Consider the following 133,907-nt stretch of genomic DNA (forward strand, 5'->3'; position numbering starts at 1 on the left):
CTCTTTACTATGCTAAAACAATCCAACAAAACTACTAAGCAGAATTAAAGAATAACAAAGACCAATGGGCTATGAACAATATAAACAAGTTGATTAAAGATGATTGAAAACCATGACCAAAAGAGTGATGCAACATTACCATGCAATGTTTATGTTTGAGAACCAAGGATTGTCTTGAAGAATCTGGAAATGAAGTTAAGTTAGTCTTGGAACTAACTTAAGCAATAATTGGTATACCTTTAGACAACCATTCACAATGCAAGATCAGATAAAATATTATTTTAATAAAATAAGAATGATCTGCTGAATAAAACCAACTTTCTGGATGACTAATTCTCAACAGTGTCTCATTAAGCTGCCTTTATTTATTGAAATAATATTGAAAGAAATATTATTAAGGAAATAGTAAAATATTTAAGGATGTATTTTGGAAAATAACCAAATCTTTCTGGAGAAATGGGGCTTAATGGTGGTTACTTAGTTATCAAATTTAGTAAAATAATGTAAGGGAAATATTATTTACTGGATTGCAAAACTAACAACCTTGCTGGGTAAATATTATTTAGCAACAAGCACGTGTTCATACCTGTTAGCAGTTAAAGCTAACAAACGAAGCTGATAGCTTAGCACCAGAATCAAACACACACCAATAAAAATACCGTCAATAAAAGGGTTAAAATGCATAAGCTCGGACAGCGCATTATGATCAATCTTCTGTGTTTAAAATCACCCTCTAATAAAGTTTGTTTTAACTTTAAAAACACAAACACAAAACTGAAAGTGTGCTAAGCAGATAGCCTGCTAGCATTAAGATAACTGAGTTTCACACAAACAAAACCAAACTTCAGAAAATGAAAAACGTTCAGATCATAAATCTTTCTCTATTACTCTGCCCAAACCCTAACCTCGTATGAACCATGTTGAGGAGTTGTCCGGGCGACGACGAAGTTTGAAGAAACATCCACTCGACAGGGTAGTTATGGTGAAGCAATGGGCCAGAGCTTGCTTCATTGACGTCCCCGATGATGTGTGAACCACTTCACTGCTTCATTTAAACCGAGGCGCGATTCGGTGTAATTAAGATGGCTCAAGCCCCGGTTCACATCCCGGTTCTACAGTATTATACATTACGAACAGCTCTTGTTTTTGGATATTCGGAGTTTTGGTGGACTTTGGTGGTGTCATGGAGCAACCATCTAGGAAGCGTTCCCAAGTGTGGTATATTTCAATTTGGTGCCACCTAATAAGGTAATGTGCATTCAAAGTGTTTATTAGAAAGCCAATAGCCTATACTATGCAGTAGTATTAGAGTCAGGGGATCATGTTATGCAAGAGGTGCGGTAACGGGTTGTTATCTTGGTTTTACAGGTGCAGTGTTTGCTTTGCCCGCAGCTGCTGATGTATAATAATAATACGTCATCAATGCTGAGGCATTATAGAGTCAAACACGAGAACACTCAGCCTCATGTCACCAATCAAGGTCAGCATAACATACAGTGGTTGGACAATGAAACTGAAACACCTGGTTTTAGACCACAATAATTTATTAGTATGGTGTAGGGCCTCCTTTTGTGGCCAAAACAGCATCAATTCGTCTTGGGAATGACATACAAGTCCTGCACAGTGGTCAGAGGGATTTTAAGCCATTTTTCTTGCAGGATAGTGGCCAGGTCACTACGTGATACTGGTGGAGGAAAACGTTTCCTGACTCGCTTCTCCAAAACACCCCAAAGTGGCTCAATAATATTTAGATCTGGTAACTGTGCAGGCCATGGGAGATGTTCAACTTCACTTTCATGATCATCAAACCAATCTTTCACCAGTCTTGCTGTGTGTATTGGTGCATTGTCATCCTGATACACGGCACCGCCTTCAGGATACAATGTTTGAACCATTGGATGCACATGGTCCTCAAGAATGGTTCGGTAGTCCTTGGCAGTGACGCGCCCATCTAGCACAAGTATTGGGCCAAGGGAATGCCATGATATGGCAGCCCAAACCATCACTGATCCACCCCCATGCTTCACTCTGGGCATGCAACAGTCTGGGTGGTACGCTTCTTTGGGGCTTCTCCACACCGTAACTCTCCCGGATGTGGGGAAAACAGTAAAGGTGGACACATCAGAGAACAGTACATGTTTCACATTGTCCACAGCCCAAGATTTGTGCTCCTTGCACCATTGAAATTGACGTTTGGTATTGGCATGAGTGACCAAAGGTTTGGCTATAGCAGCCCGGCCGTGTATATTGACCCTGTGGAGCTCCTGCTGGACAGTTCTGGTGGAAACAGGAGAGTTGAGGTGCACATTTAATTCTGCTGTGATTTGGGCAGCCGTGGTTTTATGTTTTTTGGATACAATCCGGGTTAGCACCCGAACATCCCTTTCAGACAGCTTCCTCTTGCGTCCACAGTTAATCCTGTTGGATGTGGTTCGTCCTTCTTGGTGGTATGCTGACATTACCCTGGATACCGTGGCTCTTGATACATCACAAAGACTTGCTGTCTTGGTCACAGATGCGCCAGCAAGACGTGTACCAACAATTTGTCCTCTTTTGAACTCTGGTATGTCACCATAATGTTGTGTGCATTTCAATATTTTGAGCAAAACTGTGCTCTTACCCTGCTAATTGAACCTTCACACTCTGCTCTTACTGGTGCAATGTGCAATCAATGAAGACTGGCTACCAGGCTGGTCCAATTTAGCCATGAAACCTCCCACACTAAAATGACAGGTGTTTCAGTTTCATTGTCCAATCCCCTGTATATATACATGCAGAATTAGAAAGAATGACAGTTAAATATTTGTAAGTTAAATTGATGTTACTTTTCTTTATTTTTTTAGGATCCAGGAAGCAAGAGCTTAATGAAGCTCTTGTGGACTTCATAGTGAAGGACTCCCAGCCTTTCACTGTATCCAAACCTATACCACCCAGCCAAACAGTTCCTTGTCACACCAGCCTCTTCTGCTCCCTGAGAAAGAGTATTTTCCAAAGCTGGAGAAATTGTCTCAAAAGAAAGAAACCGTTGGAGCCCTTCTACTGTGCAGAAATTACTTTTCTTGAATAAAAACACCTGAAGTAACACAAGGATCCTCTTTATTACACCAAGCACAATGTCCAAAAACACTCAGTACACCAAACACACTCCCAAAGTAAATATGAATGAAAAATCAAAAATTTTCACTTCATTTTCTTTTTTTTAGTTATTTAAAATGGGACAGTGGATTTTCATAAAACAAATGACAATTCAAGTTAAAGAAGCCAGAATTATCCTAATGGCTATTTTTCATCTGTAATCCCCACAGTTCATATTGTTTTGTCAATATTTTTTTTTTCATAAGTTAATTACTCAGAATCTTTAAAGAGTTACTAAAACACATATGTACAAAACGCATATATACATACATAAGTACTATTATTTACACAACAGGTGCATCACATTCGCAGGGCTTCATTTGGTGCAACAATCACTACTGCCAGTAGATGTCACCCAAGGGAATTGAATGAACCTTCAAGTAGTGAACCACTTTATGACACAATGGTTCAAAATGATTCTATGCTTCAAACACCCTCATTTTGACACCGGATCCACAAACAGTGATTCATTCGTACTTAATTTGTGTATATGATCGCGGGATCGTATGACACTCTCGGATCCAGTTGAAGAGTTTATGTCTGTTTGCCAGCAAAGAGACATCTTTACGGGGAGTCCGGGTGGAAGAGGCAGGATGTAGCAAGAACGGTGCAATTATTTGCACAGTGACGTCACAGGATGTCCGCAGTTACCCAGTTTCCTGGCTGTGCCTGAAGTAGGTTATTGCAATTTATTTTGAAAGTTCCAGGAAAGTTTGTACTGGCCTTTCACGTTGTAACCATGGCTGTGGGTCTCAACAAGTCTATGCCCAAGAAAAAAGATAGATATGTTGAATTTTAAAAGAACACAGGAGCAGAAAAATTTTATTTTATGAAATATCCAGTAAATGTGATGACTTAAATATTGCTCACAATTGAAAGTATTTATTAATACTGCCACCCTTTTCCGGTCGAGTACCATGGCCTCGGACTTGGAGGAGCTGATCCTCATCCCAGCCGCTTCACACTCGGCTGCGAACCGCCACAGCGCATGCTGTAGGTCTTGGCTAGAGGGGGCCAGCAGGACCGCGTCATCCGCAAAAAGAAGAGACGAAATCCACTGGTCCCCAAACCAGACCCCCTCCGGCCCTTGGCTGCGTCTAGAAATCCTGTCCATAAAAGTTATAAAAAGGACCGGCGACAAAGGGCAGCCCTGCCGGAGTCCAACATGCACTGGGAACAGGTCCGACTTAGTGCCGGCAATGCGGAACAAACTCCTGCTCCGCTCGTACAGGGACCGGATGGCCCCTAATAAAGGGCCCCCGATTCCATACTCCTGGAGCACCCCCCACAGGGCATCACGAGGGACACAGTCGAATGCTTTCTCCAGGTCCACAAAACACATGTGAACCGGTTGGGCAAACTCCCATGAACCCTCGAGCACCCTGTAGAGGGTATAGAGCTGGTCCAGTGTTCCACGGCTGGGACGAAAACCACACTGTTCCTCCTGAAGCCGAGGTTCGACTATCGGTCGGACTCTCCTCTCCAATACCCTGGCGTAGGCCTTACCAGGGAGGCTGAGGAGTGTGATCCCCCTGTAGTTGGAACACACCCTCCGGTCCCCCTTCTTATAAAGGGGGACCACCACCCCAGTCTGCCAGTCCAGAGGCACTGTCCCCGACCGCCACGCAATGTTGAAGAGGCGTGTCAACCATGACAGCCCTACAACATCCAGACACTTGAGGTACTCAGGGCGGATCTCATCCACCCCCGAAGCCTTGCCACCACGGAGCTTTTTAACCACCCCTGTGACTTCAGCCTGGGTGATGAAAGAGTCCAACCCCGAGTCCTCAGCCTCTGTTTCCACCACGGAATGCGTGATGGCAGGATTGAGGAGATCCTCGAAGTACTCCTTCCACCGCCCAATAATGTCCTCAGTCGAGGTCAGCAATCTCCCGCCCCCACTATAAACAGTGTTGGCAAAGCACTGCTTCCCCCTCCTGAGGCGCCGGACGGTTTGCCAGAATCGCTTCGAGGCCAACCGGTAGTCCTTCTCCATGGCCTCACTGAACTCTTCCCAGGCCCGAGTTTTTGCCTCTGCCACAGCCCGGGCCGCAGCACGCTTGGCCTCACGGTACCCGTCAGCCGCCTCAGGAGTCCCACAAGCCAACCACAGCCGATAGGACTCCTTCTTCAGCTTAACAGCATCCCTTACTGCCGGTGTCCACCACCGGGTTCTGGGATTGCCGCCACGACAGGCACCGCAGACCTTACGGCCGCAGCTATGGGCAGCAGCATCGACAATAGATGCAGAGAACATGGTCCACTCGGACTCTATGTCTCCAACAAGCTCTCCCGGAGGTGGGAGTTGAATACATCCCTGGCCAAGGGCTCCGCCAGGCGTTCCCAGCAGACCCTCACTATGCGCTTGGGCCTGCCGAGTCTGTCCGGCTTTCTCCTCCTCCAGCGGATCCAACTCACCACCAGGTGATGATCAGTGGACAGCTCAGCCCCTCTCTTCACCCGAGTGTCCAAAACATGCGGCCGAAGTTCTGATGATACGACAACAAAGTCGATCATCGACCTCCTGCCTAGGGTGTCCTGGTGCCAAGTGCACTGATGGACACCCTTATGTTTGAACATGGTGTTCGTTATGGACAATCCGTGACTAGCACGGAGTTGGAAGTTGTGAGATGTTAAATTCCATGTAGAGAATGGTTTAGTCCTTTTATCAGCTGTGCCTATTTAAGGCTGCAATTGTGTCTTGTTAAGAGGATTGATGCTGTTAGGCTTGTTGGTGTGCGCCTGAATAAATCCACTGCTACTTCCACCTTCCTCTGCCGTCACTCTTATTTCTCACTAGTAATCCAGCCGCAAAGGCATCTGGTTGACGAGCATGTTTCATGTTTGTAAAAAAAAAATATATATATGTATATATATATTATTTTAATTGATTTCATTATTTTTTAATGTAGATATTTTACATACCATTTAGAAAATTTTTTTTATTTATATATATATAAAAAAAAAATGAAATATAACCGCAATTTCAAACCCCTTAAGGCCAATCAGGAATCGACTTTCACAGGACGTCACGATCTACGTCATCTCTGCGGGCCAAAGCTTGTCGCGGCAGAAGAGATCCTCTATTTCTGCTTTCCCTCCGTCCACCATGGTGTAGCCTTGTCATCTGTTTGGGGGCAACAGTAAATACCGTCTAATGAAAGCTCGTGTATGTTCTGGTGGGGGGGATTTGCCATCCGAAACCGATCGGCTCCGTTTGCACGCAATAGGTAATGAACGACGAGACAGAATCGGAGAGCTGGAAGAGAAACTCCGGGAGCTCCAGGTGAGGCTGATCAGAGCAGCAGGGAGAGCTGAGCATTCTGGCTCACAGATAAACTACATCAAGGTGTTTCAGGATCGTCAGGGTGTTTCGATTTCCTGTCTTGTTTCCATCTTCAAACCAGAGCTGCTATAACCTGCTTATTTTATCGCAAGTTGACTAAATTCGGTGTTGGTGACTTGGATAAACAATCATTCGGTTTATTTTAGGCATCTTTATAAATTCTGACTTTGTTCTGTTCAGATCAAAGGAACATCATGTCAATCTGACTGTAAACCTTTGGAAAATATTAGTATGTATCTTGAATGAACAGCTCTGTTAATGCAGAAAATGTTTAAAACAATGATTTTTTGTGGTTTGCCAACACAAAGTAGCACATAATTGTGAAGTGGAAGGAAGACGATTATAAATAAAGTCACAAAGATGTGACATGCATTTGTATTTAGCCTCCTTTAATTTAATAGTCGTAAAGGGCAGTGCTTTGAAATGTCCTGAGAAGTCATCTAATGAGTAAATGGATTAAATATTTATTTTAGTTCATATCCATTCATGCTTCCTCATGTAGTAAAGAAAACATCAGAATCAGCTTTTTTGGCAAGTTCGTACATACAAACAAGAAATTTGACTCCGGTACACTTTGCTCTTTGGTTTTGTATTACAGAATATACATATTTACAATGTATAATATACACATATATAATAAAAAGGTGCATTTGCAACATCTGTATGCTGTTGTTCTGTACTCTATTGAATGTTCAACAGAGAAACAGCCTGGGGGAAGAAACTGTCTCTGTGGCGGCTGGTTTTAGTGAACAGTGCTCTGTAGCGACGGCCTGAAGGTAAAGCTCTGAACAGTTTATGTGCAGGGTGTGTGGGGTCTGCAGAGATTTTAGCAGCTCTTTTCTTGACCCTAGACCTGTATAAGTTCTGGATGGAGGGAAGGTCAGCCCTGATTATTCTCTCTGCAGTCCTGGTTATTCGTTGCAGTCTGGACCTGTCCTGTTTTGTGGATGAGCCAAACCACACTGAGATGGATGAAGACAGGACAGACTGAATGATGGCAGTGTAGAAGATGACCAGCAGCTCCTGTGGAAGGTTGAACTTCTTGAGTTGCCTCAGGAAGTACAGTCTCTGCTGGGCCTTCTTCTGAACAGTGTCTATGTGTGAAGACCATCTCAGGTCCTCAGAGATGGTGGTTCCTAAGAACTTGAAGTGGTCCACGGCCGATACAGTGTTGTTGAGGATGGTGAGGGGGGTGTATGGGGGTGGTGTTATCTGAAAATCCACCACCATTTCCACAGTCTTGAGTGGGTTCAGTTCAAGGTAGTTCTGACCGCACCAGTGGACCAGCCGATCCACCTGCTGTCTGTATGCAGACTCACCACCGTCCTGGATCAGACCGATGACAGTGGTGTCGTCTGCAAACTTCAGGAGTTTCACAGACGAGTCTGATGAGGTGCAGTCGTTTGTGTACAGAGAGAAGAGGAGTGGGGATAGAACACACCCCTGGGGGGCACCAGTACTTATTGATCTGGATCGGGAGAAGATGCTCTCCAGTCTCACCTGCTGCTGTCGGTCCGTTAGGAAGCTGTTGATCCACTGACAGGTGGAGGCTGGGACGTTGAGCTGGGTGAGCTTCTGGTGGAGAATGTCTGGTATGATGGTGTTGAAGGCCGAGCTGAACTCTACAAACAGGATCCTGGCGTACGTCCCTGGGTGGTCGAGGTGTTGCAGGATGAAGTGTAGACCTAAGTTAACAGCATCATCTGCCGACCTGTTTGCTCTGTAAGGAAACTGCAGGGGGTCCAGCAGGGGGCCTGTGATGTCTTTCAGGTGCTTCAACACCAGCCGCTCAAAGGATTTCATGACCACAGACGTCAGGGCTACAGGCCTGTAGTCATTTAATCCTAGGATGGTGGGTTTCTTGGGAACCAGGATGATGGTGGATTGTTTGAGGCATGATGGGGAGACGTTATCAGGTCCTCCAGCTTTCTTTGATTTCATGCGCTGAAAGAGCCTATTTACATCTTCCTCGGAGATCTTTAGTGCAGGCAGAGGATCTGAAGGTAGGGGGTTGGTTGTTTTACGGGTCGAATTTGTTCCTGAATGGGATGTGGAGGGGATGGTTTGAGGTGTGAATGGCTTCTTGTCATGTCTGCAGTAGAAGCCATTCAGACGGTTGGCCAGGAGACAACTCTGGCCAACCGTCTGAATGGCACATTTTGCTGTGTTATTATTTCTAATATGTGCAAAACATGTTGACATTTTCTTCCTCCTTTCAGGAACATTTAAAACAAGTCTCTTTCAGGGAGGATAAACAAAAATTTCAGGTCATGGTAGTCATCGCAATAAAGTTTAGACTTCATGTACATACAGTTAAAACAAAAAGTACCTCTTTTACAGCACATATCATGCAGGGTTTTAACTTTTTGTTTTCTGTTGTTTTATAGTATTGAGCAAATGCTGGCTGTGAATCCCGGAAAGACGCCTATCAGTCTGCTGCAGGAGTATGGAACGCGGATAGGCAAAACCCCAGTGTACGACCTGCTGAAGGCTGAGGGACAGGCCCATCAGCCCAACTTCACATTCCGCGTCTCTGTTGGAGAGATCAGCTGCACCGGCCAAGGGCCCAGCAAGAAAGCAGCCAAGCACAAAGCAGCTGAGGCTGCTCTGAAGATGCTCAAGGGAGGCCTCGGAGGCCCAGCTGCAGTTGCTTTTGGAGAAGACGGTTTTACTGAAGTTGATGTGTCTGTAGATGGAGACAGGTCAGACTTCTGATTCATTTTTAATTACAATTGTTAATCTAGCATAAATATCTTTACTTTGTTTTGGTATATTCAATAGCTTCAAAGCCAAGTTGACTGACGTGTCGTCATTTAGCAGATGAAAGATAATGGTTTGTGTGGTTTCAGTGTTTCCTTCTCTGTTATGTTATGTTTTGTCTCGACTTGTGTGTAGCTGTCAGTCAGAGATGAAGACGTCAAACAGTTCCCAGCAGTCTGAATGTAATCCTGTAGGGGCACTTCAGGTAAATAATCTCTGTCTGTCTACTGCATTTTACCAGATTATTTTACATAGATTTAATATATTGGTCCATCCCAACAGCTTACAATATGATTCAAAGTTTATCTGTTATATAGATTTATTACACTTAGTGATGATTTTGATTGTTATTGTTTACAGCTAATGAAAACCCAAAATTCATGTCTTAGAATAATAAAATCAGACATCAGACCAATAAAAAAAGTAGTTTTTAATACAGAGCTGTCATGGTATGAACTACGAGTCACGGGTTGTCTGTCAGAGACCTACAAAAGGCCAAAGAAGAAAAGCCTTTCAGAGTGCTGTATCCAAACATAATAATGGAAAGTGAAGGAAGAAAAACAAAAAATTTAACAGCACAATGTATAGCAAATGTATTGTTGCGATATTACTGTACGCAAAATGCATATGGCGAAGAACTGCTTGGACTGGAATAAATAATAGCTAACTACTTAAGTACCCTGGATCTAGCCTTCCATGCTTAGAACATATTTGGTGATTGCTTTATAATGTAGCATAAAGTCATGTGGTAGTCATTAAGAAACTACATGTTGGTTATGTTTGCAGTAAACCTAGAGTTGAAAGATACTAACACTGTTAAATATTTGATGTTTAATCCCAAGTCATACAATCATCATGACATTCACCAACTTTATTGTCTGTTTTTCTAAAATCATGCAGCCCTAATTGGTTGTTCTTTTTATTTTTCTATCACATTTTTTCCTTTCGCTCAACTTTCCACTCATATGTTTGGATACAGCACTCTGTGAACAGCCAACTTCTTCAGCAATGACCTACTGTGGCTTGTCCTCCTTGTGAACGGAGACTATTATTGTCTGCTGGACAGCTGTTTTTCTTTTCCTTTTTCTCACACTCATGTATATGTGTGCAAACATGAATACGCACGTAGGGTATGTTTGCAAGGGGGAGCATATAATTAGTTTTTGTTTTTTGTGCAAGAAAGGGAGCACTCAGTAAAAGAGGGTGGGAACCAAGTCACCAGTGTTCTCTACGATTGTGTAGGCTAAAACATGATCATAACATTTCTGTATTAAATATCCTTGGCCTTCTGGTCTCATGTAATATTCTAATTATCTAAATGAAACTGTACATTCAATCTCTAAGATATGAGTTTCACTTTTTTAATTAAATTACTGAACTAAATAAACTTTTCACTGGTGCTTGACTTTTTTAAGATGCACTTTTGGTTTATAGTTTGTCATTTTGTTCTGTCTTCTGTGCCAGGAGTTGGTGGTGCAGAAAGGATGGCGTCTGCCAGAGTACACAGTCACTCAGGAGTCTGGTCCAGCTCATCGCAAAGAGTTCACAATGACCTGCAGAGTCGAGAGATTTGTAGAAATTGGTACATTTTAAAATGTTGTACTTATACCATACATGCTTTGTGTATTTGCTTTTGGTTAGGATCAAGCCATAAATTTAATTTGTCATGGTATTTAAACCCTGTCCTCATACAGCCCATACAAGATACAAACAAAGACAAAACAGTAAAAAAAATATACTAAATTAACAATGTTGGTAGGAAACACATCCATTTGTTTATAGGGTAAAGGCAATGTCTGGCTTTCAGTTATCTTTTGTATTTAACAAATAGGGAAGATAGTTGGTAAACTCAGCTTCTGTTGTTCGAATGCATGTTATCATTTCGATTCTATGTCCCACTGGATTATAATTCTGTATTTTCCTGTTCAGGAAGCGGCACATCTAAGAAGCTTGCCAAGAGAAATGCAGCCGCCAAGATGCTTTCACGGATACACGATGTGCCGGTGGATCTGAGGAGCAGCAATGATGCCGAGGCAGAAGAGGACACGTTTAATATTGTAAGAATCAAACGGGAGTTATAAAAGTAATAAAAATCACTCATAGTGGTTAAACATCAGTGTAGGAAAGAGTCTGCACCCACAGGCGTTTGAGGAAATGTTAAAATGACAAAACTTTGTACTTTCAATTGTGCTTAGCATAAATAATATTGCAGTCAGGAAAATTAACTGATGTAAAATCCATGTCTCCTATAATCAAAGCACATGGGAAGCAGAGTGGAGCCGGGTAAAAGTAAAGGCTACAGCTGCACGTGGGATTCTCTGCGTAACTCCGCTGGAGAGAAGATTCTCCAGCTCCGCAGCCACCCTCTGGGCATGCCCTCTGACTCAAACTTCTGCTCCCTGCTGAGTGACCTTTCTGCAGAGCAACGCTTCGACATTAGCTACCTTGATCTAGGTGAGCTTAAGAAAACTGGCAGTCAGAGCTACATTCACCTTATCAGTGCACTGCAGTTTTGTCACACTGAAGGTCTGAAGGAGTTTAACAAAGTGAAAGGCACATAGTTATAGATGATTTTTTAAGGTAAATTTAGGTTCCATGTGTATATGATTCAGCTTAGCTTCTTATGAACCTGATTGACTCATTTGTTGCAAAAATATTATACCTCTTGTATTTCTATTTGCATTGTGTCAGGTTACAACCACAAACCTCAACATATATCTGAATATTTTGTGGTAGACCCACAAAATGTAGTGCATAACTATGATGTGGAGGTAAAATGATAAATGTAATTTAATCTAAGGATAAATATAAGTGTGCTGTGCCTCAGAAGCTTATTAGAGAACCTTAGTGAACAAACAGCAACATGAAGACCAAGGAACACCAAAACAGGTCAGGGATTAGGTTTTAGAGAAGTTTAAAGCAGGCTTAGGATATAAATCTGCATCCTAAGATTTAAACATCTCACAGAGCATTGTTCAATCAATCATCTGGAAATGGAAAGAGTTTTTCACAACTTATAAAGACATGGCTGTCAACCTATGATGACAGGTAAGGCACAATGTGTGTTAACAAACTAATATTGCACAACACCCTGAAATATGATTTCCATGGTGAAACATGGTGGCAACATCATGATGTGGAGGAAGATGGTCAGAGTTGTTAGTAGGTTTAATAGAGCTAAGATAATCCTTGAAGAAAGTCTTAAGACTAGTGTGGAGGTTCGTCCTCTAGCCATATACAATTAAATGGGCCCAGTCAAAGTCCAGATCAAAATCAAATTGAGAATCTGTGGCAAAACCTTCACCTTCAAAATTGTTGTTCTTTGTTTTGCAACAAAGAATGGGCAAAAGTATCAGTCTCCAGATGTGCAAAGTAAATTGAGAGATAACTTGGGGCCAAAAGTGGAAGAAAAAAAAAACAAAAGCTGCGAAAGACTTGAAAATGGGGTCATGGTTCACCTTCCAGCACGACACTGACCCTAAACATACAGCTATTCCATTCACGTTTTAGCTATGTTATATTATGACTCCACGGGCTGTTACAGTTTTTTCTGCAGAGCCCATAAATAGACATCAGGTTTACCTTTAAATGTTTGCGTCCTCCTATCTGCAGGTATCTTGATTGCATTGACTGAAAATTTAACCAATGCATCATAAAGCTATGAAAATAAATGCAAGCTGCTTTCTATTGTATGTAATATAATGCAAACACCCATATCTGGTTTAATGGTGGGATGACGAAACATAGTTCTACTTTCAAATGTACCCATTCCAATTGTCCAATCTGTTTCTAAAATAGTTTTCATGTTTTATTTCATGGAAAACAATAATAGAACAGCTAAGCATAAGCATAAGACAAGGAGCAGTAATAATGTGTTGCTGTCCTGTTTTCTTTGTGTCCATTTTCAGAGGAGCGCAGTCTCAGCGGCCTGTGTCAGTGTCTGGTAGAGCTGTCCACGCAGCCAATCACAGTGTGCCATGGCTTCGCTCGGAACGTAGACGCAGCGCGAGCTAACGCGGCCCACAATGCACTGCAGTACCTGAAAATCATGGCAGGAGGGAAATGACAGACCTGCTCTGTTTCTTTTCCACAGACTTGAACTTGCTGCAATACAATATGCCATCAAACAACTCCTCTTTGGATGAAGGGTCATTTTCTGACATATTTAAAAAAAAAACAAAGGAAACCTCAGATTCAACAATAAGATACTTTTTCTGCCCTGAAATTCACACAGAGTCATTTATTTTAGTTTCTAATGATTGAAAGGTGCCACTGTTCATTTTCTTGCCTAAAATCCATGAACTCATTCTTGTAAAATTTTGCTTATTTGTTTGAAATTATTTTTTAAAATACTATTTTTTTTTTACCTTTGACTTTATGTAGTCCAATATATTTTCTTAAATATGAACAATAAATAGGGCTGCACGGTGGCGCAGTTGGTAGCACTGTTGCCTTGCATAAAGGTCCTGGGTTCAATTCCCAGCCAGGGGTCTTTCTGCATGGAGTTTGCATGTTCTCCCCGTGCATATGTGGGTTCTCACTGGGTACTCTGGCTTCCTCCCACAGTCCAAAGACATGCCTGTTAGGTTAATTGGTAACTCTAAATTGCCCTTAGGTGTATGAATGAGTGTGTGTATGGTTGTATGTGTGTTGCCCTGCGATGGACTGGCGACCTGTCCAGGGTGTACCCCGCCCATAGACTGCTGGAGATAGGCACCAGCTTCCCCGCGACCCACTATGGAAGAAGAGGTATAGAAAATGACTGACTGGACGATAAATACGTATATATCAGAAACATTAAATGTTGCTGATAGTAGTTGCTCATGTCAAAGTAGGTAATGCTTTGCAGCAAAATAAAAACCAAAACCTCAGTTGGCTATTTGACTTGCTAGATGTAGAGTTAACGGTTTATTTATTAGTCCTACAGAATGAAATTCATGTGCATGGATGTGAAAGACACTCCCACTCTGACTGTCAAAAATCTTTACTATTTTAGCTGCTATCCCATTAACAAATGAGCTTTGTCATTGTCATTTTCTGTGTGTTTTAGATTATGAAGTAACATTAGCTGTATGTTAAATCATACAGCGCCCTACACATTTATTGGCACCACTGGTAAAGATGTGTTAAAGGCCTTAAAATGTATTTTTCATCTATTGCACATCAACATCTGGGAACACTATAAAAACAGCAACATTTATTTGAGTCATTTTATTCAGTAAGGGGAAAAAATAAATCTCTTGTTATCAAATACTTTTGCACAACATCACTGGTGCTTCTGATAATTCCTTTAAAATAATGAATTCATCTTTATATTGTTTATACTGATCAGAGCTTATATGAAGGTTTAAATAGTAACCCATGACATTCCTTTACCCTTGAATATAAAGCATTATGGGACATAGAGGCCCATTTCTGTAACCCACTCTTCAATATGGGAAAGACAACAGAACATGCCATTTGAGTTGGGCAGATGTGTTGATAAATCAGAGAATGACAAGGAAATGTCTGCACAGCTTAAACCTGCCTACATCTGCAGTCAGAGTAATAATTAACTGGTTTTGGATGGACAAGGAGCCATGTTTGAGGAGGATTGTAAGGGAGGCAAAAACAAAACTCTAAACCTGACAGTGAGATAACTGTAACCGAGCCTGTGCTACTGCAGTTAAAGATGAATTCATTTTAAGGCTTTTTACACCTTCTTAATAGGACTGCAAATACATGTGGAGGGTGCCAGGTCTGAGGTGTCCTTAACAAGTTTCACAAATACTACCTTCACAGATCTCTATTAATAGTCTGTGAATCAGAAGCTTTATGAGTCCACAGCTGTTTTGAAGTACATTTGCTTCTTAATAGAAGCCTTCAGTGGCTGGTTGAAGCACCTTTTGATTCAGTTTTCTGTCAGTTGTTCTGAATCAGATGATCCTGAAATAAAGTTCTGCATTCTTGTAGGATAATCTTGACAAGTACTTATTTGAAACCTTCAGCTAAAACTGTAGTGTGTAAACAGGTTACAAAGGATCAAACAGGTCTTGCTCGAAGGTATCTGTCAGGAGCAGGTATAAAAATATTCAACATTATTGTACAGGATAAATGTCGCAGTTGTGGAAAAAGTTTAAGATAATTTATTTGCGTCTCATTTTTTTACATGACAAAAATCATGTCATTTTAACAGTTCAGGTGAAAGATACTGTACTTATAACAAAATATTGATTTATTTTGACAAAGTAGCCACATAAAGCTACCACAGATTATAATGTGGTGTTTAAATCATTGACTTTCATGTGTTTTCTTTTTTTTTTTGGTTTGCAAAACTTTGAATTGAATTGTAATGATCAGAAACTGACACTCTCATTGTCTACCGGTTGTGTCTCTGTGTAAAATCTTTCTCCACAACTGTAAGAAATCTCTCTCTCTTCTGCATTATGTGTTGACAAACAGAGTTTTGAAAATCTATGTTTTCATGTGTTTGTCTCCAAAGTGCATTGAGGCATTTCTGAGGATTATAAGCATTTTTAGAAAAGGCAGATCTGCAAACAGTTGTTCTGATCATTAAAAAGAGGAAGTTAGGAACTAGCTTTTAATTTTACTTTGGTCGCTCACACCATCTCTGTGCTGGCAATTTTCTATATTTAAAAATAAGAAATGCAAATGAAATATGAACTCTATCAGACATTGTTGATGCTTTTGATAAAACATTTTTGTAAGATTTAAAGTTGTTTTTACTCTGAATAAATTACCATTCCATCACACTTCACTGTTAGTCTTTGCTTTTTTCCTGTTTTATATAAGCATGTTTTGCACATTTTTTCCAATTTTATTTTTTCCTCAGTATCTGAAGCATTCACATTTTAAGAGAGTTTAAGTTGATGCTTGGATCCACTTTCCAAACGAAAAAAGTTTCCACATCCTGTTGTACGTTTCAGTCCTACTGTTTCTTTCTCCATCACCTGCTGTGTCTGTCTGGTGAGGGGCTGACTTCTTCATCTGCGTAGCCGCTGCTGTCGGACTGCATGCTGTCGCCCCGGACCACTTCACCTACACAATCGGGAAAAAAAACACATTCAGCTCTTCTCAAAATTCTGCAAACAAAACCGTTCAGCAGCTGCAGTCTAACCTGAATTTGGCAAAGAAAAGACATTGTTTCTCCTTGAAGAAGACACCTGCTCAGTGACCTGTATATGTATGTGCCTCCCATCATGCTTACAGTGCCTTGAAAAGGTATTCACAACTCATGAATTTTTCACATTTTGGTCATGTTACACCCGAAAACTTCCATGTATTGGGATTTTATGTGATCAAACACAAAGTAGCGCACAGTTGTGAATAGGAAGGAGTCCATACTTAATACAACCACCTTTTGCAGCAAATACAGCTTTGGTATATGTCTCCCCAAACTATGCACATCTAGAGACGGGTTAACTCCTTTTTTCCTGCAAAATAGCTTAAACTTGGTCAGACTAGATAGAAAACATTTGTGAGCATCAGCTTTTAAATCTAAATCACTGATTTGATGTTTAGACTTTGACTGTGCCATTCTAACTCGTGCATTATTTGATCAATTACAATGTAGCTCTGGATGTATGTTGAGTGTTACTGCCCTGGAGGGTGAATCTGGAAGTCTGAAGTCTTTGCATCATCTAACAAGTTATCATTCAGTATTGCCCTATATTTAGGTCCATCAATCTTCCCATCAACTCCGACCTGCTTCTCTTTTCCTTCTAAAGAAAACATCCCCACAACATGATGTTGCCAACACTATTCCACTGTTATAGTAGTGTGTTCAGGGGGATGTGCAGTGTTAAGATTTCTACCCTACATAGTGTTTTGGATGTAGGTTGGTATCATCTGAACGGAGAACTGACTTCCACGTGTTTGTTGTGACCGCTAGCTTGTGGTAAATTGCCAGAGTTTACCACTTCTTGTGGACTTTCTTTCTTGACACTTTTTGGCTGGATATGTGCATTTCTGTTGATGGATTCTCCCACCTGAGCTGTGTATCACACAAATGCATGCATGACCTGTTTTAGTGTTTGTTCACTTATGTTCTCTGACAAACCTCTAAAACCTTCACAGAACAACTGTATTTATCCTGAATTTAAATTACATACATGTTGACTATTTATTATGGCTGCAGGGTGTTACAGTTGGTAGCACTGTTGCCTTGCAGCAAAAAGGCCCTAGGTTAGAATTCTGGCCTGGGGTCTTTTTGAATTGAGTTTGCATGTTCTCCCTGTGCATGTGTGGGTTCTCTCCAGGTACTCCCACAGTCCAAAAACATGACTGTTAGGTTAACTGGTTTCTCTAAATTATCCTCAGGTGTCAGTATGTGCATGGTTGTTTGTCTTGCATGTCTCTGTGTTGCCCTGTGATGGACTGGCCACCTGTCCAGAGTGTACCCCGCCTCTCGCCCAGTTACCGCTGGAGATAGGCACCAATGACCCTGATAGGATAAATGGGTCTAGATGGTGGATGGATGACTATTTAATAATAAGGTGACATCTGAGCCAGTTATGCAGGATTTTATTTAGAGGTATCGACATAAAGGAGGCACGTAAATGCAGATCCCACTTTTCAGATTTTAATCTGTAAAGTATTTTAAAAACCACGTATTATTTTCTTTCTACTTTACAATCATGTAATACTTTGCATTTGTCTAAAGTTTGTGGAAATAATATGACACTGTGAAAAGACTTTGCAGTTTCTCTTGTTTTCTTTTATGATGCCCTAAAGTTGAGCCGTAAGCAGATTGTCACTTGCTACAACTGAGAAAGAAGAAGCATAGAAATAAAACATGCAAACATGTTAAACAAATTGGCGGCTGTTAGTGTGAGCTGATTTATATGTGCTGCACTTGCGCTCCTTCTCAGTCTAAAGAAACTTTGGTTCATGTCAAGTCACACAAATAAGCATGAGCATTTGTTACCTTTGTATGAATGTTTTTTGCAGAGTGACGAAGTGACTGTTCTCATAGCTTCTGGTTGTCCAAAATCATCCTCTCCTGCGCTATGCACCTAAGGAGGCAGAGGGAATTAAATATATTTAACATAGATACTCTTTATTTTACAATGTAAATAAAGTGAGCCACTAAAAACAATGAGTTTAACTAAATAAGTAAAACTGGAGATTATTTACTGTTTCAAAACTGAATTTGTGACTTTCTTGTTTGTCCTCTTTAGGTTTTGCTAGAATCACAGTATACTGACCCAGAGTTGCAGAACAAAATCTAGTTTGCAGAAAATACATTTTACAAATGTAAAAGCCTTGCAGAAACACTAAACATAGCTTCAAAAAGGAAAATACTTATAAATGCACAATATACAGTATATTACTATTACTATTCAAACCCACAACTTTCAGATTGCAAGACTAAGCCACATGTACACCATTGTGGGGTTCTTTGTCCTCGCTTTGACAACAAAAGGTTTTCTATAATCTACTGTTATGTGACTTCTATAAACATTATCTACCAGCAAGAGGCTGCTCACTTACTTTGATTTGATCAGGGGTCATAATCTGTCATTTTCAGAAAAGATGACCAATATGTGTCATTGTTCAACTTTATGTGCTTAGAAATATTTATAGAATAGAATCAGTGGAGAATTTCTCAGTGTTTATGGGTACAATTAAAGTAGGGGAAAACTGGTCCAGAGACTTTTTCATAACTGTCTTAAACAAGTCCACATAAATTATTAAAATTAATTAGCAAGTTTTGCTTTTCAGATTTCCACTGCCATCGAATTTGATACTTATAACACACATTATATTTTCAACATTTTGTTTTATTGTTGTTTTTGGCTCCTCAGGGCCTCCATATTTCAAGCCTGTATGAAAAATAAGAAACCAAAATGTCTTTAAAAGAAAATTATACAAAACAATGTTGTACAACAACAACACCCAGTAGTTTAACATAACTTCTCGGAAAAGAGCAATGAAAGATTAATCAGTCGCTAAACTAAAATTAAGCATCAAGTTCAGGAGGAAACGTTAAATTGAAATTCCTTTCTGTTATGTCCAAGGGTGTAGAAATGAGTTAAACATTAGGGAGGAGCACATATTGGAAACCTTACAGATCTGTAAATGGTTTAACATGTTTTACTGGTCAAAAATGCCTCAAACCCTTGATGTCCCTGCATGGCATTACAACATTACATATTGTAATGTACAGTTTCAGGGTGTGACTTACAAAAGATAAAAAAGCAGCATCTGTTGAGGCTTTTCTTATACATAAAGATTTTTAACAACTGATTTGCAGATGTGTTTAGGCTCACACACTGTTAAATCTGTTACTATCAAAGCCTAACCCTGACATCAACACTGTTCACCGATTTATTTTAAGACCTCCAGCCCTGTGCTATCTTCTACTTTTTCTGTTTGTGCTGCTGCATTGCTGCTCCTAAATATACAAAATATCTTCAGAGATGCATGTCTAAGGTACCACTTCTGAGCATATTCTATCAATAATGTGATTTTTAAACCTTACCACACCCTGAGGCTCCCCCTAGCTCTAATTATATTTTATACACCAACTCCCCTTAAACTCTCTTAAATATCACTAATATTTTAAGCCCTCACTCGAGCTTCCTCCGTCTCTCCATCTTTTATTGCTTTATCTGCCTCACTACTTCTGAACTATCATTCTCCTGATGAGACACTATTACACATATCTAATATAATGTCAGACATGTTAAATAACCGAGTATTATTAGGCATTGACCTTGTGATGTGTGACCGTTACTCACTGACGTTACTCTTTTTAAGAAAACAAAGTAAGTCCTGCTGTTGCTAAAGCCTTTTCTTTGGTGGTGGCATTTTGCTGAAATAAGATGACAAAACATTTTTTGGATGGTGTTGACGTTACTTGGGAACACGGGTGCCCATCCCAGGATGAAGATGAGGCTATGGTAAAGATATGGAACGGTAAAGTTGTCATCAATGTTGAGACCTACAAATAATAATAATTTACTACATTGATTGACTAATAATTGTGCTAATAATTTGACTCACCATTGAGGTGAGATGATTTAAACTTTTTATGATCCACAATAATCCACTAAGGCACATATAAACACAGTTTAAATTCAGCATTTCATTGTATGTGCTAGAACTTAAAACCCCCAAAGGTTTCTGTACCTCCTCTAGCTCAAATGAGTTGACCTGCTGACGGTTACTGGAGAATTTGCCAGGGCCCGGATGTGTTAGGGGGTTTAGGTACTGTCCCTCTTCCTCATTAAATGGCTCTACAGGTGTCCGTGTGGATGAGGCAGGTGGAGCATGGCAGGAATCTGCAGAGTTCATGGAAGACAAGGACACATCCTCTTCTTCCCAGCCAGTCACAGTGATGCAGCAGTGACCGTAACTCCCGCTAGACTTCAGAACCGGAGGTGATCCGGATCCATCCACCTGTAGGGCCTTTCTAGAAGAGGCAGGGTGTGAGTCTTCATTAGGCTCAGAGGTAAGGGTTTGTAGAGTAGGTTTGTGTGATGGAGAGCATAATCTATCTCTACTTTCTGTCCCAGAGATAAGAAGGAAGTGGTTTTTGTTCTGACAGCAGAACGGAGCTTGATGTACACTCTCCACTATTTGTGGGCAGATTAAATCAAATGTAACTTTGGCGCCAGGACTTAGCTCACTTGTCCTTGTGTTATTTGGTGTCAAACATGAGTCCAGTTCTGGCTGATCTGAAGCTACCAGAGTTTCTGTTTCTATCACAGTTTCTCCTGATATCGATGACGTTAGAGATGTTCTTACACCATCTGCTTGTCTGACATAATCAGTATTATCTGCTTGTTCATTGTCCACTGTCTCCTCATGGCCGATTTTATTTCCCTCCTGATAAATGTCTGTGTCCTCTGCAGCCTGCTGTGTTTGCTCCATATCTCCACCATCTGTTAGCAGTGTAAAATCCCCACATGATCCACACCTGTCATGTTCCCCTAATTCCAGCTTCTTGGCACTCCCAGCCTTGGATTTCAGCATTATATCCACCACTTCAGGAAGACTGGACCTCTTTCTGGGTGAGGGCTGTGGAGAGGTGGAGTCTGACCCACGAGGGGAGCCGGTGTAGAGGCACATCTTGTTCACGGTGTCCTTCAGCCTCTCTACCGGAGAGCGAGGCTCGCTTCGAATACTGGTCCTAAACCGTTCAATCCTCTCCACCGGAGATGAGAAACTAAACTCCGGCGTGGCCAGTTTCTGGAGAGGAGTCCGGGACACATGGGAGTAGAGGGAATAGAAAGCATTGGCCATGGCTGTGAGCACTTGGACTTGTCTGAAACGACCTGTGAGAAGAATAGAATGTTAACAGACAGATGCAAACAAGTTCACTTCTTCACACATCTAACAATGCAAAATGACTCCACTGATATATAGATAGAGAGATTTAACGAATCCATACTAGCAAGTGAAAGGCTGGGGTCTTCCTCTCTTATTCGCCGGATCTGGGCATCCAGGAAGAGGCGGAAGTTTATGCCCTGAGCCTGAGAGGGAAAGGTGAAGAATCGAGGAGGGATGCGTACAGTGACCTGAGGTTCTTCACAGCCAAAACCCAGCTCGTATAGAGTCTCCTCCGCATCCTCTGAACACATCTGCAGAACCTCTGACACACTGAAAGAAGACATACATTCAGGTGCATGTCAAAAAATAAGAAAATCATCCAAAATGTATTTATTTCAGAAGTGTATTTTAAAAGTTAAACATATATATTCATGAGACACATGTTTGTGGATTTTTCAAGCATTTATTTATGCATTTATTCATTTTGGCTCACAACTACTGAAATAATAATTATTTCTCAAAACATTTGTGTATTACCTTGGACCAATAAGGTCACGGAATACAGAAATGTGATATTCTGACCCACACAATCATAGGGTCTGCTGACGTTAGATTTCCAGCTCACTACTAAAAATGCTGGCTCTGTCTAAGCAAATCAATGCAAAGCTGTAAAAAAACATTTCCTTCTCAGGCTTTTAGTCTTAGTTGAGCATTATCATACTTATTTAATTTATTTAATTGCTTGTATTCTCTGGATATGTTTTATTGTTTTAATATACTGTAAAATTACATGTTTAAGTTATTTGCAACTTTATGCCTTGTGCAGCGCTTTAGTCAACTATTGTTTTAATTGTGCTACAGAAATAAAATGTAACTTTTACTGTAAAAGTTGAGTGGAAGGAAAAATGGTGGCAAAAGAAGGTCTACAAATAACAGGCATAACCAGAGCTTTGACTAAACTGTGAAGCAAAACCCATTCAAGTATTTGGAGGAGATTTACAGGGTTAGTTATACACCGACATATCTAGGACATAAGCTACAACTGCAGCATTCATTGTGTTAAGCCACTTCTTAACCAGAGACCACCTTAGACGTGTCTCATCCAGGCTAAGGAGAAAAAGAACTGGACTATTGCTCATCGGTCCAAAGTCCTCTCTTCAGATGAAGGTGAATTTCAGGTCTTTTTTCTAAACCAATGCCACAGTCTTTCTTCCACTCAACTTTCCATTAATACTCTATAACTTGATACAGCACAACACACTTTTTGTGGTGTACTCTTCTTGTGGAGGGTATCAATAACTGTAGTAACATGGCAATTACATTGCATCCGTGGGTGAAATTTATTTTGGATTTTTCCCATGTAATACTCAAATTTACTGAGAAACTGAATTTTGGGTTTTCATTGGCAGTAAGCCAGTATCATCAAAATTAACAGAAATAACCAGCTGAAAATACTGTACATCACTCTGTGTGTAATGAATCTATTTATTATATGAGATTCACTTTTTGAATTTAATTGCTGAATTTATTTAGATACACCTGTAAGAAGAAGTATTGATTCAAAAAAGCATAACTACCTGACAGAGACAGTTTCTGGAAGCTGTAACTTTTCAAGCAGCAAATTGCGAAATAATTGCATGGTCTGACACTTCAGATTTTCTCATTTATATTTCTTAGCCATTTTGGAGTTTTCACGCCTCACCTTGACACTGTTTTCCAAGTGGAGGAGGAAAGGCAGCTGGAGGCCATGCTGTGGCCCAGGTTCAGTGACGGCGGGCATAGTTTCTGTCGAGGAGTACTAAAAACAACGCGTCAAATGTTATGATACCTAAAACTTTCAAAGCAGGCAGAGATTAGATGACACACTCGCTATTTCCGAGGGAACCAATGCCAAAAAGATTTTATATTATGAATTAAAAGAGGAAGTAAACTACAGACCTGCTGCTGATTCTGCTTTGCTGTTTTATCAGGGAAGGGTGTCTGACCAGGCATCATGGTGAACAAAGAACAAGAAATAAAACTAAACAAACCCACAGATAGTCAGAACTTTCTCTGGAAATTTAGAAGTTCAAATGGTTTTGGTAAAACATTTGCAGAAAGTGATCGGTTTAGCTTCCAGTTAAACTGTAAATTAACTTTATCTACAGCTTAAAACAGAATAGAAATAGTTTTGGACGTGGCTGTGTAATCAAACATATATTTTTGCCAGGAATTTAATAATTTTGCGAATGTAAAAAACTAAACTATAATAGTAATGATCTTGTGAAATGTGTAGAAAACAGTTAACCAGTAAAATGTTGCTACTTACCCACGGTTATTTGTAGTTTCTCCAAAGTTTACAACTAAAGCTGAGAAAAAAATAATAGGCATTATGTGTTGCTTTATGAGACATTTTAGCCTACTTCATGTTTTCAGAGAGGTTCTATTTAAGCGATGTCTTGATTCTACAGGTCTGGCACTGTATTCATTTTTAATTAATTGAATTATCTTTTAAAAGAAGCAGTTTGTATTTACGCTTCATGGTTTATCTTTTGTGGTTTAGTTCTGGCTCAGTGTGAATGTTTATATAACCTCTCTAAAATGACCATTGCATAATAACTAGTATGGCAGGACACCCAATAATCCGATAAGATAAATGGACGAAAATGCTAAATACAAGCTCTTCTTTTTTACATGTGAAAAGTTCTGCACACTAATCCATTAGCAGAGTTTAAAAATAACCATAACCAAACAATATCTTATTTACCTATTTAAAACATTTGCTGGGTCATTACTTTCCCTTACATGTCTGTGTGCAAATTTAGGCTGAGAGCGAAGTCCTGCTTCAGATAATCAAATTAAATGGGTATGGTGATGAATATTCCCCTTTGAGGAGATAGAAACCCTTTTTTGGTGTTTGTGTTCGTACATGAGCTTACCATCAGCTCCAAGACTCAGGTCATCAGAAAGGGTGTTAGCTTGCAGTGCAGACTCTAAAAAAGGCAGTCAGATATTAAAATGTGATTCATTTATGTTGTAAATTGTAATTGTGCAAATTTCCAACATGTAAATTAAGGACATTAACTTAAATATATGCAGCATTTGCATTTATTTCAGATATTTATTTTAGATTTTATCTAATCTCAATAAACATCTGCAAAACTCTAAGCTCGTTTCTTTTGGATATGGTCAGGTAATCGTGCTTTGACTAAATTACATAGCATTTTTCTATATGAGCTGTTGTACTTAAATCTACACACTTTAATTGATTTTACTTTTTTTTACACTTTCTTAAGCAATATATTACACAGTTGTTAATAGCAAGGTGCATGTCTCACCAAAACTTAGCTGGCCGCAATTCTCCAAGCAGACATCCGATCTGCAAGACACATCTCAGTTTGAAACACATAAGCACAAACACACACAAATCGAGCCAGTTTCATTTGCATGCTTCAATGAAACATGTGGTCGTGTTTGCATCTCCGGCTTCGTATTAAAAATGATACCAGGCAAGGTTACAGTGCAAGTTTGTTTGACACATAATCAGCAACTTTAAACAGGCTTCTGCAGTCTTGCAACTTCCTCTTCTAGAAATATTAGCTTTCAGGTTAACAAGAAGCCAATCAGCTCATTTTCATTTTCACTTCTGAGAAAACATTCAGGCACCAGCCATTCCCTTAAATGCTCTTAGCAGGGGTGTCATGGCCAATTTAGATGCTGATTCATTGTCATCTAGTGTGTTTCTGCATTCCATAAGTGCTTGTCTCTCAATGATTGACATCTAAAGCAAAAAATATTGTTCCACCTTCCTGCAGTTAGTTTCAAACTTTGATTTCCTTTGTCACAAGCCACCAGGTAATTTCAGACATGTCAAAGAGGTCTTTACTGATGACCTTTGTTTTTTACTGTGAACTTTTTGTCATGACACCACTGTCAAACCACCTGAAAAGAAAAAACTAACTCAAGAAAATATCGCCTCAGCGTGTTCAGTCTGTGGCTGATTGAAAGCTTATTTTTCTTCTCTCTGTTTCCAATGGAACTATAAGTATGCATCACCTCAGGCTACTACAGCAGAAAAACGTTTCTGTGGCAACCTGACAGCACCACCTTCCTGCACCACCTGACTTCAAAGAGTTTCCACACTATGAAGTCAGTTATTTGCTATAGTTTCCAGTGATATGCATCTTATCAGCTGGAAAATGTGAAAACTAAGCAGTTATGAACTTATAGAAAAACAAAAACAAGTCAACTCACCCACAACGTAGGAGCCAGTTCTCAATCTTTCCAGTAAAGCCAGCTGTGAAAATGACACCTTTGAGTATCCTTATTAAATAAACATGTTTGTCATGGACAAATTCTAAAAACAGTTAACGAATTAGTTTTTTCTGTCAAGAAAAGTGTAAAAAACTACCGTTCAATGTGTAGAATATTCAACAAAGCGATGTGTTTGCTCTCACCATCCGAAAAGACATCATCATCATCTGCTATGGAGGCAGAGGCTGCGATGTTAGACAGCGGACCCTTGGGGTCCTCCACAGTCGGCCACTGTCGGCTGCTGTTGATCCAGGCTCGTCGCCTAACAGTGGACGATGACCTATCCATCTCCTCAATTCACAAACAGCTGCAAAGCATGATGGGTTCAAAACGCTAGACCAAAGACAGAAATAGTAAGTTGCTTAAGGTTGCTGTTTGATTGATGAGACTGAAGCTGCTGATATTTCTAAGATATGTTAGGATTTGGATGTATCCAAATAAAATTTTATTAAATTAAATTAAATTAAATCCATATATATTTATACATTCCCATTAGGAATTCTAATATTTTGTAAAACCAAAAATTGGTTTTCTTTTTACTCTTAATACACAAACACATTCCAGAAAACCTGGGAAGTTTGTGAAAATAATGTTTAAAAAATGTATGTGTGATTTGTTCCCCACATGACAGATGTGGATCATGTGGGGATCAAAGGTTCAAAGTCAAAGGTACAAAGAAAAAGGTTTTTACACCATTGTGGACCAAATGTTCAGATGAAACAGTTCATGACAGATATAGTGGATCCTAACTGGTGAATGTAACAAAACTGGGCATAAAACAAGAATCCACCATTTAGTTGTTCCAAGCATGGATTAACTGTGACTCACCACATTGCTCCAAATCCATCAGAAACATGCATACATCGGATTCAAATTTGTCAAGAACTTACAGCTTACGACATCTACAGAGAGTAATACAAACCTTTTTTGGAAAGTCTGATGATATCTCCTTGAAACAAAGGCCAAGGCTGGAAAACACAAAGCCTTTAAGCCATTAAGACAAAACTGCATGAGACTTTGTCCACTTACAGAAATTCAGTAGGAACTAAGACAACCATCGTGACAATAAATGTCCACCCAAATTGACATGGGGACATGGGAGCTAATGCAGATGTTAGTAGTGGTGAAAGGGGTGAATCAGTTGCCATGAGATCAGGGTCTTTGATAAGTGTGTAGGTACATCTTTTCCAGAGCTGACAAGGCTTGGACCAGTTACTGGTATCAACTTACACCAAAGTTTCAAAGTCATGGTTGCAAATGCTAAAATTCTGCCTCATGACTGTCCCAGTTTGAATACATTTTATAAGATAGCAGAGGAAGTCCTAATGTTTTCTTGTTTTTCTGTGGGGAGAAACAGACAATAAAACTAAAGGATCCCCATCTGTCACTCTTATTAAGGTAACACTGCTTTAAAATTATTTTGGCTGCAGTCCGACTGCCTGAGCTAACCAGTATATTCTCAGTCTATAAAGAGCAGAATGACAAACTGTGTTATTCTGCGCAGTAAGTACACAATATTATATGTAGTTTATTCTATATGTATTAAAATCAAACTAACAGATAACTTTTTGAAAGTGTAATAGTTATGTTTCCAACAGTAAGCAAAGGTGTTGCTTTTCAATTTTAAATAAAAACTATTAGATCATGTAACTGTGGTACTTTTAGAGCTATTACAAATTTGGGGGGAACATCAAACTATGATCCCCATCATGGTGGCATTTGACACCAGATTTGATGTCATTCAGCTAACAGACAGCTAAAAAATATCAGGTCATATTGAGAAGAACTTAAATCACTGGGGCTTCATTGACACACGAGTACATTTGATTCACTGCCAATTTGTTGATGTTCAGGTTAGTCTCGTACTGAAAACTGTTTTGAATTGGAGAATCTAACCAGACAAACCGGAAAATGCTTAGCTGTAAAACCCTGGAATCTAGCAAGAAAGGACAGCGATTACTCTGGCAAATTAACAATTAATACCTTGAGTTCCCAAACAACTATAAATAATTTAATTAAGATAGGGTAATGGTGCATAGTGGTAATGATGTTTATCCCCTAACTTTTAGACAGAAGTGAAGCTTGCAGGGAAAACACTGAAAACAATTTCCTTTATGCTAAAGTCAACTTTTTTGTTGCATTTTAAAAGCTTTCCAGCAATTTCAGTGGAAATGTGGCACCACTGAAATTCTCTTCCATAGTGCTTTAACTAAATGTTCTGTTGTAAGATTTCCGGAAAACCACCACTGTGTTTAAAGATCAGGCAGATGCATGTTTGGATGAACAGTCCACTAACATATTTATGTAAATAACAATGAACACATCTCTGCACCAAGCCAAAACTAGGGTGAAGTAAAAATTTTAAATCAAAGCCGATTTTAAAAAACAACAAATATTGCAAATTAACACAAAGGCCATATGGAAATAAGCCTTGACCCACAAAGTCAGCATAAAATATTTGCTTTACCTTTTCCCATAAGGTGATTGTGATTATTTAAAATATAAGTAGTAGATAAAATGTATTTATTCTCAAAACTGCACTGCTGAGTCTGTTCAAAACAAGGAATGTGTCTGAAAACAAAATTACAGCAGCTTTATGAGCAATAATATGATTAAACATCACTGTGGACTAGGTGCAGCACAAGAGGCCTATACTTCATGTAATCAATGCTAAATTCAGCACAACCGTAGATAATTACACCAAGATTTATAGAAAACATTAATAAAAGAACGAGAACGATTTATGCTGATATGAAAATAGATATATTCAACTTTCAGAGGGTATTTTCTAGATAATTAAAGCGTAAATACTCTGAATGTAGCCCAAAAAGTAAAAAAAAAAAAAAAAAACATTTTCAACACGCAAGAAATTTGGCTGAACTGAAATATATTTACTTTCCTGCACCAAGTAGAGAATAATCTTCCCGATGAGACGAGAGCTTTTACCTTCATGCACGCTGCAGGTTTCAGTTCTGTCAGAGGCGAACTTTCTCAGGTTTCCTGTTGAACCGGACTCAATGAGGCAGATAACTGACTGTAGGAGCGGCCCTTTAGCGGCCTTTTGAAATAGCGTCCACTCAGTGCGCCGGCCGGGCTCTATCAGAGATGGAGCCAGAGATAACTAAGCGGGGTTCGAGCTGATTTCCACCGAAGCTTGTCTGTGCTCAGCGCGGGCAGGTTTAAGCGGATCATCGCCTGGCGGTGGCGCGTCTGAGGAAGTGACTTTACATCTCATTTGACAGCCTGAAGTTATCAGCGTGGCGTGGGACGCAGCTGCGGCACATCCTGCACGAAAACAAGCGCTCACTCTGACGGGTTGCTGGAAATGTCAGCGGTAACACTGCTATTACAACACAAATTATTTTTTATTGCTTAGTTTACGGAACGGGAAAAATATATGCATCGTTTCCGCAAAGTTACCGCTTAGCATTAACTGTTCATTTTAATTTGGGGTTTTCCACGTTACAGTGATGCATTAAGCATCCTTTCTGCTAAAACTAAGACTTTATGTCCTCCAATGCCAAAAATATTCATCAGTAATAACCAACCACATTCATGTCGCAGATTCAAACAATTAGTAGGGGTTTAAGTTGCAAATTTTTCTGTTTTTATTAGTAAGACTCCACAATTAATAACTCTTTAGTGTGACCTTCCCGAAAGTGCAACTGGAGTTTCTGAAACTAATATATATATACATGCTTGAGTACCGTCTTGTCTATACAGTGTATTGCCACAAGAAGTAACTACTTAGCTCTGGTCTAACATAAATAGATTACCTACTGTATACTGGATTCAAAAATGTTATGTTGTGAAAAGATGTCTTTCCTATTTATCATTATACTATAGAAATTTTTCAAAAAACTAGATTTTTAAAAAAAAAGTAGCTTATTACATAATTTTCATTAATTAAATTACTACTTTCTACTTCTACTTCAGGAAACGTATATTGAAGTAATGCTACTCTTATTGATTATATATTTTGGCTACTAATAAAAAGAAAAAAACACTGAAACTTGAAAGGGGCCTTACACGATGACTTGATCACATGTCATACATTTATTATTTGGATGTTTATTATTCTTGCTCAGTAACCCTGAGTTCATGACTCATGTCATGAGTCCACTTGATGAATGCTTGTGGTGATGGTCCTCGGTTCTTAACAGGGTCATCAGGTTCTCTAGAGGGCTTGCTGGCACACCTTGGCATCCTAAGGTCTCCCCTCGAGGTTCCCAGGATCCACAATCAACTGTGGTCTTTGATGTCTCCTCTCTGCTAAGTGGGTTACTCTGTTGCTCCTTGCACTTCAGCTGTAGTGTCCTGGAGGCTTCCTCTGCTTTCTGAGGGATTTTAGCCCCCATCCTTGTTTTGCTTGAACTTCTGACTCGAAGTTTAGACCGAATACTCCAAAGAGGCCGTCCTCTGCTGCCTACTTTGACTGAAAATTCCCCTGCATCCCATATGTTCATTGATGAGAGTCTTGCACTTCATGAGTTTCTTCTTGATCTCTTCCATCCTCTCCTTTGATTACACATGTACAATGAGGGCTTCATCTTGTTGCTCTGGACCGCCAAACAAGGAGTGGTCTAATAACTGAGGTGATAATGTCTTCTGGAAACTTGAGCCTTAGCTAAATATCCTGTGCCATTGGAAATTTGCTGAAATGTAACAGATCTGACCAGGCTTGGCCTATCCATTTTGATTTCCATTCAGGTCTTCCTCTTCTAGTCTTCTAGCTCAATTAGTAATCTTACAAAAGACTTCTTTGACTCCGAACAGTTCACTTCTCTATTTTGTTTTTGGTTTTTTGGCATTTTTCAATGTTTGAGTCTAAATGTTTGATGTAAACTGACATTATATATTTCTACATAGTTACGTTTTTGTTAAATGAGGTCGTAATACCATAGAAAAAACTAAACCTGTCACAAAACATTTTGGCTTTTCAGTCAACTCCATAACAAAACTCAAGGTCTGATGAAGCAAAATTTGACCCATTGATGACATGCTCCACAGTTCTTCTTTATATCAAACATAAAATGTTAAATATATATGGCACATTTAGTTTCAGGAATGCAGGTTTCTATCTTTTAAAAAGTCAAACACCAATATAATTTGCAAACACACATTTTTCCCAGACTTATAAAGGTCTGGAAATTGCATTTTCTTTTCAACATTTTCAAGGTAACACTAAATAAGTACTTTTAAAAGCTATTAGCTGCACTTCGGCTATGCACTTTTAAGTCTTTCTTAAACTAAAATTTGTTACCAACATGTAATTTCTAAGATATGTACAACTTTTCCAAGAATATAAGTATACTTCAAGAAAATATATAATTCTTCTTTATTGTTTTAAAGATATTTCTTTAGACATCTAAAACGACATCTTGAACATAGGATGTGCCCCAAGGTGAATTTCTAATACTTTTTACGCTGCAGCACTGATTGAGATTTACCATTAAAATCCAGACAAAAGGGTTTGGGTCACCATGTACGGAGGCTACAGTCCTCACTGCAGCCATCATGTGTTCGACTCCTGACCTGTTGACCTTTGCTGGATGTCTACCTCTCCCTATCTCTCTACCCCAGTTCCTGTCGGTCATCTTACAAAATAAAGGCCACTAGTGCCACAAAATTCATTAAAAAAAGGAAAAATTTTTAATGCAGACTTAGAAACTATGATTGACTGAAGTATGCAATAAAGCTAAAACATATGGTCTAATTTGTGAGCTAAAATGGTAGTGTGATAGTAAGAATCTAAACAGTTAATCAGATGATTTGTATTAGGCAGTATTAGAAAATGTCTTGCTGGTCACACACAACCATATATTCCTGTGTTACCACATGGCCACAGTCCATTGCAATCAGCGAATAAGTGTGTCCAGTGAGTAGATGGGCCAGAATTCCTTCCATCTTAATGCAGAAGAAAATCTGAAAAATGCAAGGTCAAAGGTCAGTACTTTATCAGACTCAAAGTTGCTAAAGACTTCAGATCATTCCCTGTGAGAGTTTTTACAACTTAATTTTGCTTTCATCTTCTCCACTACTTTATTTCTGACCTCCCAGGTGTGCTTATTGTTCTCCGCGATGCTCTTTTTTCACTATAACAAACCTTTAAACCTTCAAAGAATAGCTGTATTTACATTGAGATTAAATTACACACAGGTTGACTCTGTTTTTACTAATTAGGTGACTTCTGAAGCCTGTTGGTTGCATTTTATTTTGTGGCATCAGAGAATGGGTAGCTGAAGGAAGAAGGGACCACACTTTTGAAATTTCTATTTGTAAACAAAAGTTAAAAACCATTTATTAGTTTCTTCCACTTCACAATTGTGCTCTTCTCCGTGTTGGTTTGAAATACATTAAAGTTTGTAGTTGTAGCATGGTGAAATGTCAAGACGTTTGTGTGGAATGAATAGTTTTGCAATGTGATGTATTTGTTGCCATTTTATGTAAAGTATGTAAAAATTATTCTATTTGAACAAACTTGCCTTGGATTGATTAATGTGTATATAAATAGTGCTTTATGGTTCACGTTTAATTGACTATTTTTTTTTATTGTCTGTACAATGTTAGAAATACTTCTGCTACATCGAAGGAATGAAATGTATGGGGCTATTCGTAGAAAAGTGTAATTTATAAAGATGCTGTAATATGTAACAGCCTGTAAAACCGATGGGTGACTTCAGACAGACCGGGGTGGGTCCAACTTGGACTGAGGATTCACTCCACCCTCTGACTTGTTTACATGGCCACATGTGCTGCTCCATTGACAAACCCCACACTGATAAAAACCCTCCCACCACAGGACCACGTTCCACTCCCAGCGCGGCTGCAGCCAGTGTGTGTGTGAGCATGGTATGGGGGTTCATCTCCTTCACACGGTTGACTCCTCCCGCTACCTCACTGTTTACCGAACCACCGGCCTCCGCTAGGGAGTGGCCAGCAGCCACGGAGGCAAGACTCAAACACCCAGTCCGCCCTCCTTCCTCCCCATCTCCGTGCTCATGGCCGCGGATGAGCCTCGGCAACAAATACTCTGTCATATGATAAGATTGACTTTCATCAAGAAAGGAAGTTATCAGTATTTACTTAGATTATTTGCTTGTGACGCTGTTTATGCGAAAATCAGATAACCAAACGTCAATCATGTTCAGGAGTGCAACCTACCGTGTTTGGTACCGCCCAATTAACCGCTTTTCGCCAAATCCCATTGGCTGATCGGCTTTCATAGGCGGTGCCACGTACTTTTATTGGATAAGAAAGTTGTCATTTAAAAGGAACTCATGGCGAGGTGCGCTTCTTTTAAAATTTGTGATGGAGCGAAGGTACAGTTCAACAACAAAATACAAAATACAAAAAAAAAAGATTTAGGCTCTGAGTATTTAGACACATTGTAATGCTCTGATATACTCGATACATAAAAAACGACTCCCCACCTCACCGATTTTTTGGTTTTTTTTTGTCTCATATTTACATGTTTCTGATTTTATTTTCAGACAACAATTGGCTAACTGTTAATGAATTCATTTATTACAAGAAAAGAAATATCCAAACCAACTTGGTTTTATGTGTAAAGCTGATTGTCCTATAAACCTCTGAAATGGTCGTGCTAGCCGTGACAGGAAAGGCTGCCATCAAGAGTTTGCACTAATCAATAATGAGTCTTTTACGTAGCTGTGGAGAAAATTTGCCCCACTCATCTTGCAGAATGATTTTAATAAAGCAACACTGGAGGGTTTTCCAGCAAGAGCGACCTGTCCAGGGTTAGACTTGCTGGGGTGCTTTTGAATCCTTGTCCTGCTGCAGAACTCAAGAGTTTTTGAGCTCAAGGTCAAAAGGTGATGGCTACACTCCTTCAGGATCTTTTAGTAGACAGCAGAACTTGTCACCCATGTCAAGCTGTCTGAAGCAGCTAATCACCGGCATACCGTCACACTTCCAGTTCCAAGTTTAACTGGAGGTACATACTGGAGGTATGTTGATGGGTTTCTTTTTTTAAATAGTGGGTTATTTTTTGTGCCAGATATGTTAAGACACACAGATTCTAAAGAATTTCTTCTTTTGTGATGCCCGTGCTTTAAATGTTGTTCTGGATTATTTTGTGATCACCCTGGATGAGTTGTTTTTGAGTACCTTTGAAAGGCCAGCTACTCCTGAGAGGGCTCACCACTGTTTCATGTTTTCTTCAGTTGTGGATATTGGCTCTCACTCTAGTAAGCTCGAGTCTGAAAGCCTGCAACCCTTTCTAAACTGATAGACGTATTGGCTTTGTTTCTTATCTATAACTGGATTTCCAAGATCAATGCATGATTTGTTGATTTTTCAGGTCTTTTAGCTACTTTATGTCGTCATGCTGATTCTTTTAAAGTTATTTCTTGAATCTGTCACTAAAATTGACTGTTGAAATTGAACTCAGCTTTCCAAAAAACGTGGTTTATCGCAGCTAATACATGATTTATGCATGTGTATGTTTTCATATGTTTTATGTTTTTTACTCGTTGAAACAAGCCACATGTTCATTCTTGCCTTTATGGTTAAATAACAAAAATGGAAACCAGACTTGTTTGCATCAACCGACCAAACACTGCAAAACGGTGCAGCTAGTTTCAGTAACCTTAGCGGACTACAGAGGTGCATAAATTGAACGCACCTTCGTTCCTCCTTCAAAGAGAAGGAGGGAGGCATTAAGTTTGTGTGAACTTGTGAAAAGTTGTCAAGCCGAAAAAGGAGCAAAGAAACTCCTCCCGTCTTCAGAATATGAGCAGTAAGTGAACTTTTAAAAACTCGGTGACCTAATTATGAAAGTACCTTTAACCCAACAGTATGAAGACGTCAGCGTGCAACATTTTTATTCAGATTTAATACGACACCGTTTTGATATCGATCGGACGTTGGAAGCAGTTTAAAAGTGAGAAAGTATCGCGTCTTTAACCCTACTTGTTGGATACTTCACTAACATTTATTTAAAGAAGCTTCCTTGCTTTAAAATAGTATGTTTATGGAGTTAGTTTACACTTTTAATTTAATATTGACAACTTGTATTTTTACGAGCACTTGAAGCTGTGTCGGTCACTTTAGCTAATGCTTAGCGAGTTTTCTACACATTACTTAGCTAATCGGCTAGCTGGCAGTAAGCAATCGGACGTCGATTTCCTTGTTTTAATATCCGCAGAACAACTAACAACCTCACTAAAGTAATTTTATGTGGGTTTATTCGGTGAGGTTTATACTTTGTGATTAAATGCTACTTCGTTTGTGGCTTTGTTGCTTAAGAAGTCGGTGATCGTCCAACTCTTCTTCCGCAGATCAGCAGCAGCAGGGCGAAATGGCCGATGTGGAGAGTGGTGGAGGATTCAGTCAAAAGCGAAACACAAATTCACAAGTAGGTTAACTTGTCTCGCAAACCTGCACTATTGCAAAATCGCTGTCTTTCGCTTTGATTGTGTTTTGTTGCATTGATTTTGTGGTCCGTCTTTGTTTGGAACTGTGCGGGATGTTGATTTTTCTCCCCGGAGCACATGTCACCGGGGTGGGGAATGGGCAGGTAAATTTCGCCCACACGGGGGTGTTCCCGTCGTACTCGGGCACTTCTTGTGCGTTTCGTTCGGCCCATTTGGCTGGCCTCGGAGGGGGTGGCTAGAGGACTGTGCTAGTTTATAGGGCAGAATAAAGTGTGGGAGGGCGATGGGTGGGTTTGGGGGGAGGGTGAAGCCGAGCCCGCCGCCGCTCCTGAAAAAATGTGGTCCCTCCCAAACTCAGCCCCCCATGTTTTTTTTTTCCCCCTAAGGCCAACTACACCAGGAGTACCGCAGTGTAACAAGTGGCATAAAAGTGGCCTTAATGCAGTGTTACAGCATTGCATTAGTATTGACAAAGCAAGCCACGCTTGACATTATTGCTATAGATTTAAAACTCAAATCGCTTCATCCAAAAATGTTTTGGTGTGGGGTCTTAGCTTTCAAAACTGATCATCATCCTTGTTTTATCAAGTTGTATTTTAACCATTCACTGCCACATTTAAAACTGATGCTTTAAATGAAATACTTCTGCTTGAGAAATCCGCTTTTGTTTATTTTCAAGATTGTCCCAGGCTGTTAGGATGTTTTATGATGCACACTACTGCTTCCTAGTTACAATTTCCTGCCATCCACAAACACATTTATTCAATTAAACAGTTAAAAAATGTAGCAGATAATTTTTGTTTAAGAAAGGTCTACATCTGCATAGGTTTTTCGATCATTTGCGTGGTGTTATGCTAATAAGGGAGCATGGTATTGCATTGTTTTTAGTTTGTTACGTTAGATGTCAATAGTTGTTTCTTCGTTTACAGGCTCAAAATATCTGGAATATGTTCCAACAAGGCAGGAAGGAAGGCTATTTGATTTTGAGAAATTGTTTGGACACATAACATTTCTTACCATGCTGTCTACTGCTCCCCTTCAGAGTGCAGCATAAACTTGACCTCTTTCACACTTGGACCTGTACAAGAAGACGATTATCCAGGATGGTGTAGTGTAAGACAGGCCTCGCAAGTCCTTAACTGGGTGATGCATTACATGGTGCCCGTCAAACGCCCGTTTCAGCATCAACAGTGAGAAGGTGACCTCTGGATGCTGGATTTCATGGCAGAAATACCTAGAAAACACCCAATCTCACACTGGCCGATTAAATCAAAAGGATAAAAGACCAGGCAATGAACACTACAGATGACTTTAAGTATGAGGGCTTTAAACAGTAGGAAATTTATGAGCTGCAGAACAAATGAGAACATCTAGTCAAGCATGGGGGAGGAAGCTTGATGGTCTGGCGGTGCTCTAGAGGTGGTGAGATTTGTTTAGAGTGGAAGTGACTTTAAGATGTTGAGCTTTTGTGGGAGCAGCTTGACTGCATAGAAGAAGACCACGCCATGCAGTCAAGTGTTGTGAGAGATCCATCTGGAAGCGTGGTGTGAAACCTCATCTAATTAACTTGAAAAACTAACCACCAACATTGCTAAGGTTTGCTGAGCTCTAATTATTGATGTGTTGTTTTTGTATTTTGTTTTTGCTGAAAGCGAAGTTTGTCTTAATTTCCAGCTTTGATATTGCCCACATGTCCTATTCCTTTGCTATATTTTTGGTTTGAACTAATTATTTTATTGAAAAAAAGAACATTTTCAAGTGATCCTAAACTTTTGAGTTGTGGTGTACATCATAGTATGACACGATACACTGCGAATTCCTAAGGCATTTACATTTTTATCACCTACTCCATTCGCAGGACTCACAGCAGCCATCTCCTCTGGCCTTGTTGGCTGCCACATGCAGCCGAATTGACACCCCTGGAGAGAGCGATTCTTCAGCTGAGCAACAGCAAAATCAGCAGGAGCTGGAAATAAACCAGGGTGTCTTCACCTCCACCGCTAACAGTTGGCAGGTTGTCCCTCTTAATGTTCAGGCATCCTCAGGCTCCCACACCATCACCACTGACTCGTCAGGGGTGATGGCAGGAGGAGACAACTGCAAGAGCAGACAGGTGCTGTCAACATCTGCAGCAGCTGTGAGCACTCAGGGTCACCAGCAGTATGTAGTAGCTCAGGCTCCATCAGTGCCAGGTCAACAGTTGCTTACCACCATATCAGGTGTGATGCCCAACATTCAGTATCAAGTTATACCCCAGTTTCAGACAGTAGATGGCCAGCCACTACATTTTGCACATGCTCAACAGGACCCCGCGGTATCTGCAGCAGCACAAGGACAGCAGTTTCAGATTGTGTCCTCTCCTAACGGCCAGCAGATTATAGCTGCTACCAACAGAGCTGGTGCAGCTGGAAATATAATAACTATGCCCAGTGTCCTTCAGGGAGCATTCCCCATACAAAATATAAGCTTAGGCAACAGTATGTTACAAAACCAAGCCCAGTTCCTGGCAAATATGCCATTGTCACTGAATGGCAACATCACATTGTTGCCTATCAGTACAGGTGCAGCAGGGGGAGATGCTAACAGTAGCGGGGATGCTGGAGGTAATCAGCTGATACAGCAATCGCAACAGCCAGCATCCTCCAACAGTGGTGCAGGGTACATGACCACTGTGTCCACTGCCACAACACAGACCTCATCCTCTTATGGAGTCACCCAAACACAGAAGAGTAACGGATCAGTGACGGGCACATTTCAGCAGAACATCCAGATTCAGCCGGACATCAGAGACGGGCAGCAGCCTCAACAAATTCTTATCCAGCCTCAGCAGATCATCCAAGGTGGGACACCTCTTCAGACCATCCAGGCCAGTACACTGGCAACAGCAGGTGGTCAGGTGTTTGCAACTCCAACACTCAGTCAAGAAGGGCTTCAGAATCTTCAAATTATGCCAAACACAGGCCCAATCCTCCTGCGTACTGTGGGCCCTAATGGCCAGGTTAGCTGGCAGAGCATTCAGATCCAGAGTCCAACAGGGGCACAAATAACACTGGCCCCGATGCAGTCTCTACCCCAGCTTGGGCAGAGTCAGGGAGGTGCTGCAGGGGTTCCTGTGAACACGGTGCAGATCCCAAGCCTTCAGACCATCAATCTTAACACTCTCGGAAGCACTGGGATGCTGCAGGGAGTTCCCATCGCCAGCACAACAGGTCAGTCATTTGCTTGCATATTACACCAACTGTTGGAGTTGTATATAAGACTCTGTATTACAAATGATGTAACTCATTTGTATGCTGTTTTTTTTTTTTTTTTTTCATTTATGTTTTACCAACTTTTAAAATAGATTTTAAATATTTTTGTTTGCAACTTAGCATATTTATAAAAATCAAGCAAAGATAATCACGTTTGCAAACCTATTGTGTACACAGCTTCTGCATTTCCTGATTCTGTGCTCAAATCTGGTTGAACCAGTTTAGCCATTAGTTTTTACCTGACACTTTGACCCCACTGCATGTGTTTGCATTCAGCTTTTTTAACTACATCCATTCACATGTTGTGGTTGGGGTACAACTTGAGTGTTATGGCAGGGGTGCAGCTTCAGGCGCGCTCTACTCTTCAGTGTTGGTGAAAAGTGAACTGGGTGTGCAGCTTTACCGGCAGATCTTTTACTTAGAACTTTGCATACAACATGTGCAGTCTTTTTAACACTTAAACAGCTAAACTTTAGGAATTTGCTGAAACATCATTGTTTGTATCTTTTTTTTTTATGTAAAGAAAATATCAAAGAAAGAGATTAAGCTTTTAAATATGTTTGGAAATAACTGACAATAGATGTAAGATACTAAACTTGTACTAAGCTTGTAAAATGTAGATCAACATTGAAATGGTGACAGTTTTGTTTACTAATGAAAATTTTGTAAAATACTTGAGGAACTGCGTTTTCTTATTGTAATTATTGCTAAAAATATATATTTATGTAAAGCCTTTTTAGAAGCTGATCAATGAAATGTGTCTAGGCTGGAAGGTTTTTTAACAATTGTTGACATAACCCTATACTCGAATTATTTCTTCTACATCAATACAGGCGACCAGGTATTGCAGACAGGTGGAGAGGGTTTGGATGAGAGTGCAGTTCTGGATGACGATTTAGGCACACAAACCCAGGGGCGGCGAAATCGAAGAGAAGCCTGTACCTGCCCAATGTGCAAAGATGGAGAACCACGGTACGTCACTGAGCTCTATGGCTGTTGTTTTGGCTAAATGTGTTCATACCACAGTGGTGAAAGCGCTCTACTCCCTTCAGTATGTTTAATTTGATTACAGCTTAGAATTCAGTCCGATTAAATATGTTTCAACTTTAGATTTCCCAAAGGATCAGTCTGTAGGATTTGGCGACATCTAGTGGTTAGGTTACACATCGTATAGATGTGATTGAAGAGGGAAAACTCCTGTAAACAGCCTGAGTCCATGGGGGACCAGGAGGGCAAATCTCCTGAGGGTTTTTGTGAAAGTTCATTCTTGCTGATATATAAATGATGTAGATATTTGACAGGCTTGAAAAGCTTAGCACCAGTTAGATTTGAAATCGTATTTTGCTAGTGACCCAAGCAACTATATTATTAAAAAAAGCCTAATTTCATTTATATTTTGTTTATAAACTGCAGGCTACTTGTCATTGATTTCAGTATCACATTTAGTTGAACATTTTACTTAAACAAGGCCTTGTTTTTTTTTCCTTTCATTATATTATTTATGATGTTGCTGATGAGATTTTATACAAAAAATATTCAATTCAGTAGATCAATGCTGTATACTTAATCAAAACGATAATGTAATAGACATGCGCTGTTTCACTTCAGCACACATTGTTGCTCCCAGCATTAGGCTCACCTTAGAAAACCATGTGAGAGATTTCATTTTACTAGATTATACAAACTTCAGAGTATGAAGTGAAAAAAATGACTCTCAAACTTTTATTGTGACATCGTGCAGTGACCCAAATAAGAAGAAGCAGCACATCTGTCACATTAGTGGCTGTGGGAAGATCTATGGCAAGACGTCCCACCTTAGAGCCCATCTTCGTTGGCACACAGGAGAACGTCCCTTCGTCTGCAGCTGGTCTTTCTGTGGCAAACGATTCACACGTTCAGATGAACTTCAGCGCCATAAGAGAACACATACAGGTGAGGAGTTCAGCTTCCAGGCTATGGACCTGATTGCAAATGGCTTAGTGGACTAATTGTATTTTCCTTAAACAGAGTACAATCTCCCCATATTTTTGCTAATTGCACTGCACATCCATCAGCCTCAATCATGGCCCACAGAATGCCTTGCGCAGCTCTTCATGTTTCCTCTTCTATTTTCAGGGGAGAAGAGGTTTGTGTGCCACGAGTGTCCAAAACGTTTCATGCGCAGTGACCACCTCTCAAAGCATATCAAGACCCACCTGAACAAGAAAGTACCTGTAACCAGCAACAGCATGACTGTGTCAGCCGATGCTGCTTCTCCGTCGGCAGGAACAGAAACCAGCGCAGGAGCCGGCTCAAACAATGACCAGCACACCATTGTTACCATGGAAACCTTATCTGCAGAAAGCCTTGCTCGGTTAGCCAACAGTGGCATCAACATGATGCAGGTGGACATTCACCAGCTCAATGGTAACAGCTACTAAAGGGGGTGGGGAGATGCTGAACGATGAATTTGGACATATGGGGGGGTTAAAAGGGCATGTACCTGCAGGAACGCAACCTCTTGAAGGTGTCTGTCTGAAGAGCGGTTCTCCGATGCTAATAATTTGTAGAACCGAGCAGAAATTTGTTTTGCATTTTTGTATGTAGATGCCTGTGGTATTTAGGGTTCTGAGGTGGACAACTGGGATTAAAATATCGAAAGAGAAATTACTGTGAAATTCTATTTCCTCTGAAGGGAAATGGCATTACACTAACATCTGCCCCCACTGATACAGCCTTACACGTGTCGTCGAGCTGCATCGTAACACGCAGTTCAGGGCACTTCATAATGTAGTTGGTAATACTGACTACACAAGTTTCTTCAATGAAGAGATGACACTAAGTCAGACTCTTTTGCTCCCGTTTTGAGCTTTGCCCCATTTTTCTTCTACACCTCAGAAGCTCCCTTGACCTGTCAGCCTGAGCTGATGTCTCACGTTCCTCAGGCTAACAGGCACAGGTCTGAAAAAGAAAAATCTCAATATAAATGAAAATGTTTTGCAATTTTTAATTTTTTTTTCATAGTTAAAGCCAGGAGCACAAAGTGTTTGAGAATATTCGTGTCAGAACTGAAATCCTGAGAAAAACTCCTTAACCTCTTTTGTGAGAACTTTCACACCATCATGCTTGGGATGGAAGCATATTTTCTGTTTGCATATATATATATATATTTTTTTTTTTTGGTAAACCATACAGAAATTCTTAGCAAAAGCAGAAATCTATAACATGATTGCAGGTAATTGCCTTTTTCCTGTCTGTACATCTTATGCACAATCAATCTTAATCTTATTTTTATATATATATATGTAGATTAAATTTGTAAACCTCAAAGCTTTTCATATAATATAAGATCCAGATCTTCCAGTCTCTTTTCCATCTTAGGCCTTCCTTACTGCCATGTTAATGGTTCTTTTTCCTTTTGGATATTAGTTTTCAGGTTTTATTAAGTTATGGTCAGAATTTTTTGCAATAATGTTTAGAAATACTGAATATACAAGCTCCAGACCAAAGGTTTATACTTATTTTACAAAAACTACTTTGGAATCTTTCTTTGGTCCATAAGCTTTCTAAAACGTCCTCACCTAGTATTGCAAACGCCAAAATTATAACTGGAAAACATCCAGCATGAGGCAAACCTTGTGTACACTTCCTTCAGTTCTCAGAGTTGCAAAATGCATTGTTAGGATGCATTGGCAAAAAATGTTTTTTCTTCATAATTATGCTTTGTGAAACAATTGTAACCTGTGCAATGTATGTTTAAAACTTAAGTTCACTGGACATCAAGTGCTCTTACTTCCTCCCCCCCCCCCCCCCCCCCCGTTTTAAATAAGGGATTTTATAACATGTTTATACAACTACTGCAAATGCCAACAGCTGGATTAAAAGACATCTTTCTCATTTCTTTCCAATCATGTCTCTAGCTTTATTCACAATACACACAAGTCAGCAGAAAAATAAAAAATAAAAGTTGAACACATTTTACAAAAGGAAAAAAACAAGACAAAATCTCACAACAGGAAAGGATGCAACAACAGCTGCTCCAGTTGTTAAAATCACAGCTCTGCTTTCTCTTCATCCTTTAGTTTTTCACGGAGGCTGCGAGGATAAAAAAAAAACCACAACAGATTTAGTCATTTAAACCGGTTCATAGCATAATCAGGTTACACAAGACTGAATGTCACCTGACGAGATAGGAGTGGACGTCAGAGAAACCGTGGTACTGAGCCAGAGGGAACAGGATGCCAGTAGGGCAACGGCCCTCGCGTTGACGGCAGAAACTGCAGTTGCATATGCCTCGGCATGGGGGGCACTTCCAGTCCTTTTCAGAGGGATAGGGATGAGTCAAAAATAAAATAAAGCAATTGCGACTACATGGTGGTATGCTTGTCTTCTGCCTGCATTTTGTAATTTGGTATATTCTTAGTGAAAAATCACAAGCCACCTGAGGTAAATTAAATCTTGGATGTTAAATCAGCTGATGTGAGCAAACATGTCAGTTATTTAGGTTATTTTGAATTCATTTAAAATTTCTGACTACCGTACACATTTAGGGTCCAAAACTGTTTAGGAATCAAAAAGCACACCATCCTCAGCGATAACGTCTGTTTTAGAAGAATGGTTACTCATAAAATATGCTAGGGTCTTTCCATATAGGCATCCGACTATCTAGTAGCACACTTGACTTCACTCAACACATCAGCCAAATCAGGCCCCTAAAACAACAGTAAACTAGGCCTAAACGATATAACATATATTGTCATCACAATCATAACACAAAGGACTGGAATGCCATATTTATCGGCTAATACAGGTCCTTCTCAAAATATTAGCATATTGTGATAAAGTTCATTATTTTCCATAATGTGATGATGAAAATTTAACATTCATATATTTTAGATTCATTGCACACTAACTGAAATATTTCATGTCTTTTATTGTCTTAATACGGATGATTTTGGCATACAGCTCATGAAAACCCAGAATTCCTATCTCACAAAATTAGCATATCATTAAAAGGGTCTCTAAACGAGCTATGAACCTAATCATCTGAATCAACGAGTTAACTCTAAACACCTGCAAAAGATTCCTGAGGCCTTTAAAACTCCCAGCCTGGTTCATCACTCAAAACCCCAATCATGGGTAAGACTGCCGACCTGACTGCTGTCCAGAAGGCCACTATTGACACCCTCAAGCAAGAGGGTAAGACACAGAAAGAAATTTCTGAATGAATAGGCTGTTCCCAGAGTGCTGTATCAAGGCACCTCAGTGGGAAGTCTGTGGGAAGGAAAAGTGTGGCAGAAAACGCTGCACAACGAGAAGAGGTGACCGGACCCTGAGGAAGATTGTGGAGAAGGGCCGATTCCAGACCTTGGGGGACCTGCGGAAGCAGTGGACTGAGTCTGGAGTAGAAACATCCAGAGCCACCGTGCACAGGCGTGTGCAGGAAATGGGCTACAGGTGCCGCATTCCCCAGGTCAAGCCACTTTTGAACCAGAAACAGCGGCAGAAGCGCCTCACCTGGGCTACAGAGAAGCAGCACTGGACTGTTGCTCAGTGGTCCAAAGTACTTTTTTCGGATGAAAGCAAATTCTGCATGTCATTCGGAAATCAAGGTGCCAGAGTCTGGAGGAAGACTGGGGAGAAGGAAATGCCAAAATGCCAGAAGTCCAGTGTCAAGTACCCACAGTCAGTGATGGTCTGGGGTGCCGTGTCAGCTGCTGGTGTTGGTCCACTGTGTTTTATCAAGGGCAGGGTCAATGCAGCTAGCTATCAGGAGATTTTGGAGCACTTCATGCTTCCATCTGCTGAAAAGCTTTATGGAGATGAAGATTTCATTTTTCAGCACGACCTGGCACCTGCTCACAGTGCCAAAACCACTGGTAAATGGTTTACTGACCATGGTATCACTGTGCTCAATTGGCCTGCCAACTCTCCTGACCTGAACCCCATAGAGAATCTGTGGGATATTGTGAAGAGAACGTTGAGAGACTCAAGACCCAACACTCTGGATGAGCTAAAGGCCGCTATCGAAGCATCCTGGGCCTCCATAAGACCTCAGCAGTGCCACAGGCTGATTGCCTCCATGCCACGCCGCATTGAAGCAGTCATTTCTGCAAAAGGTTGACGTTTTTTGTATTAAAAACACTTTTCTTTTATTGGTCGGATGAAATATGCTAATTTTGTGAGATAGGAATTTTGGGTTTTCATGAGCTGTATGCCAAAATCATCCGTATTAAGACAATAAAAGACCTGAAATATTTCAGTTAGTGTGCAATGAATCTAAAATATATGAATGTTAAATTTTCATCATCACATTATAGAAAATAATGAACTTTATCACAATATGCTAATTTTTTTAGAAGGACCTGTACATTGCAAGTGTCATGAATTCCTGCTTTGCATGTCAGTAACAGACTGGAGCCTCACTGTGGTGTAGTTGTGGATGCTAAATCTGACATGGATGTTGAGGCCTGAGGCGCTGAAGGTGTTGAAAGCTGAGATAAAGAGAAAAAAAGGGTATTTATTGCAATTGATATCAGTACAGAACTTTCCCTTTATAATTCCCATGCAACTGTAGTGCAAGCGATTAAAAAAAATAGAGTTTATATTTCTTTGAGGTGAAATGGGACACTCCTCTCCAGAAAACAGTTTTGTAACATCTGCTTCCTGTTCACAACTTTTCAAGATTTTTCAGAAATTTGAGTTAACCAAGTTGGGTTTTATGATCGCAATTTTCTGTAAATTATAAAAAAACGCCATGGTTCGTTTCCAGTCCAGTAGTAAAGGGCACCGGTTTTATTTTTTATTTATTTGTCAAGTTAAATTAGCTCTACTTTAAAATCTGTAACATATTTGTAAACTCTAGCCTTCATTTTATCTACACCGATATCTTTATTCTAAATTAGTTTTAATGCACTGTTTAACCATGCAGAGTCTGATCTAAGGTCACAAAAAAAAGCAATGAAATGGCCCATTTTTAATTGATCTGTTGGTTATCTCAGTCAACTATAAAATTAGGGCCCCATGAAATCCATTTGATTCTTTTTGTACCTGAATTTATTTTTCTGTTTTTTTTGTTAATAAATGTGGTTACATCCTTAAGCATAGAACTGAGATAAAAGCTGAAAAACATTTGTGAAATAAAACTGTCACAAGAAAAATATATTCAGAGGACCCTGCATAACCAAACTAATCAGTATGTCTAAAATAAAAAGACAAGCTAAGATGTGGCAATTTGTAGAGAATAGATATAACTTAATCCTAAATCAATGTAAGAAGCACTTTACTGTTAAGAAATTCAGATTTCTTTTATCTTTTATTAAGCAGAATAAGGATTGAAGTCTGGAAACATTCACCATACTTCTCATTCCTTTTCCCATAAATATCTAGACCTCGGAAAAAAACATAAAAAGCTAATTTTATACTTTTTCAGACTTTTCAAGACTGCATAGAAACCCTGGGAACAGGAAGCACTGAAATGTTATCATTATAACAGTCTCAAAAATTTTACCCAACAAGTAGAAAAATCTTAAATTTCAAATACAAAGGTGCACTAATACAAAAAGTTAAAATCAGAAATGCACAATGCAGTATGTGGAACAAAAAAATGCATATATTCACTGAAACCTCCTAAATTTGCAGCCATGCTCAGTTGTGCTCTAAAGGTAATTTGCGATTTAAGGGCATGGAAGCCAAGCAACGTCTAAGAGAGCGACCCTTCTCTGGGCAACAGTTCATGACCTGAATCAGGGCATAAGGTGAGACCACAATTATGACCCAAACGTAAGCAAGACAGTCAACAAAAAAAAACTATAAAATAATATTTTAAAATGTCCTGAAAAAACATTTGTTGCTGGGTTTCTAGCTTAACGAACACTGTTCCTGCTGAGACTGGACCTGAGAAGAACAGCACATTTTAACCTGTTGCCAGAAACGTGTTTGGTTAACATTATGATCTAAAGTTCAACATATATTTAATCAATTATTATTTACCATAAATACCAAGTGCTTCACAAAGTCTCCATAGTAAATGTAAGTTGCCATTTCTGAACTAAATCCATAAAGGTTTATTGCAGTTTCCAATTTTATTTAAAAGGAATACTAGCCATTGCCAGAATTCACACCCTGTGGCTGCATGTTGTTAAATATTTATGTGAAAAGCAGTAGAGAGCACAGAGTTAGAGCACTGACCGGATCAAGCAGAGCCTCTCTGACATCCTCTCCATATCTGTTCCTGAGGCACGGTCCGCAGAACTGACCCTGAATTCCCCGGCAGTTTTCACTGCGGCAGCACGTCTTTGTGTCGACAGTCTTCTGCCGGCACTGATGGCACGAGGAGCCCTGACAAAATTACGGCACATCAATAACGTTCAGAAGCCCCTATAAGCAAAATGGCTACCATTTTAGAGGTGATCTGGATCACTTTGTAATCAGATCCAAGACAGGTCGAAGCGAAATCGACACCTTACTCCACTCTTCATGTCGGGTTTGGAGTTTCCAGCAAAGGCTTGATTCAAGCGGTCCAAAATGTATTTCTGCTAAAAACATCCATATAATTCTTATGCACATACAAATATTCATATCAAAGTTCACACTTTCTTTACTGAGATCAATTATTTTTCTTTTTTTGTTATTTTTCCACCTTTTTCCTGAACGGTAGAGCTAGTCTCTGCAACTAAAATACCACGACTGTCCTTCTTTCAGTTTCACGAGATCAGATCACTGAGGTCCAGGCGAACAGGTCCAGGAAGAAAACGCAGACATCCATCTAGCCACCTACAGCTTTCAGAACATTTTCTCTTCATTTTGTTAATTAACCCAATTGATTTCTCACGCTAAGAGTCTGAAGATTACGTTTCTATAGCACCAAAAGAATAACACAGAGTAACATAAGAAGTATTGTAAAGGCAAAGTTTTTGGAACTTGTGCATCACCAACAAACTTGGGCTACAGAGGCATATGATGACAGAAAGTCTAGGACTTTCAAGAAAAAAGGTGTCCTTTAAAGATCTGATTAGATAAATAAACTTTGTGTGTATCCTTAATACGATATAAGTCCACCATTGAACTTACTGAGACACTGTTGTACACCTTCGCAGTCATATTGTCAGCCACCAACTCCAGCTCGTCTTTTGTGATGTCATCTACCGGACGGATTATGTGGGGTTTGCTCTGATTGGGTCGTGGAGTGCCATGACGACGTGGAGCTTGGCGCACCTTAAACAGGTAGTGAAGGTTTGCATTACTTGCATTAAACTCCAAAAGAAGCGTATACATTTCTCATCAGTTGTTACCAATCTTAATTATACAATATCAGAATTTATTTATGTTCAGTTTGTTGTTTACCTCCAGCAGTTCTTCCTCCAAGCTGAGCTCCACATCTGCTTCCTGATGAGCTGAAGGGTCCTGGATTCCCCCCATAGAGCGAGTCTGTCTGCGAGAAGCCCGTTCTGGGTTCCTTTTGGACTCCCCTTCAACCGGACCAAAGCGACGCTGTAAATTGGAAATAAATCACAGCGATGAGTTAGTCACAAATTAATATTTAAATTAGGAATCTGTAAATCATTAAATCTGTATTTTAATTTTAAAGTCAGCACCAAATAATAAAACAACAATGTAATGGGCCTAACAAACAAAATCAATTAATTTTTTTAACGCATACTCCTTTGAAAGTCTACTTTTATTTTTATCTTTATATGCAATAAATGCAACGGGTTCCCCAAGCTCAAAGAATAGCGCTATTCAATCATGTGACTTTTTCTCCATAATCAGGCAGCTCTCATTCAGACATTCATACTGCTGCATAGTTGTGAAAAGTAGCAGAAAAATGTCCGTTTCCCATTTTTACATCATACTTACAGAGCTTTTTCCTTTTGTTTTCTGTCTCCCTGCATGTTGTTTCAAAAGCCCCGCTCCTCCGGGCATTTTCTGCAGATCTGCCATCAGCTGAGCCAACTGTTGGCATGTATGAAAATAAAGAATATAAATGAGCATCAGCGCTCTATTTATGAGCCCTAAAGCTGGTACCAGAACTAATATATATTGCCACCTGCTCATAGATGTGAATTTAATTTATAAGACGACACCTTTATCAGAGTCATAGAACTAAGTAAACTGTAAAGAATGAGAACTCATAAACACATCTAAATTATAACGACTGTAAACAGAGTTGGGCCAGTATATCAGAGCATATCCATAAATTAGGCTGGTCTTTGTCAATTTTCCAACCATCATCCAATACCATACCTGAGCATGTTAAGTTGACATAATAGAATGGAAAATAAAACATATCGGTAAAATAAATAATTAGTGTGGAATACTGAAACATCTAGAATCAACAGTGAGTTTTATTGTCATTTTACACTAATCAAAAGGTAAACTAAATGTTCAGGGATTGTTAAGGAAAATATTTCACAAATGTTTAGTGAACGTTTTCCTTAGTTGTTGTGTGGTACCCTGGATATTTTTATCCAACATGTATTTAAACACCTACTTCCAAATACTCTGTAATTGAACATACCAGTTTCCAAACACCACTGTGATGCTTGTGTTTCTGAGTTACCATTGCTTTGTTCGCCTTGATGTTCTGCTCTCTCTTGGCCAGGAAATTATCCGACTCATTTTTTGCAGGACTTGATCCATGCTCCTCAGTCTGGGATGGTTGATTCACAGCCATCTCCTTATCCTCAAATTTAACACATCTGCCCTTCTTTGTCTTTTTAGCCTCTCTTGGCCTCTTCACCCCTCTCTTTACTGTTATATTATCCTTCTCCTCTCCTACATCTTCATTCTGTGGGAAATGTAAAGAAGATGAGCGAAGTGCAATCCTCATCCTGAAGGGTTGACAGGCAGCAGGTGGTTGAGATGTAGCCTCCAGCTCCATGGCAGAAAAGTCAGGATGTACTTCATGATATAAACCTAAATTCTGTTTGTACACAGGATGAGTTTGTCATAAGAGACTCATTTTGCACAGTTGAGTTTATTAGCAAAAAAAGAGGGTGGAAATAGGGATTTAATAGTGGAATAATTAAAAAGCAAGTAAACATACTACGAAATAATGGCTTCTATTTCATATTTATGTCTTATGTATTGACACTAGGTGCAAAAACAAACCGTATCTGTGAGCTCAGAGTCAGAAAAACCATTAAATGACTCAGTACTTTCAGAGTCCTCTGGAAACACATCAGCTAGTTTCTTCATATTAACTTCATACTCCGTCTGTTGATAAATAGTAAAAACAGCTGGAAAACATTATTGTATTAATGTTCGGTTTAAATTCATAAGCTATTCATTGAGTATGAATATATATTTTTACCTTTTCGTTCATGACTCCACAAACGCAAACCTAACAAGTTTAGCTAGGTTCTCCAACAGCTCAAACCTGATTGGAAATTAGTCGTGCTTATTTTGAAGATGTGGACAGCACGAACAGACCGAGACGGGCGGTGCTTTGTTTGCAGAAGACACATTTCTTAACCCCGCCCTCACAGGGAGATGAAGAAACGGAAAAAGAATCCAAAAGATTTTTTTTTATCTTGTTTTAAATGTAACTTTCTCAGCTGCAACTGAGGTAAAATAGTCAAAATGTAGAATAAATATGTTTGCTTCTAAAACAAAGACCCAGGTATGCCTATAGTTACATACACTGCTCAAAAAAATAAAAGGAACACTCAAATAACACATCCTAGATATGAATTAATGAAATATTCTCATTGAATATTTTGTTCTGTAAAAAGTTGAATGTGCTGACAACACTACATCACTACAGGCTGGTCCAAATTTGATGTAATGTCCTTAAAACAAGTCAAAATGAGGCTCAGTATTGTGTGTGGCCTCCAGGTGCCTGTATGACCTCCCTACAACGCCTGGGCATGCTCCTGATGAGACGGTGGATGGTCTCCTGGGGGATCTCCTCCCAGACCTGGACTAAAGCATCCGCCAACTCCTGGACAGTGCAACGTGACGTTGGTGGATGGAGCGAGACATGATGTCCCAGATGTGCTCAATCGGATTCAGGTTTGGGGAATGGGCGGGCCAGTCCATAGCTTCAATGTCTTCATCTTGCAGAAGCTGCTGACATTCCAACCACATGAGGTCTAGCATTGTCCTGCATTAGGAGGAACCCAGGGCCAACGGCACCAGCATATGGTCTCACAAGGTGTCTGAGGATGTCGGTACCTAATGGCAGTCAGGCTACTTCTGACGAGCACATGGAGGGCCATGCGGCCCTCCAAAGAAATGCCACCCCACACCATTACTGACCCACTGCCAAACCGGTCATGCTGAAGGATGTTGCAGGCAGCAGATCGCTCTCCACGGTGTCTCCAGACTCTGTCACGTCTGTCACATGTGCTCAGTGTGAACCTGCTTTCATCTGTGAAGGACACAGGGCGCCAGTGGTCAATATACCAATCCTGGTGTTCTCTGGCAAATGCCAAGCGTCCTGCACGGGGTTGGGCTGTGAGCACAACCCCGTGCAGGACGTTGTGGACGTTGGGCCCTCATACCATCCTCATGGAGTCGGTTTCTAACCGTTTGTGCAGACACATGCACATTTGTGGCCTGCTGGAGGTCATTTTGCAGGGCTCTGGCAGTGCTCCTCCTGTTCCACTTGCACAAAGGCAGAGGTAGCGGTCCTGCTGCTGGGTTGTTGCCCTCCTACGGCTTCCTCCACGTCTCCTGGTAGCGCCTCCAGGCTCTGGACTCTACGCTGACAGACACAGCAGACCTTCTTGCCACAGCTCGCATTGATGTGCCATGAGAAGCGGTCTCTGGTCCCCACCTGCAGAACCACTCCTTTATTGAGTGTGTTTTGCTAATCGCCAAAGATTTCCCCCTGTTGTCTATTCCATTTGCACAACATCATATGAAATTGATTGTCAATCAGTGTTGCTTCCTAAGTGGACAGTTTGATTTCACAGACGTTTGATTTACTTGGAGTTATATTGTGTTGTTTAAGTGTTCCCTTTATTTTTTTGAGTAGTGTAGTTAAAGTTGGTCCGGCTAGCTAGGTTAGTTAAGTTAATGCCCCCTTGATATTCTTAATAAGGCTATAAAAATAAAGGAAAATGCACACATTTTAGATTTTTTATTAGTAAAAAATAAAAAAGGGTGAATTTTTCTTTCTCTCCACCTAAATATTATGCAGTAGGTTAAGTTGGTCTCACAATAAATCCAAGATGTTCATAACAAAATGTGAGAAAATTCCAAGGGTGTTAATACTTTTGCAATGGCGTGTAAGTCACTTTATTTTAAAACCTTATTGTCTTTGCTGACAGACTCAATCTCTAATGTGTTAGATGCGTGTGTTAATTTACTGAGTGTGTAAAGCTACTTGGTAAAGGTTAAGAGTGCATCATGGCTTGTGTCATGAGTCTCATATACCAAAATGCAGTCAGAGTTACAAGTCTGTTTGCCTGCAGCATCACAACAAGTACCAGTTTCTGAGTTTGTTAAAACAGTCTCTAAAACTAACATTTCAGCTACTCATACCTAGCTGTGGCATCTATAGCTTTCTTACCTTGTTTGGCCTAAAAATATTTTAAGCTTGACGAGATGTGTGATGGGCTCCCTGGTGGCGCAGTTGGTAGCACTGTTGCCTTGCAGTGAGTTTGATTCCCGGTCTTTCTGCATGGAATTGGCATGTTCTCCCTGTGTATGCGTGGGTTACTCTGGCTTCCTCCCACAGTCCAAAAACATGACTGTTAATAGGTTAATTGGTCTCTTTGAAATACCCTTAGGTATGAATGGATGTGTGCATGGTTGTTTGTCCTGTGTGTCTCTGTATTGCCCTGCAACAGACTGGCGACCTGTCCAGGGTGTACCCCGCCTCTCGCCCGTTGACTGCTGGAGATAGGCAACAGCTCCACACCACCCTGTATGGAAGCAGCGGGTATGGAAAATGGATGGATGGATGGAAATGTGTGGTACAAGCTTAACATTATTGGCAGTGTTATGTACCCCTATTTTTCCTGTATTATGTAATGGATAAAACTGTTCTTTGGGCACTACTCTCTGAGTCTCTAAGACTTTAGATTTTAGCTATGTTTAATTAATGATGTGGAGAGTGTATAGTTTTCTAGCTTATTAAAATTTCTCTTTTTCTCTACACTACATATTTAATCGTGACAAAGGTACAAGAAGACTTTAATGTTACTGGATAATTGGATTAATTGGGTCACCTGAAGAGGGATGAGAACAAGAGTTGTCTGCACAATCTGATTGATAGAGAGTTTTTGCAAAGTAAAGTGGACAACATACAATATTATCAAGTCAAGATATGGCATGCAGATAAACTCCTGTTGCGGAAGCCTGAATGCTGTAAGTGAATCCAAACCACTGTTTTAAGGTCGTGGTCATTTATGCAACCTGTTTTTTCTCCCTTTTTATTTTTCAGATTTTTCTCTTTAGCATACTGGGTTGTTTCAAATTGAATTGTTTACAATAAGTGTCATAAGTGTTCAAAGTGAAAACGTTTTGAAAGAGTTAATGATGGTCCAGCTTATGGCTTTTTAATAGTGGTCTGTATATGTTGTTAGATTCAGCACATAAGATTTAACACATAATATTGTGTATTTGTATTCTTTTAATTCATTATATTCTATTCTATTTTTTTTCAGAAGGATGTACTAGGAGTTTTTGGTGATGCCGTGCAATCTTGGCCTGTGTCGATTCTCTGTGCCTGGGATGCCTATCTCGATTGTCTGTAGTGGGTAGGATGATGGGTATCACCAGGGACTCCTCCCAGGCCTGGTGGTGGTGGTGCCCAGATGTGGTGCCTCTCCCCTCCTCCTCTGTGACCCCTGCTGCGCTTTAAGTGCAGACAACTACCGCTTTTACATCTGCGCACATATACAAGCAAAGACACGCAGACCAACACACAACGAACTATAGCTAATGGTGCAATCACACAATTAAATGCACACATTTACATGCAGCAGCTCAGAAATTTTCAATCACATTTGCTACTTGAATAACTATGGTGGCAGCAGACACAGTTTATTCTCTTACAAGTAAGCAGATCTCCTGATCCATCCCACTCAAAACATCTTTGATAGCGTTCTGTCAGGAAAATCATTGTCACTCCTTTTGTGAAAATCTAAAATAAATAACCGGTCCATCCATTTTTTATCCCATCATCTTTTTTCCTTTTTGTTTAATAGTGCACAAGTACATTCAATTACATACGGTAAAGGATCTGTTTTAACAGCTAACTACAGACAAATCATGGTGAACAAAATATTAAAGGGGTCTGCTTATTAGAGACAATTACATTTTTAAAGATGTGCCATTGTTTTCCCACATGCTGATTATTTCAGTTAAGTTTTTGAATACAGGCAAGATATGTTTTTAAGTCAGTTTCCTTAAAATTATTACAGGAGGGAATACTTTTACTCCATTTCATCTTGTGGACATAATATTTTGCAAAGATTATAATTAGATTGACTAACATAATTAATTAATTAGATTGACAATATTTGAAATTTTAAAAATACAATATTCTGTTCAGTTTTCTTTGTAAGGAGACTTTGCAAATCCGACCAAAAATATTACAACATGAGAACATTCCACAAATAAATATTCAATACTTTCTCCTTCTTTCTGACAAAAAGAGCAATTGTTACTAACATTTGCAAAGAAACGACAAATATGATCTTTTACTGGATAATATCTATGTAAAATTTCCAATAAAAAGTCTTTGATTCTGTTAGTAAGTACATATCATCCTGTCAGCTGCTGTAATTTTGTCCGTTACGTGAACGACGTCGGCTACGTATCCATCAGGGAGGGCGTGGCTTTCCGTTGCAGATAGGCAGGTTCAATGCGGAAGACAAACAATAACCTCCTGACATTCAAGTTATCAAGAGCAGAGACAAGTTCCTCAGGTAAACCTTCAAAAATATATTTACAGACATTAAAGTTTTGCTATCACATAAAATACATTTGAAATACAACAATTAGAAGACTGAAATAACTACTTTTTTAAACCAGCAACGTGTATTACGGGCTGGTTTGTTTTAAGCGTTTGTGTGTCTCAGTCGTTGTGCCCTTGGGCAAGACACTTCACCCTCTTTGCCTGCTGATGATGGTCAGAGGGCTCGGTGGCGCCTGTGTATGGCAGCCTCACTTCTGTCAGTGTTCCCCAGGGCAGCTGTGGCTACATTGTATCTTACCACTGGCAGTGTGAAAATGGGTGAATGACTAATTGTAAAATAAAAAAATATCTTCAAATATACATATATACACACGTGGTCTTACAAGAGAAGAAAATGCGAGATCGGTCCAAGTATGAATGGTGTTGTCCTAGACCTCTGTCAAGTGTTCATCAGAGAAACAGCCTGGGGGGAAAAACTGTCTTTGTGGCGTCTGGTTTTAGCAAATAGTGCTCTGTAGTGCCACCTGAAGGTTAAAGTCTAAACAGTTTTATGTGCAGGGTGTGTGGGGTCTGACCCCTTACTGGTTTTCCTGACCCTAGACCTGTATAAGTCCTGGATGGATGGAGGGAAAATCAGCCCTGATGATTCTCTCTGCAGACCTGATTGTTCTTGCAGTCTGGACCTGTCATGTTTTGTGGATGAGCCAAACCCCACTGAGATGGACGAAGTCAGGACAGACTGAATTATGGCAGTGTTAGAATATGACCAGCAGCTCCTTCGGAAGGTTGTACTTTGTGAGTTGCCTCAGGAAGTTCAGAAAACAGTTTGAGTTGATTTTGATGTTGTGACTTTGTCCATTACCCTTCAGGAAGTAGCTTTGGAAGATGAGTACACTGTAAGCCCAAGTGGTGTTTTGTGTAAAAATCCCAGTAGAACAGCAGTTTCTGAAATATTCAGATAAGCCTCTCCGGCACTAATGATCATGCCATGTTAAAAGTCACCTAAATCTGCTTTCTTCCCGGTTTTGATGTTTGGTTTAAATTACAGCAAGTTATCTTCATCCAGTCTACATGCCTCAATGCACTGAGTGGCTACAATATGATTGGCTGATTCACTATTTGTTTTGACAAGCAACGGAATAGGGTTAGCTATTAAAAGTGGCTGGTGAATGTATGTTGAGGAGAATCATTCTGAAAAACTTTTAAACCTTGGATAATATTCGCACTTACCATCAGACAGTTTCCTAGCAACTGCTATTTGTTTTGGATTAGGGTAGGTTTTATTAAGTAAAGTTTTGGATAAAATAAGTCATAAAATGCAGTAGGATGTCAATAATGACAATATCTAACCTTTTGTACCATGACATTGTCGTTGACTTAACAGTATAAATCTTTTCCAGGAGGTTTTTTTGATACCTAAAGTCATCATCTAAGCAACTTAAGACACAAACTATGTGGCCGAATCAAGGTGGGATTTCAAACACTCCAAGCCATAATAATATTTTTGACAAGTTTGATGCCTGCTATATCTTATCACTTACCTAAGATGCCTTATTGCGCTGCTTTTTTGTATCAGGTCCCTCTCCTCCTATGGGTCCTCAAAATCCCGCCTTCCCTCCTGGTTACAACCCCGCATTTCCCACTGCTCCTGCATCAGGAATCTTCCCCCAGGGTCCAAACCCTGCATACACACCAGGCCCGTATCCTGCCGGCCAGTACCCAGCAGGCCAATTCCCAGCTCCCATGAACCCAACCATGATTCCCAACGTACCTCCAGGGGCGATGCCTTATGGAGCTCCTGGACCTCATGCTTATCCCATGGCTCCTGGGGGTGTTCATCCAGGTCCATACCCCCATTCTCCCAAAGGAGGTCATCACAAGGGCCACCACCAAGGTCATCATCCAGGTGGATTACATCCCGGGCCTGGAATGGTAGTTGGAGGACATGGACACAAAAAGCATAAGAAGATGAAGAAGATGAAGAAAGGTCACAAGCATGGACACCACAAACATGGCAAGGTGAGGTTTGGTTCGGTGCGAGTGATGGTGTAAAACATTTTTAGAGCAGCTAAAATATGAATGACATTGTTGGATAAACAGCAGGAACACAAACCTGGTCTGTCAGTATTAAAAATACACCTTCACAAAAATAAGTGTGTCATAGTATGATTTAGCAGAGCCTTGGTAATTATAGTAAAGACGTGTTCTTTTACAGAAAGGATCATGTGTTTATATTCTGGGAAATAAGTCATCTTTTACAAGAACAAATTCTACAAAATTAAGAAAACAGCAATTAAAATATGTAAATATAGATGTCAGTTTTCATATAGAAAGAATATAACATATATTTTGTTTGGTATCCTATGAGACCCTTAGCAGAGGTTAAACTTTGGGATTTGCCTTTTTCTACCTCGAATCCAGTAAATTGTTGCAAAAATTGAAGATCCTGTCTTTTTTTTAATTAAAAGCGATGTTGAAATTGTTGTAACTATCCAGGTCAGACCAAATAGCTCTGGCCAAATACCAAGCCATCCATTTGGTCTTTGTTGGGGTTTTTTGTCTGAATCACATGACCCCAGTTATTGTTGGCATGTTTTGTAAATTTATAGTCAGTCATGTAGTAAACGTAACAGTTTAGCACATGCATTTTGATTAAAATGTCTGTGATTTTTGATTCAAACTGACAATTCGTTCTGTCTTAGTTTTTCACAGTGTATGTGTATGGTTTTTTTGTCTTTACAGTCATCAAGCAGCAGCAGCAGCAGCAGCAGCAGCAGCAGTGACTCAGACTAAGGGTTCGAGCTCAACATCCGGCCTTCAGAGAATGCTTTTTCCAAAAGTGCAACTCAGCTTTATAAAAATACTAAAATCAAATCTTATCATTTTTACCTGCACAAGTATAGTATTTTATAATATACTTTAACAGTTTGTTTATGACACTGAAGCAGCATGCACACTAGTCGTTTCTTTCAGTGTCTGAGATTCAGTTCCTTTTCCCTTATATTGTTTGCAATGTTTAGGTCTTTAGTTGTGGTTTCTGTCTCTGTTTTTTTATATAAATCCACAAAAACAAGTGTATAACTTTAAAATGTTTTGTTTTAAGATTTGATTTAGGAAATTAGAACAGTAATTATCAGTAAGAAATTTTACATTCCCAGTAGAATATTATAAGTGCTGAATTGGAACTGCTATGAATTTAGTTAATGTCTGATCTTATGCTCACCACTACATGGCTTCAAAATAAATAAATAAATCAATGAACTACATGGTAGTGTGACTTGTTTTTTTATTGTAATTTTAATAGTAATACTTCTTTAGTATTGTATTGCATGTTGAGATAAAATTGTGAATTAAACATGATTGTTATGTCTAATGTGGCCCAATTCCTGTGCCCAGTTCAACTAAATATTTACAATGTGAGCTATTACAATATTATCTTGAAAACTAAATGTCAAGCTTTTCTTTATCCCATCATTGAGGAAGTTGGAAGCCATTTTGGAACTGTGCATGTTTTTACAATTAAAAAAATTTTTTTGCTCCTTTTTCTTCCACAAACGTTAATGCATATATTTATTCTCTGTGGTTTATAAGAAATCACATCAATAGAAGCAGCTAAGATATAAAAAATATTTTGTATCTAGTCAGGTTATTTTCATGGGATTAGTTCAATGATTTGAAACACTGAAATGCAACAAAAAGCAAAAATAAGTTGGCAAATTTTTTTTCTTGGCACTGTACACTAACATACATGACTTTAAAGGTCATGCAAGGTAACTTAGTTAAAGGGTTTTATTGACCTCCATGCTGTTGATAACCATAACGTAGCATATTTTGCCAAACCAAGACCAACCAAAGACCTTTTAACTTTGACTTCCTCCCAAAGTCCAACGTTAGGTTAATTGGGTTCTCTAAACTGTCCTTAGGTGTGAGAGTCTGCGTGTGTATTGTTGTCTGACCTCTATGTCTCTGCCATTTGATGGACTGTCGACCTGTTCAGGATGTACCCCGCCTCTCACACAATGACTGCTGGAGATATGCACCAACAACCAACACTTTCAACTTGTTAGACCACAAAAAGGCTCTAAGATTTATATAGTAACCATTAAACAACCTTGATGGTTAAATGTGATAATTTTTGGTCTGTGACCTGAATGGAAAGTATTGACTTGGTGTTTTATGCTTGATAAGTATCAGCAAAGAAGGAACTTCAAAAACATTGTTTGCACTGAAACCCTATCTCACAGGAGCACTGTGTTGTGGATAGATTAGTCACTCATTACCTTTATCCCAAAGACATATCCTTCTTTGTCCTGTAGTATGTATTATAAATTGTTCTGCATCAGAAAATGCCTGCAGTGGTGTGTACAGCTTTTATTTCCACTGTAGGTGTATTATTGAATGTTCTTCTGTTCTTTGATCCTGTGTTAAAGATTTAAAACATTGTAAATGTATTCTACAAGTGGAGACAGTAAAGGTTTTTACACGTGTCCATTTATTTTATTTTTTTTATGATTCATAAAAAAGCAATATTTATTTAGAATATTGATTTATATTGCCTATAATATTCAGGTTTTTCAGTTATAATTGTTGTTCATGCTTTGTACAATGACTAATGCAAACTAATCATTGATAAAGTCTATCATTTATTCAATATATTCTCAGTTTTTCTACATTTTTGTGTTTGGACTTGCTGAGTCATTGTCATACTGGTATGACTGAAATCAAAAACACAAGCATATTGATTTTACCTGCATTTAAAAAACATCAAAACTGAGCCATTTAAATAAAAAAACACATTTTATTAGGTCTTTAAACGTATATTATGTTTCTTATTTAAAATAAGAGCAAGATTCTGTGACACAGGACCTTTTAAAAATGTAGGTTTAATTATAAATAATAATAATGTTTGGGTATGTTAGGCTGAATTGATGCATCAACTGAACACCTTCAGGAAGTATTTCTACATTTGGCCATCATATGTAGAAATACCACCCAAATGCAATAAGTCGTTATGTTAAAATTGTCCTAGACTGACTGAATATTTCTGCTCCTTTTAAATGTTTTCCTGATATTTAATTATATTTTTAATTCAGTCTTTTATACCTCCCAAAGTCCCAACACAATTTCCCACTAGAAAGTTACAAAGAATATCTTCATCTGGTTATAAGGCAAAGAGGTTTTTATTGTGTCATTTCGTAAATCACGTGAGTCTGTATGAAGCATTTTAAGACACATTTGGTCCATGATGTAATGAATTTCTGGTATATACGAGTACAATATACAGGTAAACAGCCTACAAAGAGGTCATGTGAGTGTTACTGTGGTAACGTCTCACTCCTCTCTGTGGAAACATAATGTCATTTAGCGAGTGTTGTGTGTAACAAAGCAAACCAGAACAAGTCGTTCAACTTTTTATTCTCTGCCAGCTGCTGCAATTTTTTTCCCATTACGTAAACAACGCACGTATTCTTTGAGGGAGGGCGTGGCTTCATGTTGCATTTTAATGCAGCTTCAACGCGGAAGACAATACGCTCCAAGTTCCTGACTAAAACATATCAAGAACTGACAACGTCTATAGGTAAACCTGCGAACTTGTCTTTACAGACATTAGAGCGTTGCTGTTATATGAAGTAATGTTAAGCTAAAACAATCAGAAGATTAATATATGTACTTTATGGTGTTTGTTTTGCTTGTAAAACTGGGATGAATGGAAAAAGTGCTGGCTGTTTGACTTTAAACAGTATTAACACCGATAATTGTGACTTAATGAAACTATTTTGTTTTCACATGCTTTATATGTGTGGGTAAACACGTTGGAGTTCAACTTGTGCCCCATAATTTTTTTTTCATTTCAAAACAGCAATGTTTCCATTATGTAGCTTATTTTAAATGCATTCAACCCTATTTTAAAGTAACAACCATTTCAACCACCTGGCATCCTGTACCTCTCTACAATATATGTGTGCTGATTTTCTCTCTCGTATTTTGTTAGAAATGTGTTGCCTTTTTTGTTACAAACTGCTTGCTGAACCAATAATTTATACATAGGTTTTTTAGTTTGAATTAGGGTACATTTTTTCATGTAACCTCAACTATATGTTGTGTGTAAAATGAGACAGATCTTAGGGCCTTTTACAACCATTTTCACTGGATTTTAGCACATGATTTAACCCATAATCTGTTTTTCCAGGACATTACTTTGTCATCTGATCAAGCCAATAAACAAGCTATGTGGCCAAATCAAGGTACACATGCCAAACCTTTTATCAAATTTTATAATATTATCACTTTTATGAAGTAGAAGGTGTATGATTGTGCTTCTTTTCTGTGTCAGGTCCTCCTCCCCTTCCAATGGGTCAACAAAATCCTGCTTTCCCTCCTGGTCACTGTGCTCCATATGTAACTGCCCCTGGACCTGGTATCTACCCCCACGCTCCACACCCTGCTTACCCTGGATACCCTGCCGGTCAGTATCCTGCAGGCCCGTATCCTGCAAGCCCGTATCCTGCCGGCCAGTACCCTGCAGGCCACTACTCCACTCCCATGAACCCAGCCATGATTCCCCATGGACTTACAGGAGTGATGCCGCATGGAGCTCTTGGACCTCATCCATATCCCATGCATCCTGCAGGACATCCATTCCATCCCAGAGATGTTCATCTAGGTCCAATCCTGCACTCCTCAAAAGATTTCGGTCACGGCCCCTATAAAGGTTATCATCATCATCACCATGATGGGTTCAACCCTTCGGCTGGAATATTAGCTGGAGGAATGGCAGTGGGAATGGGTTTTCTTGGACACAAGGCTAATAAGAAAATGAGGAAAAAGATGAAGAAGGCTCACAAATATCACATGCATGGTTACTACAAACATGGCAAGGTGAGGCTTGGTTAAAAGCATGGATATTAAATAGGGTAGGAGTTAATTTAAATAATTAGTCTGGCAGCTGAAATAATAAAGCTTTGACATGCTGTTGGTTGGCCCTGAAACAACTATCTTTATCTTAAAAGCAATAGTAACTCATTCATGAATCAATAAGTTTTGGTTGCTGCGGTTCATTTTCAGGTAATGTCAACATTTATGTCAAGTTTTGTTTCAAGCAGATCAGTACTCTAAACATTTACACGACATGCAGATAGAATGAAACTTGAGGCCTATCGTTAGAATGAAGGCCAGCATTAAGTGAAATTATTTACTGTCCAACTAGTGGGTTAATCTATTTTATTTACCCACTAATGCCTAATGTTCCCTGCCTTTGACCTTTGCTATCCAAATAGTAGGTAACAGTTTTTGATTCATTGGAAGTTGTGCTCTATCAAATCAAACATGGGTTGTTTGTATAAAATATTTATTTTTATGTAAATGTATGACCTTTTGCCTTTTACAGTCATCCAGCAGCAGCAGTGACTCAGACTGAGGCCTCCAGCTCCAGCCTTCAGAGAACACTTCTTCCAAAAATGCAACTCACTTAACTAAAATCACAAAAAGTTACTTTTACTTGCACAAGTACATTATGTCATAGTGTCATTTACAGTGCATTTGTGATATTTAAAATACATGCACGGAAGTTATTTAAGTTTTGGGTTGGGGTGTAATGTTAAAGTCAAAGGTTTTGCCATTTGGATTTTTATTCTATTGCTGTTTTGTTGTTAATATAAATGCAAAATCACATGTTAAAAAATAAAAAAGTATTTGTCTTTTACTTAAATTTGTAAATTAATGTATTACAATATCTTTGTTAGTACAGTTACATTAGTAAATAACTGATAGGATACAGATTACAAAATAATTTTATGTTATGCATTAACAAAATAAACTACTGTGTTTTTTATTTTTATTCTAATAGCATTTAACACTGAACATCTCTTTTGTGTTGTTTTTACTTTTTCTATGGTATTTACATTTTCTATGGTATTTACTATTTACTTGAACTGTTTTACATTTGGTCATGTTACAACCACAAAGTTCAGTGTGTTTTGTTGTAATTTTATGCAATAGACCAACACAAAGTGTTGGATATGTTTAAAGTTGAATAAAAATCTGAACTGTGCCATTCTTATACTGTATATTTAGCTTCCCAGAGTCAAGCCTTTGCTGAACCACCTATTGCTGCAAGCCTTTTGTGGTACATCTCTACCAGTTTTGCACTAACATTTTTGCCCATTGTTTGCAAAATAGCTGAGGCTCAGTCAGATTGGATGGAGGGTGTCTTTGAGCATCAATTTTTAAGTCTTTCCACAAACTGTTATTTGGATTTACGTCAGGAATTTGATGTAAGCACATATGCTTAGATCTAAGCCTGTCTATTGGAGCTCTAACAGTATGTTCAGGACTGTTGTCCTGCTGGAACATCAGCCCCGGTCTGAAGTCTTTTTTTGCTGCCTCTAACATTTTTTCTGTCTACGACTGCTCAGTATTTACCTGCATCCATCTTCACATTCACTTCTGGCCAGCTTCTCTTGGTTTTCTGAAGAAAATACTTCCTGCACCATGATGCCACTACCACCATCTTTCATTGTGGGCAAGCTGTGTCCAGGGTCACGTGCAGTGTTAGTTGTTCACCACACAAAGCATTTTCGATGTAGGTCAAAAAGTGGAGTGAGCTATAGATCTCTACAACTCCAAAGTTATTATTGCCTCTGGACTGCTTGTCAGTTCTCTCCTTCCCCTGTCTGTCGATCATGTTTGCAGTTGGGTCATACTCTTTCCATTTCAGATGATAGATTAATCAGCTCTCTGTGGGATGTTCACAGCTTGAGAATTTGTTTTAACCTAACTCTTTCAGTTTACCCTTGACCTCTCCGGTATGTTTCTAAGTCTTTAGGAAGTTGTTTGTTAACTAATGTTATTTGATAAACCTCTGTATTTATGCTGAGGTTAAATTTACACACAGGGAGTCTGATTTTTACTTATTTTGGTTTTTTTTGGGGGGGGAAGCATTTTCCTTTTTTCTTCAAAATTATGCACTACTTTAGGTTGGTCTACCGCATAACATTTTTCATTAAAATACCTTAAACTTTGTGGTTGGAACTTGACAACGTGAAAAAGTTCATGTGGTGATATTTTTGAAAGGCAATGTAAACAACGTAATTTTCGCAGTAAGCAGCATGTCCACTAATAGGTCTTTAATTTTGAAATAGCTTAATTTAATCATTATCAAACCGTGACTAAGACTTGCTAATTTTTATCACATTTGACAATAAATCTGAAATTAACTTTGTTCATTGTAAGATAATTTTAATCACAATTTCATTATGCATCATTTTAAACCGGAAAATTAACAGTATTTGCTTTCAATGTAATTGCTGTTTTCAGTATGGTAAAATGGATGAAGGCATATTTTTCTGGAGCATCTTCAGTTCAACCTCCAGGGTGGCGGTGGTGAGGGTTTGTGATGGGTGAACGGTGGTAGTTCAAAGGTTGCAATTTTGTTGTCTTTGTGTAAAGGAGTGGAGCTCGATCTCGCATCACTCTTCCCTCTTCCCCGAGTCCTTTCTAAACTCTCCCCCGGGTTTTTACCCTCCCGAACCTCTCCCCTTCTACCCTTAAAACCCCAACCCTCCCCCGGATCAGTCAGCAGCGCTCTGATAAGGTGAGTTTTCTCCGATTTTTCTTATTTTACAACATATTTGTTATAATCGGAAGTAGCGGAAACAAATCGCGCCTGTGCAGCGTGCTAATAGGCCGCGTGAGGACGATGAGCACGCAGTCTGCGTTCGGAGTGATGTAGCTAGCTAGCTTAGCCTAGCCTAGCCTATCTTATTTTAAAGAACTACAACAGAGAGCCCATTTGTGTCACTTTTCGGATCTAATTTCCACAGTTTACAAAGCAAGTTTGCTTAAGAGATAACAAAAATGCAATTCAACTTATTCTGCTTATAGTTATAATCTCTTTGTAATGTTGACGAATTAAGCTAATAGGCTAAATACGCTAGCAAGCATGCTCCATTCATTTTCCTAGCACGGCTAACAGGGGGCTAAGAGACTGTGAAATACCTTTTAATTTTTTTAATCTCACTTTAAATGCCATTTTCTAAACAAGCACTAAACGCTTTTACTTTAGGTCGAATGCATTTAAATATGTTAAAAAACACACTCGCCCCGATGAGCCTTTAAACAAGAACAAGGCATACAATGAATTAGTAAACTTGTTTCGAACATCGTCAGCATTGTACCGTGTGTTATTATACCTCTGGAGGGAATGGTTTTACAATAGATCACTTTCCAACAAGCTGGTGACATGGATCAGTATTAGATGTTTAAAAAGCCTGCAATCAAACTGCGGAAAAACCTTTATACTTAATGTTTTCTGCCGTAGTATCCAGTCTGCTTAATAATTAACATTTTCATTAGCGATGTCTAAAATAGTTATGTAATTGTTTGCGACTGTGGGGGATATATGTTTGGAAATTCAGTTACATATGAAACATTTAAATTCGTCATTTAGTCTGAAATTTTAATATAAAGGGAGTGTGGATCTTCTGTGTATGATTTTTCGGGACAAAATATTTCTCAAAGTTGATTAAATGCTCTCTGATGCCTTAGAAAACCTTGCCTATTACTAATATAGATTTATGACCTTTTCATAAATCTATCATAGATGTATGAGGCAAAAAAACATCTTACCTGTATAGTATACCTAACATCTGTCTGCCTTAATAAAGCAAATTTATATCTTACCTTTCCCTTTTCATTTATGTGCGTAATGTTTGTTTTATATCTTTTAGATCTGTCTCTGTGACCAAAGACCCCCGGTTTTGTACAGACCACTACAGTTGCAGTTATGGACTCCGGAGTGATTGAAGGCGGACTCAATGTCACCCTTACTATAAGGCTGCTCATGCACGGCAAGGTGAGATCACTCAGCAGCTGCTCATGTGGACGCTCTGATACAGTATTTATGGAATTGATGTTCTGCAAGATGTATGAAGGTGAAGATACTTTAATGGGATTAGAGAAAGCCGTTGATGATGGGATCCTTTATCTTCAGAGAAAATGGAGAGACTGAATTTAATCTCCTCTATGTAAAGCAGTATTTATCTTGGGTGATTAATTGCTGAATGTGTTTTAGTTGAATATGTTTAGGAAATAAATCAAAGACTTAGATCAATTGAAGGGAAACAATTTAGGCAATCAGTACATTGCTAAAGCCAGCGGCCACAAAAGCAAGGGACTTTTTTTTTTTAGACATTAATGAAAGTCTGATAGAGGTTAGCTGCAGATTCTTTCTGTTGGATCCAAAACTACTGCTCCTATAAAAAAAAAAAACTGCCCCACAATTTTTCCTATTTTATGTGTTATAGTGATTAGGATGGGAAAAAAATTGCTATCGGTCAAAATCGGAAGTTGGTCAAATCCAGTAAAAGCCTGATGGGGGCATCGCTAATCAAAATCTGCCTTGTGCTTTCATTAAAGGATACTGGTTGGATGTACATAAGTTAACCTTAGTAGTGCCCATGTTTTATCTCCAGATTGTTTTTGCTTGTAGTTGCTTCCCAGTTTTCTTTTTCTTTTTATCACCATCCAATGCTCAAAAATTCACAGCCTGAGGCATTGCCTGGCATTTGTCCCCAGGCCATCTGGCCCTTTTGACAACAGCATAGTCACACACACGCTCCGTGTTGTGAGTTATGCTGCAGCCTGCTATGGTGGTTTTTAAAGACCAGGAGCCAAAAGGCAGCTACATGAATTCTGAACCTTTTTTGTTTTATTTTAAACCACCAAAGCACCAAACGGCTGCGATATTAAAAACCGTAACCTCGCTCAGGCTGTGCTAAAATATATTGTTTTAAAGGTAATATATTTTGCATTTATTTTTAAGTAGACATAATTTCCTGAGGTCTAGTAAGATATCTGCAACTGAAAAAAATTGCAAGCAGTACATTCTGTCAAGCTTAAACTGGCAATCACTGTCACTTTAGAAATGTATTGAATGAAAGTTTTATTCCCATATCTCTAAACATTGTTTCTCTACAGTTTTTCCATTGATGGTAAATAATCCTGCTAGTCTTGGGTTGTGTGTTGAACTGTTTTTGGTGATTAAATCACTGTGCACCAGATATTAACCCCAAAGCACCTAGCCAGTTAGTCAGTTCTGGTTTGTACTGTGTTAGCACTTGAATTGTGAAAACCCCTGTCGCATATTGGTTCTTTGAACACAGGATTGCCACATTTATTTTATTGTTAATCATTAGAGGTTAACATTAAGCTCCAATTCTTCCATCGGCCAATTATTATAAACATGCTTGTATTGTAAGAAGTCTGTCTTACAGTGTTTTTTTGTTTTTGCAATTGCAGGAGGTTGGAAGCATAATTGGAAAGGTAAAGTTGTCTGTTCTTTTACAGTTGTTTTTGTTTTCTATCATATATATATATATATATATTAAACATGTCTTTGATTCTCTGCAAACAGAAAGGTGAATCTGTGAAGAAAATGAGAGAAGAGGTGAGTTTTTCAAAGCGCAGTGTGTTTATTTTTGTGAAAGTACAATAAGTGTTGTTATTGGCAGATCATTTCACAGTTCACTTTTTTTTCAGGGAGGTCTGAATACTTTCGTTAAATTCTTTGCTTCTTTTTTGTTTATAGAGTGGGGCTCGTATCAACATCTCTGAAGGCAATTGTCCTGAACGGATCATCACTTTGGCAGGTCCGACGACAGCCATCTTTAAAGCGTTCTCCATGATCATAGAGAAGTTGGAAGAGGTAGGCTTTGGTCGTTGCAGGTCAACAGGGACCAACGCACTTGCAAGCTGGATTAATTTCACCTTTTTAATATTTTTTGTACCAGGATATCAGCAGCTCAATGACAAACAGCACAGCTACCAGCAAGCCCCCAGTGACCCTACGCATTGTAGTACCTGCCAGCCAGTGTGGCTCACTCATTGGGAAAGGTGGCTGCAAGATCAAGGAAATTCGAGAGGTATGCCCTAAAATCAAAACAGTGAAGACTGTGTTCTGTTAGGCTTTATGATTTTTAATATAATATGTATCTAATGTTACCCCTCTTGTGTGTTCAAGTCAACCGGTGCTCAGGTACAGGTGGCAGGAGACATGCTTCCCAACTCCACAGAACGTGCCATCACCATTGCTGGGACTCCTCAGTCAATAATTGAGTGTGTTAAGCAGATCTGTGTGGTCATGCTTGAGGTGAGTGGATTATAATAAAGGTGCAGATGTTGCTATGTCGGCTTGGGCCGGTATGAGATTCTCAGTGGAGTAGCCTTCAGAAAAATATCACAATTTCTCAGGATTTCAACAAAAATTTAAAACAGTAATTCAAAATGTTATCTATTTGCGTTTTTATGGAGAAAATCACCAATAATGAACACTGCTGCAAAAATAATGTATCAGTTTTTGCAGTTGCTAAATTTAGTATTAGCTGTCAAGGACATTTGCTTGTTGCACAGAAGGTTCTACCTTTTTGCTCTTCTGCTCTTTATAGAGTTACACTGAGGGAATAGCAAGCTGATTTTATAACAGCTTGGTTGTTTAGTCTGATTACCCAGCCTGCAGACAGCTACTTTACAGATATGCTCCCCGTTGTTTGCCACTGAACTTAAAGACACATTGTGACTGTCCCGTGTTTTTAGTTTGTTCCAAACATCGTAGGTTGGCTTAAATATAAATACAGTAAAAGCAGTAGTAGCCTTTTTTCACCCAGCTGGCCAGCAGTGTGCAATAAGCGATGCATTACTCCATGCAGCCAGAGAAAACTGCAATTACTCCGTCCGCTTCTCTGGTTTCTAATTTAAAGGACTAAACCGTATTGTGAGGTAAAATTTAAGAGCTTTCAAACTGGTAAATTATGAATACCTTGATACTGGTAACTGGCTCATGCCCATTGCTGTGCATACAAATGATGCCATGACCCCAAGCTGCTGAGCTCTGTTGTAAATACGATCTTTAAAGCTGACTTACAGGATGATGAAGGATTTGTAATTTTTCTTTAATGAAAAAGGTTTTATGTTTCATTGTTAATGCTTTTAAGAAGATGTGAGAGTATGTCGTAGATATCGTAATAAAACCTAACTTTTCCCCTGTACAGTCTCCCCCTAAAGGGGTCACCATCCCCTACCGACCCAAGCCTTCAGGATCACCCGTCATCTTTGCAGGTGGACAGGTATGAATGACTTTTCTGATAGTTGAAGTTTATTTATGGAGGTTTTTATTCCCCCTTATATCAAACACTGAAATGATTTGAGGTTTTTGACCAACATTTTTTTAAATTAAGAGTATGTTTGATAATTTTTCAGAAAAACAACATTGGAAAATACAAGTTTAACCTTGAATTGCGACTCATACAATGTTTATCTTAAAGAGATGCTTCAGTTTGTGTTGAGCTGCAAGAGTCAATATAATCCTGAAGTACAAATGAAGATTTAAACCTTGGTTTCCTTGGATGTTTTTCTTTTGTCATAAGGACTTAGTTTCTTCCCTCGTTTCTTTTTTTTTTGTTTCAAGTTGAAGGATTTGTTGCTCATTTCCTTTTCATCTTGGCCTGACCCTAAACACTTTCTGGTGCTCATTTTCTTAACTTTACAAAGTCTTTAAACTTACTAAATACTGTGTTGTATTCTTTATAATGATCACCATGTGGATTTTTTCCCCCCCTAATTCTAATGTAATGTCACCAAAGACTTCTTTACTCTCACAAATGTGGAGACTTTGGACAAGGAGTGCTTGTTAATATTTGAGTATCATTAGGTTGACTTTTTGATGTGCTGGAGTCATGTGGTTGTCATCTAATGGTGTTGTACGTGGAGAAGTAAGTTGGCCAATAAAACCAGATGTGAGGCCTATGAAAGCTTTGTTTCCATATGTTTCAGGCCTATGCTGTACAAGGACAGCACGCGATCCCACAGCCAGATGTAAGTGCAGTAGGAATTTTTTCCTTGACCCCTTCCCACCACCACTCACAATTACAGCTGTTCTCTCCTAAAAGAAGGAATCATCCCACCTACCCATGCAGTGTTTTACCACATGTAGCTATTATAGCTATAGAGACGGAGATCGGCGGCCATGTGGTTTTAACGTGTGCATTTAAGGCGCCATTTTGATGTGTTGATTTGGATAGTCAACCATGGCTGAATCTCAGGATGTGAGAAGAGAGATGAGGACAAAAACTGTTTCATCTGTCGGAGCAAATTCACAAAACAGCATGGAAGCACTTTTCACAGTTTTAAGTATTATCTCGCAAAACCCCATAATGATAATTTATATTATTTCAAATTCATATGCTTCTTCTGATCAGCAAGCATAACATGGATGTACTAGTTTCACTCTATTGCAGAAGGTAACTGTTAGGTTAGTCTAAAACTCTTGACCGGTAATATATAATGTATATAGAAATTAAGGCGAAATACACTGAGAAAATATGTTAGGCCCAGAGATTATTCTTATCACTTAACGTGTGTTATATATGTTTATTTGTCAACAATATGCTAAGAGATTAGAAGTTTTAAATGTTTGAATAACTCCAGAAGTTACTGAGAAAGGCGTTAAAAGGATGAAGATTTCAGGTGACAATGTGTTAAATGAGGCGTTTGTGCATCTATCATTACATCAAAATGGCGCCTGGAGGTGTACGTCGCGAACTGCAATGCTGACGTTGGCTCTCCGATCTTTCTCTATATCTATGGCAACTATAGTTACTATAGATGTTACTTTGTTTATCCTTCATTTACTGTACAATCATCTGTCCTTTTTATATGAACTGTTTAGAGCAGAGTTGGAACTTTTCTCAGTATCTGTTTTGTTATTGCATTCAGAAGAGAATTAAATTGACATTTGTTGTTTGTTTGTCCAGACTCTCCACTGTTCCATGAATAATAATCTGTCCCTCCTGCTCACTCCTTCCGTTTTTTTTTCCCTCTTTGTGCAGTATTGTCTCATTTATTGGTCTGTCCTGGATAAACTCACTGTTCTGTCTTTCCCTTTGTTACTTTGTCCTCTGGCCAACTTTCGCTTCATACAATCAATGCTTTTTTTTTCTTTTTTTTTTTTATATAATGGAAAAATAAGTTTGGTCAGGATCTTTCAACGTATTGGGCTGTAGATGATTAGTCTTACTTGTCACATATTTGTAACCTTTCACAGTTCAAATTCTTCTTAGCTGTTTGCTTACATGTATTTTAGCACTATCCAAGAGTTGTTGATTCTTAAACCCGTGTTGTGTTTTAGATGTAGCATAGAAGTTTCCTCTTAGCTCTTATGAAGCTAAATTGAAGCAGCCCCAGGTCATTTTGGGGTCTTGTTTTGGATGGGAAATCCCCTCTGTACAGAGACCTTGTGTATTGTGGGTTTGTTTTGACCCTGAAGATGGCAGGAAATGTTAACCAAGAGGTGGAGCCTGACTAGACAGGAACTCGTGTTTGATTTCCCACATAGAGAGACCAGAAGGCAAACTCATTCGTTAGCTATATAGTCAGAGCTTTGTGAGAAGAGATCTACAGACCACACAACGAAGTCCAGTTTGTGTTAAGTTTTCTTTTGTTTGCGCTTCTTTGTGTAGCCGTCTGTACTGATTGTGATTTTTATGTGCTCTGTTTTTTCCCCCTCTTCCTGTGTTTTCCCATTTCCTCTGTTTCTTCTCTCCCCGCCTCCTCCTCTCACTCTCACAGTCTTCCTCTGCTGCTATTTCTCCACAGCTCACCAAGCTTCACCAGCTGGCTATGCAGCAGAGCCCTTTCCCTATTGCACCAGGCAACCAGGGATTCACTGGTATGCAGCACAGCAAGGCCCGTGGGCTTTCACGGCAACATTCCAGCTGATCCGACTCAAATGTTTCGCATTGCTACACCACATTAACACAGTCATTATCACATTCACAGGAGTAGTACTGTAGGTTGTAGAACAACGGTTTGTAGCATCTAAAAATATAAGGCCTGGTGACTTCAGCATCTATTTCATTTACATAAAAATCATATTTCTCTGCAGCATTTTGAAAGGAAAAAGATTACACAGACCTGCTAAAATTAGACAGGGTTCCCACACACTTTGGACATGGGTTATTCAAGTTTAGGTAGGTATGGCAAAAAGAGCACAGAATATAGAAAACTATTTGTAGTTCCAGATTTTATTTCTCATCTGATTATCTGCATTAAAATAAATAAAGGTTTAAATAAATAAAAAATGGCATGCTCCAGCTGGTGGTGCCTTTAAATCTTGTTTTATATAAAACATAAACATAGAATGTCCTGTTTTTCTTTTTGTAGAAGGTTAGATTTAGAGTTTATTTATTTCTAGGTTTATACTGACGAAGAAGCACAGGTGCAGAGATGCCCAATGCACCTCTTAAAGTTTTAACACTAATGTAAAACTGCTGTAGATTTACAGCAGCAGAAACATCAAACCACAAAGTTATGAAAGAAAACGTTTGGAAATGTCAGTTTTATGTTTTATTGTTTAATATAGAAAATGCATTTTGCTGCTCATTTCTGAGTTACTCAGAGAATCCTACCTGCAGTCCTTGTTTTATGTTGGACTAAGCCTTGTTTTCTCAACCAGTTTTCTTCACTTTGTCTTTTTTTAACAAATTGCATTTTGTTAGTCAGTGAATCGAGCGTAATTGTGATAGAAGGGTGGATCTTTTCTTGTCATTTTTTTTTTTCCCATCTTTCCATCTGAAATTAATCGAATTGTTGGCAGAGTTTCCAGATACTTGTCGGCCACAACCCTAATGGGAAGCTGTTGAAGATAGGCAGCCTAGGTATAAAAATGCTTTTTAAGAAAGTTAGGTTTTAGAAACACAGACTTTAATTTTAGCAACTTGTACGTAAAATGTGGGTAACTTTAGAGCAATACAGTTCGTTCTCATGCTAGAGCCAAAAATCACCAATGTAGGTTGACAAAGTTGTATTTAAACTTTGTAAGTTATTCAGGACATTGGGCTGAAGATATTTAGATGGTAAAGTATTAACTTAACTTAAATTTCATTAATAATGGCAGAAACTCTGGTACCCATGTTTACACCTACCCTCATCTATCCGTGCATCCACAGCACATTCACATTCCCAAAGATTGGCTAATGAATGCATGCACATATTTATATATAAAAAAAACGATTGTAAGGGCCACCTATCCCATAAATTAAAACGCGTTAGTAATGTTGTGCTCTGTGTGTTTGGTTTTTCACCTTACATGAAACTCACTGATTAAAGTCAGATACTGGTTTAGAAAGCCAAGCTGGACTGTGTAAAATGTTTTTGAACGTTTTCACATTCAGCAGCATGATTGTGGTAGACACCACTATATTTAAACTTGTATTAATATTATTAATTAATTAATTATATTTTGTCTAAAGGATGAAAACCAAAGGCTTGACCCAAGCTAATTCAGCTTTTATTAGGCCTGTCACGATAACAAATTTTGCTGGGCTTTAAATTGTCCCAGAGATCATTTCCAACTAATATAATGATAATGGCATAATAATGGAGGCTACACCCTCTCAAAGATCAGTGAACTTTAATTTCTTAGGGAAATTAACAATGCAACTGGAAGATATTTTAAATATCAGGAAATGATAAGTTTCTGTAAGCCAAATTGCCCTTCAAAAATACTAATCATTCGGCTCAGTCGGGGAAAACAGGGAAAACCGCCGGTTTTATAAACAAAACAACAAAAGCACTCCATTTGAATGAGAACAGATGCCTCAACAGGTCATATGCGAATCTGTAGCTACTTTAGTCTGCCAGATTAAACGATTATACGCTCCAGCGATTGTGGATTGTCAGGAAGAAGCCCAGTTGTAGTTTTTTTTTTTTTTTTTTTTTTCCCCTGCTGTGAAAACTGCATCGGATGATTATGTTTTAGGTGCAGATGCATGTTTGTTGTATTGCCACGTTAAGTTGCTACTGTTTTACCAGAAATGCAAAATACCGGCTCGCACAGGTTAAGTGCTTCACCGCAGTCATTAGGTTTCAATCCAAAGTGCTCTCACACTGCAGCTGTCGCGTTTTGCTTTGAAATCAATTCTGTCTCTGGTTTTCCAAATCTCAACTAGCGTTTCTGGGGCTTGCTACTCCTCACGGAGCTCTCATGCTACACTCTGGGGTACATAAAGAGTTTATGCGCCTGGCAAGTACCTGACGCAAGAGTTCACTCCTCCCTAAGTAAACGAGAAGGGAACGGGTCACCCAGGCTCTTTAGTAGAAGGAGAGAGAGACACGAGGAAAACAATCATGCAAGCGGAAATTATCGAGCTCATTTTAATTTATCATGCAATTAACTTAATCTATGTCAAATATCAATTCTGAAAGAAAAAGGATATTGATTTGTCTGTCAGAGAATTTCAGTTCAAACCGTATTTTCAGCTAATTCATGTCACTGTTTGGTCTGAAAAAGTTAGGATGCTGTTTCTTGTTTAAGTTACTTATTTATTTTTCTTGTCAGGGATAGATGCTTCTGCTCAGACTAGTTCCCATGAGATGACCATTCCAAATGATGTAAGTCTGACCTTCATTACGTTTACCTCAAGCACCTTATCTTTCACACGATTATTAATTTAGCAGTATGATGTGCTCCAAGGCTGTTGCCCAGATGAGATTTAGCATATTCTTGGCTTTATTTTGGGATTTTGTGCACAGCTCTTATTCATTATTTTGTGATCACAGTCTGGGACTGACTTCTAAAACTGTGTGTCAATCTTGTTGTGTTCAATGCGCTGTTTTAGGGTTAGTTTTATGGTTCGTTAGTTTTGATCAGTCTTTGCATCCCAGTTCACTGCAAAGATGTTCATCAGTTTTCTTTAAACACTAACTGTTAGATTTGGTTCTTTGTTTACCAGCAGAACCTTTTGCTCGAACCAAAACTAGTCAAGGTCTATTGCTCCAATGTGGAAAAATTTCCTTTGAACACTGTAGAGAAGCGTCGTTGTAAACTATATTGTACTTTTCTCTCTTTTCCCCTTCGCCCCTCTGTTCACCAGCTGATTGGATGCATCATTGGCCGCCAGGGAGCCAAGATCAATGAGATCAGGCAAATGTCAGGTGCCCAGATCAAGATCGCAAATCCAGTGGACGGATCAACTGACCGCCAGGTTACCATCACAGGTTCGCCCGCCAGCATCAGTCTGGCGGAGTACCTCATCAATGCAAGGTGAGATACTTCAAACACAACTTACGCCTGCCCCGTAGTGGTTAACGTGTGTAAAATAGTAATTTATTGCAGAAAATTAAATATGTGGATAAAAGGTTCAGATTTAAATTTGTGCCTGTTGTCATGCTGTTGTGCTGGATCAAGGAAAAAACCATTTTATGTGTCTTGTGATATGAAAGGGAAAGCCTGCATCCATCTGAATAGGCTTTAGTAGCTTTGTTTGGTTTTTATATAACTTAGTTGATTGTATTGTCTTTTCTGTGTATTTGTGTTAATTATCCTTCCCCAGCCTTTACTCCCACATTGATCCATCACTACAGACATGATGAGTCATTCTACTCCTAGTTTAACTCATTATTTACTAAAATAACATGTAGTGTTTTGGTCGCATCCCTAAGTGATTTTTGTCCCCCGCACCCAACCCCCCGTCCCCGCCTCCTCCTCCCTGAACCTCCCCCTCACCCATTGCTCACCAGCCTGCCCTGTGACCCATCCCGACTGTGTTGTCCCTCTCTCCTTGTCTCTCTTTCTACAGTGTAGAGTCCTCTAAACCTCCTCCCTCCTCCTCCTCCTCCTCCTCCTTGAACCCTGAACAGACCAGCTTGTGCCCTCCTTCCACCTCTACTACTACTACTACTACCACTACTACTACTACTACCACCACCACCTCCTCTGCCGCTACCTCCTCCTTCTCCTCCTCTTCCTCCTCCTCTTCTTCTTCTTCCTCCTGTGTGGCGCCCCCTACAGCCTCCATCCCTCTGTCCTTGTTGGCTCCAGGGCCACCTCCTTCCTCTTCCTCCTCCTCCTCCTCTTGCTCCTCCACCGACTCCCTGCTCCCCAGCTCACCCGCCTGTGTGTCGAGTCTCCTCAGTCTCAAGCCCCTGCCTCTCCTGGCCCTCCATGTTGTCAGTGGGGCCAGTAACCCCCCACACCCAATTCCTACTGAGCCCAAAGTCGCCCCCGAGCTGGGCTCCAAGTCCAAAAGGCGAAGGCTCTCCCCTTACTAATGAAGGAAACATAAGTCATCTCCTCCTGAAGTGCTGACAGTGCTCTTTATTGTCTGTACCTGCACTTGCTTTTGTATCTGGCTGTGCCATGCCTCGCTTACAGCACAAAGCAGCCCCTTGTAACACAGCCAGAGAGGTGGTTAACGCCATATTTATAAAATATCTGTAGCTTGACTCTACCTGTCTCTTTAAAATGTGACATGTTGAGTGCATTATATTTTTAAAGGACTCTGAACTTAGCATGGACAGGGAATAATTTAACCGAATCACTCTCTCTCTCTCTCTCTTTCTCTCTCTCTGTGTAAGCTCTGCTCAGGTAGCGGCTCCTTTAAGATGTCACGTTGTACTTGTGGGATTAGTTTCCTTCTAGTTACTTTTAAGTGACTGTTGTTAAATTACATAAAAGATGGTCTCATTGTGATTTGTTTGCTAATGTAAGAAAAAAAGCAAAGTAATTTTGAATCAAAGTAAATCTTCCCTCAGGTATCCAAGCCACTTGTTCATGCTTTGGGTTTTGTTGATATTAAAAATCTAAAAATACTCATCTGCTTCAGCTTACCAATTAGGAGATGATTACTAATTAGACACCAGAAATATGTAGGTAATTCCCTCTCATCTCAAGAAGGGGAAATTTCCTACCTCTGTTTTTGGGACTATGAAGCTTCGGCATTTAGCTCATAGGCTTAGCTGTTAAAACTGAAAACAGGAGCGAAACAAAAGAGGAATCATATTTGGAGTCCCATTCAAGGCATTTTTAATTGGCTGTTCTCATCTCCTTATCCATTTGTCTGATCCTACTGTTCATGTTTTTACATCTGCTGTGAAACGTTGTCATTCAGGCATGTTTGTTAGGCATGGACGAAATGGACTTACATCACAGTAAGCTGTGGTATTTACTCTGGCATTAAAAAGCCCCAGACCTTGCGCATGTTTTCCCATATTGTGATGGCGAAAAGCTCATCGCAGAAGATGAACAGTGAACATTTATAATTGGACACATTCTAAAAGCTGGTCAGCAATTATGGGGAGGGTTTGATTTCTATAATACCCAATAGACTTTTCAATTATTTGTTGAGAAGGGTATAAATATTTTCAACATGCCATGTTTTTGTTAAATTGTACATAAAAATACATATTTTAAAAAAAATTATATGAGCAATTGAGCAATATCTCATGTTTGTCATCTGAAAACAAACTTCCTGGTTAACTGAAAATGACTTTAAATGTAAATCAACCAGGGGTATGAATAACTAAGAGCTTAAGAGCTCTAATTAATATGGACTTTTTTTGTTCTGTTAATCGAGGAAAAAACAAAGGATTGTTAAATCGCAGCTTTGAGAAAAGCCAGGCTTGCTGGCTGTTGGCTCCTGTTTTGCAGAGTTTCCACTAAGCCTGAGCAGCTTAATTTTTTCCTCGTATCCATAAATAGTGCCAGTCCCCTTACTAAGCTTGTGATTATTTAACACGCAACCCTTGGCTAGTTCATTCATTTGTATGTAGCCCGACTTTGACTAGATGCTGAGTTGAGATGTTTTTTTTAATTTGTAATACAAACCCCTGAAGCTAGACACGTAATGGTTTTCTGTAAGAGCACAACATTTCCTGGTGTATAAAGCCAGATGACCTCCTTCCAGAGGTTTTTATGGTAATGATGTAATAAGTAGAGTAAATATTGATGTTTTCTCTGTTCTGTCTGATTGCATGCCTTCCTCTCTCTCCTCCCCTGCTCTCTGGATGTGTATCTGTTTTCTCCAGGCTTTCCTCTGAGGCCACAGGACTGGCAGCCAACTGATAAGACACAGCATCTGCACTAAATCACACTTTTCTATCATCGGCTACCGTAAAATTCAGGCAATGCAACTATACAACTTCAGAGTTTATATAATGTATCTCCTCTTTTCTCATTTAAAATCATGTCAACTGATTTGATCTGCTGAGTTCCTTATTTATTTTCTTTGTTTGGGTTTGGTTTTAGTAATAAATAAAAAAAGAAGCAGAAAATTAGGTTTTTAATTCCCATTTTTGAGTCGAGTTCCAGATTTTAATGTTGTTAGACTTGTTTTCTCTCTTCCTCTTAAGTTTTTCTTTGGCCATGACGGAAGAGTAGAGTTTGAAAACTCTGATTTAGGGCATATAGATTTAGTTCTGTACAGTCATTTAATTTTTCTTTGAACAGGAAAAGAGGAAAAATAAAACGTATCAAAAGTAAGAATAGAGTGACTGTTTTATTCTGTCTATATACATGATTTTTTTTCTTTTATTCCTACCTGTTGGGTTTTTCATGTGCTTACTTGCTTTAAGAATACAAAGCATCCTCACCCTGTGTCACCTTCTTCAACTGAAGTGCATCCGAAGTGCTTGTACCACTTAATATCACCTGATGAGAAGATGTAGCTGCACTGTCAGAATATATTTGGTTATGAAGACAAATGTTTTAACACTCAGATTAATTTATTCAGGTGTGTATTACAAAGCATGTCATGTTTTCTCCCCTCCACACGTCATTCCGTTGTATTTTTACCCTTTCCCCTGTACTGGTCCTCAGATCATTTGTTGGTTATTTTGCTGGTTTGGGAGGATTTTTGAGGAGGGGTGTGTTTTGGGCTTGGCTCAAGGGATCCGGATCAGAGGGTTGTTCTCACTTTTTTCTTTTGTATAAATTGATATATACTGAAAAAGAAAAAAAGTTGGAATATTTGTTTTAAATGGAATAATTATTTTTTTTAACTACCAAAGTGGAAATAACTTCTGGACACTGAATTTTTGTCTAATAAATGAAAATGAGGCTGAGGAAGCCAACCTGTATGAAGTAGACAAAGAAAAGGGTTGTGAGTTAACACTAAATTCCTGCTCTTTGCTTTTCTCAACTCAGAACCTATTTTATTTTTTATTTGCAGGACAGAAAAAATAAAAAATAAACTGTGCACGTTCTTTGAGACTGTAGACCTGGGTGCCACATTGTTTAAAAAAATGCAGAAATAAAGATGTGAAATGCTCAAACCACAAGCCTCTTATTTTCCTCTTAAAGCATTTAAAAACACAGTTTGATATTTTGCAAGTTGGATTTTATTTTTAAATTATTTCTTAAATATATTCAGTGTACAGTTACAATAATGCAGTACAAAATGTTTTTGTTCAGCTCAGTGTTACATTAGTTCAGGGCACTAGAGGGCAGTAGTTGGCTCATTGAAAACATTTTAATCCTAATTAAGGATTTCTAACTTTAAATTTTGAGGGGTGTAAATGGATTATAAAACTCTACAAATGTAAACTGGAAACAAAACACCTGACTGACAAAAAGCTGCATATTTTAGCTTATTAGATGTTCTGATTGGGTATCGATATGTGGAACAGATCTAAGCTGAAGTGCAAGTTAGACAGGAGAACAGCACCATTTTCATGATCACTTGATTCTTGACTGAAAAGCGAAAGGCTCTAATCCTGGGCTTAGAGTGCATTGTTAGTGCAAGCGTTAGAACAATAATAGTTTGGAAAGTTTGTGTTTTTGGTTGATGCCGAGTATCGTTATGCATGGTTTCTCTTAACAGTCCATACCAATTTTATGACTTGGCAAAAAAAACAAAGATGAAATTTTGTCATTTTTCCCCAATTAAATGTAAATAATTAAGCTGCTTTCTGTTTACATTACCTTTTGTAGAACAATCTCGCATTCAGTAAAAATGCTAAATATTTTGGTAAAAACAGGACAAAACCTTTGTGTCTGATCTGAAAACATTTCACTACATTTGTGAGACTGACAACGAATAATAATTTATTTACCAACCGGGTATAAATACAGGTGCATCTAAATAAATTAGAATATCATCACAAGGTTTCTAAATTATTTCAAAAATTGAAACTCATTCATTCATTACCTACAGAGTGATAAAAGGTTAATTTGGATGATTATAGCTTAGAGCTGATGAAACCCAAACCCAGTTCCACAGACGAATAATGATTTTAATACACCAACGTGATTGTATGTCCTACACAATAATGTAGAAGATTGCAGACAGTCACTGAGACCCTCCGTAAAAAGAGTAAGCCAAAAAAAGGTAGTTGCTAAAGATGACGGTGAGCTGTATCCAAGCGTAAAAATGGAAAGTTGAGTGGAAGGAAAAAGTTTGATTAAAAAAGGTGCACAAGCAAGATAGAAAAGCTTTATGGAGATGCTGATTTCATTTTTCAACATGGCTTTGCTACTGCCCACACTGCTAAAAGTAACAGTACCTGCTTAAATGGAGGTGGTTTCACTGTACTTGACTGGCCAGAAACTTGCCTGGTCCCATAGAAACTGGGGGGTTTTGCCAAAAAGAAGATGATGAGACATCAGACTATCAGATGAGCTGAATGAAGGCCGCTATTAAAGCAACTTGGTCTTCATTAACACCTCTGCAGAGCCACAGACTGATTCATGTCACACTAGATTGATGCAGTAAATAATTCAAAGTATTGAGCATATAATACTATACAGTAACCCAAGATTTCTAGATTTTATATCCTATTTTTTTTCTTGTGCAATGGCTGAGTTATGGGTTTTCATGGGCTTTAAGTTGTATTCATTAAAATTTACAGAAATAAATTGTTAAACAATATAGACGTGTGTAATGAATCTATGTAATACACAAGTTTCACCTTTTGTGTTGAATTACTGAAATAATTTACTTTCAGATGTCAGTTTATTGAGATGCACCTGTACAAGCAGACATTATCAGCATTTGTTCATCTAAGGGTTGGTTTAATTAATCACGAAAATTATATTCTCTGGACTGAAATATCCAAACATCTTAAATGTGCATACTTTTTTTTTATTACAAGCATGCTTTTTAAATATTACAAACCCTTCAAACTCTTCAAAAAGAAATTTTTTCCCCCTGCAAAATACTTCAGTACTGCAATACTGTTTTCTTCCTTTTTGTTTTAGATCAGACATGAACAGCAGGTTACATTCTACCAGCAAAAGCTTTGAGGTTCTTATATAATAGCGCCACCTGCTGAGAAACGTCAGCACCTTCAATTATACAATCTCAAGTATAAAAACATTTGTTCATTTTACAACATTTTATATTAACAGTGACAATGAAAGTAAGTAGAAAATCAAAAACTATGATAAATAACTGCAAACAACATAAAATGTAAACAGGTTTTCAGTCATTTCACAGTAAATAATAAGTGCATAATGTTTAAAGGAAAGGGATTATGACACAGTAGATCTTAGGAAATAAGTGCTGGTCACACTTGCTATAAATACCCTGAAAGAATCTCCTAATCATATTTTCACTGAATAGTATAAAATAAATAAATATAAAAATCAAGATGGAAGATGGCAGGAGACATGAACGGAGAGTCTAGAGTAGTGGCCCCTCTGGTTGCTGCGTATCTTGCTGAGATGGAGTGTGATAACGTTTACCAAAGCAGTTTTGGTGCAGAAAGCAGATTGCTCCATCTGTTGTGTGTCAGAGCGGCTAACCCTCCAGTTTCACATCTGCTTGATCTGTAATTCCGGTTTTTTGATAAGGTTTTTGTTTCCTTCCTTCATTCTGTGCCCCCAGTGGTTGTTTTTGTGGGCATGCTAATGGCTAACAGAGTAAAAGAATGATGCAGAGGACAGATATACAGATCTTGTGGGCAGAGATGTCTGGCTTTTACCAGCTGGGTTGAGGCTGGCTGGGCTCCGCGCTGCATGAATGGTCCAGTTCTGCACTGTCGCAATCCGAGTCATCGTACAGGCTCTGCCAGATCAAAAAAGCACAAATTCTCTGAGTTAGCACCTTAAGTCTCACTGGGTAATGTCTGACTGTCTGACAATGTTTAGATTTTCTCATGTGGGATACAAAAATGTCTCAGTTTAGGAAAACATATGTCCCTTTTCCACTGGCTCTTTTAAGCCTGGCACCACTCCACTCAGACCACTTCGCAAGCGTTTCCATTACTTTTGTTTTTGTTCCGGTACCTACTTCTTTCGTCTCTGCTCCTGGGCAGGTACAACCAGGGCTGAGTAGGCACTACATGTGATGTGAACAGACTGCTGATCACTGATTGGCCATGGGACCAGGAGAAATGAGGAGGTTTTAACTAAGGTGGTCCAGGGAAAAATTTATAAAATTCAAGAGCGAATACAATATTATTGAGAACCACAATGGCTGGAGCAGGTTTAATAACATCCTAAACTAGCTGATCACATATAAAATCAGCTGATCGCACAAACAATATCCAACCTAAAACTTCACAGCGGTCAAAAATCCATGGTTTTGGCTTTAAAATCCTTGTCCTCATAAGAGTTCTGGCTGGGCTGTGTTCCAGATGATTCTCCCAGTGGATTATTTTACACATGGAAAAAACATTCTTTGTATTTTGTTTATTTATGTTTATTTTCTATTTGTTTATTTATTTAACGTTTCACACAGATTATTTTAATGAGACAAGCTCACACAGTAACCGGTCCAGACGTCAGTGGGTCAGAACAGGTTTTGTGCCGGGAAGAGAGAGTCCAAGTGGAGTAGAGCCGCGCCGCCTTAAAAGAGCCATTGGAAAAGGGGCAATAGAGGGGTTCTAACAGGGGAAGTCATGCTAACAGCCAGTAGGACTTTGGCTAAAGGTGATTAAGGCGATGTTAAAATGTTTGTGTTATCACTTTAAGAAAGTTTCTGATTATTTATTCTTAACACGTTCCATTTTGAAATTTGTGGTTTGCATGGAAAATTATTATCTAACCTCAATATAGCCAAAAACGTCCTCAGACTAATTTCTTCTGTAAAACTGAGATTGGTCTAAAAGGTTCCAAATGAGTGTTTTTAGCAATAAAGCGCTATAAAATTTCCTAAAATTCAAGTTGCTTTGAAGTGGTGGTCATCTGCTTTAAACTCGGCTGCAGTCTTACTAGCTATTGGATCAACTCCTTGGAGAGAGCTAATCTCTGATTCTCCAGACAGACACAACTCTGTCTGCTGTCAGTAAAACATTGACTCCTCATATTAACTCCACAGAGCAGTTTTAGTCTGACCTACCTCATAATTATGTTCACTCAAAGCAAGCTGCGTCCTAACTTGTCGCACTTCAGCTTCCCTTTCAGACAGCCCATCAGAGCCCAGCTGGCTCGGATCACAGGGGTCTGCGGGGATTTCTGAGCCCTGAGACAACAAGTCGTCGCTTTTGTCATCCAGGCGCTCGTCTGTGTTGGTGCTGACTACGTCAGGTGTGCCACTGTGGGAGTGGTCGGTGGTGTTTCCCTCCTCTCCATCTGACACCGATAAGTTTTCTAGGCTAAAGTTTGACAGCGATTGACATTTGGAGATGCTCACTGTCCGCCTGTGTGAAAATAGAACAGCGACCTAATTACAATCAGAAACATTAAATTATTGTCAAGAGATAGACAAAGGTCAGTGTGATTTCCAGAGATGAGAAAAAAATGACTATGAAAAATGCCAGTTGTGAAAACATGTTACCATAATTTCAATAATTGTAATAGCTTGAAATATTTTCCCCAAGGATGAAAAAACTGCTCTGTTTTAAATCCGGTTATTTCAAAATAAAGCACCTTAATCTCAAGGACGTATGATTGTTTTACATTCAGCATGCTTTATGTATCTGAAAGAATGTCACATATTTTATTATGCAAATGTTTTTTTCATGTGCCAATATTAAATTTTTTTTTACAAGTTTAATCAAATTGTTTGAAATTGGAAACTAAAATCTTTGCTTTATTCAACTTATACAGGTGCATCTCAATAACGTAGAACATCACTGAAAAGTTATTGATTTAATTTATTTCTTTCAAGAAGTGAAACTTATATAGTGTGTGCACACTGAAGGTGTTAATGATTATGGCTTACACCTAAATAAAACACCAAATATGTTGTTTTTTTTTTCAGAAAATTTGAATATTTTAAAGGTCCAACAGAAATGTATGTCCCTCTACTGTTCTGCTTATATATGGATTACTGCATCAGTGCAGCATGGCATGGAGACGATCAGCCTGTGGCTCTGCTGAGGTGTTAGGGAAGCCCAGGTTGCTTTAATGGAAGCCTTTTCTCATCTGCATTGTTGGGTCTGGTGTCTCACATCTTCTTCTTGACATTACTCTATATTTTTTCAGTAAGATTTTGGTCAAGCTAGTTTGCTGGCCAATCAAGCACAATAATACCATGGTCATTAAACTAGATGCTGGTACTATTGGCCATGCCGTGTGAACCTTCCTCAAACTATTGAATGGGCTTTGCGTTGCAATCCTCGCAAGGCTTCCATTATCCCTGTTGCGCACATTTTTCTACCATGCTTTTTCCTTCCACCCAACTTTCCACTGACTTTACTGACTTCTTTAGCAATGACCTTTTGTAGCTTACGTGTCATTAACTGTCTGCTGCATATTCATCAAGTCAACAGTGTAATTAATCATTATATAGTTTCTCCGTTTGAACTGAATTAATAACTTGTCAATGATATTGAAATTTATTGAGATGCATCGGTTTATACAATATTACACTCAACTTTCAATTTTAAATTACAGTAGATGTCAGGGTTGAGTTAAAGTCACTTTGAAATTTGTCAGCTGTAAAGAATGATTATATAACTGTGCTAATAATTAAAAAATGTTGTCCACTTAGGTAAAAATCTTGTCCAAACATTTTATTTTCTTTACAAATTAAACTAGTTTCTTTCAAAAATATCAGCTCTTAAGTGTATTCCTTAATTTCTTTCACATGGTAAAATGCACATCTTTTTAATTTAAAGCTTTTTCAAGAACTTTGCTTTTGCTCATTATTCAACTTAAAGGTGTTAGTCTAATTAGTAATTAGTACAAAAAGTGTATTGATTCTTTTCAGGTGAGTTGTAATGAGATAATACTTTCAGACCGCTACTGATCTGTAGCAAAATGCTTGTGAGTTTGGATTAAAATGAAATGTTAAACTTTCAGTCGGATGACTGACTGAAATTACATTTCTAAATTATTTTTTAAATATTCAAACCTTCTTCTCGGCAGCTCTACCTCACTGTCCACTTCTCCCTCCTCTTCCTCTGAAGACAGTCCACGTCTCTGCGGGGAAAAGTATCAGCCAGGACATATAGGTTAACAGTATTCTGAGTTATTCCATTAAGGATTTTTAACCGGTCTCATGAGAAAATACATTTTTGGGATCACATTGAATTATTTAAAACTTAAGAGTAATGGAGTAATGTAAAAGTACAGCTTCTTTAAATAAACTCTCCTTAGGTGCATGTGCCAATATTTAGCGGATAAAACATTTTAATCTTTTCTCTAAAGCCCGCTGTTTAAATTGTTAGGCTGTGATCCTACATGAGTGCATTCTGCAAAATCAAAAACATGAAGATGTTGATGTCTGCACTTTATGTCGTAGTAAAACACCCGGATCATTTGCCAGGACTTTACAGTGACAGCTGCAAGCTTGCATGAATTTTTAAATCAAATGTGGGAATAACATTTAATATTTAGTAATATGTATTATTTTATTATTCTAGAAACTAATCTCCATGCAGATTAGTTTCTGCTCTCTTTTAATCCAGAGCTGGAAAAGGCTTTGTAAGAGTGGTTCTAATGTGAGCAGTTAAAACAGTCTTACCTGACTGCGTGTGACTGCCGCCCTGTACAGGAGCGCCGCAGGTGTGAGGCGGCGCTGACTTCTGGGTGAGCGTGTCATCACTGTCCCCTCCTCCTTGTTCTCTCCTTCATGGGAAACCCGAGAGTTCCCCAGTACAGATGTTCTTCCTGCAGCTGCTCCTCTTCCACAAGGTGAATCGGGGCTGCTAGAGAATGGAATGGATGCTGCGTCTTCGCTGGGTGTGTTGCTCCGTGGAGGTGTCTCCACCAGGTCATCACCCCCCACACCAACAACCTGCCCATCCCTCGGCCCCTCCGTCTCTCCGCTGTCTTCTAACCCAGCTGAGGCGCTCTGACTGCCTGCTCTGTCTAGCCCGGGCCTCAGCAGCCCCTTCCTCCGCCCCTCTGCCTCCAGCGTGGTTGAAATGAGATCGGGGCTTGAGGAGGACATCTTCTTGAGCAGCAGGTCATGCTGGAGGCCCCTGATTGCCGCAGTGGGGTCTAGGCGGTGCTTGCTGCTAGGAATGGATGAGGTGGCGTTGATCATTGCTAGAGATGATGACAGAGTGGCTTTCAATTGAGCCAAGTCGCTGCCACTGCCCTTCCCGGCCTTCCTGTAGCGAGGCTTTCCTCGGCGAGAACGGCCAGGGGAGGTGGAGCCTTTGTTGGGGATGGTGACCTGGGTCATAGACAAGTCCAGTTTGGGTAGGATGACTTCTGACTTCAATAGGTCTGGTCTGTAAACAGAACAAAAAAGATATGTTTCTTAAAATTGGACCTTTTGATATTTTTGATTACTGCTTGAGACACAGAAAATATTTAATGTATTTCCTAATCAATAACACTTTTCTGAGGTAGGCACCTTTATGTGAAAAACAAAACTTTTAATTAATGTTTTTAATTAATTTATTTAAAAAAAATTATAGCCTTCCAAACAAAAAAGTCAGAAATGTGATCTGCTGTGTTAAAAAACCCCAACGTCACCTCACATTTTGATTGGGTATTAGGATGCACATAATGGGTTTGACAAACATTTGTGTGTTGTGTGCAGCTGTGGATAACGTTTTCCTTTGCTGTTTCACCTCTTGCTGTGTGAAGGTAGTTTCTGTGGTACGTTGCGTTTCTTCATGAGCTTCTCCATGGAATTGGAGGAGGCCGACTGTCTGGAGCTGTGGTGCTTAAAGCAGCTGGGGGACTTCTTGTCCAATGACTGCTCCCTCCTTGTATTCAAACATAAAGGACATCACTAGTTAAAACGGCTACAGAGAGAAACAAACTCATTCGGTTTGGTTTTACAGCAGGTTTCATTTTAACTTGCATGATATAGAAAGGCCCTAATTGGAGATTTCCTCAATATAAACTTTTTGAAATCATATTAATTGGAAGAAATGAGCAGCCGAGTTCTCATACTTAAACAGCTCCTTCTCTTTGATCTCCAGCTGCAGCATGATAGCGTTAAGCTCCATGTAGAGATTATTGGCTCGCTCCAATTTCCGTTCATAGTGCTCCCGGATGTCCAGCGCATGTCTGCATGTAGAGGAAAGCACAATAATGTCCAGACACATGCATTATCTACAACAATTACTGTGATAATGGTAGTTATATTTAAATCTGAGCACACAAAGCATGCATTGTCAAGAAATGATTTGAAATGATTGTTTCTGGTTTCTATTGCCAAATGTTTTGAATTTAAAAAAAGACTCAAAGAACTATTAATAAAACAGGCAACATAGGTGTTTGCTTTAACTTTTATCCACACAGGAAAATGCCGGAAATTTTCAGTGCATTTGTAAAAACAGGCAACACAATAAAAAACAGGAAGCATACAAAAAGCAACATATACCAATAGTTCCACATATTTACAGTCCTGATAAGAAGATATTACAGTATATTTAAATTTTAAATGTGTGAAGACATCAAAAATATTCAGATCAGATTCAGGTCCTAAAAGACACAGCACAACTTATAAGATATACCAATGCTGCTGCCACGCAATGTTTACCTGATGCAGTATTTAGCAAGTTTTAGTACTAATTAGGGATCAGTTTACTATTTCTTTATATATAAAGTTGACCCATGCCTGCACTTTATTACTTTATTACTCTGCCTATCGCTGATTCCTTGAAAATCCTTGAATTTGCTTAGCAAGACCTGTACCTCAAAGGGAGTTCATATGTATTTTCATATGCATTTTATTGGGAGTTTACGCAATACAGCAAAGCTCCTCAGGTCAGATAAGAATGAACCTTTTTGAACACATCATTAACATGGCGAAACATGGTGGTGGCAGCCTCATGCTTTGGGAATGCTTTTCTTTAGCAGGAACAGAGTTGATGGGAAGATAAATACAGGGCAATCAGGGAAGAAAACATGTTAGCGGCTACAAAAGACGTCAAACTGAGGTGGAGGTTCACCTTTCATCAGAACAAAGACCCTAAACATAAAGCCAGAGCTACAAAACATATTTATGTGTTAAACCTAAATCCCATTAGGAATTTGCAGTAGGACTTTAAAGTTAATGTTCACAGAAACTCTTTATCCAATCTGAAGAATGGAAAAAGCAACATACCATAAAAGATCTGCAGCTATAATTCTAGTGAAAGGTGGTTTTACAAAGCATCGACTTAGAGAGGCTCTAAAGTAACACATGCTAAAGTTAACTGCAGCTTTTTCTATGTTGCAATTCTAACCTGAGTTCTTCCCTGCGTCGTTTGATGAGCTCCTCATCCAGCCTGTGAAGACACGTGCCCTCAGACTTGATCTTCTCAAAGTGATGCCTCACCTCGTCCCTCCACTCCGCCTGAAGAAACACAGAACACTGTACCGTCAACTGTTAATGACCCGGAGCGACTGCTCAAGTGTCAAACATAAAATTTCTTTGTGATGATGATTTCAATGCAGGTTTTCACTACCAAAGTGACAAACAATGGCCAAAAAAACAAAAGAAATAAATATTTACAATCGCTAGAGACGATAATGTAGTGTATCAATATGGTAATATGTGTAAAGACACAGCAGTAAACTAATCAGGGACCTACTTCATTATTTATCCCTTTCATACATGTTTTTACACTGTATCTTTTTAAACATTGAGTATTTTGTCAGAGATAATTAACCATGACTCAAGTTAACATATCTAATATTAACATGAAATGCTACCAACACTTTTTTCACTTTGATTTAGAGGGAAAAACGCTGTCAATTTGCAAAGCAATTAGCTTTTGTTTCTCACTGAATCCAAACCCATTAAGCTGTCAGATAATAATCAATACCCAAAGAGCAAAACCAAACTTACACTGACATGACGTGGAAAAAAAAAAGCAACACGGGCATTTTCTTGCGTGCGGCAGAGCATGACAACTGTTATCTGATACCTGTCATATCAAAGGACTAAGTAAGTCAGATTTATGAGTGCGTGAAGGCACATGAATGTGTATTGGACTCGTGCACGAGAGATGCTCTTCTTATTAACCTAATGGACTCTGTGCACACTCTTCTACGTCTCCAGTCCCCTCTTTTTTTCACTCTCTTTGCTCTGCTTTCTACCATTAAAGCAATCAATACACTCTGGCAGCAAATACTTCTTTCTAATGTCACAAGAAAAATCCATTATGGGGCAGAGAGGAGAAAAAACTGGGCAGGGATTCAACCGAGAGAAGGGGGCAGGGAGAAATAAAGGATCAAGAATAAGTGGAAGGAGGTTTACGTTTTGCATGATGAGATTTAACCAGATAAGATGTGCAATAAACGAATACCAACAAAGACATATTTTCTACACAATTATACCTTCCTAAACCACATCCTCTGCTTCATCTCTTTGGTCTAACACAGCACTAAGCCTCCATCCCCCACCCGGACACAGGTAGACACACACTGTCCTTCCCCATCACACTAATTATGAAAAAAAATGTTCTTTCCTTGACCCGTGAACCAAAGCTTAAATAAAAGACCACAAATCAGCACAAACGTGACATGGAAAGAAAAAGGAAAAAAAGCAACCAACAATAATGCAGTGTGATTGAAAGGACAGGTATTATTAGTAGGCTCCCTGGAGACCTGGGGCCCGGGTGCAGCTGTGCACTCGCCACTGCATATAGTTACTGCAGCAGACTGGAAAAAATGGTGGCAGCTTGTCAGCAAAATGTGAATTAGTGATGTTGGCAGGGGAGACATACAGAGCTCATGTGCACTTCTCTAAATGTTCATTTATTTTTCTAACTGACTTAATGAATAGATTTCCCGTAAAATAAATTGATAAAATGTATTTAATAAAAGCTGACTTAATCCTTCATATCAGTATTACTTTCGTTAAACATAAATTCTAGCACCAATTTATAAAATTAGGCTGTACTGTGAAAAAGTATTTACCTTATTACAGATTTCTTCTGGTTTTGCTTGTTTATCCCATTTAAATGTTTCAGATCATCAAACTAACTGTAACTTTAGACAAAGCAAAACCTGAATAATTTTGAAAATACCCTTTCAAATAATTATTTTATTTATTAAGTGAAAATAAATATCCCAACCAACCTGGTCTGGTGTGAAATAAAACTACTAATCATTCATCATCTGTGATTAGCCACATTTTTGATCCAGTTTCACTAACCATGCAGAGACCTGTTTGCTACCTGACATAAATAATTAAGAAACCACATAAACAGAGCCAGTCTGTCAACATGAAATCAGCTAAAAGATCTCGAAAAGGATCGCATTATCTAAAGAAATAAAAAAAAAACAGAAATGTTAACATCAGTCAGTCTGGAAAGGGGTAAAAAGGTCAGAGTTCATGAATCAAGAATTTGGCTTTTTAGAACCTGAGAAGTTCAGTTAAAAGGCTGAGCAAAAATGGCATCCATGGGAGAGATTGAAAGGGAAAACCAAAAAGAACCAAAAAGAACACAAGGGCTTGTCTGAAATTTGCCAGAAAAATCTTCATGTTCCACAAGACAATGGATGATATTTTTTGGACTAATGAGAGAACAATGGTAGTCTGTGCATGTGAATGTCTGAAATAACTTTAAAGCTCAAGCTTAAAGTTATTTATCTTACATTTGGGTAATGCAACAGGACAGTGATCCAAGGAACACCTGCAAGTCCACCTCTGAATGGCCCAAGAAAAAAAAAAACAACACTTGTGCAAACTGTCAATTTGTCCATTCTGGAGAAGAAGACACAATGACTGTTCAGTCCAGTGCCATCGGCTGCCTCGTTCATTACAAATTCACACTGAGCACCTCAAACAGCGCTCCTTTCAGAGCAGCGTTGGAGCCAACCAGAGAGTGGGAGGCTGGTGTGTGTGTGTGCACCTAGGAACAGGTGGAAGCAGAGCGGCTTAACCCAGGATGAAGTTTTTTCTTCTCTGTCAAATCTTCTGATCCTAAACATAAAACTCTGGGTTGTTTAAAGGTTCATTATTAATAAGAAATAACTCATAGCAATTCATCACAAGTGGACCATTAATTAGTTGTTTTATTTTTCTGAATAATACATGTAATATGTAATAATAGACTAAATGGATTTTAACAAGAATACAGTTTACGTATGGCAATACAGACCATATGTATATGTTATTAATAACTGAAATATTAATACTGATAACAGGACAAAATATGAGTCCAGAAAAGATCCAGGATGGGGCTCTATGTTTTATTTTAAACACCTTTTTCTCTGGGAAAGTGTTTAATAGTAAGAACTGCACCAATGGCTCACATGCTCAGTGGAGAACAACAGACTGGGTTGTAAAATGTTCCATTTATTATTTTTGGCAGGCCAAATTTCTTCATAAGTGGAATGAAGGGCCAAAAAGATGGCAGTAAAAGAGAACAGGCTCATGGAAGAAAGATAGAAAAAAAATACTCAAATGTTTGAAAAGGTCTCAGCATAATTAAAATGAATAAACATGTTTTTAGAATCTTACCATTTGGCTAAGACTTAAGGAAATCAACTTTATACCAGTTTCCTTTTTTGAAATTAAGACCATGGACCCTTAGGAGTGGAACACCTTGATGAGCGTGTAATGTTTAAAAGGTCATTTATGTGGATGTGAAAAGAAGCACATTTATTTTGCCCATAGGAAACAGTTTAAGAACAAATAGTTTAAAATGTGTCAGCAGAAATTCAGACTAGGTTTTTTTTCTAAACACCACAAAATATGTCATTATCTGCTTCAGCAAAATGGTTTATCATCAATCCTGAACTGTTTCTTCTTATCCTTTATTTAACTTCTAACAAAAAATAAAAACCAAGTACAGTTATTATAAACCTTTTTTGTTGATTCACAATAATTTACATTCAATCAAAACCCAGATAGAGAACTGGTACAACATGTCCTATGTTCTTTTAACTTTAAATTGCTTATAAACTTGGCCGTTGTCTTTGAAGACCCTAAAAGTGCCCCTGAACATGAACATAAAGGAAGGTTATGCTGGAAAACCCTTCATTGTAGCTGAAGTTAAACAATTTTGTAAAGAGTGGACCAAGGTTCCACCACAGCAATGTAAGAGAGTCATCGCCACAAATGCTTGATGGTGGTTGTTGCCGACAAGGCTGTCAAAATTACTTATTAGCTTTATGAGGCAATTACTTGTTTTACATAGGATCAGGCTGGTTTGGAAATCTTTTTTTTAATAAATGAAATCATCATCTGAAAACTGATCTTTAATATTTACTTGTCTTTGTCTGCCATTTGTTTTATGATCTTTAACATTAAAGTGAGACAAAACAGCAAAAACTGAAGAAATCTTCAAAGGACCCAACACCTTTTCACAGCACTGCATATGACAAAACATAAAATTACACAAACAATTAACTAAGGAGCTTAAGGGTTTTTATACAGTCATAGAGGGTTATAGAGCAAATACAAAACAATTTTGTTCTTTCCAACATAAAATCATCTCACCTGAGACTGAAAGTAAGTTTCTTGTGGAGTAGACAGAATGTCTGCAGAGGCAATATCAAGATGTAGGAGGATCTGTCGAAATGAGGGTCTGTTTCTTGGCTTGCAGTTCCTGTAAAACAGGTAAAATCATATTTTACTAGCTGCCTGTTTAAATGGCTCCTTTGATTTTTTTATCACTTCATCTTCCTCACCAGCATTGCTTCAGGAGCAGCTTGAAGCTATCCGGACAGCTATCGGGCACAGGCAGCTGCAGACTGTTGTTTCCTACTCCCCAGATGATAGCGGAGGAGTCCACGTCCTTGTAGGGCACCTCCCCCGTCAGCATCTCCCACAGCACAACGCCAAATGACCTTCAGAAAAATGGGACACCGTTTCTTTCAGAGACAATATTGATGTAGGATGAACAGACGAAAGGCAGCCAAAAACGGGACAATTTTAAATTTCTGACACAATAAAATCTTAGTTCTCGATATCCTCTATCAATTTTTCATTACATCAAAAATATTGATGAGTATGTAACAGAATAATGCAAACATAATTTTCTATTTTTTTTTACAGATTTTAAAGAGAGAATAAATATTGTATAAACTTTTGTTGCACAAATAGGAAAAAATCTTAATCCTTAGATGCGTGTTTTAATGTGAGAGCACAACAACAGGCCCATGGGAATAGTAACTACAGAAACTGCCTCCTGGCTTTCGTGTACAGTATCCAAGGTGCCAGTTGCATCACATGTAATAATGATGTGTATTTTTAGCATCCCCTAAGCCCCTCACTTATTATTCATGGTGATAACACACATGAAGAGAATATCTAACATCAAGAAGAGATGTCTGTTTTTCCACATGTGGATCAAAACTCAACATTTATTCTGGCAATTTTAATTAGAATATATAAAAGTACATATTCTCCTCACATTGTCATTATCATAATACACAAAGATACCAAACTCTTACAAAGCAGCAGTAATTGTTTTGCGTATTTCACATCATACAGCAAAAATGTTAAATAACACAGTAATGTTAGTATTATTATTCTAATTATTATAATAATTATTACTATTACTGTTATATTGCATACACTGATTTAGTTCCAGAATTTTACCATCAGCTTCCCTAAAGCAAGGCATGTTTTCATGCAAACATTGACTGTTTTATGGGTGAAAAACACAGTAAAAACTCAAAAGGAATCAAAATACTGAGACATAACGCCTATGTTTTATAGCCTTCAGCAACATCTTGAAGAAGCACCAGCTGTGGTTACTGCATGGGCCATTTTGTCTGAAACAGGTCCTGACCATGATTGATGATTTGGTATAAATTTATAACTGCTCTGCTAAAACATTTTATTTATTTTTTAATGCGCAAATATTCAAACTAGCAAATGATTAAGAATGAGTCTAAATGCCATGTATGATACATTTCTAGGGGGTAGGGCGTCATTATTATTTCTATGGAGCAGGGGGAAGGCAAAGGGGAATGGCTTTTCAGCCCTTAAACACTAGGACTTTTCAGGATTGCACTTGGAAACAAAGGGTTGGAAGATGGCTTACAAATTCACCCACAGATGTAAATATTTTCCATATAATCTAATGTTTTATTGCAAATGAACCACTGCATATTAGTGATAGCTTCATATTAGTGTTGATATTTTACTTTTGCGAAAAAAAGCAAAAATTTAATTTTTGCATCACAGCACACATTGTAACGTGCAATTTGATGCATCCTAAATAAGTTATACATGTTAAAACATCGATTGAAAATACCCCCACCCCCATCCCCCATTTAACAACAGTAAGAAAGCTATCTGCTTCTTACAGATATATCCCAATTCACAACAAAAGTATCTCTAAAAGAAAACCTATGTCTCATAAGGGGGAAGGTTTTAATGAAGGTTACCCCAAAATGTTAAACTTTTTGTTTGAATTTCTCTTCAACAATTCATTGCATTCATGTAATTTTGTCAGTCTTAGTGGCTGATTAAAGTTGTCCAACTCTGTATTTAGGGTTTACTAGTTTGTAGTATAAGGTGGGATTGCTTATGTGTAAAATTGCATGTTGTTTTCTTACCAAATGTTTTACATAAAAATTATTTGCCTCAGCTGCTACTTCATGTTAAAACAACGAAAACAAAATGTGTACATCTGAAAATACTTAAGCCCAACATGCTCCTCTCTTACTCTTTTTGTCTATGGACACCTTTCAAGTTATTTACATAGATTTAAGCAAAAATGTACACTACATGCCCGGGCTTTACTTTCTTTTCGCATCAAAAGCTTTTTAATCCTATTTTCACTTCCCAGCTAATGTACTGCTGGCTGAGAGCCAACCCATCCGAAGGCTTGGAAGGTTATTCCAGCCTCTCCTGAGCGCTGCAGCATCTGGCAGATCAATTATTAAATTAGCTGACGTTCCTTTCAGGATAGAGAGGAAGACTGATGGAGAGATTGTAGTAAAAGAGAAATAGGGAGGTAGAAAATGTAGCGAAGTGGGGGGATTAAAGCTTAACATAGGGCAACCCATCAGATACGGCAGAGACCCTATAGAGTTTCATGTAATGAGATATTATACATCATACTGAATAGATTTTCTAGAAATAGGATCCTTTGCGCTGCACTGTGGTAGACTGCAGCTAATGAGATTCTACGCTGATTTGGTGGCTGAAAAGACAAATCATCTGGGAATTTTTTTAGGGCTCACAGAGGGGAAAAGCACAGTTCAAGAGGGTTGTAACACCTACCAAATATCCACCTTCTCTGAAACAGGTTCATTGCGGATGACCTCAGGAGCCATCCAGGCCACAGTCCCAGCAAAAGACATCTTCGTGCTCTTGTCGTTAAGCTCCTTGGATGTTCCAAAATCAGAGATCTTCACTGCGTCATCGTAGGTGATAAGTATGCTGAAACACAATATTAATAAAAGCCAACTATATCAAAAATTCAATATATCATTAGTGTGTTTTCTTTTCCAAAGCATAGCAATTGGTGTGGCTGTTAGGATTTAGCGTTTTTTGAAATGTATCTTTTTAAATAGTTTTCTCAAAACTCAGGATCACAATCTTTACTTAACTAAATCTGCAGCTTTCATGGTGAACTAGGGAAAAATAAAAAAGCCATTTCCATTGTATTTAGCAGGCACTTTACCTACTTCCTGGATGAATTATGTTTTCTCTCACATTAAGACTGCAGAGCTGTAGTCAAACTGTAAATTTTTAACAAACTCACTTTGGTGACTTGAGGTCTCTGTGGATGATCTTGTGGAGATGAAGGTAGTTCATGCCCCCGGCGATGCCCATGGCCCAGTCCATGAGCAGGGAGGGTGTGATCTTCCTGCCCGCTCTCAGGACTTCGTACAATTGTCCCTGTGCACAGTACTCCATGATGATGCAGTAACAAGGAGCCTGAGTACAGATACCTCTGAGAAAGTCAAAGGAAAATGGTTGTTAAAGCATATGATGTCTGTGATATAACTGAACTAGTTTTGCTCCCATGTTATTGAGGCCTAAAGTAAGTACACTAAATAATAAATAAATATTTATATATGTGATACTTTAAATTAAATTGTCAATGCATATATATTAAATAATACTGGATCTACAGAGCTCTCATTTGGAGTTCCACAGGGTTCTGTTCCAGTACCTACATTTGTTTTATGTTCTTCCTGAGGTCACATAACTCAGCATTTCAGTGATGTTTCCTATCATCTTTTTGCTGATGGTTTTCAGCTGTACAGCTTATTTAAGTTATTAATTGTGCTTTTATAATTACTGCTTGACAAGCATCAACAAATGAATGAGCAACAATTATCTATAGCTAAACTCTGACGAAACTGAAACTTTAATTATTGCATGAGGCAAAGCATGCATTAATTATTGCCTGCTTTTAAATGGCAATGGGTGATTTAAGATTCTCACACGAGCCCAGTCTCGATAATTTATATCTAACATTTGATAAATCATTGTCCCTGGAACATCAATTAAGATTAATTAATAGGAAACTTTTTTTTCATCTGACAAATATCTCAAAACATGGATCAATAGTGTTAGGACCCTAACTGCCACTGTAACAAGCAGACCCTTACATTTGATTGGTTGACATGCCCAGCATCTCAAATGTAGGCCAATCACCTTGGTTTTAGCAGTGACAGCCTGGCCCACTGACTGTAATGGGTGAGGCTGACAGAAACAATTATTTCATAATGCGCTGCAGCACAGGCCATTAAAATAATTAAACAAATAGCTAAATAATAATACATTACTTTAGCATATAATGTATTCAAAATTGAATTAAGGATTTCTAACATTAATTATTGAACTATGTATTTAGGATTTCTAAAACATATATTTATTTAATGTGTGTTTCAACCTTTTGAGTGATCATAAATTAAAAAATGTAGTTTTTTTTTTACAAGTGAATTGTGGCAATTTGGCGAGCCATACATGATAAAACTGTATCAAAGGTACAAAGTTTGAGTCATGAAAGAGGCCCTGTATGTCCAGTTGGCACATGATGGGTTATAATTTTAAATTCATTATTAATTTTAGTCAAACATATGTCTTCTCTGGCTCTATAGAGCCAAACAATCATTTCTACCTACTTGAAAGTGATTATATTGGGATGCTTGAGCTTCCGCAGATGCTTGATATCAGTCTCTTTGATGTTTCGCACTTTTTTCACAGCCACTTCCTGCCCGTGAAGTTTGCCCAGAAAGACAGCACCCTGGGCTCCACTGCCCACCCACTGTAGGTCCGAAATCTCCTCAAACGGGACTTCCCACTCCTCTGAAGAGATAGAAATATAAGGCAGAAGCAGTAAGGTTACGCCTGTAAGGTGGCAGCATGTCAGTTATTATTGCAGCATGATCATTGTACTGACCTCCACTCAGTACAGACCAGTTTAACTTGAATGATGAAACAATGGAGCAACATCATGTCTGAGAATCCTCATTCTATTCTTAGTGAGTGCAATTTCACTTTAATAAGGCCAAGAAGGAGAAAATCTTACACGGATTGCTAAGATACTGTATCTGAGTTTAATAATCCCCAAATGTTTTGTAAAGCAAAATTACTTCAAAATTTATGACAATAAATTATATAATAAATGTTGGTGTTTATAATTTGAATTTCCTTTTTAAGAATCTAAAGGTCTACATCAATGGGAGGAAAAAGTATCAAATGTATCAGCTTTTTTCTCAGTAATTACACTTATAACATGAAATGAAATTTGCTCCAGATGTTGTTAACACAAGCAACCTACACATGCAAAGAAATATAAAAGGAAGGTCCATAAATTAAGTTTCATTCATTTTAATGACACAGGGACTAAGTGTAGAACACACATTGCTCAGCAGTGAGTCCTAAATAATTCCCTTTTAAAAAGGCTTCTCATTATGAAGGTGTCACACAAGGCAAGCCAAGATTATTTGTTTTGCAACAATTATGCACAGGGCAGTTCAAAGTTCTTTAGATGTAAACCAATAAATACAGATAGGACAAAAACAACACAAAGCACCAAACCCATAAAAAACATGAAATACAAGTTAAAAACCAAGGAAGAAATGTTAAGACAGCTAAACGTAAGCAAGCAAATAGCTAAGACATGAAAGAAATGATAAAGCAAATCATTTTAATTTATCTGTAAACTGCAGTAAATGTTTTCAAGTACTGATATAAAGGAGCCGTCAGTTTCTGCACATTTCAGATTTACAGAGAGTTGTTCCAGAGCTGAGGAGCATAATAACTGAATGCTGCTCTGGTCCTGAGAACACAGGTGTCTGAGAGCCCGAGGGGACTCTAAATGGTATGTAGGCCTAAGACTGCCTTTTAGACCATAGACTGGATTTTAAATTATATTCTTTTTCAAACAGAAAGCCGGTGCAGTGATTTAGAGATGGTGTAAAGCCATCCATTATCCAAGTTTTTGTCAGGACTCTAAAGTCCTAAAGTTGTATGTCATCAGCATCTTGTATGGCATAGTTATTGTGAGGGACTAATGTAGACGAATAATAAAAGTTTCCCATGATTGAAGTCTTGAGGAACCTCACACATTATTAAGATCTACAATTATCAAATGATACAAAATTCTGACCTGTCAAATAAGATCTGAACATATTTAGTACAGTACCAGACAATCCTATCAATTAGAATGTTAAGGTCAACTAATATCCAGAAAAAGAACAATGTCAAGATAAGTAAAAGCACCTTGACAAAACATATTGATGGCTTTTGGTTACAATGAGTGTTCCAGTGAGTACTGTTAAAGCCAAAATCTGAAAAGTGGAAAGAACTAAATTTGACCATTAATCAAGCATATCCCAGTCCTTCTTGCAATAGTTCTAATAGAGGAGTCAAAAATATAACCAGAAGAGTTGTTCAAGAGCCAAAGACCACTTGCAGAGAGCTTTAAAAAGACCTGGAAGTAACAGTACAGTACAGTCTTATAATGAAACAATAAATAATTCACTCAACCACAGTAGCCTGAATGAACACTCACTGTGCAAGGCTCTACTATTGAAGAAAAAACAGTCTAGCTTTTATCATCTGAGGTTATTTAGCAAAATGAAACCCTATTTACCTTATAGTGGCATTGAAAGGGCTATACATGCCTTATTATTTCTAGACTGGACTACAGCAACTCTCTTTCTGCTGGGCTGGACAACTCTACTACGTCGCATGCAGCTGTTCCAAAACCCTGCTGCCCATCTGCTCACGAGTAACAAACAACATGAGAACATTACCCCCATATTGTCCTCTCTGCACTGGTTGCCTGTATGTTTTAGGATTGATTTAAAGATTTTAATTTTGGTTTTAAATGTTTAAACAGTCAGGCACCTCCTTATCAAACAGGGCTTTTACACAAGCACATTCCCAGAAGAAGTTTGACGTCAGAGCTCCTGTTTATTTAGATAATCTTAGGTTTCATCTCTTAAACCAGGAAACAGCTTTTTCTATTGCTGCTCCCACACTCTGAAATAACCTTCCTCTTTCTGTATGGATGACCAATACCTTAAATGATTTTAATTCCCTTTTAAAGACCAATTTTTTAAACGTGATTTTTTAATTCCAGTTGAGGAGAAATATCAGGAGGTTCTTATAAGTCTTTTATTCTCTTTGACAATGTTTTTTTATTGTTTTTTGCAATTATTTTCTTTATTTATTTATTTGTGTCTTATTGTTTATTTTTATGTTGTTTTCTATTAAATTTATGGACCAGCACTTTGGGTGTGTAAAGTGCTCTATAAATAAAGGTGAAATGATTGACTGAAAAAACATATTGAGCATATTTAATGTTTACTGCAGAATATCTGGAAAAGGCAATGAAACTTGTGGACAATTTAGTCTGGTGAGATTCGACCAAAATTAAACTCTCTGGAAATGGCACTGCATATCACGAGAAAAACAACAACAGTGATGTTTGGAGGTGGGAACATCGTGGTGTGGGATTGTGTTTTAGTATGGCACTGGCAGGCTTCATACAATAAGATTTGAAGAAAGTTTGCGTAGAAGGATGGGCCAAAAATCACACCAAGGGAATAATTGTGTTCAACAATTATTCCCTTGTGCCATTCCACTTTAGTATTAAACTTAATTTATGGACTAAATTGTTCTAATTTGTTTGTTTGTGATTGTTACTAACATCTAGTGTGATTTTCTTTTCAGTGCCTCAATTTAGAGTACTATACAATGTGGTATACTCTGGTCCTTATTAACATCAGTTATTTAGCACAATGTGAAACTCATGCAAAAATATAATCTATGCGTTTCTTTATTGAACAGTAAAAGAGGTTAGTTCCTTTATTAATATACAGACTGAAAATAAAGGCTTGATTTATAAAAAACACCTCGATGTAAGTTATCCTGCAGGGAAGCATAAAAAATCTGTAGGATGCCAAAACAACACAGGACCTCAGCTGATATCTTGATGAACCTCCTAACCTGCGATTCGGTTGTGCGAGAAGACCGACAGACAAGGAAGCTGTAATCTCCTGTGGGTAATTCTCCCTCAGCCTCTTAAATCCTGCTTAGTGCCATTGTGGGGCTGATGCGAAACAGAGGTCCGACAACTTAGAAGGGGTTTGGAGGAAGGAGAGGATTTTAGAGGCTAGTGGTTGGTTAGGGTGAATAGAGAAGAGAAGTATTACTTGTGTTGGTAAGTGCTGAGACAGTTAGCAGGAAGGGGGGATTCCCCATGGTACTACAGGGGTCTGTGTGGCTGAAGACAGACTGCTAATATACAAAAGACACACTGTCCTTTCGCTCTGCTGCTGTTCTTAACCCAGGGAGAACAACAGCAGAGTGAGCTGTACGGAGACACATTTATCATATTAATGAGGATGATATGAATGATTAATGCTTGGCAGTAATCGATCGAGTGCTCCGCCTCTAATGAGCGTCTCAAATTATTTTGTAGTAAAGACATCAGTCCAGGTCTGACACGTGAGGATCTCCTCAGCTCTGCTTTGATTTGGAAACATGAGCACTCCTCCATCCCTCTGATCAGTTACAGGATACACATTTTTTTTCTAGTTTCCATTGCAAAACACAATCAATTCTAGACAAAGGTTCAAAATAAGGAATTGTTACAAGCTGGAAAGTGGTTCAGTTGTGTAAGCCACACTGTGTACAGAGGAAGAGAGCATCGAGGTACAGATGGGCTGGGAGTGATAACAGAACAGGATGAAAAGGAGAGACAATAAGGGACAGGAGGAGGGGAGATGAGGGGAAAGTCAATGGGTTATAAAACATCAGAAGGCAATACAGCCAGGGAGAGGCGTAAAGCTGCCAGCTTCATGATGTGAAGTGCAATATTTTTCTATCACATTCTGCATGTTATCTGACTTAAAATGCTAATATCAATGTTTCTCTTTGCAGATGAGTTTCTGTGTGTGTGCACCTGTCTTCATGTGTGTGTGTGTCAGGATTTTGTTAATAGAGATGAGAGGTGCGGGGTCAGAGCGTGGCCATGCATAATTCATGAAGCAGATTTGGCAGAGGAGTCTCGGGGGAGCCCTGTGCTTTTGTAGTGGCTGCAGACATAAACAACAGAGCGTCCCAGGGAGCAGGTTTCACTGAAGGGGTGGGTGGTGCTAGTGGGAGGGCACAAGCAGGCAAATGGATGAGATGGGATAAGGGGGGGGGGGGGTCAGGGGAAAATAAGTGCACTGCTGAGTCTCATGCTTTGGATACATCTCGCCACTGTCAAGGAAAGTGTTTATTTACAACATGGCCTTTGTGGGAGTCATTTTTCTACCCACTGCTTAATGTAATTAAACGAGGAGATAAGATCATTTCATTAGCATATCAAAGCTTAACTAGAGAATTTAATTGGGGAAAGTAACTGCTTTCATAGTCAAAATTAAAGCCACCATTGACCCTGAAGTTTATAGGACTGTGTTCACTTCGTGCAGACTTACCATCCAGGTCATGTTTGTGGTCTGTAGAGTAAGCTTTGCCAATCATAGTCCAGACAGGCCGCAGGCACCCAAAGAGCCCTTCCAGAAACCCTCCTCCGCCTCCTGTGGACTGGCACTGCAACCTGGCGTTGTCCGCCTGGCTCCTGACCACAGAGCCGTCCGGAACCTGCCCCTCTCCCTCTGTCCTCCCACTGGTCCCCTCATGCTCATGGAGTTTCAGCACACTGTTGGCAAAGTGCTCCTGTTGTTCCTCGCCAAGTGTCTGATTGTGCCCAGGAGTCTTCCTCTCTCCTCCTCCTCCGGGCTCTACAGCACCCCCTGTGTCTATGGAGAGGACGTTCCGAAGGACGCACTGGGTTGGGGTCAGGTCCATTTCTGGGGTGCAGGGGGTCTCGGCATCGAGCCGACGAAATGATGGCGGGTCAGAGATGGGTGTGTTGAAGCCAGACAGGGAGGGGGAAGAGGCACGGGGTTCATGAATGAGCGCCATGAAAACGATCGAAGCAATAGAGGCTTAAAAGAAACCAAAAAGAGAGAGAAACATTATAAAATTAGCTAAAATTAATTGCCATTGTCGTGAGTTTATTATGCTTGCTAAGCTATCATAAACTGCAGAGAATGCATTTCAAAGGGTCTATGCTTCCCAAATTCAGAGACTCTCTACTTCACAAACTGTGTAAAAAATGCACAAATTAAACATGATGACACAAAATGTCACACACCTCAAAATCTCAATTATGTCTGACATTTCTCACACCAAAGACATTAGAAACGGTCCAGTGTAGGAGAGAATGATCTTCTTTAGGTGTGGAGAAATTGCTTAGCAACCCAGGTAAAGATGCATTAAAAGCTTTAAAGTGACAACAGCATAATTTCACACTGAAACATTGAGACAATTCCAACTTTTAATTTGTGTACATTTATTCATGGGGGTGGAGACAGCTTTAAGAAATAATTGCTGTTTGTAAAGTCACAATTTATGGTGCTTCTATAACAGTCAGTTTAAAATAAATGTAACTGAAGCATTTTTTCACTGATTCTTTTTAAGTTAATCCATGTTTCTAAGAAATTTTAATTAGTAATCCAATACCTTCTATTCTATTCTATTCTATTCTATTCTATTCTATTCTATTCTATTCTATTCTATTCTATTCTATCTTGCAACCATGCTCAGCGAGGAGCATTGAAAATCTCCAGTGCTCAGTTAGAAAACTCCAGGGACATCTTGGTGTCACCATATCTTCATAACAACAGTTAGACACTATCACCATATTAACCAATTATTTGGGAGTGATGCCACCAAAAGCCTTTTTGTCTTACCATCACAAACATAAATATTATTCAAGTGTACTGGGACTTTAATTGGAAGTGTGTGATCCGGTCAGACGAGAATAAGATAAAGCTTTATGCAGCCAACACTTCATGTGGGTAAAACAAGGTTGAATATGTGAAAAAGCACCTCAAGTGCAAGGTTAAGTACGGTGGAGGATCTGTGATGGTATGGGCTTGTTTCTTTCTATCTTCTAAAAGCCCTGTGAATTAGCTAGAGTTAGATGGCATCAGGAACTCTTTGACAGAACAGGACACGTTTAATAAAACTAGTAAACTGAAATGGATCATTATAGGGTCTTTCAGCTGGATAATGATGGTCCAACAGAAAATAAAATCTACCTTCTTTCATGGCCATCTCAGTTCCCAGTCCTAAATCCTATACAAACCTTGTGGGGTCAATTAAAGAGAAACGAGCAAAAGAGAGGACATTTGACTCAAAAAGATGTGCAAAGATGAATGGTCAAAGATCCCTCTCTTCATTTGCTTCAACCTTGTGAAATGTTATAGGAAAAGACTAAGAGCGGTCCTATTGCCAAAATGGGGTTGTCAAAATATTAACAGCAGGGGTACTGGTGATCTTATTAAAAATAATGATTTAAAGCAAAGGTTAGATTTTTCTCAGACTACATTATTGCACTAATAAAAAAAAAGACATTTACATTTTTACCTGAGGTGGCAAGAAATGTATCCGCATCTGTTTGTACCAGTTTACCCAATAAAAAATTAAAGAACAGGCTCAGGTAATAAAGGACAAAAGAGCACCATGTCAACGCCATAATCTGAGGGTGCATCTGTTAAATGTGAATAAGAGCACAAAAAACGAATAAAAATGCAATTTCGTAACTGAACTGACAAGTATTAGTGCCTCAACATCACAGTAAACACTACAAGGAGTTTGAGTAAAACAGAAATAGTGATCTGTTGGCCACAGTTGGTTGTTTACATGAAGCAACATCACTTGTGTATTGAAAAGGATAAGAATAGCGAAGTGAATTCTGCCTTCTTCTTGAAAGCTCTACATGTCTCCAAGGACAACAGCGACTGCACGCTTAACAAGGAAAGGAAACGTATAATTTTCTGTCAGAGCCTTTTGAAGCATTTCCAGTCTGTTAAGGCTTTCAGTGATGAAGAGGACAAAGAAGGAACAGATTCTACCTGGATAATGACAGCTAACACCCATGACAGTTTAATGTGTATTAAAACAAACAATTAATATCCTTTTAGAATACACAAAACCTGGAGATTGTCGACTTCTATATCAGAGGGATATTTTAAAAGTGCACCTTAGTTATTTTTGAACCTGAGAGTCTGATTTTTTACAATTTAGTAGATTATTGAGTCTATTGGTTTTGTGTTATAATATAATGTACCTTGTATTTGATGCATGAGCAGTCAGCTGTCTCAATCCCCAAGATGCAATTAGCATTTTTAATTCTGATATTAGTCATACAGATGATGCAGAGCAAATAAGAAACTGACTGCATGATTCATTAACCCTGATAAACTAAAAAAAAAATTCCTCATTATAATTTTCTGCACCAGCAAAAAAAAAAAAACAACAACAAAACAACTCAGACACATCTGGTGTAACATATTCACGTCCGACTGATCCTGCTTCCTAACAGTCCTGCTTTACTGACGTGATGGAGGTATCAGCTGCTGGAGATGCAGGAGGAGGAGGAGGAGGAGGAGGAGGCTGTGCTCTGTTACAGGCCACTGCGTCCAGGATGTTTTCGAAGCGCATCGCAGCCTGTCCTCCCACCTCCGCTGCCTCTCTGAAGATGCACTGACAGCATCAAATAAAAACACAATCTGACTCTAGTATAACAACAAAAACGGAAGACGCCTTTTCCTGTTCTCCTTCTTTCTTCTGTGATTGCAAATGAACGGTTCCTACCTCAGTGCGGACACCAGGACTCCATCGCTGTAGATTGCATGTCTATTCCTCGATAGTTTAGGATCCTATTTTAAATAATAATCACATAAGAGGAGGGCAATTTTTCCTTTCTGTGTCTTCCTTCTCCTCTTCTGCATCCAACGCGCCTCTTTAGCGGCGGTTAAATCCAGTGAACGGTAAACAGGGCGAAAACTAAACGTTTCCTTGCTCCCTACACCTCCTCCTCCTTTTCCATCATCTTCTGAGGTCGCATTCTGCGCACACTCAGGAATTTATACCTCGGTCTCATAGAGTAAACACGACTGATGGGGAGAGGAGGACAGAGAGATGGGAGGGATGCAGGGCTACACCAATCAGAGGAGAGCTGCGCTATGACGGGTTGAGTCCGGTGAGACACGGGACTAGTGCAGGTATATAGAGTCCACAGTGGGGTTTGTGTGTGAGTGAGACCTCACTGTATAACGGAGAAGAAGAGGTCAGCCGGTATGTGAGGTGATCAAAATGATGTCATTCCCAAGGCATGCAGCATTTGACTGGACGGCACCGTGTAAATCCCTTCAAACCCTATTAACGCCCTGTTTATGGAGGACGCTTTAATTGCCGCATAATCTGCCAGCTCCGTCTGCCACAGTTTGGAGATGAAGGGCAGGTTTTCCATTATTATCATCTCCAATCCCTACTGACCCTTTTTTGTAAGGAGCTGGATTGCACCTGGGAAGAACCTTCCCCATGGAGTTATCAGTATATCTGAGCATAATTGAAATAAATGACTATAAAAGATTGCAAGGAGCTAGTCTTCTAATACAAATCAAGTTTTGTTTTTCAGCAGTTTTTGATATGACTGAAATGGCTCACTGACCAGGGTGGCATGGCATAGGGGGCGCAACAAGCCCTTGAGTTAAACAAAAAAGTGATCATTCAGCTGCACTCCAAACAACTTTTCTACTGCTGATGTGTCTAGTCAGTGGAAATGTACAGGTTCTTCAATTTAAAAGGCCATTTCAATTTTTTTTCAGGAGGAATCAAACAGTTGTGTCTTCATTTGATAATCTCTTGTTCAAACTAGTACACTTGGACTGGTCAAATCTTGGGTTAAGCTACACTGAACAGCGACTCATAACACAGTTTGATGTTTTTAAGCCCTTTACTCTATTTGTTTTTATTATTTATTTATATGCATTAAATATTCATATACATTTATACATATTCAAATCTATATTAGAAATATATTTCAATATGTTTCTATCAAAAATTATTTTTATAAAAGACCAACCTAACATCAAACATTGTATTTTGGGATTTGTAAGGGTGTGGTTCAGCAAGGTGGAAGAAGTATCATAACCATAATTAACTTCTTCAGCAAGTTCAATGTGCAATGAACCATGGCTTTGTAGCCAATGCTTTTGATAGATACTGACTTCAGAAGAGCTGCAGTTTTGGAGATACTCTGACCCAGTTGTCCAGCGATCACAATTTAGCCCCTGTAAAAAATGCTAAAATCAACTGGTCCATAATTCTAAAACATAACTGTAACCTGAGAGGTCATAATGTTATGCTGTAGGTGCCATAAAAACTAAACCTAACACATGTACATAAAACAAAACTAGCAAACAAGCTGCTAAAACAGAATAAACGTAATGATAAAAATTATTTATTAAATACACACAAAACAGTATTGTAAGGAAACATCTCAAAAATCCTTGTATATTTATTATCTTATTTTCATTGTTTTAAGACAACTACACAACTATAGTTTGTGTGAAGTATAAAAAAAGCTTAGAATTCACAGGAAAATCCTGCACGTGCCTGATGACCTCTGCAGATCATGAAATCAGACCAAAATGTGACGAAACTCCTTGAATGTTTTTGAACAGTTAGGGGATCCCATGTCTAAATTCTATGTGACCACAGAGACTAAAGAGTTGCAGCTCCATGACCCTTTTTTGAGAGCTAAATCCAAATCCAGCCCTTATCTCCCAGATTAAGACCACGCTGGGCTTAAACCCATAACGATGACCTCATCGTGCTGCTTGTTGACGGTGGGGGGAAACCTCAACTAATGCACAGACGAACTGTAACAGATCTCCACAAAAACAAGCAGTGAAAGCCTCACTGTTCTCTCAAATGGTGTTGATGATTACCAAAACACAACTACAGATTCCTTTTGTTTCTACATTAAAGCTTAAACATCATTATATTTTAGTCAGAAAATCTAAAAATCTTGAAAGTATGAAACATTAGTAATTTTAATACTGAAAAGTAATTCTATTTTACCTATTTTATTTTTGGTGTTTTTTACTTGTCTGACACAAAAAGGGCCCTCAGAGTGATGCCTCTCTAGAACAAAAAGGCATTGCCATATAAGGAGAATGATCGCCTGAACACAACAACCGATTGCTATAAACAGAAAACTGTTTTTGTCCAAAACATTTTTTTAAAAACCTATCTGACGGGGAATTTGCTGAATGTGTGCTGGCTTATTGGCAACACAGCAAAAGATGGAGAGAGCACTTTATGATCCTCTTTGCAGGTAAAGCGTGTAAGATTTGTGAAATTCACAAGGGTAGTCTCCCCATTCGAAGCATTTTTGTGCCTCTGTACAATAAAAAACTGGAAACGTGGCTCAAAGGAAACAATAACTTAAGGATAAAGGAAAATGAAATAATACAATTAATGCCATGGGAACAACAAAAAGCTCTAGTTGAGTTGGCAGCCATATCACTGAAGTGAATCAGATTGTTGTTCATGAACATGAAGTTTCTTAGGTAATGAAGTACATTGCTTTGCTGTGGGTTTTACTTGCATGTGTCCCCCTGTCATTCCAACTTGTCTTGTTATTAAATAAATCAATTGCTGCTTTCATCAAACATTCCCTGTGCATGGTTTTACCCATAGTAATAAGCTGCAGCTTCTGTCTGAGCCAAATGTATGACATTGTATAACAGTATTTTGAATTCCTTCTCAACCTTTGCTTCTGGAGGATTAGTTGAAGTGACTTTTCAGGTCAAAACCCCATGTTTGTTAAGGGAAAAATAATTCCAGTTGGAGATGTAGACTTTGGGTGTCCTGACAATGTCAATGAAGTACGGTTTTGACAGTCACATAACTGTAGCGTAGCCAACCCAAGCAATGTGTTGGAAAGCCTCCTAAATCTTTAGTATTAACAGATCATTTTTGACCAGTGATATAACCTTTTTAACCTTAAAATACTCAAAATGATAGCTATCATCTTTTGTTTTTCACCTTACTAACTCAGTATGTATTCATATCCATGTAAAGACTGTTTTAAATTTCATTTTTTGGCCCTATCAATTTTTCATTTAACACTACAACACTGGTTTACAATTAAAAAACTGTTTAAATCAGTCATTCTCTTTCCTGTTGTGAAGACATTAGTTATCTGAGGTTATCTGAGTTTAAGAGATTAATATTAGAAATATTTTTTTTTTTAACTTAACATTATTAACTACAGTGACATCTGTGGTGTTATGGGTAAAAACGGACCTGTACATGACATATATTGTGTACCTGTACAGTGTGTGTGTGCGTAAATGAGTGTATGAATGAGTTTGGTGGTGGAAAATTAAGCCATATCTGATCCATAAAGTAAGTTACTGAAGTTACAGAATTGGTAAAATATTTTTTGTTGCTCTGTCAAAATAATTGCTTCTGAGGATATAAAGCCTTGTTCCAAAAGAAAAAGAAATCTACATTTTACATATGTAAATTTCAAAATGTGTCAAATTTGACCCGAACTGAATATGTTGCAGGTGAATCTCAGTAAACTGAAATATGAATGAAAATAACAACCTTTAAGCAGGTATTAAACCTACTTTTTATGAAACCCACATTTCTGCATTAAAAATGTTTTCTTTATTGGACTGGTGTAATGTTCAAATCTTCTAAGAAATCAAATGTTTTGTTTTCATCGCCTAATCATAATAATGAACAAATAAAGTCTTGAAAACATCAGTCTGTTTGTAATTAATCAATATAAGGTATTTCATTTAGTGACTTGAACTACTGATATAAATTGACTTTTCGACATTATTTTCTAATTTATTGAAATGTACCTGTGTAAGGCTTACACTGCACAAGTAAAACACAGACTGATCCCTACTGCTATATTTTACACAGTGACATCACATCTTGCCATAAAAACAATTTTAAAGACTAAGTCATAACAGGAAAAGGTTGTAAAATTACAGTGCCTGCCTGGATGTTGCCAGAATTTTACTTTCTTTAAATTACAGCATTTCTTGCAAGTGGTTACTGTAGCAAATAACAATAGCAATTATCTCCTCATCTGCTTTTAAAACTGTGGGTAACTCTCTCTCTTTCTCTATCACACACACACACACACACACACACACACACACACACACACACACACACACACTATATGACACTTACAGTGCAAACTTAGTTTAGACCTTTTACGTAGTCACTGATATGAATCCAATACAATGTGTCACATGGAGGGTACGTGGTATTGGAAACATTATCAAAAAGCATAAAATCATAGATTAACTAGAAAAACTTAAAGCAGACATTGTCTTACTTCAGGAAAACCACATATGCCAAACTGGACCCTAACCCTAAGTACACCATAATGTCCTGATTTTTATTTAGCTAACTATAATTCCAAGCGGAGAGGAGTAGCTACTTTATTAACCGAAGGATATAGTTTACATGCAAGGTCAGCATATTTGATCCAGAAGGGAAATATGTAATAAGCATAAATTTAAACAACAAAGACTGGTATTTCACCAATTTACACGGTCCAAATGTGGATGATTCCAACTTTTATCACAGTGTCTTTTCTGCCCTTTCAACTCAGACTTGCACAGCACTTGTGGTGGGAGGAGATTTCAACCTCACTCTGTTACAGGCTTAGCAGATCATCTGCACACCGTAACTTACAGTCAGTTAAAACACCAAAGCAGTACATGGAAGATTTTGGTCTTTGTAATGCCTGGTGCTCATGTCACCCATCAGATAAGGAATTTACTTTTTTCACTGTTTCACTACTCTTACTCCTGTATAGACTTCTTTCTAATCAGCAACTCTGTTATGAAGGAGGCATGGGGGCACAAATTCATCCTATCCAGCCACACCAGTAATTGTGAAAAGCATTAACACCACCAGTAAAACTTTGGAGGTTTAACACATCATTACATAGAGATGAAGATTTCACCAGGTTCTTTGAAAGAGAGTGGATTGATTTAAAAAAAATAAATGTCTCTTCTGGGAGACAGTAAAAGTTATTTGTGGCTTATTTATCATAAAAGAAAAATAAAGAAAAGCAACTCAACTCGAACTACAACGGAAAATAAGAGTTAGAAACAATTTATGCGACATTCCAAGAAGAAAATCTGTTAAATGAAATACAAAAACAAACATTTGAACTTAACATAATAGTAGTTGCAAGAATAGATTTCCCAATACAGGGATTACTGTTGGAGAACTTTGATCATAGCTGACAGTAATGATATACCAACTAATGACCCAAACAAAATTAATTCAATATTTAGAAATTTCTACAAAAATCTATACTCAAAAATTATTGATCCCTCCAACTTTGACATAGATTAATTTTTAAAGTAGATAAATCTTCCTAAATGAAATGAGGAACAGAAAAAGGTTCTGGAGTGACCTTTAGCAGCAATGAATTCTGAAGCAGTTTAAAGTACTCCTAATGGTAAAGCCCCAGGACCTGAAAGCTTCTCTGCAACAATCTACAAACAGTTTTGGCCTCTGCTGGCCCTCACCTTCCAATGAGTCCTCACAGAAATGTAGAAAACCTAGGTACTCTCTCCAAACATGAATTGTGCTAACATAAACTCTTTCTTCAAGCTGAATAAAGATCCCACACTTCCATCCAGCTACCGCCTAATATCACTCATAAATGCAGACATTAAAATAATCTGCAAGACGTTGGTCACAAGGCTTAAAAACATAATGCTTCATATTACACATATTGACCAGGCTGGTTTTATTAAAAATGTGAATGCTCTAAATAATACAAGAAGACTCGTCAACCTAATACACTACTGCAACACCTAAAATAAAAACGGTTTAATTATTTTATTAGATGAGGAGAAGGCTTTTGACAAGATTAACTGGACATTTGTATTCCCTGTATTACATACATTTAGATTTGGACATACTTTTTTGTCATGGATGAAACAACTACATGGCTCACCTAATGTTTTTGTAAAAAAAAATGACTACACATTCTATAAGATCCTTAGATTCCATCATTTAAAATTTGCATGGACATCTAGACCTCTATGCATAAGGACAGACTTGGCAGGCCCAAGTGTATAATGAGGGTCTGCTGGGAACGTCTGGCAGAGCCCTCGGCCAGGGATGTATTCAACTCCCACCTCTGGGAGAGCTTTGACCAGATCCCGGGGTGATGTTGGAGACATAGAGTCCGAGTGGACCATGTTCTCCGCTTCTATTGTCGATGCTGCTGCCTGTAGCCGCGGCCGTAAGGTCTGCGGTGCCTGTCGCGGCGGCAATCCCCGAACCCGGTGGTGGACACTGGCAGTAAGTCAAGCTGAAGAAGGAGTCCTATCGGCTGTGGTTGGCTTGTGGGACTCCTGAGGTGGCTGACGGGTACTGTGAGGCCAAGCGTGCCACAGCCCGGGCTGTGACAGAGGCAAAAACCTGGGCCTGGGAGGAGTTCGCTGAGGCCATGGAGAAGGACTACTGGTTGGCCTTGAAGCGATCCTTGCAAACCGTCCGGCGCCTCAGGAGGGGGAAGCAGTGTTTCGCCAACACTGTTTACAGTGGGGGTGGGAGGCTGCTGACCTCCACTGGGGACATTATCGGGCGGTGGAAGGAGTACTTCGAGGATCTCCTCAATCCTGCCATCTCACATTCCCTAGTGGAAACGGAGGGTGGGGACTCGGGGTTAGACTCTTTCATCACCCAGGAGTGCTTCAGGAGTATGGAATCAGGGGCCCTTTATTCAGGGCCATCCGGTCTCTGTACAAGCGGAGCAGGAGTTTGGTCTGCATTTCCGGTACTAAGTCGGGCCTGTTCCCGATGCATTTTGGACTCCGGCAGGGCTGCCCTTTGTCACCAGTCCTGTTCATAACTTTTATGGACAGGATTTCTAGGCACAGCCAAGGGCCGGAGGGGGTCTGGTTTGGGGACCAGTGGATTTCGTCTCTTCTTTTTGCAGATGACGTGGTCCTGCTGGCCCCCTCTAGCCAAGACCTACAGCATGCACTGGGGCGGTTCGCAGCCGAGTGTGAAGCGGCTGGGATGAAGATCAGCTCCTCCAAGTCCGAGGCCATGGTTCTCGACCGGAAAAGGGTGGCTTGTCCTCTTCAGATTGGAGGGGAGTTCCTGCCTCAAGTGGAGGAGTTCAAGTATCTCAGGGTCTTGTTCACGAGTGAGGGAAGAATGGAGCGGGAGATCGACAGGCGGATCGGTGCGGCTGTTGCAGTAATGGGGGCACTGTGCCGGTCCGTTGTGGTGAAGAGAGAGCTGAGCTGAAAAGCGAAGCTCTCGATTTACCGGTCGGTCTACGTTCCTACCCTCACCTATGGCCATGAACTTTGGGTCATGACCGAAAGAACGAGATCCCGGATACAAGCGGCTGAAATGAGCTTCCTCCGTAGGGTGGCCGGGCACTCCCTTAGAGATAGGGTGAGGAACTCGGCCATCTGGGAGGGGCTTGTAGTAGAGCCGCTGCTCCTCCACATCGGGAGGAGCCAGTTGAGGTGGCTCGGGCATCTATATCGGATGCCTCCTGGACGCCTTCGTCGGGAGGTGTTCCAGGCACGTCCCACCGGGAGGAGGCCCAGGGGACGGCCCAGGACACGCTGGAGGGACTATGTCTCTCGGCTGGCCTGCGAACGTCTAGGGCTCCTCCCGGAGGAGCTGGAGGAGGTGTCTGGGGAGAGGGACGTCTGGGCGTCTCTGCTGAGTGTGCAGCCCCCACAACTTGGTCCCGGATAAAGCGTAAGATGAGTACAGGTACAAGTACAATCTATGGATAGAAATGAACACTTTTTAAGGAATACTGCTTATCAGATATTGCATTTATCAGCTCTTTAATTAAGCAACAGAGTTGTTTTAAAAGCATCAATATCAGTACCATCTCTGACAGTTCTTCCATGCAGACAAACACCCATTAGGAACAACTCAAACATCCAGCAAAAAAAAGGGCTCTTAACTTTTCAACATGGAACAGTAAAGGAATAATTCCTTTGGAGCAGGGGTTCCCAAAGTGAGACACCAAGTGGGGGGTTGCAGGATGATTTTCAAAATTATCGTGATGTGACTGCTGAGGTGTATGGAGGGCCAAAAGGGACAAATTTAATGAATTAATTTATGAATTAATTTATTTTTTTATTCATTTTAAAATACATATAATTATTAGACTCTTTATTTTATAATTTAATGTAGAGTTTCAAAACTATATGTATTTTTAGGGGTCGCCAGTCTGTGGCAATGTTATTTTGGGGTTCACAGGCTGAAAGTTTGGGAACTTCTGCTTTAGTGGACATATTTGATAGAAAGGATGTTGTACCCAATGTTTTAGAAAATTCATATGGCATTGACAAAAATAAATTATGTGAACATCACCAACTAAAATCTATTATAAAGTCCCAATTTATGATTAAACAAATGTGTGGGCTGTGTGTGTGTCTCTGGTTCCTTGGTTGCTTGCGTTGAGCTTGCTTTTCTTGGCTGGCTTAGATTCTCCCAGACTGTTTCCGGCTGGGGGGGACTGCTATATCAGGACTCCCTCCTGGTGTCTTTGGGGAAACGTTTTCTACGAAAAATAGTTAGACACTAGGGTAGAAGTATTTAAGAAAATCTGCGTTAATTTAGATGGCAGCTTATCTTCACACTTCTTTGTAGTTTTTCATCTTAAATTCCCATATTAATAGGCAAAGAGACAAGGCTAATAATTGGGTTCATGAAATTTGCTTGCTGCGTTTAATATTAAATAAAAGGATGCAGAAAACATAAACAGGTTGCTGTTCTAGCCATCTAAGATTCCTGATCCTACTCTGTCTGTAAGACAGTCTGAACAAGGAGACCCCCTCTTTCTTATGTACATTTTTAATATTTTTTGCTAAGCAATATTTCTCATAATATATGGATTGGGGCTTAGATTGGTAAAAAAATTTATCTGGGTTCAGGATCATTACTGCTGCTTCTAAGGCAGGTAATGTTGTTGTGGTGAACTTTATGAGAATAAGAAAGAATCTGAAAGCTGCAGGATATCAAAAGGATATCAGGATTCACTTCACAAAGACAACCACTTTTAACACGAGTGATAAATAATATTTTGAAATTATAAATCCAGTTGTAATTCTTTAAATTAAAACTAAATGAATTATTCTGACCTCTAAAAGAACTGCGGCACACTGTGGCATCTAGCCAAATAGCTGATGTAAAACGCTGCATCGCTTGGCAACATGCATCATTATCTGCAGGAGGGAATTAGCAGAAGTCTGCAGTGGAAAATGTAGAGAGGAATGTCATGTGTGTGCATGTAGATAACTGAGATTTTAAGTGTACAGTATGAGGTGTCGGAACCAGCGCCAAGTGGACACAGATTGTCCCAGTGTGGATGTGGGGGGAAGGTGACAGAGGAGAGGTGTGTTCACATGTTTGTGTGGGATTGGAACTGGAGAATGAGGGGGAGGGCAGAATGTGTCTCTTTGAAGCTTTGAGCCTATTTATGGGTTCTCATCAAGAGCCTCTTCTGTTACTCATCTTTACTTTCACTCATGCAGAGCCGAATAGGTGGCCAATCATCAAATCCACTTAATTCCTATTTTAACAACTAACAGTGGACTAACATTATATTTCTGAAAAAAAAAAATACAATAATTTCTTTTGTATTCGAATACATATTTGTCATGTGGTAATATGTGATAATGATCATCAGTCAGGTTATCCCTAATCTGTGTTTCATAACATTCAGAGTTGGGATTCATTAAGACTGGTGCCAACCAGTATTGGTGAGTGGGTTGCAGGGTGTTGTGGATGAGTGTGGGGTTGGTGGGCGGTGGGGGAATTCTCCATTTCAGCAGGATGATCTCATCTTCCTGTCTGCAACTCAGGAAGAAGACTTTTCATTCATGAAATTCACCCATTCAAACATCAGCATGCACAAAAATGTGCACGCACATTCACATCCACACCCACAATCACACATACAAACACACACATACACGCGCGTATGCGCTACCAAGCCTTGTCTGCAGTGGATGCTGAGGAGGCGGTCAGGGCAACGAGGCAACACTCAGGTGAGGTCACCCCCGGATGTCAAGCTTCCTGCTTGTTTTTAAAAATGTTATAAAATTATGAGGGTTATATTCCATTACATCATTTCATATTGGTTGTATTATAGCACCACACCTTCAAACACAGCATGCAGATGTTATAGAAAACTGATGAAAACCTAATTACACACCCAACAAACACTGAATTAATTTTGACCTCCTGAATAACAGATTTCTATGCTTTGGTCTCTACCAGCACCAGTGAAAATTTAGATTTGTCTTTAAACACCCCAATATGGTCCCCAGTAGTCACTAAATGTGTCTAACTGTTGTCTTGTGTGGAATGTGGAGGGTTTCTTGGGTTTTAAGATCCTGATTAGTAAAAACATCTACATTTAATGCTCAAAAACGAACCGAACAGGACAGTGAGTTAAGTAAACCATAGACCTGAAACTTTTAGGATTTGGGCATTGTCAACTGAAATAAAAATACCAAAAAGAGAATTCTGCTCAACATTTTGTAGGTTTAGAGCATGCTGTTAGAGATGAAATTCTAATCCACAAAAACCTTTTGTTTTACAAAGAAAAAGCATTTCAACACAGAGTAGAATTGACAGTTTAGTCTTTTTTCCCTAGTTCAGAACAGTAAAAATGTATATAAAATATTACAAGGCTTTGATTGAGCGATGGTGTCGTTATTCTGTGTCATCTTTTAGTTTCAGGTACAGAAAACGACCCTTTGATATAATGTAAAGCAGTCAGAGTACACCTTGAATAACAGTGCAAATTTGCCATTTGCAATTAATAAATATTTTACTTAGTAAGTACACTCCCAAGTTAAAAGTCAAAATTGTTCCGAAAGCTTCATTATTTTCTGTGGATACCATTACTTTCCAGCACTGCCTTAACTCTCTTGGGCATGGAGTTTACTAGAGCTTCACAGGTTGCCGCTGGAATCCTCTTCGACTTCTCCATGACAACATCACAGAACTGGTGGATGTTAGAGACCTTGTGATCCCCACCTTCTGCCCCACAAATGCTCAGTAGGGTTTAGGTCTGCAGACATACTTGTCCAGTCCTGCATCTCTACCCTGAGTTTCTTCAGCAAGGCAGTGGTAATCTTGGAGGTGTTTTGGGGTTATCATGCTAGAATAATGCCCTGCAGCCCAGTTTCCTAAGGGAGGGCATCATGCTCTGCTTCAGTGTGTCACTGCACATCTTGGCATCCATGACCAGTAGCTCCCCACAGCCGTCAGCACTCATGCAGTCCCAAAGCACGACACTCCCACCACCATGCTTGACTGTAGACAAGACACACTTGTCTTTGTACACCTCATCTGGTTGCTGCCACAAACAGCCCCCCCCCCCCCCCCCAACCTCTGCAGCAATGCTTGCAGCCCTCATTCATCTATTTTCCAAAGACAACCTCTGGATATGACACTATGAGCACTCAACTCCTTTGGTCAACCATATCAAGTTCTATTCTGAGTGGAATCAGTCATGTAAAACTGCTGTTTGGCCTCCGTGCTGCAGCTCAGTGTCAGGGTGTTGGCAGTCGTCTTATAGGTGCCATGTAGAACTTAAAGTGACCAGTATAAGAGAGTGTGAAGCGATAACACCAAATTTAACACACCTGCTCACCATTCACACCTGAGACCTTGTATCACCAATGAGTTACATGACACCACAGAGGGAAAATGGCTAATTAGGTACAATTTGAACATTTTCACTTATGAGTGGACTAAACATTAATGGTTGTGTTGAGTTACTTTGAGGGCACAACAAATTTACACTGTTATATAAGCTAGACACTGACTACTTAACACTGCACTTTGATACAGTGTCATATCTTTAGTGTTGTCCCATGAAAAGATATAAAATACTTACAAAAATGTGAGGGGTCTACTCACCCATGAGAAACAGTAAATATACACTATATTGCCAAAAGTATTTGTTTGTCTTCTTTTACATGTACATGAACTTTGATGAGATCCTATTCTTAATCTATAAGGTCCGATTTGTTGATGGACCCACCATTGCCAGCAATGGCAACTTTAACTATTCTGTAAACATCTTCCACAAGTTTCAGGAGTGTGTTCATAGCTAAATGAGAAAACCTAGAATTGATCTAAATTATCCCGATGGTGTTCAAAAAGGCTGAGGTCAGGACTCTCTGCAGGCCAGTCAAGTTTCTCCACACCAAACTTTAAATACTTCCGCAAAGGGCGTGATGAGAGGCTGAGATCCTGCATGAGCTGTGCGTAAGTAATGTGGTGGGATACTGGTAAACAAACAAATACGATCAACTTTTGCTTTCTCTGCTCTGTATATCAACATCTCTTCTCTTGGAGGCAGAGAAAGCAGTGATGAGAGGTAAAATAATCTTGTTCTCATCACATAGGAAGAGAAAAGAAAACAAACATATTCAGGAATCAGAGGAAACCATTAAATAGTTAAAATAAAATATACAATTCCCCAACAGCATGTATCAGGACAAATAACAAAACATCTTTTGTCTTCAGAGGGGCAGCAGGCTTGGACGCCTAATTTCCCCCTCATATCCTAAAGATATTAAAGGCATAAAATGCATGAACATGAAATCTGCCTTTATGCGGATGATGTATTACTTTTTCTCCAGCATTCACAAGCTTGTTTCTCTCAGGTGATTGGTTTGATAAACTCTATGTCAAGAGTTTCAGATTATTTAATAAATAAATAATAATAATAAAGCTCTTCCAAATAATTGTTCTTCCCCAATTCCCCTAATACACAACTGCAATCAGGGAATATTACATATTTGGGTATTAATGTTTCTCCTAGATTAGCAGATTTAACAAAACTAAACCACATGCCACTTTTAAAAAAAGTGAAAGATGATCTTGGAAATCTCTACCCATATCACTCATGGGAAGAGGTGCTTCAATATAAATGATGGTCTTGCCAAGAATCAATTACTTATTCTCAATGATCCAAAACAAACCGTCATCTGACTGATTTAGATCTCTGGAATCCTCCATCTCTAAATTTCTTTGGAAAGACATGCCACCATGTACTCGTTGTCTTGCGCTTATCCGGGACCTGGTCGCGGGGGCAGCAGTCCAAGCATAGACATCCAGACTTCCCTGTCACAAGACATCTCCTCCAGGGTTTTGGCCCCTACCAGGGTGGGGCGTTGGTGACTTTGGGTGGTCACTTCTGGTGGCTGCATGCAATGCCTAAGGGGGTTTGATTTATGGAATGGGCGCTCTGTTGGTTCTTCACCGTGGGTCTAGGGGTGTTTGGGGTGTTGGTCGTGCGCTCTACTTTGCATAGTGTATTATTGTTGCAGGTGTTGTGCTGAGTTGGCTGGTCAGCTCTTTTTGTTGGGGTGGGGCCGCACGCTTGGTCGCCAGTGCGTGTTTCCAGCTGGTTCTTCTTCATTGTGGTTCAGCAGGTTCTTCGGTTGGCGGGCTGGGTGTCAGAGCTGGGAATAAGGGTTTAACGGCTTGGGCAATTGCGGGGTGGTTGGGTCGTTGGTCCTGGTTCTGGTCGGTTCTCAGGGCTTGATGTTCGTCCCTAGCCTTGGGCTATGTGAGGCTCTGTGGTGCTGCTGCCATTAGTCCTGGGGTGGATGTGCCTGTGCTTCCCTCCCTTGGTGGGTCTCAGTGAAATGGGGTGCCTATTTGGGTCAGCCGAGGAACTGGCTCCTTGGTGGAGCATTTTATCCCCCAGTCCCTCCCTCCCCAACCTCCTTTGCTCTGGGGTGGGGTTGATTGTGCAGGCTTCCATGCTCTGGGGGATACTTTGGGGGTCTGTGGCTTGCTGGGGGACAGGTCTGTGGCTCCTCACACTCATTATTGAATATCCTTACCAAAAAGCCTAGTGTACATAAGTGCCCTCACACAAACACTCAAAGGTGTTCAGATTCAGGTGCTTACAGATACACAGATAAACAGATATATATCAGAATCAGAATCAGAATCAGAAAAGCTTTATTGCCAAGTACGTTTTTGGACATACAAGGAATTTGTTTTGGCGTAGTCGGTGCAATACAGTACAAATTAAACAGTACAAACATATCTACAATATAATATAAATATATGTGCACAGTTTTAAGTGAGTGAGAGTAAATATAGAGCAGTATAAGATGCAAGAGCAATACAACAGTGCAGGTGATCATTGTGCAAGTAAAGCAGGAGTCCAAGCTGAGCGTTAATGTAACTCATAGAGTTACAGGTTACAGGTGTCCTGTCAGCAAAAACAGGGGGGGTGTGGGGGAAAGGGAGGGTGTCAGTGTGGTTTCCGGGCTTTGTTAACCAGGCTGGTGGCAGATGGGAAAAAACTGTTCTTGTGGCGTGAGGTTTTGGTCCGGATGGACCGCAGCCTCCTGCCAGAGGGGAGAGTCTCAAAGAGTCTGTGACCGGGGTGGGAGGGATCAGCCAGAATCTTCCCGGCCCGCTTCAGGGTCCTGGAGGTGTACAGTTCCTGGAGCGACAGTAGACTGCAGCCAATCACCTTCTCAGCAGACCGAATGACACGCTGCAGCCTGCCCTTATCCTTGGCTGTAGCAGCGGCGTACCAGATGGTGATGGAGGAGGTGAGGATGGACTCAATGATGGCTGTGTAGAAGTGCACCATCATAGTCTTTGGCAGGTTGAATTTCTTCAGCTGCCGCAGGAAGAACATCCTCTGCTGGGCTTTCTTGATGAGGGAGCTGATGTTTGGCTCCCACTTGAGATCCTGGGAGATGATGGTTCCCAGGAAGCGGAAAGATTCCACAGTGTCAATTGTGGAGTCACAGAGGGTGATGGGGGCAGGTGGGGCTGGGTTCTGCCTGAAGTCCACAACCATCTCCACTGTCTTTAGAGCGTTGAGCTCAAGGTTGTTCTGGCTGCACCAGTCCAACAGATGGTCCACCTCCCATCTGTATGCGGACTCGTCACCATCAGAGATGAGTCCGATCAGGGTGGTGTCGTCCGCAAACTTCAGAAGCTTGACAGACTGGTGACTGGAGGTGCAGCTGTTGGTGTACAGGGAGAAGAGCAGAGGAGAGAGAACACAGCCTTGGGGGGAACCGGTGCTGATGGTCAGGGAGTCAGAGACGTGCTTCCCCAGCCTCACGCGCTGCTTCCTGTCAGACAGGAAGTCAGTGATCCACCTGCAGGTGGAGTCGGGCACACTCAGCTGGGAGAGCTTCTCCTGTAGCAGAACTGGGACGATGGTGTTGAAGGCAGAGCTGAAATCCACAAACAGGATCCTGGCATAGGTTCCTGTGGGGTCCAGGTGCCGGAGGATGAAGTGAAGGGCTAGGTTGACTGCATCATCTACAGACCTGTTGGCTCTGTAGGCAAACTGCAGGGGGTCAAGGAGGGGGTCGGTGATGTCTTTTAGGTGTGAGAGCACAAGGCGCTCAAAGGACTTCATCACCACAGAGGTCAGGGCGACGGGTCTGAAGTCATTAAGCCCTGTGGTCCTTGGCTTCTTGGGAACAGGGACGATGGTGGAGGACTTGAAGCAGGCTGGCACATGACATGTCTCCAGTGAGGTGTTAAAAATGTCTGTGAAGACTGGAGACAGCTGATCAGCGCAGTGCTTCAGGCTGGCTGGTGAGACAGAATCCGGACCAGCAGCTTTCCGGGGGTTCTGTCTCCTGAAGAGTTTGTTGACGTCCCTCTCCTGGATGGAAAGAGCCGTCCTCGGCGTGGGTAGGGGGCTGGTGGGGGGGAACTTCAGGGTGGGGGTTGGAGGTGCCAAGGCCCCTCTTGAGGTTGGAGAGATGGGGGTGGTGGATTGTGGCTGCAGCTGTTGGGGGGCGTCGTGGGGGATGGTTGCAGGAGTGTCCCTTTGTCTTTCAAAGCGGCAGTAGAACTCGTTCAGGTCGTTGGCGAGGCGTCGGTCGTTGATGGAGTGGGGGGCTTTCGGCTTGTAGTTGGTGATTTGCTTGAGCCCTTTCCAGACAGACGCAGAGTCGTTGGCTGAGAACTGGTTTTGGAGCTTCTCAGAGTACAGTCGTTTGGCCTCTTTCACTGCCTTGCCAAACTTGTACTTTGCCTCTCTGTATATGTCTTTGTCCCCACTCCTGAAGGCCTCTTCCTTATCCAGTCTTAACCTTCTGAGTTTAGCTGTGAACCAGGGTTTGTCGTTGTTGTAACTCACCCTGGTGCATGATGGTACACAGCTGTCCTCACAGAAGCTGATGTAGGAAGTCACAGCCTCTGTGTACTCGTCCAGACTGTTGGTAGTAGTCCTGAACACATCCCAGTCTGTACAGCCTAAACACGCCTGGAGATTCTCCACAGCCTCACTGCTCCACTTCCTTGTCGTCCTCACAACAGGTTTGCAGAGCTTTAGTTTCTGCCTGTATGCAGGAATCAGGTGGACCATGATGTGGTCGGATTGGCCCAGTGCAGCACGTGGGACGGCGTGATAAGCGTCTCTGATGGTGGTGTAACAGTGATCCAGAATGTTGTCCTCTCTGGTCGGACATTTTATAAACTGTCTGTATTTGGGGAGTTCGTGGGTGAGATTACCTTTGTTAAAGTCACCAGCGACGATTACTAAGGAGTCCGGGTTGGTCCGCTCCACACTCAGTATCTGGTCGGCGAGCATGCGCTGTGCGACCTGCACGTTAGCTTGCGGCGGGATGTAAACACCGACCAGGATGAACGAAGCGAACTCACGGGGGGAATAGAAAGGCTTACAGTTTATGATGAAGGATTCCAGGTCTGGAGAACAGTGCTGCTGAATCACTGTCACGTCGTTGCACCAACCACTGTTGAGGTAAAAACAGATTCCTCCACCTTTCGCTTTGCCGGAGAGTTCCGTGTCTCTGTCCGCTCTGTAGAGCTGGAATCCTGCCAGCTGCAGCGCAGAGTCCGGTATTAATCCACACAGCCACGTCTCCGTGAAGCACAAAACTGCCGATGAATAAAAGTCCCTGTTTTTCCCCAACAGCAGTTGTAGTTCCTCCATTTTGTTGGGAAGTGAGCGCACGTTAGAGAGAAATATTCCAGGTAACGGTGTTCGTAGTCCACGCTGGCGAAGTCGTACCAGCACCCCAGCCCGTTTCCCTCTCTTCCGGCGTTTCACCGCGTGAACAAAGGTGAGCGCACCTTTGACCAGAATGTCCAAATATTCCAGAGCAGTAGGCAGAAATGTTGGAAATAACTCCTCTGGTGTAGTAGCCCTGATGTTCATGAGTTCTTCTCTGGTGAGAGAGCTCCGGGTACCATCACAGAAGACCGTTTTAAAGCAAAAAACAAAACAAAACAATGCGCACCAACACGCCGAGGCGACCATCTGCGGCGCCATCTTGTTTGTATATGTATTGTATATGTATGCTGAGCTACAGTTGCCACTAAATACATTTTTTAATAATTAGTACCGTGTACTTTTCAGTGATGTTGTTGTTATATATGCATTTTTTGTTTGTCCCTGTTTTTTTCTGCAAGTGTAGAAGCAGACTTCTAGGGTGTTATCTTCTATTCTCTTTATCCTTATTTCTCTCCTATATTCTTATCTCCTCTCCCTTTCAACTTTTTGCCACACCTCTCTCACTTCCTTTCTTCTTTCTTCCCTTTTGTTTCCATCTCTGAGTCCATTGCATTTGAAATAATTCCAAATTAATTTCTAATTAAGTTTTTCATATGTCAAGCGGAGAATTTTAGCCATAATGCTCCACTTGTGAAAGTAAATCTGTTAGTCTTCTTCTTGGCAGTCAGATAACAATTATGACTGCTACTCTGCTGAACAGGACACGTAAAAAGAGGACCCGACCCTTTACCATATATATGTATATATAGTGGACCATATATACATATATATGTATTTATGGTCCACTAAAAAACTTTATATGAGTGTCAAAGTTTTTCTTGGTTTTATATTACTTAGATTTTGACTGTGGCAATTAAATTCTTAAGACTTTTCGTCATTGGACATTTTAGAAGCCAACACTTGTTTTTAAAAACTTAATTTTAATTCATCCCTGAGTTATTATTTGGGTATTGAGCAATATGTCTGTGCACACATTTTTGTGTTCCTGTTTATTATTTGCCTAGCAAATTTGTGTAGTTTCAGGAAGAGATCAATGTTTAGGTTTAAATAGACCTTCTTTAATGTTAAAAAGACATTTTCTTTCATTCCACTGTGTTGACATGAGTCATGAGTCATGAGTCAGTGTTTCTTTTTTGTTGTTGCTTTTTTACAGTTTTTGCATATATTCATAGATAATTTTATACATAAAACCATTTGGACACTCCTCATAGAACATTTTTCTGCTGTGGTTCCACAGACAAAGAGAATTGAGCAGTTTTTAGATTAAATATATGTATGTAACTCACATATACATGTATAAGAATTTACTGCCTCTTTTTTCTTAACTTTATCTCTAGATCTTGCTGGTTTGTTTGTTTCCTTTTCCACTCTCAGCAAATATTACCAGGGTTCCCTTACAAGTGAATCAAGACCCATTGTTTCAAGTTGACCAGAGTATTTTAGCTAAGCAGTACCAGAGTTCAGATGAGCTTTCGCACCTGCCAGTACAAGTCGGACTATTTGAGGAAACAAACCTTGGTTTGTTTAAAGTAGACTGAATAACTAGTGGGAAGGCACCCTAAATTATGTTAGTTTTGCATCGTTTTTGGTCCCCATCAATAACTTTGTAAATTATTTGTCCCTTTACTGACTGAAGGCTCTAACCAGTTGGTCCAAAAATTGTTGTTTAATGTGGTTGGTAGTTTCAAAACCTGATAACCATTATTTGTTATAACTGGAAATGATGAAATCAAAGGAGAAGGTGAAAAGAACATACTTGGAGTTGGTGTGATTTTCATAGAAAATATAGTAACCTCCACTCCTGTTACTATGTGCAAACAGGTAAAATAAAGCTATAAAAACTTCTTTAAACTCTGATGCAAACAGATCTATTGTTGCTTTGATCTCCCAAAGAGATTAGAGAAGTGTCTGATTTTGCTTAGAGCCCCCCTCAGAAACAGGCAATGGATCAGACGGCCTGCTGCTGAGAGCCGCTGGCAGTGGCTCAGTTAGGAGAGGGTTAAAAACAATAAAGGAGGAGGCTGGAGAAACCTTCCTGAAAGTCACGTGCTCAGTGCCAGGAAGAAGGGGACGAAGACCGGAGAGAGCGAACGGGTGGGTGGGTGGGTGATGGAGTTTAACAGGGGAGGAGTCTGGACCATGTTGCCGTAGAAACTGAATCCTCAGTTGGCCGGTGTGAAGTCAGAGGCATAATATTAGGTGGTGACTGCACTTCAATGCTGGGGGTGCTGTGAGGTGGGTGGGATGGTGATGCAGGGGAGCAGCAGCGGTGACTCACGCTGGAGAACACGCGCTGCATTCTAATGGAGATGGAAGCACTCCTCACACACCTCCATCAACTACATCAGCTTCAAACCTCAGCCCCTTCTCCTGTGCAAACTACCCCCTAACTGATCACCACCATCCTGTGCCTCCCTTCTCCTGAGCATATAATTAAGTCATTAGGACTGTGAAGGAACCATTAGAGTGAGTTTTGGTGGCTTCTCTTGCTCACGCTGAATAGAATGAACCAAATGCTTAGACAGGCAAGTAAACTGCATGTAATTGGTGATGGTATAATTGCACAGCACGGGTAGCAATTAAAGCGATAATATGTGTAAAGCATGCTCAAGATTATTGGATTGGATTAACTACAGTTCCCAAATACCCCTTGAGTGCAGCACCCTCACCAGCTGGTGGGGAGGAGGTGTTAGTAATTATACTGACCATTTTTATGATGTTCTTTTGTGTTTAGGGGTGGGGGTCTTTTAATTTTAGCTGCAGGGAAACTGGTTTGTATCTTATTAATGTTTTGAGGAAAAACAGCCAATATAAAAGTACTTTTTTCTCTGAGGGTTTAAGGTGAGAAACAATGATCTGCAATGATAAACAGCTTGTTGACAAAATAAAAGAAATGCCTCAAGGATGGTAATTAACTCTAACAGCCAAAACATTTATTAGCCCGAAATATATTTTATACAAGGAATAACCATTTTAATTTAACAAACACATTCAATATTCTTATTTTAAGGATTTCTTGCAACTGAATGACATTGTTGTTTTATTTAACAGCAACAACAGTAAAACCTGTGATGTTGACATCGGGGCACTGCAACTAATTGACTTTACATTGAGCAAAGCTCTGCTCTTCCTTTTAAGGAAACATGCTGTACTGTGGATTCATTTCCCATCATCGCTGTGTAAAACTGGAAGGAGAAGGGAGGGAGGCTAAAAAAAAATCACAGGCACATTGACGTTTCTTTCTTCTCCACCCACAACTCAATCTCATGGTCTGACGAGAACCAATGGAAAACAGGCTGGCTGATTGGAGATGTAAGAAGTGCTGTAGCTGTGGGGAGCTTTTTCCTCCAAGTTTGTTTATGTCTTTTTGCTTGTGATGGTGATTCACCTGATTTTTGGGAAGAGGTATTGGCTGCTGTGCACCCTGCAGCTAAACTGAAAAACCCTGGAAATTCCCTGAATATATTATTTCATATATTATTGAAATTGTATTGTGTTGCACAGTAATACCAAAATAATATCAAATAATTGCCGTTGCCGTTGTCTAGGAAAAATAGGTAAGTTCTCACCCACTGAACATTATGTGTGGCCTATACATACAGTTAAGACCAAAATTAACACCTGGCAGATTTAGATTTAAAGTAATCTTTACATTTTTACCAACATGTTTCTTATATTAGTGTAGTGGAGCAGCCTAGTAAGAGTCCAAAAATGAATCTGATAGAGAATTTGTGGAGGGAACTTAAGATTAGGGTGATGGCAACGACACCTTCCAACCTCTAAGCGCCGTGACTCACCATTAAACAGGACCTGTCAAAAATACAAGAGGACATGCAAAAAGCTGGTCAGCAATTATTACATGTAATTTAGGAGACATATTGAAGCTTTATTAAATTTTTCTGTCTGCTTCCCACAAATTTGAAAATATGAATATATGCATGAAATGATCGCTTGCAACATCATGTGCATTCACCTAACATCTCTTCTATTCTACCAAGTCACAGCAAGGATTAAAACATCTGTATTTAAGTGATCCACTGCTGTTCTGCTTGTGAAGTACTGCCTTGGTAGCATAATGTTTCAGTATGGAGGATGGTTGGGATGAAAGGGAAGAGGGTTCTCATAGCAATTTGCATACATAGGGATCTCCTGTTTAGATAGAGAAGTGTTAATATAACATTCATGTGAATGCAAAGAAGCAAAAATATTTTTTCTCTACCCAATATCATGTGATTGTTGTTATGAATTTTATTTTTATTTAATTTCTTATGTGTAGTATGTCTTAAGTTTTTGCCAAACCAAATTGGTTTCACTCATTGTCTTTCTTTGCAGTTGATCCAATCTGTCCAAAAATACAACATGAGATTATCTTAATTTTTTCTAATATATGCTGCACAACATTGTCTTGCAAATTTGTATTCTAGAGGAATACTAGTCTCCAATTAGACAGATTTATGCAAATGATCTGCTTCACTGGACTCCATATTAGCAATATTAAGAGTAATTAATTCAGCTAAGGGACAGGTATAATTTTTTTATGATACTGTGATGAAGCTGATGTTCCGATAAGTTTAGGATTATGCGAGTGGTAGAAGTGACTGAAGCTTTTTAAAGCATAGTTTGCAAATTAAAAACAAAGGGAAAAAAATATAAAAAGTGAAATGTTTTTCTGTGGAAAAAGGGAACAGGGTTGTGTTATTTTATATTATAGTGGTGCTATTTTTGGATTCAATCCATAAATTTGACAGTGACAAAATGTCATCAAGAAGAGTTAACACCTCAGAAAAGTTTATGCTTTCGGTTTGCTTGTCTGGAACATCAATCTGGTAGCAGTTGGAAAGCAACTTTTCAACTGTTAACAGGTGGCCATTCTTCAATGATAAATATTACCGACTAAGGGAAAGCATTCAATACAACTGCTAATCTTTAGAGAACCACACACCTAGTGAGTCAAAGTCAAGGTTAAACGGCCCACTGCAAGTAGAAAATGTAAAAAAATACAAATGAAAAGAAATCCTATATGCTACATACAGACCTTGGTCAGCATGTGAATGATGTTGAAATAATACTCACCACTGTAAAATAAAAAACAAAATCCATTTATCCAGTTTGTATAATCATTTATTCCTCACAGCATAGACAGGTTACACATCCATTAGAGGACAGAAAACCAAGCATACACACATGCACACACACACACACACACACACACACACACACACACACACACACACTCGTCTTGCTATATGTAGTGAGGACCATGTGTTGACTCCCATTGACTTCTGTTAGGTTTAAACACCAAACACTTTCACAATTCTGCACAAAGAAAGACACAGAGAAGTTAGTTCATTTTAACCTGCAGGTGAGAGTGTCTCAGAGGCTGCTCAATTACAATCCTCCAAACACACTCTGAGACAGCCCCTGCTCTCTCTGCCTTTTATTGATAAGAGAAGAGGCCCTGGTTACAAAATATTCCAAGCACAAAAGGGAGGGATGCACACTCATAAGATTAGAAACAGCTGCACCGACAGAATGTTCTAGAACATCCTGTCTCTATCTTGCAGCTCTTGTACATATAAGATATAATCACTCTGAACAGCAAGCTTCACTTCTATTAAAGTTAAAACATATATAATCATTAATTAACCCTAACATTTTCCTCCTCTTTATAAATGTTTTAAACACTTGATACATCAATCATTAACCTTTTCTTCTCAGATTTTCAGTTAAGACATCATGGTGTGTTTTATCTGTACATGTCATTGAAAAAGTAGCAGGAGGTTTTTAAGTTTACTGTATACAACTAATTGTCGTTAGGGTCAGGATACAGATCAGGGAAATGCAGAGAAGTCTCTTCTTCTTCCTGGTCATCATCACCATCATCACTGGCTCCTTCTGTCTCCTCAGGTCTCAGGAGGGCATACATCTCTGACATTTCTGTTTTGACTGGCTGAATAGCAGAGGTTATTATGCGAGTGCACAAAGCTCTTATACACGGAATACAGCAACATCCACACAATGTGAGAATAGCTGCAAAGACTGCTATTGACATAAGGATAGACAACACTAATTGTTTATATTTACCAAACATTTCTCCAAACCCATCCCACATTGTGGTGTCAACTCCAGAATGATCTTTCATTTTGCTGTTAAGTGACCTAAGGCCCTCCAGGGCCTTGGTGAGGCTCCCATCAGCTGCGGTGTTATTTGGAATAAATGTACAACATTGATGCCCAAATATTGAACATACTCCACCTTTTTCAGCTAAGAGCATATCGACAGCAATTCTATTTTGGAAAGCCATTAGAGAGGTAGCTGACAATTGTTCATGGATGGCTGAGAATCCTTCTTCAGTTTTATTTCCTAGTCGTTGCACATTGTAATGGATGTAATTGATTCTATCAACGTTTTTATTTATTGTGCACCACCAGCATATGGTGGATTCAAAACCTGCTGCTACTTGATCTGCTAACTTATATTCATCAGGAACTCCTCTTGGTATTCCTATGCTATCTATATAAGTAGGGTCATCTTTACTCCATCCTGATCTTTTTACTCTACTTTTCCAGGTGTGTGGAAATATGCTGGCTACTGTTCCCAACAACTCTGCCACTGAGAGTGGAATGACAGACACGGGAAATATTAATGACACTGATGCACACAAACCAGTTGTGTTGTATGGCAACCTGTCATACAGTTTGTCGTCCCCACACCACCACCAGATGTCGCTGCGTGCTTTAGGTTTAAAGCTGACACCTACTGTTATGGTGGAGGTACATTGATCTTCATTAAGTCTGCTTATGTTTGACCCCACACCTGTTCGGTTTATGCAAGAAAAATTTCCTGGAGCAACCTTATTTGAAAACATCGGTTTTTGTTTTTCAGCTGTAGTCAAGGGATAAATCTTATCCCACATAGTACAGTTTGTTGAGAGTCTTGTGCTGTTCATTACTTCTACTAAGCATTTTTCTGTCAACGTTGAGGGGACCACCTGTAACAGTGGTCTGGCTCCCATACATACTACACAATCTGTTTTTGCTGCCTGGGCAGCCTGTTCTGCCATTAAAAGCCAGTTGTTATCTATTTTAGATATTCCTGTAGTTATTTTAAACCAGTCGTCTGTGGTCAGGTTCTCAGGATCAATTCTAACTCCTTTCTCTACTGTTTTTTGAGAGAGAGTCGTTGTATTCTTATGTTCACAAATAAACAGTTGGAAACTGGGATCCGTCCCTGATGAATAGGCCCATAGTAAGAAAAGCCAACAATCTCCCTGTAAGTTGCTCCCAGGGGGTTTTAGGGAGGTTTTTGTAAGATTCACAGTTAGATATATAGCTGTACTTGTTGCGTTAAGTTTGAATAGTTTTTTCTGGTGCTTTGCATATGCAGTAGTGCCCCACGTTGGGGTCCATTCATTATTTGCATCAGCTACTATTGTGGCCCATTGTGTTTGTTTTTGATCATTAGTCAAGTACCATTTGTAGTTTTTATAATCTTGGCCTTTTTCTGTTTTACGGCTAAGACTGGTAAGTGGAATGACAAGATTCGTGGTGGTGTTTGACTGCACACACACCATTAATCCGAATTGGTAAGCTCTTTTTGTTCCACACCTGTTATTGTCGTCAGATTCGTCAAGGTCAGATGACCGGGATCTTTTATGCAGTGTTCTATGATTTCTTTCCCATATTAGCAGGGCACCTACAATTATGATCGAGATGACGCCCCCTATTATCAATATCTTTTTGTGTGTTGGTGTGAACATCTTTCTGTAGATTGGCGCCCTTCCTAAAAACCTGTAGCAGAGCTGTGGACAATCTTCACCGGTTTGAGACAGCTGCAAACTATGATTGCAGCTCCCTTTGTAGCCGGACTTTCTCTGAAGGTCAGATGAAGAGCTACAATGCTACAACAGATACCACAATGCTATAACCACAACACAAATTATGATGGTTAGAATAAACACTGCTATTAAGAAACTTATTTTAGTCCCCTTTTTGGTCTGAAGTTCCCTTGTGCATTGTGTTTAGCACAGATCAAACATGTTCTACAAAAATTTTTTGAATAAGAGTTAAATCCATATGTTGTGTATATTTTGTTCACTAATCCTACCATTCCTCCTCTCGAGACATGAGAAACTCCATGACTCGAAATTGCTGCCCATTTGTATAGGTTTTTTGGTAGGATAGGTTTATTTTCTGGTCAGGTGTATATTCCTTCTTTAAGTTGAGCTCCCTTTTTTAGCCATTTTTGTATTTCATTTTGGGGTGATTGTTGTTGCATTTCCAGTAACGTTTCATCTTTTAGTTCTATTGTTACTAGGAGAAGACTACTTGGTTGTTGTTCTGCAGCTGCTTTAGCAGTTTTATCAGCAAAGGCGTTGCCTTTAGTCACAGTGTCTGTTCCTTTGGTGTGTGCCGCACATTTGCATATTGCAAGCTTTTTTGGCAGTTGGACTGCTTGCAATAACTCTGTTAATAGTGCTGCATGTGTTACAGGTTTTCCAGTGGAGGTAATCATACCCCTATTTTTCCAATGTTGTGCAAAAGTATGCGTTGTTGCATATGCATACTGACTATCAGTGTATATTGTTGCACTTTTTCCTGTCATTAATTTGCATGCTTCAGCTAAGGCTACTAACTCAGCAGCTTGCGCTGAGTAGTGTGAAGGGAGTGCTTCTGCTTTCAGTACTTTATCAAGAGTTACTACAGCATATCCGGTTTTTGTTTTACCTTTCTCATCTTTTTTGGAAGACCCGTCTACAAATAATGTTTCTCCATCTGTCAGAGGGGTATCTTTTAAGTCTTTTCGGCTTTTTGCTATTTCTTCAGATAATGTTTGGTTTAGTTCTTATTAAAAATAAAAAATAAAAACTCACTCACTGATGAACACAAAAAATGAAGGGCATATTATATCTTATAATCTTAGTTTGTTTTACCCAGTTTTATAGATACAACATACAGTTTCAGTCAGCTTTGTATTTAGTTCAAGTAACTAAAGTTTGTTTCAATTAACTCAAGTTTTCTCTATTTCAGTCCAGTCCAGTAATTCTGTTAAGGTTAATTTAATCTTATGTTAAGTTTGAGTCTAATTCAATCATTTTGAACCTGACTGGAAAAAGTCTAAACATCTGTTAAAATCTTTTTGTTTTACCATAGAGAACTGACCTAATATTATTATGGTAATGTTGAGGACTCTAATTTTTACATAACATGAAACAGACATTTATTTCACAAAAACAGAAAGTCAAACACAGACATTTGGCCACATGAAAGTTTAAATAACCTGTTTGTAAAAGAATTAGGAAAAATTGAAGACAGATCTATGAACTTTCCTATAGTTATCAGTATTTTTAATACAGGTAGAACCTTTGCTATCTTTATATGATTTTTCGGAAAAGATTCTGGAAACCTTATTAAGATATAAATTTGGCAAAGATCATCAGAACATCAGACCTTTATTAGCGCTTTTAATGTCCCTCAAAGATGCATTACAATGAAATCAGTCATTCCCATTCACACACATTCACACACTACTTACTTATTTCTCTGTCAGAGTAATTTTTATTTGCAAAGATTTGAACATAATTTGACTTCTATTATTCTTAAAATGCACATTGTTTCCTCATAACCCCTTTTGTTTCCACAAGGTCTGTTTTGAACGCTTCAATTCCTTTTTTTTTTTTTTATTCACCAAGAATCAATAAGGTGGTCTTAGTGGATCCACCTTAAAGGTGTTATCTGTTGGGTGTCATGTTATCATTGTCAGGTCAGTGAGGTTCATAAGTCAGTCAGAACCTTGGTCATTTGTTCTGTGCACATAATGTTTCATAGATCCAGCCTATGATTAATCAGCAAAACGTCCACCTATAGGAGAAAAAATGATTGTTAATGAATGAGCTGCATTTCCTAGGAACACTGTCTTCCTCCTGGATGAGCATCACCTGTTGAAAAACTTTCATCATTGTTTGTTTCACATATTCACTCACATCTTTATATTATATCAGTAGGTGAAGTTGTTAGTATCTCATGTAGACTGACATATACTGTTGCATTTGGAGAAGATCTCAGATTAAATAAACTTAGTTAGAGCTTCAATCCAGGTTCATTTTATGTCTGCAGACTTTAGCCAATTTTTCTTTTCTTTCTTTTTTTTTTTTTTATACATAAAGAGCAAGATTCAAAACATTTTCAAAAGGCAGATTGTGGCAGAATGTAAACAAAACTGCTTATTGATTGACAAAATAACATTCAAGCACACAATCACCATATTAAAAGGCTCTACTTCTAGAGAATCACTAAACTTCTGGGGTCCGGTTTTGGCCCGCGGACCTTGAGTTTGACACATGCAGGGTAGAGTTACAATTTTTTCAGACCTTTCAGCAGAGACAGGCTTCTGCTGTTTGCAGAAGTTTTATCTTTGTTTTCAGGCAGCTGCATCTCTTTGTCAAGGTCGTTTCACAGAGCTGAAATTTAACTTCTCTCAAAGAGGAAAAATCAAGAATGCACACAATCTGAGCCAAATATGGAATTATTTCCCTGTAAAATGAATCTTTTGCATTTTATCATGATATTGTTGGTAGTATAACACCATAGAATGATTTTTAAAGCACCTGTTTCTCACTAATGCTTGCCTACAAAATCTTTTACTCTCAGATTACTTCTTTAACAACTCTAGTCATTGTTCACTGGGTTGTCCAGTTGGACAGTTTCCATGTTGTCCACATTGTCACCTCCTCTTTTAACTTATTTTACCACGTCCTCTAAAACCACCTCTTAGTCTTTATAATTTGGGGCTACCTTGGTATTCTAAACTGGGATGGGTGGCAGTCCGCCCCCCCCTTTATTTGTTTTCAGTTAAGCTGAAAGTTTTTTTTCTGTGCTTTTCTTAAGGCCTCAGTATTATGGCTGTCAGTTAAAAGCTGCTCTTATTGTTGTTTTTTTTTAATTCATCTTTTTGTTTTAATCTGTTTATCAACTGTGAGCACTCAGGGACTGAAAAGTCCCCTTTGAAATTATAATCTGGCAAGGTTTTTTATTGTCTCTTGAATCTTTTAAATGCATAATCTCCAGTTTAAGATCCCCGTGTAGTTTTAGGATTTCAGTGATAATTAAGTTACCTGAAAATCCGTATTTTTATGCCATCGTGTACATATTTCTGTTAAATCAGAGCTTTTTCTCTGTTCTTCCCCCATTGTTCTTTGTTATTTTTCTCTTTTTAGTTTTCATTATTGCTAATTTTAGATCCCCTTGTAATTTTAAGACATCCTTTGTATCTAATTTGCCCAAAAACCCATGTTTTTTATTTTTTATTCCATCTATGACAGATCATACCTGCTCCTTTTACATAGTTCTCCATAAACTTTACCTCCCCTTCTAAGTCAATTAGTTTACTTTGTTTCTCTTTACTTTGCCCCTTTCCCATTTTGAACTAGATTTAGATCCAGTATGTTTTTTAATACCTGGTGTATTCTAAATACTGGATTTATGTATTTGAAAACAAGATGGTGATCAAGAAGTCAGTTGTGGTAAAATCCACTTCAACCCTGTTCAGGTGGGATTTTCTTGCCTACAAGCATCCACAAAGGCTCACCATTTACTATCTGTTTCCAGTTTATATGAAAAGTAAGGACCTAGTGGTCGTTACGATTCCATTCATTCTTCCACTCGTTTTTCAGTCACACTTTTTACGCGTTTTACTCTTACTTTAATTATTTTCACAAAAATACAACAGAGGACTCCGCCGTCCTGTGTAGAGTTTAATTAGTCTATTTCAACTAAGGGAGTCTACCCTCCTGCGGAATTTAACTGTCTATTAAAATACAACAGAGGACTCCGCCGTCCTGTGTAGAGTTTAATTAGTCTATTTCAACTAAGGGAGTCTACCCTCCTGCGGAATTTAACTGTCTATTTTAGTTCACCTGATAGTGTCTAGAATTGTCAGGGTTTCTCTATACTGTACTATTTTAGGTCATTTGCATTTCATCACTCATTCCTTTTAAATGAAAGACCTACTCACTGGTTCTCTGTGTCCTCGGGAGTACCGTCAGCCGTCAGACCCCAGCCTGTCAGGGAGGGACCAGTCCCGGAAAGGGTATTAGTACTGTGGCCACA

General features: G+C 39.3%; 8 protein-coding genes across 23 annotated transcripts; 5 read left to right on the forward strand and 3 right to left on the reverse strand.

Annotated features, from left to right (window-relative positions):
- Nucleotides 1-6,177: 6,177 nt before the first annotated feature.
- Nucleotides 6,178-13,371, forward strand: tarbp2 (TAR (HIV) RNA binding protein 2). Its single transcript, XM_047348899.1, has 7 exons — nt 6,178-6,421; nt 8,869-9,183; nt 9,377-9,446; nt 10,706-10,823; nt 11,171-11,298; nt 11,500-11,695; nt 13,150-13,371. Exons 1-7 carry the CDS (start codon nt 6,369-6,371, stop codon nt 13,305-13,307), a joined length of 1,038 nt encoding a protein of 345 aa, XP_047204855.1. The 5' UTR covers nt 6,178-6,368; the 3' UTR covers nt 13,308-13,371.
- Nucleotides 9,658-29,092, reverse strand: tespa1 (thymocyte expressed, positive selection associated 1). Of its 2 annotated transcripts, XM_047348889.1 has the most exons (14): nt 28,757-29,092; nt 26,733-26,778; nt 25,954-26,143; nt 25,751-25,793; nt 24,835-24,875; nt 24,436-24,489; nt 23,826-23,865; nt 23,456-23,497; nt 23,220-23,315; nt 21,639-21,847; nt 20,375-21,522; nt 18,168-18,255; nt 16,192-16,279; nt 9,658-10,794 (listed from the first exon to the last, which is right to left on the reverse strand). In XM_047348889.1, exons 3-14 carry the CDS (start codon nt 26,096-26,098, stop codon nt 10,785-10,787), a joined length of 2,004 nt encoding a protein of 667 aa, XP_047204845.1. In that variant the 5' UTR covers nt 26,099-26,143; nt 26,733-26,778; nt 28,757-29,092; the 3' UTR covers nt 9,658-10,784. The 2 variants fall into 2 exon arrangements, with proteins under 2 accessions (XP_047204845.1, XP_047204846.1); XM_047348890.1 differs by lacking the exon at nt 26,733-26,778.
- Nucleotides 29,093-34,441: 5,349 nt separating this feature from the next.
- Nucleotides 34,442-42,346, forward strand: sp1 (sp1 transcription factor). 3 transcript variants are annotated; one of them, XM_047348885.1, is made up of 6 exons: nt 34,442-34,571; nt 35,113-35,189; nt 37,067-38,417; nt 39,293-39,431; nt 40,201-40,391; nt 40,575-42,346. In XM_047348885.1, the coding sequence occupies exons 1-6, from the start codon at nt 34,565-34,567 to the stop codon at nt 40,877-40,879; spliced, it is 2,070 nt and encodes a 689-aa protein (XP_047204841.1). In that variant the 5' UTR covers nt 34,442-34,564; the 3' UTR covers nt 40,880-42,346. The 3 variants fall into 3 exon arrangements, with proteins under 3 accessions (XP_047204841.1, XP_047204844.1, XP_047204842.1); XM_047348886.1 differs by lacking the exon at nt 34,442-34,571 and adding an exon at nt 34,594-34,715; XM_047348888.1 differs by lacking the exon at nt 35,113-35,189 and having other exon boundaries at nt 34,499-34,571.
- Nucleotides 42,336-49,890, reverse strand: LOC124857573 (cell division cycle-associated protein 7-like). 6 transcript variants are annotated; one of them, XM_047348898.1, is made up of 10 exons: nt 49,753-49,889; nt 49,598-49,655; nt 49,000-49,227; nt 48,297-48,392; nt 47,784-47,930; nt 47,511-47,654; nt 46,629-46,778; nt 44,865-44,932; nt 42,620-42,756; nt 42,336-42,533 (listed from the first exon to the last, which is right to left on the reverse strand). In XM_047348898.1, the coding sequence occupies exons 2-10, from the start codon at nt 49,619-49,621 to the stop codon at nt 42,517-42,519; spliced, it is 1,011 nt and encodes a 336-aa protein (XP_047204854.1). In that variant the 5' UTR covers nt 49,622-49,655; nt 49,753-49,889; the 3' UTR covers nt 42,336-42,516. The 6 variants fall into 6 exon arrangements, with proteins under 6 accessions (XP_047204854.1, XP_047204851.1, XP_047204853.1 ...); XM_047348895.1 differs by having other exon boundaries at nt 49,551-49,655; XM_047348897.1 differs by having other exon boundaries at nt 49,598-49,678; nt 49,753-49,880.
- Nucleotides 49,891-54,198: 4,308 nt separating this feature from the next.
- On the forward strand, nt 54,199-57,578 carry LOC124856399 (proline-rich protein 13-like). Its single transcript, XM_047346774.1, has 4 exons — nt 54,199-54,322; nt 55,713-55,780; nt 55,889-56,331; nt 57,055-57,578. The coding sequence occupies exons 2-4, from the start codon at nt 55,765-55,767 to the stop codon at nt 57,103-57,105; spliced, it is 510 nt and encodes a 169-aa protein (XP_047202730.1). The 5' UTR covers nt 54,199-54,322; nt 55,713-55,764; the 3' UTR covers nt 57,106-57,578.
- A 2,083-nt stretch (nt 57,579-59,661) lies between these two features.
- On the forward strand, nt 59,662-62,362 carry LOC124857107 (proline-rich protein 13-like). The gene is made up of 4 exons (XM_047348227.1): nt 59,662-59,890; nt 60,503-60,557; nt 60,647-61,191; nt 61,700-62,362. The coding sequence occupies exons 2-4, from the start codon at nt 60,542-60,544 to the stop codon at nt 61,727-61,729; spliced, it is 591 nt and encodes a 196-aa protein (XP_047204183.1). The 5' UTR covers nt 59,662-59,890; nt 60,503-60,541; the 3' UTR covers nt 61,730-62,362.
- Nucleotides 62,363-63,702: 1,340 nt separating this feature from the next.
- On the forward strand, nt 63,703-78,414 carry LOC124856296 (poly(rC)-binding protein 2). Of its 8 annotated transcripts, none has more exons than XM_047346619.1 (13): nt 63,706-63,904; nt 65,040-65,164; nt 66,610-66,633; nt 66,725-66,757; nt 66,899-67,015; nt 67,101-67,232; nt 67,331-67,459; nt 68,358-68,432; nt 69,139-69,180; nt 70,933-71,032; nt 73,709-73,755; nt 74,238-74,407; nt 74,943-77,163. In XM_047346619.1, exons 2-13 carry the CDS (start codon nt 65,096-65,098, stop codon nt 75,412-75,414), a joined length of 1,410 nt encoding a protein of 469 aa, XP_047202575.1. In that variant the 5' UTR covers nt 63,706-63,904; nt 65,040-65,095; the 3' UTR covers nt 75,415-77,163. The 8 variants fall into 8 exon arrangements, with proteins under 8 accessions (XP_047202580.1, XP_047202575.1, XP_047202579.1 ...); XM_047346622.1 differs by having other exon boundaries at nt 63,707-63,904; nt 70,960-71,032; XM_047346618.1 differs by having other exon boundaries at nt 63,710-63,904; nt 73,703-73,755.
- A 48-nt stretch (nt 78,415-78,462) lies between these two features.
- LOC124856295 (mitogen-activated protein kinase kinase kinase 12-like) lies at nt 78,463-104,771 on the reverse strand. The gene is made up of 14 exons (XM_047346617.1): nt 104,508-104,771; nt 101,279-101,791; nt 96,464-96,647; nt 95,092-95,283; nt 94,608-94,766; nt 92,060-92,218; nt 91,869-91,977; nt 87,661-87,770; nt 86,381-86,497; nt 86,053-86,190; nt 84,993-85,707; nt 84,381-84,448; nt 82,422-82,722; nt 78,463-81,146 (listed from the first exon to the last, which is right to left on the reverse strand). The coding sequence occupies exons 2-14, from the start codon at nt 101,766-101,768 to the stop codon at nt 81,060-81,062; spliced, it is 2,829 nt and encodes a 942-aa protein (XP_047202573.1). The 5' UTR covers nt 101,769-101,791; nt 104,508-104,771; the 3' UTR covers nt 78,463-81,059.
- Between the last annotated feature and the right edge of the window lie 29,136 nt (nt 104,772-133,907).

This window comes from Girardinichthys multiradiatus, chromosome 20, assembly GCF_021462225.1.
Source record: "Girardinichthys multiradiatus isolate DD_20200921_A chromosome 20, DD_fGirMul_XY1, whole genome shotgun sequence".
Taxonomy (NCBI): domain Eukaryota; kingdom Metazoa; phylum Chordata; class Actinopteri; order Cyprinodontiformes; family Goodeidae; genus Girardinichthys; species Girardinichthys multiradiatus.

Bases quoted from the DNA above. Each gene is read 5' to 3' on its own strand.
- LOC124856296 (XM_047346618.1), top strand. From the start codon at position 65,096: ATGGACTCCGGAGTGATTGAAGGCGGACTCAATGTCACCCTTACTATA. The intron at 67,460-68,357 runs GTGAGTGGATTA...TCCCCTGTACAG, and splicing joins TCTGTGTGGTCATGCTTGAG to TCTCCCCCTAAAGGGGTCAC. The intron at 69,181-70,932 runs GTAAGTGCAGTA...TCACTCTCACAG, and splicing joins ACGCGATCCCACAGCCAGAT to TCTTCCTCTGCTGCTATTTC.
- LOC124856399 (XM_047346774.1), top strand. The intron at 56,332-57,054 runs GTGAGGTTTGGT...TTGTCTTTACAG, and splicing joins GACACCACAAACATGGCAAG to TCATCAAGCAGCAGCAGCAG.
- LOC124857573 (XM_047348893.1), bottom strand. The intron at 47,931-48,296 runs GTAAGTATGATG...TCCAATTTACAG, and splicing joins AAACAAAAGGAAAAAGCTCT to CGTCGCTTTGGTCCGGTTGA. The intron at 42,757-46,628 runs GTCAGTGCTCTA...CCCTCTGAAAAG, and splicing joins GAGAGGCTCTGCTTGATCCG to GACTGGAAGTGCCCCCCATG.
- sp1 (XM_047348885.1), top strand. The intron at 39,432-40,200 runs GTACGTCACTGA...GACATCGTGCAG, and splicing joins TGCAAAGATGGAGAACCACG to TGACCCAAATAAGAAGAAGC. The intron at 40,392-40,574 runs GTGAGGAGTTCA...TTCTATTTTCAG, and splicing joins CCATAAGAGAACACATACAG to GGGAGAAGAGGTTTGTGTGC.
- tarbp2 (XM_047348899.1), top strand. From the start codon at position 6,369: ATGAACGACGAGACAGAATCGGAGAGCTGGAAGAGAAACTCCGGGAGC. The intron at 6,422-8,868 runs GTGAGGCTGATC...GTTGTTTTATAG, and splicing joins AGAAACTCCGGGAGCTCCAG to TATTGAGCAAATGCTGGCTG. The intron at 9,447-10,705 runs GTAAATAATCTC...CTTCTGTGCCAG, and splicing joins ATCCTGTAGGGGCACTTCAG to GAGTTGGTGGTGCAGAAAGG.
- tespa1 (XM_047348890.1), bottom strand. From the start codon at position 26,098: ATGGATAGGTCATCGTCCACTGTTAGGCGACGAGCCTGGATCAACAGC. The intron at 21,848-23,219 runs GTGAGGCGTGAA...GTCTTCTTTCAG, and splicing joins ACTTGGAAAACAGTGTCAAG to TGTGTCAGAGGTTCTGCAGA. The intron at 18,256-20,374 runs GTACAGAAACCT...CTGCCTCCTTAG, and splicing joins ACTCATTTGAGCTAGAGGAG to GTGCATAGCGCAGGAGAGGA.
- LOC124856295 (XM_047346617.1), bottom strand. From the start codon at position 101,768: ATGGCGCTCATTCATGAACCCCGTGCCTCTTCCCCCTCCCTGTCTGGC. The intron at 87,771-91,868 runs GTGAGATGATTT...GTGTTTCTTCAG, and splicing joins AAACTTACTTTCAGTCTCAG to GCGGAGTGGAGGGACGAGGT. The intron at 81,147-82,421 runs GTAGGTCAGACT...TTGATCTGGCAG, and splicing joins TGAGTGAACATAATTATGAG to AGCCTGTACGATGACTCGGA.
- LOC124857107 (XM_047348227.1), top strand. The intron at 61,192-61,699 runs GTGAGGCTTGGT...TGCCTTTTACAG, and splicing joins GTTACTACAAACATGGCAAG to TCATCCAGCAGCAGCAGTGA.